The following is a 144179-nucleotide window of genomic DNA, read 5'->3' on the forward strand; positions in this document are numbered from 1 at the left end:
CTCCAACCTCCCCTTTGTGGGGAAGGTTGTTGAGAAGGTGGTGGCCTTTCAGCTCCAGCGGTCCTTGGAGGAAGCTAGCTATCTTGACCCATTCCAGTCTGGCTTCAGGCCTGGCTATAGCACAGAAACCGCTTTGGTCGCATTGACCGATGACCTCTGGAGAGCCAGGGACGGAGGCTACGCCTCCATCCTGGTTCTCCTTGACCTCTCAGCGGCTTTCGATACCATCGACTATGGTATCCTTCTGCGACGACTGCGGGAGGTGGGGGTGGGAGGCACTGTTTTGCGGTGGTTCTCCTCTTACCTCTCGGACAGGTCGCAGTCGGTGTTAGTTGGAGGGCAGAAATCGATCCCTAGGCCCCTAACATATGGGGTGCCGCAGGGCTCGGTCCTGTCCCCCCTACTTTTCAACATCTACATGAAACCGCTGGGCGAGATCATTCGGCGGCACGGGATAAAATACCACCAGTATGCGGACGATACCCAGTTGTATCTGTCCGCCCCGTGCCAACTCAATGAAGCGGTGGAAGTGATGAACCAGGGACTTGAAGCTGTTAGTGACTGGATGAGGGCTAACAAACTCGTGCTCAACCCAGATAAGACCGAGTGGCTGTTGTGTTTCCCTCCCACCAATTTGGCTAGTATTCCATCTCTCAGGCTGGGGGGTCAAGCACTACGCCCCTCAGACAGGGTCTGCAACTTGGGAGTCCTCCTGGACCCACAGCTGACTTTTGAACATCACTTGTCAGCTGTGACCAGGGGGGCATTTGCCCAGGTTCGCCTGGTCCACCAGTTGCGCCCCTACCTGAACCGGGAGGCTCTCACAACAGTCACTCGTGCCCTTGTGACCTCTAGGCTGGAATACTGCAATGTGCTCTACATGGGGCTGCCCTTGAAGAGTATTCGGTGACTTCAGCTAGTCCAGAATGCGGCCGCGCGAGCGATTGTGGGTGCACCTCGTTTCACCCACATAACACCTATCCTCCGCGAGCTGCACTGGCTACCTGTCGATCTCCGGGTGCGCTTCAAGGTGCTACTTGCCACCCATAAAGCCCTCCATGGTAGTGGATCTGGATACTTGAGAGACCGCCTACTGCCAATTACCTCCACACAACCTATTAGATCTCACCGGTTAGGCCTCCTCCGAGTCCCATCTGCCGGTCAATGTCGACTGGCAACTACCTGGAGGAGAGCCTTCTCAGTGGCAGCTCCGACCCTGTGGAACGATCTCCCCGTGGAAATTCGTACCCTCACCACCCTCCAGACCTTCCGCACAGCCCTCAGAACCTGGCTATCCCGTCAGGCCTGGGGTTAAGACTACAACCCGCCCGAATAGTATGAATGTTGTGTTTTAATTATGTATTTGTCTTATATGTTAAAAGTTTGTCTCCCCCCCACTTTTAAGTTGTACGCCGCCCTGAGTCCCCCCAGGGAAAAGGGCGGCATATAAATAAACTTTACATTCAAATTCAAATTCAAATTTAGCTAATGGTCATTTACAAATTCCCTCCCCATAAATAATCTTTGCTATTTTATATATTTTCCTGGGAAAGGGCAGTGCTCTTCAGGCAGAAGTTATTTGATAACCCTTTTAGTCATCTCTACTTTACTGCCCACAGCTTCTAACCCAGAAAAATTCACACAAGGAGGAATTTAATAATTAAAGGGCATGACACAGTCCTTTTCTTGTTTCCTCATTGTCCATTTCTTGCCTACCCTCAGGGCAGTTGCAAAAAAAGAAGAGGACAATTAGTCTTTGCTTTGTTCCCAGTTCTCAACCGTCTTCCTGGTCATCCTGTGAATATGCTTCTTCTAACCTTCTCTGTAACAATTAAAAGAAGATATTTGAATACTGGGAAGACTCTTACTGAATGCTTTTAATGATAAACAAAGGAGAGCCTTGATACTTTAGAATGAGCAGAGGGATAATTGTGGCTCTACTTAATGAGGGTGTGTTTATGGCTTGTCATCTTTTGACAAAGATGTGGATAGAGACATACTACTCATTTTGTTTCATTGTGAAATTTATCTTTTCTATGGGTGAATGAAATATCCTGTCTTCATTCATTTGCACAGGAAGTGGAAATGCACTCTCAACACCACCAACAAAGGAACAATTACATCACAGATTTATGGCAGGAAGTAGGCTTCACTCCCACCTGACTGTTGTTTCCCTTAAAGAAAATGAGTAGAATACAGTATGGCTTGCTTCTTTCATTTGCACTAGGAAAAGAAGGCTTCCCTGCTTACTGTCCTCACATGGTTTACCTTCTTTGTATCTCCATCTGAAAATCTGTACTGTTGCCTTGGTCATCTACAGGTGAAACTCGAAAAATTTGAATCTCATGCAAAAGTTCATTTATTTCAGTAATGCAATTTAAAAGATGAAACTAATATATGAGATACTCATTACATGCAAAGCAAGATAGTTCAAGCCGTGATTTGTCATAATTGTGATGATTATGGCGTACAGCTCATGAAAACCCCAAATCCACCATCTCAGAAAATTAGAATATTACATGCAATCAATAAAACAAGGATTATACATAGAACAATATCGGACCTCTGAAAAGTATAAGCATGCATATGTACTCAGTACTTGGTTTGGGCCTCTTTTGCAGCAATTACTGCTTCAATGTGGCATGGCATGGAAGCTATCAGCCTGTCTCATTGCTGAGGTGTTATGGAAGACCAGGATGCTTCAATAGCGGCCTTCAGCTCTTTGGAATTGTTCAGTCTCGTGTCTCCTATCTTTCTCTTGGCAATGCCCCATAGATTCTCTATGGGGTTCAGGTCAGACGAGTTTGCTGGCCAGGTCAGACGAGTTTGCTGGCACAGTAATCCCACAGTCATTGAACCAGGTTTTGGTGCTTTTGGCAGTGTGGGCAGCTGGAAAATGAAGTCAGCATCCCCATAAAGCTCATCCGTGGAAGGAAGCATGAAGTCCTCCAAAACCTCCTGTTAAATGGCTGTGTTGACCCAGGACTTAATGAAGCACAGTGGACCAACACCAGCAGATGACATGGCTCCCCAAATCAACACAGACTGTGGAAACTTCACACTGGACTTCAAGCATCTTGCAGTGTGTGCTTCTCCATTCTTCCTCCATACTTTGGGTCCTTGGTTTTCAAATGAAATGCAAAAGTTGCTCTCATCAGAAAAGAGGACTTTGGACCACTGACAACAGACCAGGTCTGTTTTTCTTTAGCCCAGGTAAGACACTTTTGACATTTTTTGTTGTTCAGGAGCGGCTTGACAAGAGGAATACGACATTTGAAGCCCATGTCCAGGATCCGTCTTTGTGTGGTGGTTCTTGATGCACTGACTCCAGCCTCAGTCCACTCCTTGTGCAACTCCCCAACATTTTTGAATAGCTTTTTCCTGACAATCCTCTCCAGACTGTGGTCATCCATGCTGCTTGCGCATCTTTTTCTTCCACACTTTTCCTGACCACATAACTTTCTATTAATATGCTTTGATACAGCACTTTGGGAATATCCAACTTCTTTTTGCAATTACCTTTTGAGGCTTTCCCTCCTTATGGAGGGTGTCAATGATGGTTTTCTGCACAACTGTCAGGTCAGCAGTCTTTCCCATGATTGTGATTCCTACTGAACCAGACTGAGAGACCATTTAAAGGCTCAGGAACCCTTTGCAGGTGTTATGGCTTAATTAGCTGATTAGAGTGGGACATTTTGAGCCTAGAATATTGCACCTTTTCACAATATTCTAATTTTCTGAGATTGTGGATTTGGGGGTTTCATGAGCTGTAACCATAATCATCACAACTATGACAAATTACGGCTTGAACTATCTTGTTTTGCATGTAATGAGTCTATCTCATATATTAGTTTCACCTTTTAAGTTGCATTACAGAAATAAATGAACTTTTGCAAGATATTCTAATTTTTTGAGTTTCACCTGTATGACCCAAATGCATGTCATCCTGCAGGGTTAGTGGCTGATGGATTAAGATAAGATCCCACCTTCTCCTGTGAACACTCTGCTCCCTTACACCCCATTTTTAAAGTTGTAAATTAATATATTTATGAGTTGTTGTCTGTCAATGTTTTATGGGCTTTTGATGTTTGCAAGCCTCCCACAGTCGCTTCTAGGGGAAATGGGCAGCAAACAAGTTAAATAAACAAACAAATAGTAAATTAGCAAATTAGACCTGATATCTAGGCTGTTTCTGAACAACCTGGAATACAGTAAACTGGGCTTTTTAACACATCGTGATCCCTGTTTACAGCAGAGATCATTTTCAGCCATATCCCAAGGACCCAAAGTCCATTCTTCACAATATAAGCAAAATGGAATAAAATTGTGTGTCTAATTTACACTTCTCTGAATATTATGAAAGTAATATGAAGGAAAAGAGTGTTTCAGGGTCTTAGCTAAATATTTTGTTATGTTCAACATCATGACCATTATGGCCCTCATTTTGGAATATTTCCGTTCAAATGGTTACCCAAACAGTTCAGTTATATTCCTCCCATCTATGCATATGTACTAAAGACTATAGACCTATTGGCCTCTTACCACTTTGCATTTTTCCTCCATTTATAATCATGGGTGAGATGGACACTAGTGGGCTAGTGGCCTCAAACAATTCCATTCATTCTCTCCCTTATAAGGAACGTTATTTGACAAACTCCTGCAGAATATCTCTTTGGTATGTTACGTTGTATGAGCCCATGACTTCTTCAAATGTTACAGAAATTAAAGGAGAATATTTGTAGCTCAGGATTGAAATGAGGGGTGCCTGATAGATATTCTCTGAACTTGATTGTATTCTTGCAAATGTTTCATTACCCAAACTAGGTAAACACCAGTACTAGGATTAGTACTGATAATGTTACCTAGTTTGGGTAATGAAACATCTGCAAGAAAACAACGAAACTTAGAGATCAGCAAAGTCCCCTCATTATGGAAACATTTCAGAAACAAAAACTATCTGCAATGTGGAAGGAGTCAATGTTATTCCTTTTGCCAGAAGCATTTCAACAGAGGCCAGACAGCCTTCTGTCACCAAGGAGATTGTAGCAACTCCCTGCATTGTAGACCCTGCATGGAAAGGCCAATTGGCACTAGATGACTAGAATTTCTTTCAATGTTATCTTTTGGGGTACTATTTATGCAGTGAATTGTGCTTGCTCTCCAACAATGCCTACTGTCAGAGACTTTGTGCTATCAGACTGCACTGCATCCAAGCATTATTGTGAGATTAGCATTTATTTGTTTGTTTTGCAACCTTTTAAAGCTGTTCCATTTTACCCAGATTCTGGTTGGCAAACAAAATAATAATAACCACCCAATCAAAACAATGAATACAGTACAGCTCCTAACCAGGTGGAGGGCAGGGTGAGGTGAGCGGAAACATATAATGGCAACTCTATTCAAAACCCAATGAAATAAAATCATCTTAACTCTTTTATGAAAACTGTAGTGTGGGAGGCAGGGGATATAATACTGAGGCCTACCAGATCCATCTCTTCCATAGCCAATGGGCCTTTGTAGGTAGGAGGGCTCTCAGCAGGTAATCTCACAATGATATGGTAAAACCACACTTGGAACACTTCAACCAGTTTTGGTCGCCATGATACAAAGAAAAAATACTGAGATTCTAGAAAGAGTCTCAGAGAAAAGCAACAGAGATGATTAGGGGGTTGGAGGCTAAAATATACAATGAATCTTTGCAGGAACTGGGTATATCTAGTCTTAACAACGTGAAAGAGTAGGGCTGACATGATAGCAGTGTTCCAATAGCTCAGGGTTGCCACCAAGAAGAGTGAGTCAAGCTATTCTCCAAAGCACATGAGGACAGGATAGGAAGCAATGGACTAAACAAGGAGAGATGCAACTTAGAACTAAGGAAAAATTCCCTGACAATGAGAACAATTAACCAGTGGAATGGCTTGCCTCCAGAAGTTGTGAATTTATCTTGCCTTACCTGCCTACCAGCAGGAAGTCGGAACCAAACAGCATGCAGGGTGTGCACCTGTGCACAATGCACAGTTGGAATTCAGGAGGTGTGAGCATCAGCCCCTCTGCAGCCTCCGCAACCTCCACTTACCCATCAAGTATTGCAGCATAGGTATGTAGTGAGGGCTAAAGGCAGTTGCAGGCAATTCTAAATCAGCTTTAAGACTGGAAGACTTAAGTCTCCCATTAGGTTTTTTTGCAACATGCCTCAGTAACTATCTAGCAGCCTAATACAGTAAGGTGACCAGATTTTCAGATTGGTAAAGAGGGACACCTTTGACCGGGGTGTGTGTGTGCTTGATTAAAAATTTTATACGGAGCAACAAAAATTTTCATACAACGCAAAAATAGTATTGTAATTTTTTTTATTTCAACATAACTACAATTTACAAAAATAAATTGTAACTGTTGCCAAACATCAACATTTTGATCACGTGACCATGAGGATGCTGCAATGGTCGCTAAGTGTGAAAATGGTTGCTAAGTGTGAAAAATGGTCATCAGTCACTTTTTTCAATACCATTGTAACTTTGGTCACTATACCACCTTTCTTGCCGCAGTTCTTAAGTGAATAACTGCAGCTGGTATTTTGTATTTTGGATAGAATCTTTTTTTAAATAGTCTAAGACAATTTAAAAAAAGAATCCACACAGAAGAAAACTATTTTAAAAAATCCTATGCACAACAAATAAAATATTATTTTAAAATACATTAAAAAAATAAAAGAAAAAAACCCAGCTCACTTACCAGCAGGCACAAGTGAGCACTCCAAGTCAATCCAGAATGATGTAGGTGTTAATACAAAGAACTGAGCAAATTAAAATGGTGAAATTAGTCAGGGAAATATTTTTCAAAGAAACTTTGCCACCATTTTTTCCACACGAGCCAACCTCTAACCTCCGTGCCCCTCCCCTCTGGAAAATCCAGGAAGGAACACTCGCTACCTCTCTAGGCAAGTATTTCCTGGAGCTCTATGGTACTGGGTCATCTTTTCTTATAAAAGTGAGTAAAAGGGGCGGGGGGAGGTCCGTTTTCTTGCTTTAAAGTTTTAATATCTTCAATGAAAGTACTGACACAGAGAGAGAGGTTAGGACAGAGTGTCTTTTGTCTTGCCCTGGTTAGGATTTCTTAAGCAAATCCACTGGGCTTTCAACATGAAGCCAGAAAATCAGGACTTTTTAAAAACACCCCGGGACACAGGACAAATTGTTATAAATCGTAACTGTCCCGCTGAAATCGGGACGTCTGGTCACCTTATAATACAGAGGTTTGTAAACTATGGAGAGGAAGGGGGGCTTACAGGCAACTTGGAGAGTGTTTGCGATTAGTTTCTAAACCTATTCTGGTTTGCATAGGTGAAGTGATTATGAAAACTTTCTCTTAGGGTTGCTCTTCACTTGAACTATACAGGCTGAGATTCTGTACAGTAAATGTAAATGATGTCTGTCTGTTTGTCTGTCTGTCTGTCTCTCTCTCTCTCTCTCTCTCTCTTGCAAAAGGGGAATTGCCCTCATTCTTTTATTATTTTAGGACTATACTGCAAACTCTGACCTATCCAATCTCACAAGCCATTTATATAAATAAAATGGATGAGAGAAGATTTGTGTATCCTTTTTTGAAATCCTGGATTGTGAGAAGGAAGGATGCACTACGCATGGAATGGATAAATGAATGACTAGAATAATATTCCTAACAGGAAATTGCATCTTCCTAAATACTAGAGAAAGAGAAGGACATGACCTAACATTGTCAGCTACATGAATTACTGAACAAGGAACAAACAGAAGTAAACAAAAGAATATCTGATAGTGTTTCCAGTATCAGAGCAAAATTATGTATTCAAAATAAGTTCCTAAAAACATGAACACAAATATTTACTTATGATAACAAACATTTTTAAATCTTACAGAACCATCTTTATAGGAACTTGATGTTCTTTACGGTCATTGTTCATGATAAGCATCTACAGTACACAATTTATTAGATTTTTAACCCTTTAAGATCTTATTACACTCAAGGCGGCAAATACTCCTTCCTGCTCTGATTTTCCCCAGAATAACAGCCCTGTGAGGTGGGTTGCGCTGAGAGACTGGTCCAAAGTCACCAGGCTTTCAGGCTTAAGGTGGGGCTAGAGTAAGGTGACCAGACGTCCCGCTTTTGGCGGGACACCCCCGCCTTTTGATGCATATTCCCGCGTCCCGCCCGCTTTTTAAAAAGGCACACTTTTTTTGGCGCTGGCAGCTCCCGCCCATCAGCTGCTGGGCTGGCTCATTGTTTCGTTCTATGCTACCTACAAATTTAAGCCAGCCCAGCCTGCCGCTCACTAATTTGATTGGCTGGACTCCAGCCAATCAGTGAGCTGGCCAACCAACTCACTGATTGGCTGGACTCCTTAGCTGAGGACGCATGCGCGAGTTCTCCATTTTATTTCGTCTTTCTTTCTTGTTGGGGTTGCAGCTGCTGCGCTTACTCACTGGTGGTGAGTATGTTTTGTATTGTCTAATTAATTTGGTACTGTGGGAATCGGGAGGCGCTGGGGGGAGGAGACGTTGCTGGTCGCCGCGTGCTCCCTCGCTCGCGGTGGAGGAGGAGGAGGGGAAAGCAGCCCGGCGTTGCTGGTCGCCGCGTGCTCCCTCGCTCGCGGCTGAGGAGGGGGAGGAGGGGGAAGCAGGCAGCCCGGCGTTGCTCGCGGAGGAGGAGGAGGGGTGGAAGGCAAGCAGCCCGGCGTTGCGTTGCTCACGGAGGAGGAGGAGGGGGGGAAGGCAAGCAGCCCAGCGTTGTGTTGCTCGCGGAGGAGGAGGAGGGGTGGAAGGCAAGCAGCCCCGCGTTGCGTTGCTCGCGGAGGAGGAGGAGGAGGGGGGAAGGCAAGCAGCCCAGCGTTGTGTTGCTCGCGGAGGAGGAGGAGGAGGGGGGAAGGCAAGCAGCCCAGCGTTGCATGCAGCGGAGGAGGAGGAGGGGTGGGAGGCAAGCAGCCCCGCGTTGCGTTGCTCGCGGAGGAGGAGGAGGAGGAGGGGGGAAGGCAAGCAGCCCAGCGTTGCACGCGGCGGTGGAGGAGGAGGAGGGGTGGGAGGCAAGCAGCCCCGCGTTGCGTTGCTCGCGGAGGAGGAGGAGGGGGGAAGGCAAGCAGCCCAGCGTTGCACGCGGCGGAGGAGGAGGAGGGGTGGAAGGCAAGCAGCCCCGCGTTGCGTTGCTCGCGGCGGAGGAGGAGGAGGGGGAAGGCAAGCAGCCCAGCGTTGCACGCGGCGGAGGAGGAGGAGGGGTGGGAGGCAAGCAGCCCTGCGTTGCGTTGCTCGCGGAGGAGGAGGAGGAGGGGGGAAGGCAAGCAGTCCAGCGTTGCGTTGCTTGCGGAGGAGGAGGAGGAGGGGTGGGAGGCAAGCAGCCCCGCGTTGCGTTGCTCGCGGAGGAGGAGGAGGAGGGGGAAGGCAAGCAGCCCAGCGTTGCACGCGGCGGAGGAGGAGGAGGGGTGGGAGGCAAGCAGCCCCGCGTTGCGTTGCTCGCGGAGGAGGAGGAGGGGGGAAGGCAAGCAGCCCAGCGTTGCACGCGGCGGAGGAGGAGGAGGGGTGGAAGGCAAGCAGCCCCGCGTTGCGTTGCTCGCGGAGGAGGAGGAGGAGGGGGGAAGGCAAGCAAGCAGCCCGGCATTGGTCGCGGAGGAGGAGGAGGGGGTGGAAGCAGCCCGGCGTTGGTGGTCGCCGCGCGCTCCCTCGCTCGCGGCCAGGCTTTGGTCCCGCCTTTCCCGCTCTGCGTGGGAGAATGTGTGTGTGTGTGTGTGTGAGAGAGAGAGAGATTGTGGGTGTGTGTGTGTGTGTGTGTGTGAGAGAGTGTGGGTGTGTGTGTGAGAGAGAGTGTGGGTGTGTGAGAGTGTGAGAGGTCATAAAATGGGGCAAAACCAATGTGACCACTGTCTGTGATTCCTTTGTTCCATCCAACTATATACCAATTATCCCATATCCAATAAAATTCTGATTCTTCTTTTCCCTGTATTTCTTTTGTTAATATATCCATTTCGGCACAGTCCATAATTTTTCTTATTATTTCTTCTTCATTTAGGTTTAGTTTATTTTTCCACTTCTGGGCGAAAGCGATCCTTGCTGCTGTAAGTATGCGTAATATTAGATATTGTATTTCTTTTTTGTATTTCATCGGTATAATTCCTAATAGAAAGAGTTCAGGTTTCCAATCTAACTTAACCTTTGTTATTTCTTCCAACCAATTTTTGATCCTTTTCCAGAATTTTTTTGCCTCTTCACAAGTCCACCATAAATTATAATATGTGCCATGATGTATTGAATCACATTTCCAGAAATTTAGCGAGGTATTTGTTGAAATTTTGGCCAACCTTGACGGTGCCAGATGCCATCTATAATAAAGCATTTTGTACTGGTTTTCCTTGTATGGGATTGATAGTGTCATTCTTAAATTTATTCCCCAAAATTTTTCCCATTTGTCTAGTTCAATGTTATAGCCAAAGTTCTGTGCCCATTTTATCATTGGTTCTTTTACAATTTCCTCTTCCATTTGATACTTCAAGAGGAATTTGTATATTTTCCCTATCATCTTTCTGTCCAGACTTTGAATAATTTTATCCAATTCGTGTGGTTCTGTTTCAATACCATATATTTTAGTGTCTTTATTGTATTTAGTTTTAATTTGGAGGTAGGTTAGCCAATCACCTTTCATATTCTGATCTGCCAATTCTTCAATTGTTTTTAAATTTCCCTGTCTATCAATTAGATCTCTGTATCTTAGAATTTTGTTCCAATCTGTAAAATTTGGGTGTGTCGTTCTTTCTGTTGGTGATAGCCAATTTGGGGTTTTCACATAGTGGTTTTTTTATTTTGAGCCATTGTTGCACTAAAGTTCCAATTAAATGATTTTGAAAGTATTTGTGCATTTTATGTTTGTCATTCCATAAGAAATTATGCCAGCCTGCCTGCAGGTCATGACCTTCTAAGATCAGAATTCTTTTATTCTTTAACTCAATCCAATCCTTCATCATTGTCATTGTTACTGCAGTTGCGTATATACTAGGCTCCCTGTGTGCTTCCATCCATCGCTACGAAGATCTGCTGACTCTGCCTGCCTGCTGGTAAGTGAGCCGGGTTTTTTTTTTGTTTTTTTAATGTATTTTAAAATAATATGTTATTTATTGTGCATATGGTTTTTTAAAATAGTGGTATTCTGTGTTGATTCTTTTTTTAAATTGTCTTAGACTATTTAAAAAAAGATTCTATCCAAAATAAATTGAAACAAGCCATTTTTAAAATTTCTATGCACAATACTTTGAAATGGACTCAGGAGTCATGATTGACACTGAGTGAATTTGCACTTTAATAATCAGGAAGATACAATGGCATTGAAAAAAGTGACTGATGACCATTTTTCACACTTAGCGACCATTTTCACACTTAGCGACCGTTGTGGAACCTCATGGTTTAAAAATGATTTTACTTCAATTTATTCTGTGTGGAATAGTTTGAAATGGTGACAGTATAAATTATTGCTGGTGTAATACTTAACAATGGTTTTTAAGGATTTCTTTTATTTATAGAATACCTTTTTATTATTTTGGGGGGATTTTTATTTTTAAATTGTTTATAAAATGTATTTACTACAAGAAATGTTCCTTTTTGCAAATGTGATCTTTGCAAATCTTTGTGATGCAATATGTTCAGACCAGGTTTATGTGTCTCAAAGTGGCTGCTATTCTATGGGCAGGGCAGGTTGGTGCAAGGCAGCTTTGCCAGATTTGGTGTGTTTCACCCTCATTGAATTTTATATAGTATAAAATCATATAATTTTAATTTTTTTTAGATTATTAACATGAGTAAGAAAAGAGGATGCAAATTCAACGATGATCTAAGAAATGAATTTCCTTTTCTTAAAAAAACAAAAAGCGACCACATAGTAAGATGTGAGAAATGCAATGGCGAATTTTCTATTGCGCACGGTGGGAGGCATGATATTACAAAGCATTTGGAGACGCAGAAACATAAGAGATATGTAGATGCTGTTGCATCTTCCTCCAGAATGCAAGACTATTTTCATAAACCAACATATGCAGACGAAGACAAGAAATTAGCATTGGCAGAAGGACTTATGTCTTTTCATACTATTAATCACAATCATTCCTTCCGATCTATGGACTGTACATCACAAGTGGTCAAAAAGTTATTCAACAAAAAATTTACCTGTGCTAGAACTAAATCCGAGGCAATTGTGCGTAATGTGCTTTCCCCATATGCATTTACAGAATTAAGCAAAAATCTAGAGAAAATTAATTTTGTATCCATATACTCTGATGCATCAAATCATAAGGATATCAAATTATTTCCAACCCTTATTCGATTTTTTGATTCGGAAACTGGAATAAAAATTAGAATGTTAGATTTTGTTTCTTTGCCTGGCGAAACTTCGGAAATAATTTTCAGTTCCATTATTAATATTTTGGAACAAAACAATTTAAAACACAAAATAATCGCATATTGTGGAGACAATACAAATGCAAATTTTGGAGGAAAAGTGAGAAGGGGTACCAACAATATTTTTTATAAATTAAACCAAAACCTTAATCAAAATATTATTGGTGTTGGTTGTGCAGCGCACATAATACATAATGCTATTCAAACAGCTGCTGACTTGTTGCCCATAGATGTGGAAAATATTATTGTTAAAATATATTGTTATTTTCATATATACACTGTGCGCGTTGAAAGTCTTAAAGAATTTTGTCAAGATGCGGAAGTCGAATATCACAAAATGCTTGGATATAGTAAAACACGCTGGTTAGCTCTTTTGCCAGCTGTCGAAAGAATTTTGAAACTATACGATCCTTTGAAGTCCTACTTTCTATCACAGGATAGATGTCCTAGAATTTTAAAAGAGCTTTTTGAAAAAGAATATTCAAAAATTTGGCTAGAGTTTGTACACAATCAAGCAGCTCTTTTTCAAAATAGTATAAAAATTATTGAAGGTGACAAAATTTCGGCAATTGAAGTAGCAAATGAACTTAATAATTTAAAATTTCAGTGTCAACAGCGGTTAGATGCAATTTTTATTCCCATTACTATCCGTAATACTATAAGGCAGCTAGAAGAAGAAGGTGCAATAAATCATGCAGATACCATGAATCATTTAAAAAACTTCTATAGTAACTGCGTAGATTATTTAGAAGAGTGGACGGTACATTTTAACAATATTGAACATTTTAATTGGGTTGAATTAAAAAAAGAACTTGATTGGCATGATGTGCAAAAATCATTCGAGCATATTCATCAAAATTTCCCAAATAGTGATATTTCCGAAACTAATCTTTTTACTGAGGTATCACATTTAAAACTATATATGAATAAGGAAAAAGTTGAATCTTGGGCATCAGCAAAAATGACAATAGAGAATAAATGGATAGAAATGTTTAATCATTTTCAAAGAAACCATATTTCATATAATAATGTATTAAAAATTGTGGAATACGCGCTGTCCTTACCAGGAACTAATGCTGCGATTGAACGTGTTTTTTCTACGGTAAATCAAGTGTGGACATCAGAAAAATCACAATTAAATGTTGAGACTTTGAAAGCCATTTTATGTGTAAAATATAATTTAACGAATTCGTGTGAAAAATTTCATGACCTTTTAAACAATGACAGCAATCTACTAAAAAAAATTCACTCAAGTGAGAAATATGCCAAAGAGTAAAATTATTCTGTACATAATTTTTGTCAATATATTTAATAAATATAAATGTAAATAAATGTATTATATTTGTACTGTACATAATTTTTGTCAATATATTTAATAAATATAAATGTAAATAAATGTATTATATTGTAGTTATGTTGAAATAAAAAAATATTACAATACTATTTTTGTGATGTATGAAAATTTTTGTTGCTCCGTATAAAATTTTTAATCAAGCCCCCCACCCCACCCGGCAGAAGCCCCGGGACCGAGTGGAAGTTCTCTGCGCGAGGTGAAACGGCCGGCAGCTGCCTCTCCCATGAAGCTGAAAGAATGGAAGGAGGAAGGAAGAGAAAAAAGGAGGAAGGGAGTGAGTGAGGAAAGAAAAGGATGGAAGGAGGGAAGAAGGAAGGAAGAGAGGGAAAGAACAGAAGACAGATAAGGTGAAGGTAGATAAGCAAGAGGAATGAAGGAAGAAGTGAGGAGTCTCGAGGAGGGGGAAAACATTTAGTGACCAAAGTTACAATGGCATTGAAAAAAGTGACTGATGACTATTTTTCACACTTAGCGACCGTTGCGACCATTTTTCACACTTAGCGACCGTTGCGACCATTTTTCACACCTAGCGACCGTTGCGACCATTTTTCACACTTAGCGACCGTTGCGACCATTTTTCACACTTAGCGACCGTTGCAGCATCCTCATGGTCACGTGATCAAAATTTTGTTTGGCAACAGATTCGTATTTATCCTGGTTTCAGTGTCCTGGGGTGACCTTTTGCCAAAAAAATTTTTTTAACACCCCCCCCCCCCTGTGAAGGGCGTCCCTCTTTTCCAATCTGAAAATCTGGTCACCTTAGGCTAGAGATCATGCTTTGAAGTTCTCAAGATTTTAGATAATCATTATTACAACCCATAGTGTATATGTATATGTATATATATATACACACATAGAATATACATAGAATATTTCCCTTAAAATCTTGTAAGGAAGTATTCCATGTATTATTATTGATTTATTATAGAGAATATGTAACATTTTTGCTGGCTCCAAGACCATCTCAAGATTTTACAACAAGCTAGAAGTTAAAAGAAGGGAATTCTCAGTTTGTGCTTCATTTTTAAACTGTTTTTTTTTACTACTTCTCTCATAAGTTTTTTTTAAAGTGTTAGAAAGATTAGAAAACTCTGCAAAACCTGTTGATGTAGACTCTACATTGTAGAGGCAAAAGAACAATGAACACCGTATCCCTTGCTAACGATGGAAATGTCCCACAGTAAATATTAGCAGAAGAGGAAGACTGCATGTCGAGAGAGAGCGAGAGCGCCAGAGGAAGAAGAAGAAGCTGGTGCTTATCTAAAAAAGCAAGGCCCCTCCCCTTTTCATGCAAGCTGAATGTGCTGCTTCCTTTTCCAGTGGTAAATGGTCAAGAACCATGCTGGAAGCATCTGAACAAGCGAGGCTTTCTCCTGTTTGCTTCTCCGGTCTTTGCTGCAGCTTTGCTTCATTCATCTTTGGACGTGGATAGGAAAGCACACAGTCAGTGAAAAAAAAACAACCACCAAGGGGGGAGCATTTCTGAATGCTTACAGGATGGATTTCCTTAACAGTACAACAACCTCTGCTCCGCGTGAGTACTCAAAACCCATCCTTGTGCAAAATGACAAACGTACAACTTACGCTTGATGTGTTTAAAAAAGAAGGGAGGTGGGGAATCGCTGCCTTGCTCTCTCTTTTCTCTCTCAAAAAACTTTTTAAAGTAAGTTCTGGAAACTTTACGCCTCTCTTGCCTGCATTTACGAGTGTTGTTGGGTGTGAAAAGCAAGCAGAAAAAAACCGAAACTTGTGCATACGTGCCTGGGACAAGGCTGGAATCCAACTCGTTTGCAAAGATCAACCTTTATTTTATTTTTTTCAACGGCATAGCTGAAAGTGTAATTGAAAGGGGGCTGAAAAGGAGCGATTAAGGGGTTGATTTCCCTTTTCACCAAAAGGTGGGGAAATGCAGTTGTTTAACTGCGTTCTGCTTCTTTCGCTGTGCCCTCTTTGAGGTGTTAGCACCTTGCTCAAATACAGACAGGGAACTGTCTCTCGGTAACATGAGAGCCAAGCCCCAAACTGACGGTCTATATTTAGCCACAATGCATTTTTGTTTTCCAATCGTTTCTCAGAACTGGTGTTGCAGCCACTGAATGACAGCCGATTGAGGGGGGAATGTGGGTGGGCGTGTTTCCTGTTTCCAGAATGTTATGTACTTTGGTGAAAAGTTATAGCAGGAACCGAGTTAGCCCTGGGAGATTTCATGTGGGCGGTGAACCAACACTCGATCCTCAACACGACCCTGAGAACTGAGAATTAAGGCCGAGATCATATTGCAAGCTAGAGAGGGATGGGAATTTACAGGCAACTGGTTTCATAATGCTCAACGCCGTTAGTATTTTTACCCATAATATCAGGGATGTGGCTTGTACAGAAGTACCTTACATCAAAATTAGGCCCTGCCTCCCACTTTAAAACGAACAGAAAAAAAAGATGTAGGGGAAGAGCTAATCCAGTACAGTGGAGACTATCTCTTGTTCCTGTCACGTGTTCAGGCCACAGCCGGTTATCAAAGGATGTGAAGGTCTGTGAGAGCAGACATATTAACATAAACTAATTGTTGTTGACTAAGTTTAGACTTGATCAAAAATTGTCAGATTGCAAAATGATGGCGTGGCATTGAGACCCATATCCTGCTTCAATGCAAATGTATAAACATGTTTTCTGGTTGTTAGGTGGAGTTTCAAGGGAAGGATGCAAGATATTTGCTGCCTTTCCTCCTCTGCGATAAATATTTGTAAATGCACCGCTTTTGCAGTTATGCCTTTGATTTTTGGTAACCCTGACTTTTATTTTGACTTACTAAAGTAAAATGCAAATAGTTGCTACTCTGTGATCCTATGGGCACATCCTAAATCAATTTATCTATAACCGATGGCCCTGACCTGTCCCATTTGTAGGAAAAAAAAGGAATAAAAGATACAGATAGGCAAGGGAAATGGGGGATTTAAGAGGTGTCAGACAAGGTGCTTTGGCTTTGAATCCTTCCATTGCTCATTTAAAGCCCCACCTAATGTTTCCCCAAGAAATTCTTTCCAATGGATGTAGCCCATGAGAGAAAGCAATTGGTTCCGCTGTCTGCTGAAAATAGAAATTTTACTTGTTCTCGGGAAATAAGTTTTCTTTGTTAGGTGGGACTTTAATGGTAAAGGTTCCCCTCTCACATACGTGCTAGTTGTTCCTGACTCTAGGAGGCAATGCTCATCTCCATTTCAAAGCCGAAGAGACAAAGACATCTCCATGGTCATGTGGCCGGCATGACTAAACACCAAAGGCACATGGAATACTATTACCATCCCACCAAAGATGGTTCCTATTTTTCTACTTGCATTTATATATGCTTTCGAACTGCTCGGTTGGCAGAAGCTGGGACAAGTAATGGGAGCTCACTCGTTTATGCGGCACTAGGGATTCAAACTGCTGAACTGCCGACCTTTCTTATCAACAAGCTCAGCGTCTTAGCCGCTGAGCCACCACATCCTACTTTAATGGTAGCAGAGCTAATACAAAACTAGAGAGTCACCAGTGCTTAGGAGAGACCAGTGACCCAGTGACTTCTATTGGATTTCTTCTTATTTTGCAGTGTTTCATTATAGCTGATTGGAATCCAAAATAAATTGGATTGCACATTTATTGGAATCCAAAATAAATTGGATTGCACCTTTTCAATAATTGTCAATGTAGCTATCAAAAAGTTATAGTATGTGTGCAAAATAATTCGCTAGGGGTTTGGATTGATTGAGAAAAAAGTATGCAGCACACATGCTTCCTTTTAATGTAAAAAGGCAGACAGCAATCCCCCTTAACACCTGAATTTCAGAGCCTGCAGCTCTGCCTGACAGGATATTGGCTGATACCACCCCTCAGGCATAGCTTTTCTCTACTCTTGAAGCAGCCGTGTCAGCTCCAGGTTTGAAGAGATCCAAGGCAAGCTGCCTTGCTTCCCCTTCACCAAGTTTTCCTGATTTATGCGGACTTCCTGAACTTTGAGCACAGAATAGGCCTAGCAGTGGAGGTTTATGGAGGAGTGTTATGCAGCTATGGCAAAGGAACTGCCATTTGCCTTCCCCAATTCCTAAATAACAAATTGCTCCAGAAAGAGAATTGGAACTGCAGGTAGACTCAAGGCCAGTTAGTGACAAGTTCTGCTGGATTCTGAAAACGTTATGAAGATCCAATATCTGCCCCCTTTCCCCTCTGTCTGTCTGCAGTCAAATGGCCACATTTTGGGCCTTCGTCTTTTTGCAGTGCCCCATCATCACAGGACATTTTTGCCAGAAACCGGTGCTTACTTGCAGTATTTGGCAAAAACCACCTCAAAGCAATGGATTCGCTTAATGGCCACCACATTTACTTTACAGACAATGTACTCGCTTAACAACTGCCCCCATAAGTTGTAAAATTGATTCTGATCATATGACCCACTTCATGGCCTTAATTGGGGCCTCCATTATGGTCCCTAACTCGACCATGTCAAAAGATTTCGTCTTCAAGCTTTCTGATGGTTTGACCAATTCTTGACAGGAAGTGGGGAGGATCCTTGGAGTTATGATAACTCTTTGACACCCCCACCCCCCCGCCCACCCAAAAAACTCATTTCACTAGGGCATATGGGCCTTTTCAAAATACTGTTTTCTCTTCTCCCCACCCCACCCCCTCTGATACAAGGTTCAGTATCTATAGAAAATCAAGATGCATCCCTTTCATCCTTCTACAGTGCCTTCTCCCTCTGTGTGGCAACATTCTTTTACTGTCGTGCTAAATATGGAATATTGGGAGGGTCAGGCTCCTGGCTTCCTTGCAAAAATGTGCCACTGATAGGAGAAAATATGTCAAGGATCCCTCCCATAGATTATTAGGTAAATCTGTCTATGCCAATATATAAAATAAAAAGATGTTTGTCAGCATTTGTCAGGCCATGTACTGATGCTGTTCATCTTTGGTGTAACTATTCCAGCATCCATATGATTAGGTGCATCATAAAACCGCAAGCACACAAAAGAACAGCAGGTCATCTAATCCAACATTATCTAAAATCCAGCCCAATTTCCATTTGAAAGTGACATTCACCCCAGAATACAGATAGTCCTCGACTTACAACAGTTCATTTAGTGACCATTTGAAGTTACAATGGCAGTGAAAAAAGTGACTTGAATGTTTTTCACACTTAGAACTATTGCAGCATTCCTGTGGTTGCATGATTAACATTCAGACACTTGGCAACTGGCTCATATTTATGATGGTTGCAGTGTTCTAAGGTCATGCAATCATCTTTTGCAACCTTCTGACAAGCAAAGTCAATGGGGAAGCCAGTTTCAGTTAACAGCAGTGTTACTTGGGCTGAATTATGGTTGTAAGTCAAGGATTACCTGTAGTTTTTATAATCAGAGAGGGCCATGTACGTTCATTTTGTTTAGTGTCAGAAATTTCACCATAACCGAAGGACTGCATCTAGAAAACAAACACAGAATTGATACTCTGCTATTGTGAAAAGCATATTAGAAAAACTTTTCTCTGCTGGTGTCCAATTTTTAATGTCCTTGGAGATTTTATGTCTTATATTGCATTAAGGAAAAAAAATAAAAAACGGACAAAAATGTTGACATGGAGGCAATAAAGCTATATTTTTCATATGTTGGCTATCCTCAAAAGGCAATCCTTTAGGATATTTTTGTTCCAGTGGGTTTTAATATGTGTTTAGCTATTGCTTAGTTCTTTTTTAAAGCACAAATGTACAAAATTACTGCTCATAAAATTCTTTGGAAGGATCTCTTGCCTCACAGTTTGGGCCTAGCAGTGTGAGAGCCTCCACTTCACAACAGGGTACAAACAAAAGTTCAAATCAGCAATAGGTTTTGTTGTGAATTGCTTTTGTTAAAAAATACCCCATATTGTTGCAAGTTGCCTTGGAACTTTCATTTTGAAGCCAAAGACAATATAGACATCTTTGAGAAATATATGAGAAATCATCAAGAATTCCGTTCTTGGATGGAACTACAGACCTATCCAAAAGGCCACAGAGAGATGCGCACATAGGAAACTATGTCTCTTGCTGCCCATCATCTGATAAAAATGAGGGGTATTATGAACCCTGCTTAGTGGTGACACTATGCTGGAGGCAGTCATTATGAAAAATTCATTGAATTATATCCTGCTGTCTCCCCCTTATTTCCCATTACTTAAAGGGAGAAAAAACCAATCACTTTATGTCTCATGATAAACAGGAGAAGTCTAGATTCCTTTTACTTCCTTTCATAAAAGGAAGGAAGGGAAGATACATTTTCTCCCTCCCTGTCTACTTATTTTCCTCCTTGAAAAATGAGTAATTAGCTTGATCTTGTAGAAACATTGTCAGCTTTCTTGCCTGCTGCCGTTTCTCCAAATTTCCTTCAGGCACTACAGAGAAATGGAGCCATTTCCCCAATGGAGAAAACAAGCTGTTTCATAGCATGTTTTTATAAGGAAGGTGGGGAGAAAAGAAAGAGGGAGGGAGAAAGAAGGAAGGAAAGAAAGAAAGAAAGGAGAGAGAGAGAGAGAGAGAGAGAGAGAGAGAGAGAGAGAGAGAGAGAGAGAGAGAGAGAGAGAATGAGAGAAAGCAGTCTGATGCTGTACTGTTTGGAAGCCTTCTGGCTGTGAGGACCTAATCCTGCAGCTTGTTATCTTGCCTCTGCAGTGCTACATTCTCATTCTCAGAAGAGCAGAGAAATACAAACCATTGTTGATGAAAATGGAATATGAATGTCGGTGTTTTATAACAAACAAACATTTGCAGTGTTATTAAACTGATGTTTCATTGTGCAGGCAGTGCCATATGTATGACCATATTATGAATTTTTCATTTTAACTAACTATGTTTACATTAAAAGATGAGTCTTCTCAGCTAGACTTTTGACTAGACCACTTATTGAATGTGTAGAGTTCATGTGTATAAAGGTTACCTTAAAACAGCAAATAATTTCAAATCATTTTGTCATTCAACACAGATAAAATGTTGGATAATGTGATCTAGGATCCACAACTATTCATTTTTTGAATAAATACAACATATCAACAGATAGAAGGCTCTCTCTGTAGGCTTTCTAAAAAAGATTTCTATATGCAGGTAGTCCAGGTAGCAACCACAATTGGGATTGTCAACTGGATTATTAAGCAAGACGGTTGCTAAGTGAAACCATGACTTAGGCTCTTACTTCAGCTTTCCTTTGGCTTTACAGACCTGAGATGGTTGTACATGAGAGGATTGGTCATAAAATTACTTTTTCATCATGGCCTACAACTGTGTATGGTCGTTAAACGAGTGTTCCAAGTGACACTCCCAACAGAATCAAAATTCAAAACTCTGTTCCTCAATGCATGAATATATTAGAGATGCCATATTGACATATCCGGGAAAACTCAAATCTGAAAGCCCTGGGTTTCCCTACCCAAAGTAAAGTCAAAGTTCCTTCCCCTCCATCCACATGTGCATCACATGGTCCAATCAGGTTACTGTCCCAGGTTTGGTTGCCTTCCAGTCACACCTTCCCTGGTGCAGGCACCTCCAGTGTGACTTCCAGTCACACCTCCCCAAGTCCTTTACTCCCAAGGGGAAAATGTTGTTATGATTACACACCCTACATTATCTTCACCTCCCCCCTCCCGTTCCCACAGCTTGCTCATCCACCGCTGAAGACTCCCATTAAAAATGGCTCCAGGACTGATAACTACCTGTATAGATACCTTGAGTGAAATGTCCTAGTTCTCATTTCTGCAAATCAAATAAAGATCAACTCAAATGTATTCATTATTTACCAATTGCAGTTTTAACAAGCTAATCAGCGTATTTCATGTCTGTGGTATGTACCAAGTTGCCTTTTAAGCTTTTGATTTTTCAAACATACAGAGAATTGGTGAATTGTTGGTGCACAGCACTTGTAGCTTCATTGTTTCCTGAAAAATCTGTATTTAGAAAACTACATCCCTCTATCCCCTTAGGAATCTAAGTCAAAGTGTTCCAAATCTAGCCTGCTGTTTTTGTTTAATTCTGTTTTCTGAAGATATTATAGAGCCAATCAGGACGAGTACTCTACATAATACATTTTCACTTGCATAATTGGAATGCAATTATTCCTGATTAACATAGAACAGATATGAGTGGTTGGACACCAATTGGCTATGATTTGATGAATGGGCCTTTTCCCCAGAGAAGAACAGAAACACATCATCTAATTTATATGACCATCAGCATAATTTTTAAAATCCAGGCAAATGTATAGTATTGTCTGGTGAAGGGATTACAAAGGCTTTCTTGTAGATTAGGTCTCTGTGAGGGTGATAAGAGCTACAGAAGCATCTTTGGAGAATGATTTATTTCCACCCCCAGCCCAGATCATCTCTAGCGCCAACCACCTGGCATATAAAACCAGCAAGAAACAGTATGAGGAATCCATATTAATAAGCTATCCCAAGACATTGCCATAATTATTGTCATTAAATCCTTTTCTGAAACAATGACTGCTTGTTTGCTGAATGAAGGTACATGGACAGTCAGATAAACCAGTTGACTTTGCAAAATCTCTAAAGCAGGGCAGCCTCTCATATAATTTGTTCTGCAACATATTTGGAGAGATCCACAGGGATCTCTCCAAATTAAAATGACAAATTCTGCTGAAAACTACTGTCTGTAAAACTTTTTTGGGGGAAAATATGCCATTAGTGCTGAAAAGTGGATTTCCACCATAAACATCATTTCCCATTTCTTTTTCATGGTAAGCTTATTTAAAGAGTGACTCATTCCTTGTCCTACATCCCTTGAGCCCTAAAATGTTTTTAAGTGTCCATTATTTTTTATGTATTATTTAACCTTGTTTTCAGTTGTGCTTTAATTAATTTTTATTTATTTTTTATATATTATCTTCAACTGACCACCTTGAGTGTCCCTTTTGGATAAAAAGATAGAATGTTTAGTATTTAAAGGGGGGAAATATGCTTAGTGTGTCACAGTAACTTAATCTGGGAAACCTTTTTGTTATTGCTAATGTTTATTTACTATTACTACACATGCAATTGAAAGTACATACACTTTTAATAGATGCTTATACTGAATCCTCTAGATATTATATTGAAATAGAAAGAGATGAAATTATATTACGTATTAAAGTTCCATTGGGATATCACAACATGAGTGAGTCATATTTGTTTTTGCTAGAGTACACACTTCCTCTGGAAAGAGGGCTGAGTTAATGTTGGGGGCAAGTCTTATTGAGCAGTATACAAGAAATAATAAAAATACAACACGGGGAATATCTCTTTTTTCCCCTTTTTCCTTTATTTGGGCGAACTGGGAATTTTGGGTTTTATTGAGTTTATTGTATTGGCTTAATTTGTTTAAATTTCAACATGTTCATGTGTTTCTCACTCCACAATGGGAGAAAACTTGGCAGTTTAGTCTTTCCAAAGCTACATTCAGTCAAAGGGCTTCAAGTTGCCAATCCTGGTTGAAGACAAACAGTCCATGTTGATAAAATGAATGACATTCAGTTCAATGCTCTTGTATGAAATAGCACGTGTTGCACATTTAAGACCCTGATTTCCTTTCTAATTGACTTATTCTCACCTGGCTTCAAATGTAGATAGTTTTTCTAACTTCTGTATATGGCTCTCCAGAATCACATAGAATTTTAAGAGGCCATTCTTTTTTTTTTGCTGAGAATAATTGATTGCCTGTTTCTGATATACAGTTTATGCCAGTAGATAAACAAAATCATTCTCAAACCATATTATCTCCAGTTTATGAAAGTACTTATACCATATGCTTCAGAAGGTATATTATGCTAATACACCACTGTGTATCTTTTTTTTTTTTGTAGTTTAGAAAAATGGTTGAACTACAGTTCTAAAAAATGACAATATTGACCAGGAATATTTTTTTTTTTTTTTTTTTTTATGTGATTTTATTGAGATTTGTAGGCCGCCCTTTTCCCTGAGGGGACTCAGGGCGGCTCACACAAAATCGGGGAAGGGGAGATACAGACAATAACAAAGACACATATAATAAAAACAGTAACCAACATGCATTCATCATTCGGGAGGGGCAACTATCTTCATCCCCAGGCCTGACGGGCTAGCCAGTTCTTCAAGGCTGCGCGGAAGGCCTGGACGGTGGTGAGGGTACGAATCTCCACGGGGAGTTCGTTCCAAAGGGTCGGGGCGACTACTGAGAAGGCCCTCCTCCTTGTAGTTGCCAGCCGACACTGGCTGGCCGATGGAATACGGAGGAGGCCCAATCTGTGTGATCTTATTGGTCGCAGGGAGGTAATTGGCAGAAGGCGGTCTCTCAAGTATCCAGATCCACTACCATGTAGGGCTTTATGGGTGATTAACAGCACCTTGAAGCGCACCCGGAAGTCGACAGGCAGCCAGCGCAGCTCGCGGAGGATAGGTGTAATGTGGGTGAACCGCGGTGCACCCACTATCGCTCGCGCGGCTGCGTTCTGCACTAGCTGAAGACGCCGGATGCTCTTCAAGGGCAGCCCCATGTAGAGCACATTGCAGTATTCCAGCCTAGAGGTCACGAGGGCCCGAGTGACTGTTGTGAGTGCCTCCCGATTCAGGTAGGGTCGCAACTGGCGCACCAGGCGTACCTGGGCGAATGCCCCCCTAGCCACAGCCGTCAAATGGTGGTCGAATGATAGCTGTGGATCTAGGAGGACTCCCAAGTTGCGGACCCTCTCTGAGGGGTATAAAGTTTGACCCCCCAGCCTGAGAGATGGAATATTGGTGGAATCCTTGGGAGGGAAACACAACAGCCACTCGGTCTTTTCTGGGTTGAGCACAAGCTTGTTAGCCCTCATCCAGTCCATAACCGCCTCCAGACCCCGGCTCATCACGTCTGCCGCTTCATTGAGTTGGCACGGGGCGGACAGATACAGTTGAGTATCGTCCGCATATTGATGGTATCTAATCCCGTGCCTGCGGATGATCTCTCCCAGCGGTTTCATGTAGATGTTGAATAGTAGGGGGGATAAGACCGAGCCCTGAGGCACCCCATATGTTAGGGGCCTAGGGGACGATCTCTGCCCCCCCACTAACACCGACTGCGACCTGTCCGAGAGGTAGGAAGAGAACCACCGCAACACGGTGCCTCCCACCCCCACCTCCCGCAGTCGTCGCAGAAGGATACCATGGTCGATGGTATCGAAAGCCGCTGAGAGGTCAAGGAGAACCAGGATGGAGGAATGTCCTCCATCTCTGGCTCTCCATAGATCATCAGTCAATGCGACCAAAGCGGTTTCAGTGCTGTAACCGGGTCTGAAGCCTGACTGGAAGGGGTCGAGATAGTTTGCTTCCTCCAAGGACCGCTGGAGCTGAAAGGAATAACAGGATCTTGAAATAGCTAAGCAGAAATTGACCTGCTAGTACTTTAATGGAAGGTTGCTAGGGCTTTGCTTTACACTGGAATTTTTTTTTTAAACCCAGGAGAAAGTAAAAGTCACCACCACTTCCCATACTGTAATTCTGCAAAAACTTAAACCAGTGGTTCTCAACCTTCCCAATGCCGCGACCCTTTAATACAGTTCCTCATGTTGTGGTGACCCCCAACCATAAAATTTGTGTCTCGGTTCCTAAGACCATAAAAAATATGTGTTTTCCAATGGTCTTAGGCGACCCCTGTGAAAGAGTCGTTTGACCCCCCAAAGGGGTCCCGACCCACAGGTTGAGAACCACTGCCTTAAACGGTTACATCCATGCTGTCTCCAGACTTAATGGAGATTTATTTTATTTTATTATTTCTACAAAATCTGAGGAACCAATGCTGAGAACAGCTGAAATCTAATGCTGCAGGATCCAAACTGACTCAGTCACTGGGAGGTTTTGTCTTCTGAGCTTTCAGAATCGTGCTGGAGCCCATCTTCAGGGAACTTCTCTTTGCTGGTGACCTACCGAGATTGGATCCTGCAACATTATCTTGGGACATGTATATACAATACAATACAATACAATACAATACAATACAATACAATACAATAATACAATAATACAATAATACAATACAATACAATACAATACAATACAATACCAGAGTTGGAAGGGACCTTAGAGGTTTTCTAGTCCAACCCCCTGCCTAGGCAGGAAACCCTATACCATTTCAGACAGATGGCTATCCAACATCTTCTTAAGAACTTCCAGTGTTGGGGCTTTCAAACTTCTGGAGGCAAGCTGTTCCACTGGTTAATTGTTCTGTTAGGAAATTTCTTCTCAGTTCTAAGTTGCTTCTCTCCTTGATTAGTTTCCACCCATTGCATCTTGTTCTGCCCTCAGGTGCTTTGGAGAATAGTTTGACTTCCTCTTCTTCGTGGCAACCCCTGAGATATTGAAATACTGCTATCATGTCTCCCCTAGTCCTTTTTCCATTAAACTAGACATACCCAGTTCCTGCAACCGTTCTTCATATGATTTAGCCTCCAGTCCCCTAATCATCTTTGTTACTCTTCGTTCATTCATATTTGTCCTCATTCGTGAAATCTAATGTTTCAACCATCTTCACAGCTACAAGCAGACTTTTTCCCATTGCTTGCTGGTTATTTGGTCGGGATTTTTTGATCGCAGCTCTTGAAACTGTTTTAAAGTCTGCAGCCACTCTTGTGGCTTCTCAGTCTCAAAGGTTCACATTTAACAAAGTTGGCATAAAGGCTGAGGTTCTCCTAACTTCCAAATAATGCCAACAGGTTTTTCCCTTCCATTCAACATTTTCAAAAGATTGTCCAGACACATACCTTCAACATCGAGAGTCTGGGATTCTGTAAGGTTTTGAAATAGGAATATGCAACTTTTTATAGGCTGAGGTTTACTTTTGGCCTTTGAATGATATGCTGCAGGCTGGTTTCAGGAAACCAAATCCCTCACTTTTTAGCAGCTGTTGAAATTGCCCCTTCTTCCTTCCAACTAAATTTGGGGGGAAAGAAGTGCTTCCAGGAAAGTATAGACAATGTTGAAGTATAAACTGTGTATTTTAATTCTGTAACATAATTGAAAGTGATTTTTGAACTACAAAATGGAACAATAAAAAGTATGGAATTGCACTGAATTTTAAAATTTTAATATTATAGAAAAACAAGCAAATAATATTGTTATGAACAGATGTAATACATAGGTCATAATCTGTATAGGTAAAAGTACAACTTGATCCCTGAAGAGTGATTTACCAGTATAGAAATCCTCATGAGGAAATTCATCTTGGACAGTTCAGAGATCTTCCCTTAAGACCACCGAGTAAAAGACTCATTATGAAGCTAATCTTCGAATAAAGTGAGTGTCAGGCCTGCAGCGGTTCCTTTAAGAATCTTTGGCCTGCCACACTCTTATTAAGGAGGGGGATTTAGCAAAGGGTAGAATGCGTTGTTTTCAAAATAAGAAATTCTTTCCTAGAAGCTCAAGGTCATCTTTTGTCTTCCAAACCTGAACACCTGGACGGAAGCAGTTAGGCGTGGACCCCAGCGTGGAAGAAGAAGATTGGACCATGTGATGGACTGTGGGTGTGGAGGCAAGATCATGAACTTTTAACTGGGTGGGATTCTAATGTAACTTCCAGAGTCGGAATCACATAGCTCTATGCCAACATGCCTGCTTTATTAAATTGGAACTTTAAGCATAGTTTTGGCTTCGACTCTGATTTAATTTTACATGGTATTTGGAACGCTTACATCATTCCAACTCTCCACTAAGATAAATTATCAGCATCCCAAGCTGGGAAGCTGTCAGGGGTACTGAATCCCAGTTCTGACCCAACCCTGGGTAGTACGACAATTTAGTGAAGATGGAGAAAGCTAATAATGACGGCTCAATTAATTTGGTTGAGACTCAAGAGGTGCCTCTTAAGGAATTGATAGAAGCTGCAGAGATTAGGGAATTGGGGGCCCGACCAAAGGAATTCCAGGAGGAGACATCAAGATTTATGACTTCTAAGGAATGCCTGCCAGAAGAAGAAGGGGTTGCCAGGGAACCTTCGACAGACGACTGGATGATTACCAGAAGAACTGATGAATGGAGAACTCAGCCGCCCTCACGCAGTCCTTCTCTAATTGGCCTCCCAGACCATTTCCTACGGCTAAACCTGAGTGAAATAAAACCCCTCTCCTCTGAAGAGACCCCTCAGTGGAACCTGGCACCCCTCACATTCTCCTTTCCCCGTAGGGAAATCTCTGCCAAGTGGAGCGGAGACATGGGCTCCTTCCATACAGTAGCTAATGAATCAACCCACACCTTTGTGGCTGGATTGATGCCTAGAGCAGTCACATCAGCACCCCTCCCTCCTACTGGAGTGCAACCAGACCCCGCTCCAATTAGGGGAGGTCAATCCAGCTGGCAGAAAGAGGCCTGGAACACATACACCTCCCCACAACGGCAAAGGGTAACTCCGAACCCATGATTCAAGCAAACCAAGGGTGGGCATTCATCCCGGGTCATGGATGGCCTCAATGTCAATGGACTCCTACCCTCTTCCAGCAGATGGCGCCTTCCCAGATAACTGCTCCTGGGCAAACCCAGAGAATGGGACCGCCACCAGGTCCAGCCCCCCCAGCAATGCCTCCCCAGGCTTTTGCCCAACTGATGGGTGTGGGTCAACGGAGGGGCTTACCACCCCCAGCAGCAAACCAACAAGCTGCCCCTGTTCAACCACCAGCAGCCCCTCCTCCCACACCCCCACGGTTCCATGCAACATTTGATGGGTCCCCAGATAAGCCGGCTTATTTCCTGAACCGAGTATGGGTGTACGTTGATCAAGTGGGGCCTCAATACCCATCAGATTGAGAGTTGATCCAAGAGATAGCGCAGGGGATGAATGAAAAGGAGGCTGCGCAGTGGATAGCGGAGCTCCACGATGAAGCTGCTCCTGAGCTGGATGATATAAATGAGTTCATCCAACTGATGCGTGCCAGGTTTAGCGATGTGGCCCAAAATGTGGATGCTGAAGACCAGATCCATGAATTGCGACAGGCTGGTCGTCCCATGAAGGAATTAGTTTGGGAGTTCCAGAGAATAGCTGGGAGATTACGCTATTGGCCAGAAAAACTCTTGGTCTACACATTCAAAAAAGCCTTAGATCCCAAACTTAAAGAAGCTTGTGCCGTAAGGGGGACCCCGGAACGTCTCCAAGATTGATATACCACTGCAATCATACTAGACCACGAGATTAACACCTATCGAAAGCCTGATACCGGAACCCCTGCCAAAAAGCCTTTGGGCCAACGTATGCAGAGGCAGCGAGCTGAGAGGCTTCTACCAACCTCCCGTGGGGCCTACATAAAGTGCTACAGATGCGGTCAGATGGGCCACAGAGCAACAGAATGCCTGGCTCCAGCTCCTGTTCCACAACAGCACCAACCACCTGCCAGCGCAATGAAGAAAAAACCAAAAAAGCCACCCGAAAAGAGCCGCTTACTACAGCAGCCAATGGAGGCAGAGAACCCTGCTATTGAAGAAGCCCCTGGGGCCTCAGAGGAGGATGAAAATGCCGAAGACGACCCAATGGTGAGTGAACCTATTCCTTCCTTTACCATAAAATCCCAACTCCAAGTGCCCAGAACAGGGGTAGAAGGGGAAGTTGGGGTGATCATAGACACCGGCTGCATCAGATGCTTAATCAGCATGTCAATAGTGGAGCAGCTAGGTATACGCACAAGACCCCTAGACCACCCTATTTGGTTCGAGCAAGTAGATGGAACCCTAATTGGGGGCGCCCCAGCCACAAAGATCACTGAATTAGTGAAGTTGAAGATAGGCCGACACTATGAGTTCATCAGATTCATTGTAGCCCCCAAAATGCAGGAGTCTATTATCTTGGGACTTGCATGGTTGGACAAGTGGGCACCGACTATCAAGTGGGAGGATGGTGTTAGAAAATTGATCATTGACTTTGGGCTGTTACCATCCATGGAGCCTAAAGGCCACCCAGGAACAATTAGAACCAACAGCCTAAACCATCCAGAACCTGCAGCCCCCGCAGCAGACACCAAACCTCCGGGGATCCAATGAGTGCCAAAGGTCTACTGGGACTTGGCGGGTGTGTTCAGTGAGGAAGATGGAGACTACCTTCCACCTCACCGCCCCACAGACTGTGCGATAGACGTCAAACCAGGGGTAACCTTACCAAAACCAAAAATGTACTCTATGACTCCTAAGGAGATGACTGAATTGAGGAAGTACATCGACACCAATTTAAAAAGGGGTTTTATTGAACCAGCCAAGTTGAAGGTAGCGGCCCTCGTGCTCTTCAGAGAAAAGAAAGATGGCGGAGTTCGCCTCTGTGTAGATCTGCGAGCTTTGAATGCAGTGTGCGAAAAGAACACCTATCCCCTCCCACACATGAAGGATATGTTGAACCACTTGGCTAAAGGCAAAATCTTCACCAAGCTGGACTTGAGAGAGGCATATTACCGCATACGAATCCGGAAAGGGGATGAGTGGAAAACTGCATTTAACACTCCCCTGGGAAGCTTCCAGTACAAAGTCATGCCTTTTGGACTACAAGGAGCACTCACAGTCTTCATGCAGTACATAAATGAGGTATTACATGACCACCTGTACCGTATATACTCGAGTATAAGCCGACCCGAATATAAGCCGAGGCACCTAATTTTACCCCAAAAAGCTGGAAAAGTTATTGACTCGAGTATAAGCCTAGGGTGGGAAATGCAGCAGCTACCGGTAAATTTCAAAAATAAAAATAGATACCAATAATGTTTTTGAATATTTATTTCCTCCCCTGGAGTGGGGAGGAATTGGGGATTTCATAGTATCCTTCCCCTGGAGTGGGGAGGAATTGGGGATTTTGCAGTTTCCTACCCCTGGAGTGGGGAGGGAATGTGGCTTTCATAGTATCCTTCCCCTGGAGTGGGGAGGAATTGGGGATTTTGCAGTATCCTACTACCCCTGTAGTGGGGAGGGAATGTGGCTTTCATAGTATCCTATCCCTGGAGTGGGGAGGATTTGGGGGATTTCATAGTATCCTTCCCCTGGAGTGGGGAGGATTTGGGGGATTTCATAGTATCCTACCCCTGTAGTGGGGAGGGAATGTGGATTTCATAGTATCCTACCCCTGGAGTGGGGAGGATTTGGGGGATTTCATAGTATCCTTCCCCTGGAGTGGGGAGGATTTGGGGGATTTCATAGTATCCTACCCCTGGAGTGGGGAGGATTTGGGGGATTTCATAGTATCCTACCCCTGGAGTGGGGAGGATTTGGGGGATTTCATAGTATCCTACCCCTGGAGTGGGGAGGATTTGGGGGATTTCATAGTATCCTTCCCCTGGAGTGGGGAGGATTTGGGGGATTTCATAGTATCCTTCCCCTGGAGTGGGGAGGATTTGGGGGATTTCATAGTATCCTACCCCTGGAGTGGGGAGGATTTGGGGGATTTCATAGTATCCTACCCCTGGAGTGGGGAGGATTTGGGGGATTTCATAGTATCCTACCCCTGGAGTGGGGAGGATTTGGGGGATTTCATAGTATCCTTCCCCTGGAGTGGGGAGGAAATGTGGATTTCATAGTATCCTTCCCCTGGAGTGGGGAAGATTTGGGGGATTTCATAGTATCCTTCCCCTGGAGTGGGGAGGATTTGGGGGATTTCATAGTATACTAAGTCAGAAATAACATTGCTGCGTAGCCAGGAGTGTGTCTCAGTCACTTAAACCTCATACATAAATCATTGTACGAGGCGCTCGACGGCGCCTCTTACCTGCCGCGGGTCCCACCAGGACCGGCCAGAGGCACAGCAAGCTCCGGAACCAGAGCGGGAGCCTCCGCCGCATGGCTCAGCTCCGCCAGGGACGCATCCGGCAAGGGGAAAGTGGGGTCCCCTCTCGCGCAGCGGGTGGAGGGCGCGGGGCGGCGGCAGGGCTGGGCTGCCTCCGGGTCCTGCCTCCCGGAGCCCTGGGGCGGCCGCGGGAGTCCGTGGGCGGCGGGGCTCGCTCGGCTTCCAGCAAGGAGGAGAAGGGGGGCTTCCCGGAGCCGCGCGCTCGGCAAGCTCGCCGCTCAACTCAGCGCCAGCGCGCCTTCATCTCCGAGCGCCCAGCGGAAGGGCCAAGCCGCTCGCCTCGGAGCCGCTGGAGCTGGGACGCCGCCTCCGCCGCGGAATTTGCTCCAACTCAGCCGCTCCGGCCCATTGTCAGCCGGCTGGTCCCTGCCTTCCCTCCCCTCCTCTCTCTAGCTTAAAGAGACACCGACTTGCCTCGGCTGGAGGCCGGGCACGGGGAGGAGTTGGCGCCAGCCCGGGGAGGGGGCTGCGAGCGGGCGGGCGGGGGGACGGGAGGTAAAAGGCTGGATGGGTTTGGTTGCCAAACCGAGGCGGCTCGCTCGGGGCTCTTCCCTCTCTCCCCACGGGTGGGCAGCGGCCGGAGTTCCCACAAATGCCGCTCCCCGCATTTTTCTGGACGGGGTCTCGCAGGAAGGAATCCCCTCCTCCTCCAACAGGCAACAGCACTGCCGGATCCAGTTGTAGACTCGAGTATAAGCCGAGCCGGCTTTTTTCAGCCCAAAAAGTGGGCTGAAAAACTCGGCTTATACTCGAGTATATACGGTACTCATTTATTTGGATGACATCTTGATTTTCTCTGAGACCTTAGAAGAACTTGTAAAACTGGTGCGTCAAGTTCTGAAAAAACTTCTAGATGCCAAGCTGTACGGCAAGTTGTCAAAGTGTGAATTCCACAAGACCTCGCTAGATTACCTGGGATATTGGATCTCCAACGAAGGAGTAGAAATGGATCCAGGAAAAGTAAAAGCGGTGTTGGATTGGAAACCTCCCAGTACTCGCAAACAACTGCAAAGCTTTCTTGGATTTGCGAATTTTTATAGGCAGTTCATCCCAACTTTCACTGAAATTGCTCTACCATTAACTGAGTTACTAAAAACGGGTCCTTCCCCAACAAAGCCAAAAGCTAACCAACCACTAAGGTGGACGATGGACTGTCAAAAGGCCTTTGAGAAATTAAAACGGCTCTTTGCCCAAGAGCCCATCTTGCAACATCCCGACCCAGAACGACCTTTTATAATCCAGATGGAGGCCAGTGATGTAGCAATAGCTGCACTACTACTACAAAAAAGTAAAGAAGGCCACCTCTTGCCTTGCGCTTATATCTCCAAGAAACTCACCCCTACTGAAAGAAGGTGGCCCATTTGGGAGAAAGAGGCATTTGCAATCAGATGGAGCATGCTCACCTGGAGACATCTCCTAGAAGGGGGGGGGGACATACCATTCGAGGTCTGGACTGATCATAAAAACCTCGAAGCACTTTTAGCTCATTGGAGGTTATCCCCTAAGCAAGTTTGCTGGGCACAATAGTTCCAAAGGTTCAAATTCGAAATTAAACACATCCCAGCAGGAAAGAACTTGTTAGCAGATGCTCTGTCGAGAAAACCGCAATATGACAGTAAGAAGAAAGACGTCATCCACCCCATAATATCTCCCTCTCACCAAAAAGCAGCTCTAGTCACCACTCGGATCCAAGATAAGTTGACGACTGAGCTGAAGGCAGCTCTCCAGACAGACCCGTGGTTCAACAACAATAAGGACATCCTAACGGTGAGCGAGGGCTTAGCCTGGAAAGGGTCCAAGCTATACGTTCCTGCAGAGATGAGGCTGCAAGTGCTACAGCAGAGCCATGATGCGAAACTAGGAGGCCACTTCGGATTCCTAAAAACACTCCACCTCACCAGACGTCAATTTTGGTGGCCAAAGATGAAATCAGAAGTGGAAGATTATGTCAAAAGCTGTGATACTTGTGCCACAATGAAAACCCGGCCAGGAAAACTCCCTGGACTACTACAACAAGTGGCCAGCCCCAGCAGACTGTGGGAAGAGATCACCATGGATTTCATCGTCGAGCTTCCAAACAGTGGCGGTAATAGAGTAATCTGGACAGTTATTGATTGGTTTTCCAAGCAAGCGCATTTCATCGCTTGCTCGGGGTTGCCATCCGCAAAGAAATTATCGAAAATGTTTGTGAAACACATTTATCGCCTGCACAAGGTGCCAAAAAGTGTCATTTCAGATCGCGGAGTTCAGTTCACTGCTACGTTCTGGAGAGAGTTCCTCAAATCAATTGGGTCCACGCAGGGGCTCAGCTCAGCATTTCATCCCAGCACCAATGGCGCAGCAGAGAGGGCCAATGCAATGGTGGAACAATACCTCCGGTGTTATGTGGACTATCAGCAAGACAACTGGTCAGACTTACTACCCTTCACTGAGGTGGCATACAACAATGCGGTCCACAGCAGTACCGGTTTAACTCTGTTCCAGATTACCAGGGGCATGGAGTTTGTTCCCATGCCCGAGCTACCAAAAGAACCTCCCTCCTCCATGTCTCTGAATGAATGGATAGACACACTGAAGAAGGGATGGGAAAATACGAAGAAGGCTCTAACCGATGCGGCAGAAGCCCACAAGAAGCAAGCCGATAAACATTGTTCCCTCCAACCCCCCCCCCCTTTAGGGTGGGGGACAACGTTTTTTTATCCACAAAATACATAAGATTGAGGATGCCTAGTAAGAAACTGGGTCCAAAATTCCTAGGACCTTTCCCAATAGAAAAGATAATTAACCCAGTTACAGTTAGCCTACCTAGAATTCTAGGGAAAATTTATCTAGTATTCCATTGTAGTTTGTTAAAACCTGTAAGGGGATCTAGCATAAGGCCATCTGCCCAAGCTCCCCCTCCTCCTGTAGTGGTAGAAGGGGAAACACATTATGAAGTGAAAAAAATCTTGGATTCCAGGATGTATAGAGGTCGTTTACAATATTTGGTGCATTGGAAGAGCTACCCTTTGTCTGAAGCTACATGGGTGAAAAGTTGGGATTTAAAAGCAGATGAATTGGTGAAACAATTCCATGAGAAGTTCCCTGATAAGCCAAAGGGTCCCCCTGGGGGAAGGTGTGTGTGTGTGTGTGTGTGTGTGTGTGTGTGTATGTGTATGTGTTTATATATATATTGCTGATAAATAAATAAATGTAACAAAGGCAACAGTAAAAATATTGGGTTTCTGTCTGGATGGTCACTTGTGACGAGCCGATAGACAGAGAAAGGAAACAGTAGGCTTACTCCCATATTTGGGCATACCAGGGGTTGTGACACTAAATACATACATACATACATACATACATACATACATACATACGAGAGAGAGAGAGAAGGAGAGAGAGAGAGAGTTAGTTAGCAGTTAGACTTATATACCGCTTCATAGGGCTTTCAGCCCTCTCTAAGCAGTTTGCAGAGTCAGCATATCGCCCCCACAGTCTGGGTCCTCATTTTACCCACCTCGGAAGGATGGAAGGCTGAGTCAACCTTGAGCCGGTGAGATTAGAACCGTTGAACTGCAGATAACAGCTGAAGTGGCCTGCAGTACTGCACCCCTAACCACTGTGCCACCTCGGGGGGGGGGGGAGAGGGAGGGAGAGAGAAACTTTCGTTTAATTTTCTTTTCCAGAAAATGTTTTTCTTTTGAGGAGAGGCCACCTGTCAGGCCTGCAGCGGTTCCTTTAAGAATCTTTGGCCTGCCACACTCTTATTAAGGGGGGGATTTAGCAAAGGGTAGAATGTGTTGTTTTCAAAATAAGAAATTTTTTCCTAGAAGCTTTTGTCTTCCAAACCTGAACACCTGGACGGAAGTAGTTAGGCGTGGATGCCAGCGTGGAAGAAGAAGATTGGACCATGTGATGGACTTTATTAAATTGGAACTTTAAGCATAGTTTTGGCTTTGACTCTGATTTAATTTTACATGGTATTTGGAATGCTTACAGTGAGCTTACTGAAAACATTGCATGATTGTAGGCTTCCTAGTCTCCTTTTGTGAGATTGGTGGCATATAAGTTTAATAAATAAATAAATGCTGGCATCCCAAGACCAAATCAATTGTATTTAAAAATCTAACCCTAATGACTCCATACATGTGTAGGCAAAGGTATGTTCATAAAACTACAAATGATAACATTTTTACTACGTTAACATCATGGTGGAACCAGCTCTATATATTTGCAGATGTATTAAGAGCTAGAACAAAACAGTAGAAAGCAGTAGGCAAACATAAATCAAGAACCAAATGTTTAGATACTTCCCTAAATCACTAGACAGTACACTGCATAGAAGAATCTCAAAAAACAAATATCTCCAGACATAACTATCAACAAAATAAATTAAATGACCATAAAATCCAAAACATAAAATCAGATGACTATCTTCCATCCTCATTACTAAAACTGTCCAACGTTTGGCTAAAAAGAAAAGACAGTTTTCTGAAAGCCAGGAGCAAAAGGTTTACTAGAGGTAAAGTTGTAAGACTGTGGAAAAGGAAGAGGTATTGATTTTGGTTGCTGCTTTGAGTTATTCATAAATGTAATAAAAGGCAGGGTGTCAAACTCATGCTATCACGGCAGCATCACATGATGTATCAGGACTTTTTTCTCCTTTGCTAAACTGGGCGTGGGCGTGAAAAGCGTGCGACGCATCCAGCTTGCGGGCCGGGAGTTTGACAGCCCTAATCAAAGGCATCTTCAAAAATCCTCTTGGGTAGAATTTATTGCAGTAGGCCGATTGCATGATCTCATTTTGCTTATGTTAACCTTACTCATTTCACTTGTACACTACTATAAGTCAACAATTCCCAGTGGCTGATGATAATAAAATAAAAGCCAGAGTTAAATGCATGGCTAGTGTAGTCTTAAACTTAAAATCATCAGCATGTCAAACTTGGTTTAAAATGTGTATTTTTAGTTCTCTTTTGAAAGCCAGCTAAGAGATCTGGTTCATCAACTTAGCAAGTACATTCCTATAATTAAAATTGTTTATAGTTAATGGGGCTGAGCTTTAGAACCATTTGGGAAAGATACCTCAAGGCACCTGGAAGTGTGAACCTAACACCTGTCTGCATTCTTTTCCCAGAATTGCATAGCTGGCCTATGCTGCTACCAAGTGATCCCAAGAGCAGACACGACTGCTCTAAGGAGTTGCAGGCAGTTACTACATGCATGTCTTATATGTTCTGAAGCCCTTTCCAGACCCAAATCCAAAGCACTGCACAACACTTAAAGCTAATGTAATTACTTTCTAGTTACATATCTAACATGATTTCTTTGAATTCACATTTGTGAAAATGTATCACTTAGCAACAACATATAGAAGTTTCTGGTTGTGCATTTGAACCTTTTAAGGGATACAAAGGCCCCTGGAGTTGTGCCATTTCCTTTTTAAAGATAACTTGTGGTTAAGCCATCCATTGTAACACAGGGTCATTACTGTTGTAAGCATTGTGGTCTGTCTGGAGGGGGGGGGGGAGTAGAACCCATTAAACATTCAAACTTTAGCCTGAGCTTTGTGGAGCTTTCTCTCCATATCTCCTGCCTTATTCCATCAAATCCCCATAGGGTTTTACTTTGAACATTGTATGCACTTTTAAAAACCTGCTGCCTTTTCTTCCAAGGTACTCTAGAAGTACAGTAAACAATAAGAAAATTAAGGAAGGTATTGCCATTGGAGAGGAAGGCATAAATCTTTCCTTTTCAACTTACTTATACCCTGAAGTGAGGGTTTGTTTGTTAGTTAGTTTGGGGTTTTCTCAATCTGTTCAAAAGTTACTTGCTTTGTCCAAGCATCTTTGCTGAAGATATTTATGATCTCTGACTTCTGAAGTGCTAGATATGACATTTTCCCCCTTACGTATCTTACAACCACTTAGCAAACTTTCTGTTGCTAAGTGAGTTAAATAGGTTTTGCCCCATTTTATGACTTTTCTTGCCACAGTTAAGTGAATCATTGCATTTGTTAGGTTAAGTGAATCTGGCTTCCTCATTGACTTTGCTTGTCAGAAGGTCACAAAAATTGATCATTGGACATTGCAGGACATTGCAATCATAAATATAAGCCAGTTGCCAAGTGTCAGAATTTTGATCACGTGACCATGGGGATGGTGCAACAGACTTAAGGCCATTACTCACTTTTTTCAGTGCCATTATAACTTCAAACAGTCACTAAACAAATAGTAGTAAGTTGAGAACTACCCGTATTTCCGTTGTAGGACACTAATCTAAAATAACATAAAATAATAAAATAAAATATCTTGTCCTTGCAAGATCATCAGAATTTATCACTCTTCTTTTAATTTTTTTCCAAATTGTCTTGGTGTATTCACTTCCTGAATTGTAAATGATGACAAGATACTTCAACTGGAGCTTTTCTCTGTATCCTCCAAGTAGCAACTAGACAATGAATAGCATTTCTACACTGCGACCAACATAACTACTTATTGGGGAAAACCAGCTTGCAGTAGAAACTGTCTTGACATAGGAACTCTGTGGAGTACAAATTAAAACAAAGCTATCTGTTCTGAAAAACAGCTTACTTCCTAGTCTTTTTTGAGGTCAGTAATTGTACAGGTTCCTGAGTGTCAAAAAGAGATACAAGTGACATAATTTCCTCTAATACCACATGTGTCTCCAATTTCCACATCTAGTGGCGGTTCTTTTTTCCTGTGAAGGGATGAATGTTCAGCTGAGTCCCACAATACATAAATATGGGCAGTCACTTATTCTTTACTATCCTGGATGATTGTTTTTTGTTTTTCTTCGCTAGGAAAATAACAACTAAATAGATGTAGAATCCTTTCAAAAGCCACTCACGTTCTGAAACTTCAGGTCTTTCAGCTAATGCAGAACTGTTGTAGTTCTTTGGGAATTCTTAAAGGCCTTTAGGCAGAAGTCTTTCTTCATGAGGAAGGTGACAAGAACAAAGATCTATTTTTGGAACAAATATATTCTGGATGGTAGCACATCCCTGATTTTTGGAAGGAAATTACTTCTGAGGAAACACTCTACTCCATAGCCACTTAGTGTGTTAGTCAACCAGTGGACCCTAACCAAAAAATCCTAAACAAAACAAAAAAAGTAAAAAAAAACACCTGTTATTTCTTTTGAAGCTTTACTTCAGTAAACTTTCTTTGCTTTGGTAACTTCGACTTTAAAATGTTGTGAAGATACTGAGGAGACACAATGCTGCCTGCTAATAACAGAATGGCAAATAAGAGTTGTCTAAAATTGTTTCAGAAGTAATGTAAATTATTTCTGTCATGGCAACTCGGATCCAGATTTATTATTTTCCAATTGATTGTGCTTCTGTCTCTCCGTCAAGGATTAAAGGAAAACTAATGGCAGCTTCTGGCGGTCACAAGGACCAACCGAGAATTGGAATCAAACGCTTTTCAGTCACTGATTAAAATAGTATTTAGAGGAAAAGCATGTGCTCCATTCATGGCTAAGGAAAGTCATGGCTAAGGAAGTATTTCTGATTCCTCATTTTCCTCAGTAATTTTGAACCGGTTTTTCTTAGTTTGAATGGGCAGGGTCTTTATGAGTAGGGATGGGAATAGATTCAGATTCAGATTCAGATTTAGTTTATTTGTATGCCGCCCTTCTCCGGGAGGGACTCAGGGCGGCGAACAACTCAAAAGGGGAAAAGGGGACACAAACACAATACACATAATTAAAAATACACAAGAGTCATACAGCCATACAAGTCGAGAGGGGAGGGGAAACTCATCAACCCCAGGCCTGCCGGCATAGCCAGGTTTTGACGGCTTTCCGGAAGGCCTGGAGAGAGGTGAGGGTCCGAATCTCCGCGGGGAGCTCATTCCAAAGGGCCGGAGCTGCTACAGAGAAGGCCCTCCCCTGGGTGGTAGCCAGATGGCATTGGCTGGTAGACGGAACCCGGAGGAGGCCGACCCTGTGCGATCTAACGGGTCTATGGGAGGTAATTGGCAGCAGGCGGTCTCTCAAGTACCCAGGTCCAATACCATGAAGGGCTTTATAAGTTACGACTAGCACTTTGAAGCGTATCCGGAGACCGATCGGTAGCCAGTGCAGCTCGCGGAGGATAGGTGTAACATGGGTGTACCAAGGTGCACCCACAATCGCTCGCACGGCTGCATTCTGGACAAGTTGTAGTCTCCGAATACTCTTCAAAGGCTGCCCCATGTAGAGCGCATTGCAGTAGTCCAGTCTTGAGGTCACGAGGGCGTGAGTGACTGTTGCGAGTGCCTCCCGGTTCAGGTAGGGGCACAACTGGTGCACCAGGCGAACCTGGGCAAATGCCCCCCTGGTCACAGCCGACAGGTGATGTTCTAAGGTCAGCTATGGGTCCAGGAGGACTCCCAAGTTGCGCGCCCTGTCTGAAGGGCGTAAATTTTCACCCCCCAGCCTGAGTGATGGAATACTGACCAAATTCTTGGGAGGGAAACACAACAGCCCCTCGGTCTTGTCTGGATTGAGTACAAGCTTGTTAACTCCCATCCAGACCCTGACAGCCTCCAGGCACTGGCACATCATGTCAACCGCTTCACTGAGTTGGCACGGGGCGGACAGATACAACTGAGTATCGTCCGCATACTGATGGTATTTTATCCCGTGCCGTCGAATGATCTCACCCAGTGGCTTCATGTAGATATTGAACAGAAGGGGGGATAGGACCGAGCCCTGAGGAACCCCATATTTCAGGGGTCTAGGGGTCAACCTCTCTCCCCCAACTAACACCGACTGCGACCTGTCCGAGAGGTAGGAGGAGAACCACCGAAGAACGGTGCCGCCCACTCCCACCTCTCGTAACCGTCGCAGAAGGATACCATGGTTGATGGTATCGAATGCCGCTGAGAGGTCAAGGAGCACTAGGATGGAGGAACGACCTCCATCCCTGGCTCTTCAGAGATCATCGGTCAGTGCGACCAAAGCGGTTTCCGTGCTGTAGCCAGGCCTGAATCCCGACTGAAAGGCGTCCAGATAATCGGCTTCCTCCAAGGACCGTCGGAGTTGAGAGGCTACCACTTTCTCAACAACCTTCCCAATGAAAGGGAGGTTGGAGACTGGACGGTAGTTGTTCAAACTAGCTGGGTCCAACGATGGCTTCTTCAGGAGGGGTCTCACCACCGCTATCTTCAGTGCCGGTGGGAAGAAGCCCTCCCGAAGAGAAGCACTCACCATCGCCTGGATCCAGCTCCGTGTCACCTCCTTGCTGTTCGCGACCAGCCAGGAGGGACACGGGTCCAGTACACAAGTGGCAGTACTCACCGCTCCGATGGCCTTGTCCACTTCATCAGGAGCAACAGGTTGAAAGTCAGTCCAGAGATGTCGTTCAAGACCTTCCCCCGGTACCCCGGCTGGCTCTGCGCAATTGGAGTCCAGGTCCATCCGAAGCCGAGCAACTTTGTCTGCAAGGAACTGGACATATTCCTCTCTGCTCTACCTTGTAAGGGGTTATCCGCAACCCTCGTATTTAGGAGGGAGCGGGTCACCCTAAACAAGGCGGCAGGGCGTGACTCAGCGGACGTTATCAGAGCGGCAATGTGATTGTTCTTAGCTGTCCGTATTGCCGATAGATATGCTCCGATGCAGGTTTTCAAAAGTACTTGGTCTGACTCGGATTTACTGGCCCTCCAGCGGCGCTCTAGGCATCTCTTTTGGCGCTTCATCTCCCGGAGGTCCTCGGTAAACCAAGGGGCCCTCCTGGATCCACTGCTGCGGATCGGCCGTAAAGGCGCAATCCGGTGGAGAGCCTCAGACGCTACCAAGTTCCAAGTAGCAACTAAGGTCTCCACCGGACTGCGGGCGAGAGTATCAGGCATAACGCCAAGCGCCGTCTGGAAACCCTGAGGATCCATAAGACGCCTGGGGTGGAACCACCTAATCGGTTCCTCCTCCCTACAGCGGGGGATTGGTCTCCGAAAGTCAAGCCTCAGTAGGAAGTGGTCTGACCATGACAGGGGCAAGATCTCACTACCCCTCAAACCAAGATCACAACTCCACTGCTCCGAGAGAAATATGAGGTCGAATGTGTGACCCGCTGAGTGAGTCGGACCCTGGATTACTTGGGTCAAGCCCATGGCGGTCATGGAAGCCATGAACTCCTGTGCTCCATCAGAGTGTTTGTTGAGCGAAGGCAAGTTGAAGTCCCCCAGTATCATAAGTCTGGGGAACTCAACTGCTAGCTCGGCTACTGACTCGAGGAGCAAGGGGAGGGCTGTTGTCACGCTGTTGGGAGGCAGGTACGTCAACAACAAGCCCACTTGACCCACAAGTTCCATCTTCACCAGCAAGGACTCACACCCGACAAGCTCTGGAGCAGGGATCCTACGAGGAACTAAAGACTGTCGGATAACAATGGCCACTCCCCCGCCCCATTCTATGGGGTCGCGGTTGATGAAGCACCTGAAAACCCTCTGGGCACATTTCTGTGAGGGGGACTCCTCCCTCCGGGCCCAGCCAGGTTTCAGTAATACATGCCAGGTCTGCCTCCTCGTCTATAATTAGGTCCTGGACGAGGGGAGCTTTATGAACCACAGATCTGGCATTTAGCACAGCAACCTGAGACCAGGGTCCTGACTACTCACGCCATCTGGCCTTGGAGTGGAACTCACAGGGCCGGAAGGGGGGATCCCTCTGATATAGGGAACCCTCCTTCTCCAGTAATGGCTTGCCCTGAAGTTCCCGCCATATCTGCCCCTCCCCATTATGACCCCTATGTTCCGGCCCACTCCCGCATCTTTGGTCCCTTCACCCTCTCCCCAGCTGCCGGATTCATCGGCAGGCCTTTCGACACACACAACCAAGGGCCGGAACCAGGCCCGGGTCCCCCTAGCACTTCTGCCAAAGCACTCAGTGCAGGAGGTCCCGGCTAAACTCCCGGCCCGCCAAACAAACCCATACATACAACCAATCACTCCCCCACAATACAAGTTAAAACAGAAACAGCAATATAATAATAAAAGTGGGATATTCGGTCAGTCACAGTCTGCATCTCGGAGTAGTCCTACTTCTATTGTCCCTTCGATTGTGCCTTTGGCTGATAAAATGTATAATCTGTATTTTTCTTTCTTTTGGGGTATCCCTTGCCATCACCTCTTTCCTGCAAAGCTTAACAGTTGGAGACATGTGGGAGTTAGCACTAAAGGAGCCGAGGTGGCACAGTGGTTAGAGTGCAGTACTGCAGGCCGCTTCAGCTGACTGCTAGTTGCAGTTCGGCAGTTCAAATCTTACCGGCTCAAGGTTGACTCAGCCTTCCATCCTTCCGAGGTGGGTAAAATGAGGACCCAGACTGTGGGGGCGATATGCTGACTCTGTAAACCGCTTAGAAAGGGCTGAAAGCCCTATGAAGCAGTATATGAGTCTAACTGCTATTGCTATTGCTAAAGTGACAAGAGTTCAGCCAGTTTTTCCTTCTAGCCTGAATGACGAGTCGCAAGAGTATGTGTATGGAATGAGTTAAAAGAGAATGCCCTGATGTTCTTCATAAGCTTCCTATTATGACATGTCTTTGGGTTAATTATGAACACAGTTATACTGTTTTTCTGGAAGACTAGTAAACCCATCTCTAAAAATAGCTCGGCTAATAGGTTGGTAGGACTGAAAAATGCAGGTTGAAAAAAGGAGGCTAACATGGTGCAGTAAGAGACCTCTCTCACTTCATCCTTGGTATCTCTGTTTCAGTGGCCTGTCAGCTTAGCTAGATACAGATCAGGCCATGAATCTGTGTCCAAAAATTGCCCAGCTAAGGAGTTAATGTGAAATACTAGGATGCATGTCATTGAGATAAGAGTGTCAAAAATTGTTGAAGGCGTTATCCCCACACTTCTGTATATCTACCTCACATTAGTTTTAAAAAAGTGATTGGTGGTGGTTTTCTACTAGATAGTAGGAGATACAGGTAGTCCTCGACTTACAACAGTTCATTTAGTGACCGTTTGAACTTACAAGGGAATTGAAAAAAGTGACATGTTTTTCACACTTATGACTGTTGTGGCATCTCCATGGTCATGTGATTATAACTTGGGTGCTTGGCAGCTGGTTCATATTTATGACAATTGCAGTGTTCCAGGATCATGTGATCACCTTTTGTGATCTGGGTGCTTGGCAGCTGGTTCATATTTATGACAATTGCAGTGTTCCAGGATCATGTGATCACCTTTTGTGATCTTCTGACAAGCAAAGTCAATGAGGAAGACAGATTCACTTAATAGCAGCATGTTATAAACAGCTGCACTGATTCACTTAACAACTGTGGCAAGGAAAGAAAATTACGCAACCTTACTTTTCTGCTGGCTCAGAGATCTGTGTAATGTGCATTTACATGACCCCGAGGAACAACCCTAAGTTGATTTTAATTGCAGCTTCACTGTGCTCTTCAGGTATTTTTGTTTTAAAGGATACCTAAACATCCTTAAATATTTTCAGTCAGAAGTCAGTGTTGCCAAGGTTGATTAGGAATAATCTCTCAGATAATCTAGTTGGCCTGACCAATTTACTTCTCCCAGAAAAAAACAGAAAGGGCAAAAATATGTTGCTGAGGTTGGAGAATAGTTATTTCCACTTCAAAAATAAGTATTGATGATGTTTGGCTCTCAACTAAACTGTGTTTCTGGATCTGGAGAATTCTGTTAATTGATGGCAAAAGGGTATTGTAAACCTTACTGGAATTTATTTTGTGATTTTTTCCCCCCAATTAGCCTTCTTGCACTTAATTGCCTTAGTCTGGAAAAAATAATAATCAGGGCTTCCTCTTCAGCAATGTGGATTATATCAGGACTTCCTGCATTAGTTCATCAGGAGAACTTATTGGTATTTCTCATGATGCCAAAGGGACTCCTTCCCAGATATGATCTATACATCTCCTCCTAAGGTCCTTTTTGAAGAGTCACCTATCTTTATCCTGCCTTAAAGTTCTCTGTCTTTCCAATTTAAATTTCTCTGCAGTTAGTCTTTGCTTAGTAACCATCATTAGAAGTTAAGATGGCACTGAAAAAGGATAACTAAGATAGGTCCTCAAAATTGCAGCTGTCACAACCTCTGCATGTCACATGACCACAATTTGGGTGCTTGGCACATTTATAACGGTTGCAGGTTCCATAGTCATGTGATTGCCATTTATGATCCTTCACAGAGAGCTTCTGACAAGCAAAGTGAATGGGGAAGCTGACAGGAAGTTGCATATCATGGTTACATGATGTTGCACAATGACTGCAGCTGGAACTGATGTCATAAATCAGTGTGGTCACATGATGTTTTACTTTATGGCTGCATTGCTTAGCAATGGTCACTGCTCCCACTTGAGATTGTGAAGACTACTTATACTTCTGTTCATGTGGCTGCAAGATACAGGATGCGATAATAATGGAAGAATGGAAACCTTTACTGAAAATCAATTGGAAACATGGCCAGGACAAAGTAGCACTAGAATCAGGTGTACAAGATATTAAAGCTACACAACCCTTCAAAATGTTGCTCTTTTCCACTGTGTTCCTCTTCAAAGGATGTTGCAAAGCAATGCCCTGCTTTTGAAAATAGGATGTGAAAGCTAGTTCAGGCAAAGTCAAGAGTAAACAGACTGAAACCAGACTAGAACATTATCAAAACAATGGATATATAGAAAATAGCCTTCCTTCCCACAGAAGAGAGTCACCTCAATGGCAGGAGGAAAATATGCAGGGATTTGAATCTTTATTTCACTATAAATGGGGATTACACTTGGTTCATAATAGTCACTGGACTTCTCTTTTAGTACTTTCATTTTTTTATCTCACAATAAATCTACTTATCGAAGTTTTGCATGTTTGAATGCAAAGTTTTAGTTCTGATGCTAAATAAGCCTGGCTTTGGAATTCATTGACTAATCCATTTAACAATGGGACTGTAAGAATAGCTACTGTGTGAAATCCACTCTTACTGATCAAGGATGCTGATTAAGGCAGTTCACAAAAACTGATTGTATCAGTACCATGAGGCGGAGTGTCATCTCCAGTTGGATTAGTTGCAGAGAGAAGCATCTCCACAAGATAAAATAATGGAAAAACTTAGAGATCTAGAAAAGATATTGTAAGTTGCATAGATCAGAATGCTGTTTATTCAGCTTAAAGATTGGAAAGCTAGGAACTTGGGCAGTAGACATATAAGTGCCTGTATTTTATTAAATAAAAGTTGGTCTTTAGTTTTGGAGGCCTTCTTCAAGCTGTCCTTGGCTATTTTAAAATAAGAAAGAATGGCTTCTAAGGGACAGATGAGAATCATAGCTGGTTTTTACATGTTTTTATGCCAGGGCTATCTGCAAAATGGTAGGCATGACCAGATGGGTAAAGCCCTTTAAGAGTGTAGTGCATATGGTACATATTAAAAAGAGATAGGTATTTGATTACCCAATCATATTTCCTATTGGAAGCCAAAAACCATCACTCTAGACAGCCCTGATTCAGGCTTAAATCTATTCATCTCAGTGGTGGGTTGCAGGTGATACACCCTGGTACGGTCATACTGGAGTCTGCCCAGACCACTGGATACCATTACAGTATGATGCTCAGGAGGGCCCATCTGCCCACTCGAGCTCCTTACCGATCTTTTAAGTCTTCGGCGCTTCCGTGCATGGTGCATACAGTGCCTGCCCAACACTCCGCTGAGCAGTTGGAGCATCACAGAGGCTTGCGGAGGTGCTAAGACACACGCATGCAATGGGCGGAGCCTTAGTGCAGGAGTGAAACACCCCTACACTTGCCTTTGCGCAGCAACAGCATTCTGCCTTCATTGCTATACATTTGCTGTTGCCACCAGCAAAGAGGGCTGGGAGAGAACTGTGGGGGCAGATCTTATGGGGTGGGGGCCATCCCAAGCCTGACCTTCCTTCTCCCTCGACGGTGGGGCCAAGAGAAAGAAGAGGGTGGTGTGGGGAAGAGATCCCCTTGCGACTGAACGCTGAGCACAAAAGCCCATGGGGGGGTGGCCCAACAGAAGCACACCTATTGGTGAGTCGGGCAGTGGAGAGGCCTAGCCTGGCTTCCGCAGTGAGACACAATGTTCAGCACCTCCAGACGCGAACTGCCGCCTTTAAAATGTGCCACACCTTTGAGGAAGCCTGGGAGTGATGGCTGGGGCCGGGGGGGCAGATGAAACTTTCGGGCTGCTCCCCCACTCCTCAGCAAGCTGGGCCTGGAGAAGTGTTGCGGGCTGAGCACCAGAGGGTCAAAAGGTGCACTCCCATGTCGCTCCAACACGCATTTCTAGCGTGCGTTCCTCTGTCCCAAATTGGGATTGAATGGGGGAAAGGGAACAGGGGGGAAGGTAGGGGGGCTTCTAGGAGGAGAAGTCCAGCTAGCTTTCTTTTTGGTGTGTGTGGGGGAAGTCCCAATAAAAATCCAATTTCCCCCAATAAATGGGGAAAATAAAGGCCTGGCTGCACAGAGTCCAAAAAATGGGTTGGGTCTGTTCTTCGGAGGATTAGAGAGTTAATCAGTTAAAATCTGGGCGGGAGGTTATTCAGAGTGGGATCTGCCTGGGTCTCTTCTTTCCCCCTTAGATTCCCCCCTCCCAGCTTTCTTCCCTAGCCTCATTTTAAGGGGAGGGGGAAGCAAGGTGGGGACAATAGTAGCTAAAAGGTTGCAAGGGGGTTAGGGTTAGGGTTAATTAAAGACGGGGATGGGAAAAGGATGTCATTCCTTTTCAAAGGACCCAGGGAAAGTGAAATAAAAATAGGTGTGTGTGTGTGTGTGTGTGTGTGTATGTAAATAACAGCCTGGGATAGCTTCAGCCACAAACAACAGCTGTTGTTATTTTTGCAGAGAGCTTTTAATCTACACAGCATTCTTTAATAAATACTAACAATAGGGGCTTCCGGTGGGTGGAGCCTGACAGGGGGTTGTTATTTTTAACAGCTCTGGAATCTTGGCGTCGTTAAACTGTCTAAACAGCAATCTATCAAGCTGTTTAGCAGTTTATTTACCCTCTCTTCGGGCTTAGAAGAGAGAGGTGAGAAGCTATGCATCGGAAGACCTCCAACTAGCCCTTTCAGCCTAAACGCTGGGAGGAAGGGGGAGGGCACCGGCTGCAGCATGGCAGCTCCGAGCCGGGATTCATTCTGCCTTTTGTTGCAGAACGAAGGTTTTCGCTCATCCTCAGCACAAATGATTTACTGTGGTCTTCAAGCCGAGCTGAACCAATATTGGTGAACATCTAATTGTATGTATAAATCCTTAGCTCCATCTGCAAAGAATTCCTTCTGCTAATTACTTGCTGAAAATTCTATAAAAAATGGCGCCGAGCTGTGTAGGAGGGCCGTGACTCGGATAGAATTTTTGCGAAGCCTAAAAGTGATGTATTACCAAGAAGTGATTTATTATCAAACCAAATGGCAATTACTGCATAATTGGACTGCTTGGACTTTTTAACTGACTAAAGAAGATTAAACTTGAGATGGCTTCTAAGCAAAAATCCCCCCCTCCTCCCCCTGCATCGAAAAGTTCTGGAAATTCACCAGCGCCTTCTGCTAAATTACAGTCATTACTCCCTTCTACTTCTGCAGGGGACCCCCTGACAAGGGAAATTCTGCAGAAAGAATTAATTCAAGCGTTAAAAATCATGCTGTTATGATGGAAGCAAAACTTAAGGAAGAGATAGCTGCTTCTAACAAACAGATGTCTGAAGAACTTATGACATGTAACCAAATTATTAGAGGGGACTTTCTGATGGCTCTGAATTCGCTAGCTGGTTATGCATATGGACTTGAAGAAAAGTTAGAAGATCTTAGTGACTCTAATATGAACTTGGTAATGAAGATGGAGGCGGTCCAGCAAAAGGTCAGCGATGCAGAAAATGAAATCATAATGCTACAGTATAGGTAAATGGAATTTGCTTTAAAGATAAGGGGCCTCCCTGAAAATACACAAGAGAACCTGAAACAGATTCTCTCTGAAGCCTTTGACCTGATGGCGGGAAGGTCAGGAGGGAATCTTGATTGGCAAATCGAAAAGGTTTACCGCATTAATTCCTGGCTGGCAAAACAAAAACAATTACCAAGAGATATAGTGGTGTATTTCGCCACTAGAGATGTGAGAAACACGATATTACAGGAATCCTACAAAAATAAGCTTCAAATCGGGGGTCGGGAGGTGACTGTCTTGAAGGAGATACCACCTAAAATGCTGAGATCTAGGAAACACTATGCCTTTTTAGTTGAAGAGCTTAAAAATCACCAGATACAGTTTAGATGGGACGCACCAGCCGGCATCACATTTAGCTACCTTGGAAAAAGACATCGCCTCAATACAGTATGGAAGGCACAAGATTTCTACACCAACGTACTGAAGGGTGGACAACCCTCTTCCTCTAGATCTAGACAAAGAGAACAAAAAGGATATGATGGAAAGCAAACCACTCAAGTATTAACAAGGGGGGATCAACTTGTTCTCTCAGAGGTACAAGAAGCTAAAGAACAAAGACAAGACCGCGTGGTTACTAGACGAATGGAACAGGAATTAAAAAAGCAACGTACACAAGCCACCGTTCAGGAGCATACCGGCGTTACATCAGAAGCAGTGGGGGGAGCTAGGCCAAAGATTAAATCCCAAGATGTTCAGATGGCTTTTTAAAAGTTTCAGGGGGCTAATGATTGTAACTAAGTCGCTAATTTGGAATGTTAAGTGATTGGATCAATTTAACAGAGGATAGAATACTCAATATTGAAGGGCATGATTTGGTATATGGTTGCTTATTTGCTATATAATAAAAAGGTGGATAAGAATTTTAAAAGTCATATTCTAAGGAATGCCTTACTGCGGGTTGGGGAAAAACATCAATATAAATTAAATGACATGGTAGACTTACAAAAAGGTTAAGGTATTCTGGACAAAAATATGATGGATTATGCAAAATGTTCTAAAAAAAAGGATAAAGTTTACCCCCCACCTATTTTTTGTTATGTATAATTACTGACTGTATAGCAATAGAGATCAACTTGATTTTGCACTTGATAACTGCAGCTAGATTGTTGGTGGCGCAATACTGGAAGAAGGAAGATTTGTCTACTATCCAAGAATGGACATTGAAAATCACAAACTTAGCAGAGATGGCTAAAATATTTGCATATCTCAAGGATAATTCAAACGAGAGATATAAACAAGACTGGGAAAAATGGATTGACTATATTCAAAATAAATATAGGTCTAGGAAATTTCAGATAGCTTATGATTAAGATAAGAAATGATACAAATTGTTTATAGTTACCTAGCAAGGAGGAGCTAAGCTCAATTCAAAGACGTTATTAACTTTCTACTTTCTCTTTAAGTATATTTTAAACTGTTTTTGTTAAAGATTTATACATTGTATTGGTTCTGGGAAGTCAGGGTGGGGGAAGGTTGGGGGGGTTGGGCGGAGGAGGGGAGGGAGTGGAGTTTACTAAGTTGGAGGAGGATGTTGGATGGTTGTACATGTATACTGCTATTTTTTCTTTTTTATGTATATTGAAATGGAATTATAAATACCATCAACACAAAAGGGAGTTTGCTCAGAAGCTGAAGTACCCCAAGTGAATTAGAGGAAGAGTGGGAAGTAGAGGAGAGAAGAAAGATAGGAAGAGAGGGATAGGAGAGAGATTGAAGGGGGAAGATGAGGTGTATGAGGAGGAGTGGGAAGGGGAGAGAGGAGAAGGAGAAAGGAAGGGGAAGTAGAGTAGAAAATGATGGAGGGAAGACAGGATGTAGAAAGGGGGAGGAGAAAGGGGGAAGAAAGTGTCGGATAAGGTATAAATATAGTATATGGAGCACAGAAAAGCCAATAGCTGGGTTTTTCTTTTTTTTTCTTTGGTAGTTGATGGTAAGATGAGTTGATGTAATTACTTAATAATACAACACAATATTGACTATGTAATAGTATACATGTGATTATATGCTATGAAAATGGAAAATAAAAACTTTCTATGTAAAAAAAGAAGAACAATTCCAGCAACAAAATGAATAAATACTAACAATAACGAACCATAATATACAGGATTAAAGAAAGGAAGGGTGAAATCAGAGAAGGAAGGAAGGAAAGAAGAAAAAGAAAGAAGGAAGGAATAAGGATGTGATAGCCCTCTAGAGGCTACTTCACTACACTTCCATCATTCCTGAGTTCTGCTGTTAAAGAAATCCTGTGCCACCAGGGAGAAGTCAAGTTGTGAAAGAGTGATTGAAATTCCTCACAAAACCTCATTATTCAGGTTAAATTGCCATGTTGGCACTTTGTGATAAATAAGTGGGTTTTGGGTTGCAGTTTAGGCACTCAGTCCCTAAAAGGTTCGCCATCACAAGCTTAAGGCCTCAAGTTGACACATTCTCCCTCAAAATACCTTTACTATTTTATTCCAAGAGCTTTTAGTTCAACATTCCTTCCTAACCATCTGAATTTTATTTCAGGATCTTCTAAGAAAAAGAGCTCCTAGACCAGTGATGGCGAACCTTTTTTGGCTCGCATGACATAAGCAGGGGAAACGCAGGCAGGTTTCAGAGTTTCAAAGTTTAATAACATTTTTATGCCGCCCAATCCCGTAGGACTCCGGGCGGCTTACAATACAAATAAATCAAAAGGAATAGAAGAAAGAAAATATAGATTTAAAAAACACACCATGCACTCCACTCCAAGTGGGGCTGGATCATATTTTGGGGTCAACAGCCCCAGGCCTGCTGGAACAGCCAGGTTTTAGTGGTCTTACGGAAGGCCGAGAGAGTGGGAAGGGTCCGGATCTCTGTGGGGAGATCATTCCACAGGGCCGGAGCAGCTATAGAGAAAGACCTCCCCCGAGTAGTCGCCAACTGGCATTGCCCAGTCGACGGTACCCGAAGGAGGCCCAATCTGTGAGATCTTATAGGTCGTTGGGAGATATGTGGCAGGAGGCGGTCCCGTAGGTATCCAGGTCCTAAGCCATGTAGGGCTTTAAAGGTAACGACCAGCATCTTGAAGCGCATTTGGAGACCGATGGGAAGCCAGTGCAGCTCGCGGAGGATAGGTGTAACATGGGTGTACCTAGGTACACCCGATATCGCTCGCGCGGGGTGCATTCTGGGCCAATTGTAGTCTCCGAACACTCTTCAGGGGCAGCCCCAAGTAAAGCGCATTACAGTAATCAAGCCTAGAGGTGACGAGAGCATGAGTGACCATTTGAAGTGCCTCCCGGTCCAGGTAGGGCCGCAACTGGTACACCAGGCGAACCTGGGCAAAAGCCCCCCTGGTCACAGCCGACAGATGGTATTCTAATGTCAGCTGAGGATCCAGGAGGACACCCAAGTTGCGGACCCTCTCTGAGGGGCGAAGGGTTTCGCCCCCCCAGGCTAAGAGATGGAATATCTGGTCCGTTCTTGGGGGGGGCAACATCAACAGCCACTCGGTCTTGTCGGGATTGAGTACCAGCTTGTTTACTCCCATCCAGACCCTAACAGCCTCCAGGCACCGGCACATCACTTCTACCGCTTTGCTGAGTTGGCACGGGGCGGACAGATACAACTGAGTATCGTCCGCATATTGATGATATTTGATTCCATGCCAACGAATGATCTCACCCAGCAGCTTCATGTAGATGTTAAATAGGATGGGGGACAGGACCAAGCCCTGAGGCACCCCATATTTTAGGGGCCTAGGTGTCGACCTCTGTCCTCCAACCAACACCGACTGCGACCTATCTGAGAGGTAAGAGGAGAACCACCGTAACACGATGCCTCCCACTCCCACCTCTCCCAGTCGTCGCAGAAGGATACCATGGTCAATGGTATCAAAGGCCGCTGAGAGGTCAAGAAGCACCAGGATAGAGGAATGTCCTCTATCCCTGGCCCGCCAGAGATCATCGGTCAGCGCGACCAAAGCAGTTTCAGTGGAGTAACCAGGCCTGAAGCCTGTCTGAAAGGGATCCAGATAATCAGCTTCATCGAAGGTCCGTCGGAGCTGAAAGGCTCAACAACCTTCTCAACAACCTTCCTTACAAAAGGGAGGTTGGACACTGGATGATAGTTGTTAAGAATAGCTGGATCCAGAGAAGGCTTCTTAAGGAGGGGTCTTACCACCGCGTCCTTCAGGTGCAGCGGGAAAGATCCCTCCTGTAGAGAGGTATTAATAATCCTCTGGAGCCAGCTTCGTGTCACCTCCCTGCTGGTCGAAACCAGCCAGGAGGGACACGGGTCCAGTAAACAGGTGGAGGTACTTACAGCTCCCATGGCCTTGTCCAAGGAGCGACCAAGGACTCCGTCGGACTGTGGGCAAGGGAGTCAGGTATTTCCCCAAGCTCTGTCTGAAATCTCAAGGGATCCATCAGGCGCCTGGGGCGGAACCATTTAATCGGTTCCCCCTCCCTGCAGTGGGGGAGTAGTTTCAGAAAATCAAGCCTCAGTAGGAAGTGATCTGACCATGACAAGGGCAAGGTCTTTATGCCCTTCAATTCCAGATCACATCTCCACTGCTCCGAGAGAAACGCAAGGTCAAGAGTGTGTCCCGCTGTATGAGTCAGACCCTGAATTACCTGGGTCAAGTCCATGGCTGTCATGGAAGCCATGAACTCCTGCGCCCCACCAGAGCGTTCGCTGAGAGATGGCAGGTTAAAGTCCCCCAGTACTATAAGTCTGGGGAACTCAACCGCCAAACCGGCTACTGACTCAAGGAGCAAAGGCAGGGCTGTTGCAATGCAGCTGGGAGGTAGGTACGTTAACAACAAGGCCACTTGACCCCCAAGGTCCAGCTTCACCAGCAGGGACTCACACCCAACAGTCTCTGCAGCAGGGATCCCACGAGGTGCTAATGATTTTCAGATGACAACAGCCACTCCCCCACCCCTTTCTGGTGTCGTGGTTGGTGCAGCACCTGAAACTCTTCTGGGCACATTTTTGAGAGGGGGACTCCTCCCTCATGGCCCAGCCAGGTCTCAGTAATACATGCCTGGTCTGCCCCCTCGTCCAATATTAAGTACCGGATAAGGGGAGCTTTCTGAATCACAGTCCTGGCATTTAGTAGCAGCAACCTGAGGCCAGGGCCCTGGCATCTCTTGCCACGTGGTCCTAGGGTTGAGTTTACAGGGCCGGAACGAGGGATCGCTGTAACATAGTGAGCCCTCCTTCCCTGGTAATGGCCTGCCCTGAAACTCCCCTCATACCTGCTTCTCCCAACCATGACCGGGATGCTCCGGCCTGTCCCCGCCACCGTAGACCCCCCTCCCCTCCCACGGCCCCCATTCTCCCCAGCAGGCCATTTGTATCATACACTCTGGGACAAGATGCGGAACCGGGCCCCCATCCACTTCTGCTTCTGCACTCAGTGGAGGGGGCCGCACTCTCGATCCCCTCATGCATACCGACCAGACATTCTCCACACACATACCCCACTAATAATAAAATATTAAAACATACAAGGATACAGAATAGAAAATTTAAAAAATTTAAGTTTAAAAACACGTGGGAACATTCTATCAACCATCCATACCTACAATCACTCCTTCACTCAGCAACAAGATGGGTGCCGTTCTGGGACCGCCAAGCGGTTGAGCGCAGTTTTTAAATAAATAAAGTTAGTAGTAATATAAGAGAGGAATGTCTTTGCGCTCAGAAGGTTCTCCTCTGTGGGATCCAGTAAGAAATACAAAGCTCTAAAGTTTAAAGTGGATGGGGGTTTGACGCTGGTTGGAGGGGAGGGGGACAAGCTCCCTACCCACGTCCTCTTCGTCCTATGTTTTCCCTTTCTGTGAAGATTGTAAACACAGGGTGGCATGCAGAACTCTCGGCAGAGACGGAGGTCTGAGGACTCCATGGCCGAACCGCAGCAGCCGAAATGGTGAGGGGGAAGGCCCCTTGTCCGCGTTGTTAATTTGGGATCAAATGAGAAAGTAGAGGGAAGGGGGTGAGGGGGGAGAGGTCATCCCAGAACCCAATTTATGGCGATGGAAAGGCGACAAGCGGTTGATCTCACACGTCTAGTTCTTTCCAAAATGGTGGTCTTAGGGGCGAAGGCGAGAGTGGGAACAGTCAAGATGGAAGACAGTCAGGGAGCAGTGCCGTCTGGAAAGGCACGTCTGGGAATAATCACGGATGGCAGCAGCAATCCCAACAGTCAGTCCGCAGCAATGGTGGTCAGAGTCTGAGTCAGAAAGGCTGTGATGGAAGGGGGGGTGCGCTTGGGTTAGCGCTTGACTCACCCCCCCCCCAAGGTGGCCACAGGGCTCAACGGCGTCTCGCCAAGGAGAAAGCAGGCCGTAGCAATCAGAGTTCAATCAGAGTTCAAGCTGAGAATGCCGCCAGTTGGAAAATTGCCATCCGTGGGAAAAAGAGGGGGGGCTCTTAGATGCCTTAGAATATTATGAAGCCCGGCCGGATAAACAAGTGGCCTTTATGTTTCTCGACGCACAAAAGGCTTTTGATTGGGTAAATTGGAAGTTTATGTTGTCATAATTAGAAAATATGAAGTTTGGAGAAAACTTCGTAATGCAGTTTGGGCAATTTATGTACGACAAACTGCGACATTATTGGTAAATGGAGAAGAGGCAGGCAATATTGAGATTGGTAAAGGCACAAGACAAGGATGCCCATTATCCCCCCTACTGTTTATCCTTACATTAGAACTTCCTCTTAGAATAGTGAGGAGTGATATACAAATTAAAGGGTTACGAGCTAAAGCTCAGGAATTTAAGGTCCAGGCCTTTGCCGACGACCTTGTTTTTATTCTGGAGGATCCTATGGCTTCTGGGATACAATTTTTATGAAAAATAGAGGAGTATGGTATGATAGCGGGGTTACGTAGAAATAAAGAGAAGACAAAACTGTTAATTAAGAATATGACTTTGAACCAGAAAAGGAAAGTACAACGCCTGTTAGGGATTAACATCAGTGACGTGCAGTGAGGGTTACCGTTGGTGAGGCAAGAGCGCAGCAGCGGCGAGAAGCAACGTCCCCGCCGCTGTGTCCGACAGGCGTCTTGCGTTTATGGTGGACATAAACGTGAGATGCCTGTCGGACACAGTAGCAGGGGTGTTGCTTTTTGACGCTGCCACGCTCTGCCACCTCGCCCCCTGCCTCCTCCGTCCCCGCTGACATTCCAAAAGTATGCCGCCGAGGAGCAGCAGAGCCGGGATCATTGCTGCTCAGGTGGCCCCCACCGCCAGCAGCTTGGGTGTCCCGGTTCCGTCCAAGCTGCTTGCCGTTGCGCTCCGCTGCCTTGCCCCCCCCCGCCTCCTCCGACGAACAATCCTGCTGCCCCAGCCTGCAGCCAGCCCAGCCTACTTTTTAACTCTTAACTTTTAAAAGGTGAAAAATTCCTTATGCAAAGGAGGCCCCGTGTTCTCTGGCCTCCTCCTTTAGTTAACACTGAGAGCAGACACCAAGCCACTGTGACTTGAAATCTGGTAGCAACTACCCTGGCTTTAATTATTTTTTAAAAATTCTTTAAAATTCTTTCCTTTCCCTCAGGAGACTGGTGAGGCCCCGCCTCCCTTGCCTCTAGTGACTGCACATCCCTGATTAACATGGCCCATAAAATACAACACTTGGGAATTTGGCTCACGGAGAGATGTTCCTCTATCAAGGTAGATAATTATATGAAATTACTACAACAAGTATCTAAGGATATGACTAATTGGAGTGGTAAACAACTGTCTTTGATGGGCAGGATTGCGACAGTTAAGACACATGTACTACCAAAATTTTTGTTTTTGTTTCAAACGGCACCAACTAAATTGCACAATTTTTTTTTAAAATCCTTGGAGACAATAGTGGCTCGATTTATATGGCAAGGCAAGAAAGCACGAATTAAAGCCCAAATGTTGCAAAAACGTAAAGAACTGGGAGGCTTCGGAGTACCCAACTGGGAAGCATATTATAATGCAGCAATTATGACATGGGTGAAGGATTGGATGACGTTGAGTAGAAGGCGCCTATTGGCTATAGAGGGACATGACCTCCCCCAGGGATGGCATGCCTCCCTCTGGCAAGAAAGAGATACCCCCCATAGGTACTTCATGGGACATTATATTCGGAAGATTTTGATGGGGGTCTGGGAAAAAATGAGGAAAAAATATTATCATAGGGTTCTGTGCTGGTTGGCACCGTTAGAGGCTTTAACGCATCCCAGTGTATTTAATTGGACAAGAAACATAACATATAAAGACATTATGACAGAAGATGGCAACATGAAAACAAAGATGGAATTAGAGCAGCAGGGCAGGAATCTGGAATGGTGGGAATATTTACAGATTAGAAATAGGTTTAAAAGTGATAAGGTATGGTTTGGGATCTAACCAAACCCTCAGGGGCTAGATAAGATTTTGTTTGGCGGAGATAAGAAAATGTTATCGAAGATTTATCAATTTTTGATCTGTCAAAATGCTAAAGAAGAGATGGACAAAAGCCTTCTAATAACATGGGAGAGAAACTTTGGCTATGAGATTGAAATGGGCAAATGGTGGGATCTGTGGAGTAAGACTATTAAACTTACAATATCTACATCATTTAAAGAAACCATATACAAGGTGGTTTATAGATGGCACTTCCCCCCAACGAGGTTAGCCAAAATGTTTCCTGGGTTATCTCCACTGTGTTGGAAATGTGGAAGAAGGGATGGCACATTCTACCATATTTGGTGGTCTTGTACTGAGACCACAAAATACTGGAGAAGGATTCAAAAATGGCTAAAAGAGGTTACCGGGGCAAGCATGGAATGGAAATCTGAGAATTTTTTACTAAGCATAAAACCAGAAAACATGAGTAAATCTATATGGCATTTGAGCCTACATATAATTGTGGCCACAAGAATAACTTATGCACAATTTTGGAAATCTACTACCATACCGTCAGAAGATGCCATAATTAAAAAGATCTATGAATGTGCAGAAATGGACAGAATGACAGGTTGGCTGAGGGACAAAGGAGAAACGGAACATTATCTTAGCTGGAACCTATGGTATATGTGGGCGACAAGGAGAACAGCAGGGACTTAAAACGGGGAAAGTTAAATAGCAGTTGTTAACAATGGGAACTAAAAGTGAACGTGGGTATTGTAATAGATCCCTGAACTTTGTAACAAGATGCTGCTGCTTAGAGACTAAACAATGAGGAAGGGAAAAAAAAGGTTGGGCTGTGAATGACTGTCACCGCGGCGGGGGGGGGGGGATGTTGTATGTTTAAAATTGTATTTGTATTTGTATGTTTTTTTTCTTAAAAAAAATTTATAACCAATCAAGATTATTTTTTTAAAAAGGGGGGGGCGCTCAAAGGCCGCACGCCACAGCCCGACACCGCCAGAAACAGTCTAAGCCGCCAGAACAATGCCCTTCCAGGCAAAACGCCAAACCTCAAGACAGAATGCCGCTCCATGTTGAAGGACCGCCGTTCGGGAGGAGGCGGGGCGCCGCCTAAAAAGCTGTCCAATGCCGCCGAAAGATCGCCCAAAGCTGCCTGGGAGGCATCTCTCCAAATAACAAACAAACCTCCGAGAGCGTCTTAGATTTTCCTCACCCAGGTTCCGCTTATCCACAGAGCTGGCAGTTGGTAGAGGCTTAAACTAAGCTAAAATTATCTCTCTTCTAGCCTGAGCGGCAAGCTCAGGCAGCCATTTTCCCCTGCGCAGGTGCACTACCTTTTAAAGAGAGAGAGATTCTCATGCGTGGGCGTGCTGCACCCATAATGCAATGCATGACCCCCCCTGCGCGCATGACAGGTGCTCCCCCCATTTTTTTGCATGCTTTTTTCACCCTCCCCAGGCTCCAAAGACTTTATAGGAGCCTGAGAAGGGTGAAAACAACCTCCCCCGCCCCTTGTAAGGGCGATTTTAGTTCTCCGGAGCGTTCAGGAGCCCTCAGGAGGCTTCCCTGAAGGCTCTGGAGGACTAAAAACAGCCCTATGAGCAACCCGGAAGTCCATTCCCGAACCTCTGGAAATGTCCTGAAAACCATAGAGCCCTTTTTTTGCACTCCAGAGGCTTCAGGGAAGATCCTGAAGCCTCTGGAGGGCCTCCGTGGGGCGGGGGGGGGGGCTGTTTTCATCCTCTCCAGGCTCCTATAAAGCCTCTGGAGCCTGGGGAGGGCAAAAAATGGCTTTAAAAAAGGCTGAACTTAGCTTGCCAGCGTGCGCATGCGCACTGGCCAGCTGACAGGGCAACGTCTCATGTGCCCTGAGAAATGGCTCCACATGCCACCTGTGGCACGTGTGCCATAGGTTCGCCATCCCGGTCCTAGATCTTTACTCTAACCAAGAATTGATTGGCAAGAAACTCTGCATCATGCCTGTTAAGTAAAATTCATAGTTCTACTTTAGTTATAGCAACTAATGGTTCCTAATTCAATCTACAGCACAAGCCTCTTGCCCATTTCCCTCTGCAGCTTCATCTAGGGTTCCTGGATAGTTTCCTGATGTAAACCTCTATTTAAAGTTGTCCTCTGTTGGAAGAATTGCCTAGTCCATATCCAGGTAAAGATAAGCAGATATATGAAGAAAATAGAGCATTGTTCATCAGCAGCCACATATCAAACTGAACAATTACGGAGGTCAGTCATAGTTTTATGCATTCATGTATATTGCATTTCTATTTTAAACTATATTAATAAATTAAAACTGCATTATATGCAAAAATTAGCATGTGCAACTATTTCTTTGATTCTGTAACTTTGCTTTTCCCCAACGCACTGCATTTCTTTGTGACAGCTTCTTAATTTTTTCATTACAGAATTTGAAGATTGGGGGTGGGTGGGGTGTAAGATGGATGATTGTAGCTAAACTATTATACTGGTTAGAAACAAATCAAGCCTTAAGGCTTCAGAAGCATCTGATTCTTCTGGTCACAGACTTGTGATTGACCTAAGGGCTTATAATAATCTTGAATGGATGCTTTTTTGGTGTGCTTCCTGCCTGAATAAAGGCATGATGGATGAGACTTCAGCAAAGGAACCATTTAAGAGATGACAGAGGAAGGATATATGCGAGCATGGTTTAAATGAGAAGTAGCCTGAGGGAAACATTTTTCCTTTTTTTCTTGGAGGCTTAGCCTTTCTAGAAAGAGAAGGGCAGTGTTTTCTATCTTGCGCTCTTAAAAGCATTACCCAGACAGGGATCCAACCCCTATGTTATGTTTGCAGGCTCTCTGATACCAACCCTAGGCAGTAACTGAGTGAATGAACTTACAAATTCCACATGTCTGCTTAACGGTATTGCTTTTCAGCAAAGTCTTATCTTAAATCAGTGAGGTGGCATGTGCTAAGCACATTCTGCCCTTGCACCTCTTTTTTTTAAAAAAAAACAGTGCATAGACCGGTGTTGTGACTTACATATCCTGACAGCTGCCTGGAGGTGACCAATTGGCGTATGTAGAGGCTTGCTTGTCTGAAGCGTGACATGACTATTTTTGTCAGATGGGTAATTGTCGCTATCACCAGGGCGCATCTGCTACACATGTCCTGTAATTAAAGATCAGGCTGATTATTAATTCCACCAGAGCTCTTCCACACATAAAAAATTAACTTTTTGATTGTACCCGTTAAAAGAAATAAATAAAACCAGCCATTGTTAAATTAGAACAAGGAGAGGGAAAATGGAAAGACCATAGGAGTGTCTCAATAAATATGTCTGCTTTAAGTTAATAATATTTTCCAGCATATGCATTTCAGCAAAATAATAGAATCTAATCAGAATGGTATTGACCAAATATTGGTTTGCTGTGATGACACAGCTTCTCTTATTGCTAGCATGAGGACATACGGGTCAAGCAAAAGACCATACCTTAGATAGGTTGAGGTAATTTATTTGGACTGGCACAGCGGCACAACCACTGGCTTGTATTGCAACAAGTAGAAATATACTCTGGGCAATTTTTCTGGCCTGTTTTTTTAGGGCTTCTTTTATGGATTAAGGGTGGAGACTGGAACATGAAGTTTCCCAAAAGCAAACTTTTATTCAGTTCTTTCCCTCCCTCTTTCTCCAAACCATTTTTCATGCTGTTTGAAGCCTTGAGGGTGAATGATACACCTATATTACACCTATCCTCCGCGAGCTGCACTGACTTCCTATTGGTCTCCGGACACACTTCAAGGTGCTAGTCATTACTTTTAAAGCCCTTCATGGTTTAGGCTACCTGAGAGACCGCCTCCTGCCACTTACCTCCCAACGACCCACAAGATCGCACGGGTTGGGCCTCCTCCGGGTGCCGTCAACCGGACAATGCCGGCTGGCGACTCCCCGGGGGAGGGCCTTCTCTGTTGCTGCGCCGGCCCTGTGGAATGACCTACCTGCAGAGATCCGGACCCTTACCACTCTCTCGGCCTTCCGTAAAGCCGTCAAGACCTGGCTGTTCCGGCAGCCCTGGGGCTGTTGAGTGATATCCAGCCCTGCTTAGATGGAATGGGTGATGTGAATTTTAATACTGCATTTTTATCTTTTTTATTCTATTTTTTAAATTTTAAATGTTTCTTGTCTGTTGTGAGCCGCCCAGAGTCCCTATGGGAGTGAGCGGCATACAAATCCTAATAAACTTGAAACTTGAATGGTGGTAATGAGAATGAGAGACTCCCTCAAAACCATCCCAGAAACCTGATCAGATGAGATGTAGAGAAACCTAAGATGGTGACATTAGATTTAGTTCAGAATTGCATGTAGTTAGGAGGAGGCTACAGGTCTGAAAAATCATTGAAACGTTTAATGTCCCTATCTCTTACCTTATCCCAGCTTTGCTGGCAGACAAGTTGATGTTTGATTATACACCAATGACAGCACTGGATCTGAGTTGTTTATGACATTGTTCCTTATCAGCAGGGGAAGTCATGGTGCATATATCAGGGTTCCATGCCATAAAATAGCACAGAATTGGGAGGCTGCGATTTACAATTGTGCCATCAAAACATCAAGCAAGAAAGACCACGGAGGAATCTTAATCACGAATGCCAACAAATAGAGAAAATAATAGGAAAGGGAATTTGAAAGATCATTTTAAGATTCTCAGAGGGATCTCAGAAGAATTTATAGCTAACAATATAATAAGAATAATCATGTGTTAGAAGTATTTGAAGTAAAAAGAAGAGGAAACTAGTGTACTAAAATGGGATTATAGTATCACAGAAACCTCTACAGACAAAATGTATTCCGGAGTTGGATGCATTAGAAAATAATGGACAACAATAAGTCATCTGTGAAATAGGAAATAGTGCATCCGGTGAATTGAATTGTTTAAAGATGTAGGTGAAGATGCAACTACAAATCAGCAGAAATCTGCATTAAAAAATATAAGATAAGGCACAAATTACAGAATCACTGCGCAAATTCTTTACACAAGCAAATTTTGTTTAAGAACTTTTAAAGAAGAATAGATCCCAACATAATAGAGGAAGGTTCCAGAAAAGGCAGATGAATGCATGGTTCAAATAGCTAATTTAAGATAGATAAGGGAGAGAGTATGAATATTTAAGAAGGAGGCTAACCTTTGTTTATTCACTATAGCAAGGTATGTTAGTAGCTGATGCCAGCATGTGAGAATGTGTGAATATTTTAAGGCTAATCGCTATGCTGATTATTATTCTTTGTGATAAATAAGAAACCAAGAACTGTAAAAATATTGAGAAATCGAGGGATTTTGAAGAGGAAAGGGAGTTAAAAATGGATGTATGCTATCATTTTATCTGTTTGATTTGAATGGCAGGATTTATAAGAAATGAGAGTGGAATCAAATCTGAGTTCAAAATATTAATACTTTGAGATATGTGGATGACATTTTTATTAGCCGGAACTAAAGAGGATTTAATGAGTTTATTGTGAAAGTAAAAGTAGGATACAGAATGGGTTAAAGTAAAATATTAAGACAAACATAATATCAATCTGCATATTATTGAACTTAAAACTGACAAAAAAGAAGTGAAAATAGTTAATAATTTGTGGTGTGGGGCTCAAGAATAAATAGATATGGATAGGGCACTGGTATAGTAAAGAGAGTTAATCTAGGCAAGATAGCAATGACATTATTGAGAGAAGATAATGAATATTTTAATGATAAAAACAAAAGAAAAAATAATGGTCCTCAGCTATAAAAAGCTGAAGATATAGAAAGAATGAGAAGAAAAAAGGCCCATACTTTCAAATGTGTTTAGCATGGAATATAAGAAAAATCAGTCCAGAATCAAATATAAATTCTCTGTTCCCTGGAATAGGGAATAGAAACTCGTGCATTCTGAGCATAAAACATGTGATGTGAGATGGAAAAGGGATCAGGTAGGTAAACATGATTTAAAAAAGTGGTCTTAAGAGCTAGAAGCTATTGTGAGAGATGTCAAAATAGTAGGCATTAACATACATCCTTGTTTAACTTGTTTTCCTCTTCAAAATCCCGTGGTTTAATATTCAATATTCTTACAGTCCTTACAGAAATACAATCCCTGATACTATTCAAATGCAATTTGATGTCTGTCAGTGGTTAAAAATGCTGAACCTGTCAACTGGAAAAGCTGACAACCCGGGTTCAAGTTCCAAGTGCTGCATGATGGGGTATGTTCCCATTACTTGCCCCTGCTCCTGCCTACCTAGTAGTTGGAAAGCATACAAACGCAAGTAGATAAATACCCTGTTTCCCAAAAATAAGCCCTCCCTGAAAATATTGTGACACAGCAGCAGCCATGAGGTGACCACACTTGCCACCTCCTGCACCTCAAAAATAATAAGACCTCCCTGAAAATAAAGCCAAGCGGTTATTTCAGGGGTCAAAAGAAAATAAGACACTGTCTTATTTTTTGGGAAACACGGTAGGTACCATTTTAGTGGGAAGATTGGACAGCAATCTGCAGCAACCTCGGTGTATAGTCCTGCTGGTCACATGATCATGGAAGGGTGTTTGGACGACTCTGGCTAACTCAACTAAGAAATGGAGTTGAGCACTGCCTCCTAGAGTTGGACTTGACTGGATAAGGGAAACCTTTACTTTTAACACCAATATCAATACCAAGTATGAAAAAATAATAATCTGGAAAACAAAATCAGGCAATGTCCTCTATCTGCCTATTTAACAAAAATCTAAAACTTAACAAGTTTAAGATATGATTTGAAACACCTTGAAATTTGCCCAATATTTTCCCACTATTGCCCAATTCCAGAACTTTTATGGATGAACTAAGTTCTGAATATTTACAAAAACAAAACCCTAGGATTCTATCTATACAGCCATCTTGAAGAGTCAAATAGTCATGATGATGATTTATTTTCCAAGTCAAGTATCATTTTTATTCTAATAATTAAAAACATAACTTTTAAAAGCAAGGAAATCAATATACACTATTTATCCTTTGTATAGGCATGTGTGACCTTCTGTTACCTTTTTTTCTGCAATCAAACTCCCAAAGATTATGCTACCAAAATTCAGTGCAAAATTAAAATGTCAGAGGCTTGATTATTTTTGCTTTCATGTAATGTTTGTGTCCTTAAAATAAACCACAAATCTTTACCAAATTAAATTCTACCCATCACAGCTCATCTTTAACTTAATCCAGAAATAATGGACTGTTAAATTCTAAATTAGAAAAGAAACCTGTTGTAAAAAGCAGAAGCATCTATATTAGTTTCTAAAACATAGTTCATAACTAGTGTTTTATTTCATTTCTGTTTTAAAGCAATAAGTACACACACAGAAATATACTCCAAATAAAATATAGCATGCCAAAGGCATTCAATATTATGCTCCAAATAAGAAAATCATATAACAGACTCTGAACATGATTAATGAACAACTTTCCCTAACTCTAGAAAAGCCAGAAAGAATATTTGTGTGTTAATATCTACTCTGTGGGTTTGGTAGCATAATCCAGAAGAAACCAATTTATGATCCAACAACACTAATTAAATTCAGTAGCCATTGTGGGTTGTCCAGATTTGTATCACAGATTGAAACTCAATAGATCTTGCATTGTCTCCCCTAATATAATGGGGGCATACTTTACTGGTAATGTGAAGATTAGCCTAATATGAATTTGCTTTCATTCTTGAATTGTGACTAGTGAACGATAAAAATATAAGAGAAATCTGTAATAGCATAAGGAAAACAGTAGCAGGTAGATCACAGATGCTGATTTAGACTTTAAACATTCAGGGTTTGTTGAACCCTTCTAGAATTTTTAAGAAGTAGTGCAGACTTGAAGATCCATTTCTACCATCCATTACACTTGCTAACCATGGCCTAGTTCATTTGGAACTATTCTAAGCGGGACAGTCCATCTTTTGAACAATTTGTCCCACGTCCCGGTTTTTTTTTTTTAAAGTCCCGATTTTTTTTAAGTACGAAAAAGCCTCCAGCCGCCTTGAGGCTCTCCTAGCAACTGGGAGCGTATATTCTTCGAGCCAAGTGCATTCCCGCCCACGCGTCCTTGGGAGCTGTTGCCAATGGCTGAGGGAGGAGAAAACTTTACTCCATGTGGGGACCGCGGGCTTCCCTCACGGATTTTTTCTTCTTCTGTTGCTTTGAGCAGCCCATCCCTCCACCCCTCTTTCTCTCTCTCTCTCGGAGCTAGCGGCTGCCTCCGAGGCTGTCCAAGCTCAGCCCCTCCCCCGCCCCGGACTGCTGCTTTGCCTCGGCTGCTCGTGTTGTTTGGGGAGGGGATTACAGTGCCATAGAAACACAGCGTATGTCTCACGTGGCTGATAACCTGGTCTCTATACAGAAGAGGTAATTTTAAAAACTTCGGAGCGAATCCAGAAAGAGGGGAGTGTTTTCACAAGAGGGGGAATTTATAAACGGCACAGTGAATCCAGAGGAGGAGTGTGTGTGTGTGTGTGTGTGTGTGTGTGTGTGAGAGAGAGAGAGAGAGAGAGAGAGAGAGACTATCACTAAGTGTTGTAGCTTCTGATTCTTGATTAATGTATTCTATTTTATTTTTCTTTATGTACACTGAGAGCATATTCACCAAAGACAAATTCCTTGTGTGTCCAATCACACTTGGCTAATAAACTATTCTACTCTACTCTACTCTACTCTACTCTACTCTACTCTACTCTACTCTACTCTACTCTACTCTACTCTACTCTACTCTATTCATTTCTATTTCATTTCTATTTCAATTCTAATAAGGAGTTTAGCTTCTCTCTCTTGAAAATGTAAGCTAGCATAAGGCCTTATAATGCAAGCTAGCTTTAGCTTTCAAACAGTTCATTTAGTGACCAAAGTTACAATGGCATTGAGAAAAGTGACTGATGACCATTTTTCACACTTAGCGACCATTGCAGCATCCTCATGGTCATGTGATCAAAATTTTGATATTTGGCAACAGATTCGTATTTATGATGGTTTCAGTGTCCTGGGGTCATATAATCGCCTTGTGTGACCTTTTGACAAAATATAAAATTTTTAATCAAGCCCCCTCCCCCTCCCGTCAATGGTGTCCCTCTTTACCAATCTGAAAATCTGGTCACCTTAAACTATCCCTATTGCTTTCGCTTTCACTATTTTAGTTTTCCCAGTTGATATTTGTAGTAAAATAAATGCACAATCTGTTTCAGCAAGAAGTTAGACCACAGTAATTTTCCCTGCTACAGGTTTCAGTCTTCTCGTCTATTGCCATGTGCTTGTGTATATCCAAGAAGCCACTCACAAACAATATGTGGGTGATTCGTTACAAATCTCCTTGGTATTGGAGGAATTCCTGGAGAAGAGAAACTTTGAAAATAGTAATTCAGGATAAATATCTTCTAATGCTAAGCTCTATTTCATCAATGAGGCAGGTATTCAACAGATGAGGAATATGCACATCTCCTATCTGTTAGTTGTTTTAATTTTATTTTGGGGGTTAGTTTGAGAATCAGCTATTTCCACAGTAACAAAGATCCTGTTTTATTGCACTCACGCTTCTAGATATCTTGTGAAGGAAATCTACTTCACTAACACTGAGAAACACACCATACAATTTCAGTTTAAGTAGATATAGGAGATAGAGAGGCTAGGAGAGCATAATCTATTCTTCCAGAAGCCTGGAATAAAGATACAGCCTTGCTGTTTTCTTTTAAGATAATAAGGGTGTTTTTGTTTATACCTATCTTCAAAGGACAGGGAAACTACAGAAAGATAAAATATTTCCTATTCAGTGCATTTCTCAGGGGATGTAAACCTGCAAGCCTCCTCTGGATTGTAAGGTTTTGTTTTCAAGATGCAAATTATCCCATAGGATTAAGCAAAAGTTTATACTTCCCTAAGTATTCTTATGGAACTGCATAGTAAGTCGAGAAGAATGTGGTGCCATTCCACGGAGATGCTTGAGTTAAGGAGTGAGTACTATAAGCAGTGCCAATTTTTAGAATATCATATTGTGTTTGTATCCGTTTGTGTGTGTGTGTATGGTTGTGGTGAACAATCCAGTGTCATTCTCCCCATTATGATTTTTAATATTTTCCATTTCTTTCTGCGCTACTGCTCTATGGCGCTATTGCACCTAATTTTTCTATTAATCCTCTTTGTATCATAAAGTATCATTTGTGATTTGATAATCATTTTTATCAAGGAATGATTTACTTGTGGGAGATGAAGCCTGGGACCCATCAAGTCTTTGAATAGTCTGTTCCACTGATTAGGAGTAAAGATAATAAAGCAAGTATCTACACCACTTTTTTCTAATTGGAAGATTAATACAGTTCAAACGAAAGAAAAGTGAGTATATGGCTCAGACATGCAGGTTTTACAATGTTCATTTTGAAGCATTAGGCAGAATGACTTCTAAAAAAAACTAGAAGCCACCATCGAAGAGATCTTATTGTATCCAAAGGGAAACTCTCCATTTTTTTTATTCTGCTGGAGATAAATCAATCCTACATTTTAGTTGAATAAAATGAAAGCCCATTTTGCATTTACAGCACATTTTCCATTAATGTCAAACAAATTTGTTTCTCTGATCTCCAACAGAAAGCTAAAGCCATTGCATTTGGCACAATAAGGCATCATTTGAAAATCCTGGGTGTACCAAAATCATGGTATTTCAAAAGAAGAGAAAATAAAATAAAAACAAGATATCCAAAATTCCTCTCTGCATTCTGTTGTATGGTTCAAGGATATAGGACGTATGATGTGATATCAAAGCAACTAAGTGGATTGCAGTTAAAGTAAGGTGACCAGACGTCCCGCTTTTGGCGGGACAATACCGATTTTTAACAATTTGTCCCATGTCCCACGGCATTTTTAAAAAGTCCTGATTTTTTTTAAAAAAATTAATCAAGACCCCCCCCCCCGGTCAATGGTGTCCCGCTTTACCAATGTTAAAATCTGGTCACCTTACTTTCGCACGAAAGGAAAAATCTGCCAAAAGTCACGGGGAGCCCCGGGGATTGTTCCTCGCAAAGCATCACTGTCGCATAGAATGCAAATGAAGATGCTTATCTCCCTGCCCGGCTCCGTGTGCTCGTATTCAAATTGGAGTCACGCCTAGTCCCATTCAGAGGGCGGAGGGACGAAAGGAGGAAGGGAGTGAGTGAGGAAAGAAGAGAGGATGGAAGGAGAAAGGAAGGAAGAGAGGGAAAGAGCAGAAAGACAGATAAGGTGAAGGTAGATAAGCAAGAGGAAGGAAGGAAGGAGGAAGGATGGAAGGAGGAAGAAAAAAGGGAGGGAGGGAGGGAGGAAAGAAAATAATGGAAGAAGAAAGGAAGAGAAGGGGGAAAACAGAAAAATAAAGAAAGGGAGGAAGGAGGGAAGGTGAAAGGATGGAAGGAGGAAGGAAGGGAAGAGGAAGAGAGATCAAAAGAGCAGAAAGACAAGGTAGATAGGCAAGAGGAAGGAAGGGGAAAGAATGGAAAGGGAGGAAGGCTAGAAGGAAGAAAGAGGGAAAGAAGGAAGGAAGGAAGGTTAAAGGAGGAAGGAAGGGGTACTTCCACTTGTAGGCCTGGGACTGAATGGAGGAGGAGTCTCTCCATAGGATCAGTTGCTTCTCTGATCATGGTCTATGAAAATGTTACTGCCTGCCTGATGCAAATTTAGACAGACGGTGCCTTGGGCTGCCCCTCAAATCCCCCCTTTACTCCCCCCCTGTAGAATTCAGACCCTGAGTTTTGCCTTTGAGGGGCATCTATGTGTGGTTATGGCGGATGGCAGAGTCAGCTGGAGGTTGAGAGGGGATTGGGGGCTTTTGTCTGCCTGTGGAGTTCTCCCCATGGACAGGATGGGATGTTGGCATGAAAGGGATCCGGGCACAATCTCACCTGTTCCAAGTAAAGTTGCCTTTTGCAATTGACTACCAGTAATCCTCAACTTACGACCAGGATTGATCCCCCAATTTCTGTTGCTAAGGGAAACGTTTGTTAAATGAATTTTGCCACATTTTGCTACCTTTTATTGCCACATTAAGTGAATCATGGTGGTTGTTAAGTCAGGAACATGGCTGTTAAGTGAATCTGGGCTTCTCCATTGGGGATCAAAAGGGGATCACAATTTCTGTTTTTGTTTCAAATGGCACCGACTAAATTGGACATTTTTTTAAAAATCTTTGGAGATAATAGTGGCTCGATTTATATGGCAAGGCAAGAAAGCACGAATTAAAGCCCAAATGTTGCAAAAACGTAAAGAAGTGGGAGGCTTCAGAGTACCCAACTGGGAAGCATATTATAGTGCAGCAGTTATGACATGGGTGAAGGATTGGGCGACGTTGAGTAGAAGGCGCTTATTGGCTATAGAGGGACATGACTCCCACAGGGATGGCATGCCTCCCTCTGGCAAAAACGAGATACCCCCCACAGGTATTTCATGGGACATTATATTCGGAAGATTTTGATGGAGTGTTGGAAAAGGTGAGGAAAAAGTACTATCTTAAGGTTCCGTGCTGGTTGGCATCGTTGGAGACCTTAACGTAAGGTGACCAGACATCCCGCTTTTGGCAGGACAGTCCCGATTTTTAACAATTTGTCCCGCGTCCCGTGGCATTTTTTAAAAGTCCCGATTTTTAAAAAAAATCAAGAAACCCCCCACCTCACCCCACCCCCCGGTCAATGGTGTCCTGCTTTACCACTGTTAAAATCTTGTCACCTTAGTTAAAGGGATAATGACGTTTTTGCCTGATAAGTTTTACTAAATCATCAGAATACATCTAGAAATGAAATTAAGAGGAAAAAGGTAAGGAAGGGGTTAGAAGTCAAAAGTTGTAAGTGCATTAAAAATGCAGCCCATATTTCCAGGTTTCCTTTGCTTACAAAAAATACTTTATCACTGCATGCATTAATATTATTTACTGGAAGGTACCAGTCAAAAAGAAGCATTTGGCAATATATCAGAAGTATATTTTCCTGGGTTTTTTTTAAGGATAAGTTTCCCTATATAGTCTTTGGCTCCTCTCTTTCCTCATACCTAACAGTGTCCCTTGTTGCTGCTTTTATTTTATCCAAAGCAACTTTTCCGGAGTGAAGGACAGGAGTCTCCAGCTGTTGTATATTCACACCCAATTGGCCACAAGACTGGGAGGAAGCTGAAGCCGCGCCTCTGTGCTCCACCCTTCTGACTCCTGTTTCATCTCAGTCTGGCCAGAGATGAGATGTTTAAAATTGGACTCCTGAATATTTCCACTTCTGGACCCTCCTCTGTTCTTTTCAGCCTCCTCCAGGAAGCTTCCTCCTTCCCAGTAAGTTCCTGACTGTGGCTGCTGTTTTGAATCAAGGAGGGAGGTCGAGCTTCTGGGGGCTTAGGTGGCTTGCTGGCTGTTCTGGCAGCCATTTTGGGTCACTCTGCCACGTGGATAGGGCTGCAGGCTCCATGCGTGCCGGGGAGGCTAATGGGCTCAGGATTACCAGCCCTATGGCTTCACACCAGCTTCTCTTGCCTGTTGGGTGGCTGGAATCGAGCCACAGTGTCTGAGAGCGCTGGGAAGAGCGTGAAGAGGCTTTTCAGCACCTTGGCGAGCCATGGCGGCGAGAGAGCACGAAAAGCTTTTGGAGCCAGGAGAGCTGCTGGCGGGGCCCCTGGAGCACGCCAAACTCGGTGCTCGCGTCGGGGCTGCCTGTAAAGCTCAGGAAGGCTTCCTTCTTATTTCCTGTTGCTGCAGTCGTAGGAGGCGAAGGGAGAGCATGCGGAGGCAGTGGCTGCTGAGGAGGGTCGTAAGTACTTGCGCACATATGGCCAAGATGACGGAAGGTGCGGAGAGGTCCCCATCCCCTCCTTTGTCCCCTGGAGAGGGCACATCCTCCAGGCAGAGACCTACAACCTCCTCTAGGAGGCAAAAGGCGTCTGTTGCCTCACGTCCCTCACGTGCCACTCAGAGGGGCAAGTTGAGGCATAAGGCAATCACCAATACCTTTTCAAGGGCGGAGAAGCTGCGGGCGCAGCAGGGCAGGCTTAGTTCTTTGTCTTCCTGCTCCAGATCCCCATTACGGGGTGAGCCTAGGCCTGTTTCCCCCACCCTGGGTTCTCCTGTTTCCCCTTGGGGAATATTTTGGAGAGGTTTCCACTTCTCCTCCCCTTTCCATGGAGGAGCAGGACATGGAATTGGATGATCTCTGATAAGAATAAAAAGAAAGTCCTGCCCACTTCGGCCAAAAAGGAGGAACAGAAGTCTATGCCCTTCTGCCGCAAGCCCTCGTACCAGCCTCAGGAACAGGAAGCTCAGCAGAGCAGGTATTCTTCCCCCAGGTCCCCCAGCCTGAGAGGAGTTACAACAGGGATAGGCCGCATTTTCAGCAGCAGAGTAAGCCCCCCTTTCAAGGTGGTGGTAGTCGCCCTTACCCCAGGGGAAAATAGGTCGGCTTCGGCCTCACCCATTGGAGTCGCCTGGCCCTCTTCTCTGAGGCCCGGGGGGAAATTTTCTCTGACTCTTGGGTGCTCAGCACGGTCACATCTCAGCTTCATTTAGAGTTCCTTTCCATTCCCCTGAATTTCTTCCACACGTTTTCCCCGGCAAAGCATATAGAAAAGCGCAGGCTGATATGTCAGGCTATTGAACACCTGCTTGACATTGCTGCAATGGAGCTGGTCCCTCCAGACCAGACAGGCGGGGGTTCTATTCAAACTTTTTCCTCATGCTGAAGGCTTCAGGGGGTTGGAGGATTATTCTGGACTTGAGATAGCCCCCCAGTTCAAGATGGCCTCTCTTAAGTCTATGTTGGTGGACGTACGGGAGGGTGACTACATGGCTCCTATTGATCTCACGGAGGCTTACCTCCACATTCCCATCCTCCCGAAGCATAGGCGGTTTCTCAGGTTCTCTTACCTGGGTATCCACTATCAGTACAGGGCCTTGCTGTTTGGTTTGTCTTCAGCCCCTAGGTCCTTTACCGAGGTGGTGGCGGTAGTGGCAGCCTACCTGGGGAGGGGTTCCCATTAGAATACAATGCTACCTGGATGACATCCTCATCCGGGGGCATCACCAAGTCAGACAAGGGCAGATCTTTTGCAAGTCATAGAGACCCTTCAGCGTTTGGGTTTTTCTGTTAACTTTCCCCGTCAATTAGGATCCTTCATTTGGGGGCTGTTATTGATTCTCGGTTGGGTAAGGTTTTCCTCTCCCCGGACCGCAGGGCCAGTTTGGTTAAAATGGTTAAACAGGTCTGCAGGGACCGTTATGTTTCCACAGTCCTTCTCTCCAGCTTGTTGCGGAAGCTCATCTCCTATATCCAGGTAGTGCCATGGGCGCGATTACAGGCCAGAACTCTTCAGTGGCGATTCCTGCAGTAACAGAGAGCAAATTCCAGCAGTTCAGCGGCCAAGGTCCCAGCCCCAGTCCACAGGTACTGGTCTCCCTCAAGCAGTGGTTGTTCACAGCCATGTTCAAGGGCTGCGACTTCAGGGACCAGGAGCACCTCATCCTCACCACGGATGCCAGTCTATTTGGCTGGGGGGCAACTCTGGGGTCTCAGTTGGCACAAGGCCGATGGTTATGGAGGGACCTACTCCACAACATCAATTGGCTGGAGTTCTGGGCGGTCCATTTGGCCCTTCAGCACTTCTGGAGAACTGAGGGGATTGACGCCTTTGCACAAGGTGGCCAGGCGGGCTTTTGTACACTTTTCCTCTCACTCCCGGGGTCATTCAGAAGCTAGTCAGGGAACAGGCGAAGCTCATTCCACAGAGGGCTTGGTTTCTGGACCTCATGGTCCTCTCGGTCCAGCCCCCGTGGGGGATCCAGGAGTGGGAGATAGAGTTGAATCAGGAGAAGCCGGTGTACCCGGAGCCACGCTAGCTGCAACTAGCTGTGTGGAGATTGAGCGGGAACGCCTGAGGGAGACTCATCTGTCACACCGGGTGATCAGGACCATAGAGGCTTCATGTAGGCAGTCCACTACGAGGATCTATGACTCCACCTGGGCCTCCTTTGTGACCTGGTATCATGCTGCCCAGGTGGTGCCTACTAGGGCTTTGGTTCCACAGGTCCTGGATTTCATTCAGGACGGGTTAGACAAAGGACTTTCCCATGGTACAGTGAGGAGGCAGCTGGCTGCACTGGCTACGGTCATCCCCGGTGTGGGCTTGGTTTTTCTCACCCAGCTGCCGGTGATTAAGCGGTTCCTTAGGGGAGTCTTCAATTTGTGTCCCACTGTTGTCCATAGGTTCCCCACGTGGGACCTTTCCACGGTTTTGCAGGTTCTTATGTCAGAGCCTTTTGAGCCATTGAGATTGGTTAGCCTGAAGCTGCTCATTCTTAAGATGGTGTTTTTAGTGGCAGTCACTTCAGCTAGGAGCATGTCCGAATTAGGGGCTCTTTCCTCCAGGGAGGATTTATGTGTTTTCCACAGTAACAGGGTTATGCTGCACTTAGATCCAGTTTTTGGCTGAAAGTCAATTCCATTTTCCATTGTTCCCAAGATTTTTATCCAGATCCGGTCAGGGAACGGGAAAATTAGTGGCACCGGTTCATTTCATTTCATTTTTCATTTCATTTTATTTGTCTTGTATGCCGCCCATCCCAGAGGACTCCGGGCGGCTCACAACAGACAAGGGAAAGGGGATAAATAGACAAGACAACACTTTAAAAAAAAAGGCGCAACATTCACAATTTCCGGTTGGATGTGCGACAGGCCTTACGCATATACTTAAAGCTGACGGCATCCTTGAGAAGGTTGGAGGCATTATTTTTGACTTTCCAGCCTTCGTCACTGGGTAAACGGGTCACCTCTTCCACCATTAGGCATTGAATCCATTTGACTATTGCCCTGGCATATGAGTTGCAGAAGTTGCCTGTGCCAGTTGGTATCACGGCACATTCCACCATGAGTGCGGCCACCTCACCTTCACCCATTCTTGTGGCATGATTATACTACTACTGGAGCCTCCTGTCCCAACTCCTAAACTAGCAGTTCAGGGAAGACCAACTGCCATTCTGGTTTCGGGCAAAATCAATCTGTAGTGACCAATGGGGTTACTTAATGACTGTGGCATTTGCTTTATGACTGCTACAGAAAAGTAAAATCAGATTGATCCCCCCACATTATGACCATCAGAACTTACAACTTTAATTGTTGTTTAATTGCCAGGCTCAATTATGGTCGTAAGTTGAAGACTGGAAATAAATAAAATGATAAAAAGTAGTACAAAAGCAATAGAATCAAAAAATCAAGAATATATCACAATTGGAGCCTCCTTTCCCAACTCCTAAAATAGCAGTTCAGGTAAGACCAACTGCCATTCTCCCATTTATCTACTACCGCCTTGCTGATTTGATTTAGAACTTGCAACATCTGAAAGAAGGGGTTCATAATGAGAATTGCATTTGAATTTAGCGGTTTACACAGTGTCTTCCAAATCTTGGATTTGAACGCTTCACTTGGTACCCATGGAAGTGGGTACCCAAATGAAGCTTGGACCCGTTTATGATGCTTTATAGCATCCAAAGGTCAATCAAACAAGGAAGAGTATTGAAAGTCACTGGGTTTCATCGGGGTTGGCATGTATAAGTATGAGATGTAAACAAGAAACTACTGTTTTGATGTTGTTTTCCTGACCTCAGTATTTTTCCCTATTGTCATCTAAACAAAAGAGCATCTGTGCTCTTGAACTACATACCAAAATGCATCGTCTCGCCTGGATCAGTAAGTAATGGTATTGCATGAATAACAGTGCCACTGCAGAAAGCAAATACTGTTTTTTTTTTCCTTTGATTTTTAGAATGCATTAAGAAAACTCTTAATCCCTAGGTTAATTAACCTCCTCTTTTATTTTTAGACAAACACGTTGTATTGCAGGCAGCAGGAATAAACCTGTGACAGTTTCAAAATATTTTAATGCCAAAGGTGGGTTGCTTAGATTGTAGGGAGTGCATTAACATAATTAATTTAATTCATCCAACTTCTCACAGTTTAACTGTGTTGCTTTTGTGGAGAAGCAGTCCACAAATATCCAGGATCTATAATTTTACTTGGTACAAATGCAATTAAATATTTGCATTTGAATGCAATTTGAGATCTAATCTAAATGATGAATGCCAGGCCTTTAATGTTTTGATTATAGGGCAGCTAGGATGTTTCACAGCTTTTTCCTCATACCCTTTAATTTCATCTTTTTTAAAAAAATACCTTTAAAATCACCTAAATTATTGGTGTGCTTCAGTTGCCCCCTCTAAACTTCTAATTATCACAATAATTGTAATAATTATAATTATTACTATTATTTGGCATATATACCAACACTATTGTTCTGTCTACTATCCCAACTGACAGATAAGGTTTTTTTTATTATGATTTTACCTCAGCCATGATTCAAGTCAAGGAAGTTGGATTCAGATCTGAATCCAACTTCCCCAATTGCATTTTTTGAAACAAGCAAAAACACATTGCAAATCATGACTGCGACATGACACAACCAGTCACAAATGTAAACTGGTTGCCAAGCATCTGCATTATGATCCTATGATTAGAGATAATGTAACAGTTGTAAGTTCAAATATAGATTGTAAATATGTTCCTTCCTCCCTCCCCTAGGCGATTGGTAATTCAAACCATTGTTAAGGAAATGTTTGTAATCAAGGACTATTGTTAAGTATTAGTTTTGGAATTCCTAGGGCAATGGGTTCTTCTAGGAGAATTGTGAAGTTGCTGGTTTAGCTCCAATTATTAATGTGGGGATCAAATTACCTCCACTAGACCGATAAGATCCCATAGACTAGGCCTCCTCCGAATTCCATCTGCCGGCCAATGTCGTCTGGCAACTACCCGGAGGAGAGCCTTCTCGGTGGCTGCTCCGACCCTCTGGAACGAACTCCCCGTGGAGATTCGTACCCTCACCACCCTCCAGACCTTCCGCATAGCCCTTAAAACCTGGCTGTTCCAACAGGCCTGGGGCTAAAAGACTTGCAACCCCACTCGAATGGTATGACTGTTGTGCTTTTTTAACGGTGTATGTTTTTCATGTTTGTAACTTGTCTGTTTCCCCCCCCCCCCCTTGAACTGTGAGCCGCCCTGAGTCCCCTCAGGGAAAAGGGCGGCATACAAATAAAGTAAATTGAAATTAAATTGAAATTGAAATTCAGTAAAAGTGTTCAAACAAGTACCAGTAATTGATGAAGGGTTAACCTACCGAGCTTAACAGGTAGTTTCAACAATTATCTGCAATATTGGGTGGAAATATTACATAAATGTGTAATAGAGGGTTTACAGGCTTTCTCATCTAAATAAACTTCCCCTTAGGTCATTTCACACAAGATGTCAAATCCAATCTGAGTTTGCCATTTAGTGTGCAAACCTGTAGTCAATTGTGTCTTCTAGCATCACAAACCAAATACCTCATGGTCATTATGTTTGTGAAGTATGTTTTTACCTCTTCATTCAAAACAATGGTGGGTTGCAGGCAGTACACCCCAGTACGGGCCTACCAGTGCCTGCTGGGAGCACTGGGTACCGTTCAGGTATTTGAGCTCTTTGGCGCTTCCGTGCACGAAGCATACAGCGCCTGCATGATGCTCTGCCGAGCAACTGGAGCGTCGCGGACGCATCGTGGAGATAAGGACTCATGTGCGTGCTGTGCATGTGTGCACACATGCTGCGCATGTGAATGTGCAAGAGGCCGGGCCCATTGCACCATACTGGTTGCAACGGGATCCGGAACCCACCATTGATTCAAAACATCTTTGCTATGCTCCTGGAATGTAATTAGTGTTTTCTAATGAAGGTCAGGTATTGAAAGAACAAGCATACAAAAAGTGACCGCAAATTGAAACAGTGTAAGAAATGTATTTTATCACTTAAGCTTACATTTTCCAAATAAGACACAGGAATGTTTTATTTTGCTTCCCACAATCCTGTTTTTGTTGTGTAGATTGAGCAGCTGTTATTGTAAAGGAAGCTGTATTGCCAGAATTCAAAATCTAAGCGATCAGTGGGTTGGATCAAAAACTGGCCATTTGTTACACCAAACAAGTCAGTAGTTGGAAAACATACTTCCTGTCCTGGCACTACATGCAAAGCATAATTGATAGGCCAAATTCCATGCATGTTTTTACATGGGCCCATGTTATTTAAACACTGACCTCTACTTGGGGGGAAAGAGAGAAGGAAGTTTCTGCTATAATTCTCAGAAAAATCACCTCCCTTGACTCCTTTTCATCTCTCATAAAGCAGCCAATTTATCTGTCCAATAGGAGAGCCCATCATTTCCTAATTTAAGTTCATCTATTCTGTTTTCTAATAAATAGCTCATAAGAAGTTTCCAACTTTTAGCAGAAAACTGCCTCTTTGTCATTTCCACTTGTTGGATTTAGTCCTTTAGGCTACTGCTGCTTCCATGTTAATCAGGGAGAACAGAATAGTAGGAGAAAAAGAGTCCCTCTTTGAGGGAGATGAGCAGTTCAAAAATGTGAGAAATAAATAAAAATTTAAAAAGTGTCACCAACAACTGCAGAAGAAATAGCTGGTTCATTTATTTAATGTGTGTGTGTATTTATTTTTATAAATAACTCAAGGCAGAGAACCTACTTAAATACTCCTTTTTTCCCCCACCATAACAATAACCCCGTGAGATGGGTTAGGTTGAGAGGGAATGACTGTCCCAAAGTTACCCAGCTGGCTTTCAGGCATAAGGTAGGACTCGAACTCACAGTTTCCTGATTTCTAGGCCAGCACCTTAAGCTGTCATGTCCCCGTCAGAGCCTAAATCTGTGGGGAGAGGATAAGCCGGAGCTGGAGCCGGCTTGGTTGGCTTCGAAGGACTAGGCGGAGGAGCAGGACAAGGCAGTCCAGGGCCCCTCAGGATTGGGATGGCTTGTTAGCAGGGAGGAATGGGGGCAGGAGAGGGTAAGCAGTGGAAATGAGGAGTGACAGAGCTCAGGCAACAAGCAGGGACTGCCCCCTCCTGAACCCCGAGCACAGAGAGTGGAGAGAAGGTGGGAAGAGGACCGGCCGACCCGATGACTCGGGAGGAGAGTGCCTCGTCCCTCTTCACAAGGCACACCTGGGGACTGAGATTTAAGGAGATGCTGTGGGGAGGGGCATTTGTTGGGAACAAACACTGAATTTGTAGAGTTTGGTTTACCAGTGCAGACATTTGGAGTTTGTAGGACTGCTTGCTTCTTCCTTGTTTCATGAGCTTGTTCCTGACTTCATGGAGTCATTGTTTGTTCCTCGTTTCATGGACTCATCTCCCTGTTCTTTTGAATTGCTGGACTAGGCACAGTCAGAGGCTGTCATGTATGTGTGCTTTGCTCTGCGACTTGCGAAGAATGTGGGAGTGTTTGGGTGGAAATTAAAGGAGCATTAAAGGAGAGTTTGAACTCTCAACTGGCTATGTGACCTTTGTGCCTTGCCCCGGGTCATCCCATAACCATTAGGCCAAAACTGACTTTCTATTCAGAGAGAATTCCAAGAAGATCTAAGGATAAATTGTTTTAGTCCTCAAGGCTACGACAAACAGCCAGCAACAGCCAGGCCGCACCTGGTTGGCTAAGGCGCGGCATGGCTGAGCGTGGGCTGTCAGACACGCGCCTATTGGCCTCCCTGCTTGACAACTCCGTATAAATAGCTGTCAAGCAGGGCGGAGTCCCGATCTACTGCTAGGCTGTCTACTGTTCGGATCTGTTTAATAAAGCGCTGTTAACTTACCTCAGGAGCCTCCTGCCTCGTTCTTCCTCGGTCCACTTCACTGGTGACGAGGACGGGATCCACAGGCCCTGAGTAACAGCCTAAGACAGAGAATTCATATTATCTCTTTCCGCGCTGCCGAGAGACCTTCGCCGCTAGAACCATGGCCGCTATAGTCCCACTCGTTCCTTTCGGAACCACCGGTGAGTCGTGGGCCGGGTTCCTGGAGCGCTTTGAGTGCTTCCTGATAGCGAACAATAGGCAGGGATACTCGCAGGAACACAAGTGCAGTTTTTTTCTTAGTGCCTGCAGTTCCGAAATGTTCGGGACAGCCCGCTCATTTGCGGCTCTGAGGCCAGTCTACGAGCTGAGCTGGGACAGGCTGAAGAACCACTATGCTCCTACCCCTTCTAAAATCACACGCCGCTACACTTTGCAGCAGTGCATGCAGAAAGAGAACTGCTGCCATTCAGTGTGAATTTCCAGACCTGGATGACAACCTTGTTGAGCAATTTGTTTGCGGAGTGCAGGACATCCACCTCAAGCAGCGGCTGCTAGCAAAAGCGGACATCACCCTGCCACAAGCCGTTGATGAGGCTCGGGCAGCGGAGCTGTCTGAGCAGTCTACCGTTGAGATGGCCAGGTTCCTGCCTCCACCTCATCTGCCTGCACCATGGGTCTGCCTGATCGACGAGCTGGTACCGCTGCCTGATCCTGACGAGAAGGACCAGGTCGACCGCCTGAAGGCCATTCCGAGACGGCAGCCACAAGCACCGTCCTGCGCCATTGCGGCAGCGGCCGCCTGCCTTGGTTGCGGAGGCAACTATGCCCGGGCGTCCTGCCCCTTTAAAGTGTCCATGTGCCTCCGCTGCAATAAGAAAGGGCACCTGGCACAAGTCTGCCGGGCCACTCTGCTGCTTCCTCCACAGTCTGAGTCGTCCCAGCCATCCTACGTTCAACCCGCCCCACTGCAGAAGCAGCCACCCCGCCATCAGCAGTGCCGCCGCGATGACTGCTTTACCGTTGACAAAGATTTTCTGCCACCCCTGCAGAGTTGGTCAGCCAGGCGACAGCCAGCTCTAAAAAGATAACTGTGCCCATCCTCATTGAGGGGTTGCCTTGTCTAATGGAGGTGGACTCTGGGTCCTCCCGTTCCCTCTTCTCCTGGGCTACCTTCTCCCTCATCTGCCCCGGCGTTCCGAAGTCCCAGTTGTCATCACTGGACACTGTGTTACGAGACTACCAGGGGACTCAGATTCCAACCCTGGGTTGCTATGGGGTGTGGGTGGAGTATGGGGGAAAGAGTTGCTGCCTTCCTATCTTGGTGGTCCAGAAGCCGCTGCTGGCTCTTTTGGGCCTGGATTGGTTCACCACATTGGGCATCTCCATCTCCCGGGTGCACCTCACGGCGGACACGCCCCCTGGCATCGAAGACATCCTGGTGGAGTACAATGATGTTTTTGATGGTAAGCTGGGGAAGTACGTGGGGACCCCAATCTCCCTTAACCTAGACCCCCAGGTTGCCCCTATTAGGCTGAAGGCCCGCAGGGTGCCTTTTGCCTTGAGGCCCAAGGTTGATACGGAATTTGACAAGCTGCTGGCGTAGGGAGTCCTGGAGCCCATCGACCACTCGCGATGGGAGACCCCAATAGTGGTCCCTGTCAAGGCCGATGGGTCCATTATAATCTGCACAGACTACAAGTCCACCATCAACCTTGGCCTCCAGGCAAACCCCTATCCAGTCCCTGTGGTGCAGCACCTGCTCCATTCCTTGGGGCGGGGCTGCACCTTTGCCAAACTGGACATGGCGCAGGCCTACCAGCAGCTCCTGGTGGATGACGATGCGGCGGCTGCTCAGATCATCGTCGCCCACCGTGGGGCCTTCCGTTGTCGCAGCCTACAATTTAGCGTTTCCATTGACCCGGGGATCTTCCAGAGCTTCATGGAGCAGCTGCTCCATGGGCTCCCTGGTGTCATCCCATACTTCGATGACATCCTGATCACTGCCACCAGCCGCTCAGGGCTCATTGAAGTAGTACGGAAGGTCCTCGACCGTTTCAGGGGTGCGGGTCTCAAATTAAAGTGCAGCAAATGCTCCTTTGCTGTGCCTAAGGTGGAATTCCTGGGCTTCATGATTGACGCCCAGGGAATCCACCCACCCCCTCTAAAGTAGCTGCCATTCGGAACGCCCCTGCGCCCACCTCCAAGGCGGAGCTGCAAGCGTTCCTTGGCCTTTTAAATTTCTGCATGCCTTTCTTGCCTCACAAGGCATCACTAGCCAAGCCGCTGCATCAGTTGCTCGACCGATCCACGGCCTGGTGCTGGGGCAGCCACGAAGCGCATGCATTCACAGCTGTCAAAGCCATGCTGATGTCAGAGGCAGTCTTAGTACAATACAGTGACAGGATGCCGCTGACGTTAGCATGTGACGCCTCCCCCGTTAGTCTGGGGGCCATTTTGAGCCACGTCCTTCCTAATGGCTCAGAGGCCCCCCTGGTTTTTTATTCCCGAACACTCTCCTCGGCTGAGAGGAACTACAGCCAGATTGACATGGAGGCTCTGGCTGCAGTGTCCGGGATTAAAAAATTCCATGACTATTTGTATGGTCGGCACTTTACTCTCTACACTGACCACAAGCCTCTCCTTGGGCTTCTGGCCGGTGATAGGCCGACCCCACCGATCCTGTCTCCCAGGATCACCCGAGTTTCTTGCAGTGTATTCCTATATGCTGAGATACCATCCTGGCAAGGAGCTGGGGCACACCAATGCCCTTAGCCGCTGCCCCCTCCCCTACGCTGACCCACACCCAGTCCCGTGTCTCTCGGTCCTGTCCATTGCAGATTTGGACCTTCCTCTGTCAGCCACTGACATGGCCACCCACTCTGAAGCCGACCCTATCCTTTCACAGATCATGGCATGGGTCCTGAGGGGCTGGCTTACAGGTGGAGTCTCTCAGGAGTTCCGCCCCTTTAAGACATGTCAGTTAGAGCTGTCCCTACACTGCGGGTGCCTGTTGTGGGGCGACAGAGTTGTCATTTCACCCTCCCTCCACCTCCAAATCCTCTCCCGTCTCCATGGGGACCACCCCGGGGTCGCACGCATGAAGATGCTCGCCCGGAGTTACATCTGGTGGCCCCGCCTGGATGACGAGATTGAGGGCTGGGTGGGGAGGTGTGTGCCCTGCCAGGTGTCCCGCCCTGCTCTCCCCTCCACCTCCCCCCGGGAGTGGGAGTTGCCTAGGGGGCCTTGGTCCCAGCTACACCTTGATTTTGATTTTGCTGGTCCCTTCCATGGCCAGGTGTTCCTGGTGGTTGTGGATGCCTACTCTTGCTGGGTGGAGTTGGTCCTCATGTCCTCCAGCACTGACGAGAGTATGGTGCGGTCTTTGCGGTGACTCTTCGTCACCCACGGCTTGCCGGACGTCATAGTGTCCGATAATGGCCCACAGTTCTCATCCATGACGTTCCAGGCAGTCAGTGATGTGCGGTGAGTTTTATGGCTGGTGAGGCAGCTTTTTAGACTTGTGGACTTCAACTCCCAGAATTCCACAGCCAGGCATGCTCAGTTCCGATTTAAAGCAACAGCATTTTTCCCCCTTGCAAAATAAGTTTTCCCATTCTTTTTCTTCTCCCTCCCCCTCCTTCCTCCCTCTCTCCCTCCCTCCCCCCTCTCTCAAACAGACACACACACACAGAGAACTTGGATCCCTCTCTCACTCACTCACTCTCAAACAAACACAAACACAGAAGTTGGATTGGATATATTTTTCAAAGGCTTGAAAGCAGCTCCTCTGCCATACCTGCCCCTTCCCCTGCTGCCTTCCGATCGGAGCCTTTGATTGCAGGTGAATCGCGTTGCCTTTTCAGTGAAGCTGGGCTTATATACTTTTATCCAGCTGTGAGTGTGTGTGTTTGAAAAGGCAACATGGGTTCTGCATGCAATCAAACTTTTTGAATTCCTCCCCCCTCCCCACACACGCACCTTTTCCAGCTGTTTCAGAGAGGATTTCAACTCTGCCCTCATGAAAGGCCAGAGCTCTGAGTCAGACTGAGCTAGTTGCTCGCAGAGAACTCTAAAAAGCCTCTAAAAATGCCCTCTACAGGAGGCGAGAGAACACGTGCCTCATTTGCAAAAGGAATTCTTCGCTTTTTAACCCTTGGTTAACTCTTAAAAGGCGAAAAATTCCTTATGCAAAAGAGGCCCCTAGTTCTCTGGCCTCCTCCTATAGTTAACACTAAGCACTGTTCCAAGTCACTGTGACAGAATCTGGTAGCAACTACCTTGGCTTTAATTATTTTTAAAAAAATCTTTAAAATTCTTTCCTTTTCCTCATGCCTCCCCTGCCTCTAGTGACTGCATGTCCCTGCAGGCAGTCCTGGCCACGCAGGGGATCCGCCATGCACCAGTCGCTCCTTACCATCCGGCCAGCAATGGCTGGACGGAGAGAGTGGTCCGATCGGCCAAGGAGGCTTTGGGCCGCATGGACCATGGCGACTGACCGGCAAGGGTGGCTGCTTACCTTATGGTCCAGCATTCCACTCCTTGCCCCATCACGCGGAAGAACCCCGCGGAGCTACTGATGGGGTAGCCCCTGCGGACTACCCTGGATAGATTGCACCCTCTCTATTCAGGGGAACAGCCTGGCAACCTTGGGGCCCCTTCCTGTTCCTTTCGAGTGGGAGACTTGATCTGGGCCAGAAACTACACCGGGGAGTTGGGGACGCTCGGTGGGTGCGTGCCACCATCACCGAAATAACTGATCCCTGTTCCTACAGGGTCCACCTACCCAATGGCACCGAGTGGCGACACCATGTGGACTAACTAAGGCACCACCACCCTCCAGAGGCCTCGACTCCATCCGACCCACAGAAGCCAGCCACCGTCGCCTTGCAGCCAGCCCCAGGCCCGTTGCAGTTTGCAGCCTCCGTTCCGCATGAGGCCTTCCCTGAGTCAGGCCTCTCCTACCCAGTTGCCGTGTCCCAGCAACCTGTTACGCCATCTCAAGCCGACCCCGCATTTCCTAGTTCCTCCAGTTTAGGCCTTCCGCTACCAGGCCTTCCCAGCCCCCTTGCCGCTTGCCAGCCAGTTTGTATTTCCCCGCCTGTTCAGGCCACGCCCCCGCCACCCGGCCTATATTTTGCTGGGATTCCGCCATCTGGACTAGGCCTTTGTGACGTCACCCGGAGCTCCACTCCCTCTGGGGAGGAGCTGCTACGGGGATGTCTTACTTTTCCAGCGCCGCCTCCCAAACTGAGGCATTCAGAGTTTGTCCACTGCCGTCCCGCCTATCTTCATGAGTACGCATGCGCCACGTCGATGCATGCGCCCTCGCTGGGGGGAAGAGGTGTTTTAGTCCTCAAGGCTACGACTGACAGCCAGCAACAGCCAGGCCACGCCTGATTGGCTAAGGCGCAGCATAGCTGAGTGCGTGCTGTCAGACGCGCGCCTATTGGCCTCCCTGCTTGATCAGGAGTCCCGATCTACCCCTAGCCTGTCTACTGTTCGGATCTGTTTAAAGCACTGTTAACTTACCACAGGAGCCTCCTGCCTCGTTCTTCCTCGGTCCACTTCATAAATACTTCAGTTTTTCTCCAGTATCAATATCAATATCTCCAGAAAGTTAGCTTTCTAGTAAATGGATGTTTTGTGACTGGCTACACTCACCATGACATCCATTTTAGAATAGTGACCCCCAATGGCAGTCTTTTGTGAGTGCGTCAATGAGAGGCCTCTGGTCCTAGCAGATTGCTTGCCCCTGTTACACAGGATTCAAGAAGCTTTCATCAAAATGTAGCTATCTGTAGTTCTGGTTGCAACTGTGGCAATGATCCCATTTTTCAAAAGCAGCTTTCTTCAAGTAAAGGAATTTTAATTGCGGCTATCACAGAAAAAAGAAAAGGGAGGTCTAAGGGAATGAAAGACTCTCAATTTACTGATGCATTAAGTATCTTATTACTGTGTGAGATAGGAAAGAGAAAGGGGATTGTCTGAAATTTTCTCCACTCCTCTGCTGTAAAGGCTTTTTGCTTTTTATTAGTTTGGATTTCCCCTTCCCTGTGATAACTATAATTAAGGTTGAGATTTCATGCTTTATTTTTTTTTAGGCACTAATAACTCTCAAACCAATTTCTTGTCACAGATTCTTAAAAGGCCTATAGTTGGATTTTTCATATGCTTTGAAAATTGTGAAATTATCTACTCTGGCATTATTATAATCCAGTAATGAGTATAATTGGGGTTCTGAGAGCCAAATGCTCCTCTGGTGTAAAATGAAGACAAAGAAGAAGCAGAGCCTCTGGAGCTGCTTATTTCAAATGACCCAGATAGGCATCTTCTTCATTGCTTTTCCACAATCAATTGAGGGAGGATTGTTCAATTGAAGATGGCGTATCTGCAATTAGATGGTTTCATTTCAAATTGAGTGGATTTCGCAAGTGTGAATGCTCTGCTAATAAACAAAACTTGAATAGGGAATTGGAAAGCTGTGGTGAAGGAAAGGTCTTAAGAGGTTTCCTTAGCCCAATTCAGAAGTTCACCCTCACTCCAAGTGCCTAGCAGTATGCACAGGGTAATACAGAATGAACTCCCATTCAACCCTATTTTCTCTGCCATCTCCTTCTTGCCAGTCCCCTTCAGGAATTGTGTATTATGGGAGTTGCCTCTATTCTCTGTACTCAAATTCCTGTCATAATGTCATTATGTGAGAAATAAAGCTAGCAGTTTGATTGCTGTTAGAAATGCCTTTAAGAATTTGGTGTGTGGGGCATTCCTTCTTTCTCAGATAAGTGCCTTCTTCCATTTAGTGTATAGAATCTATAGATACTATAAATTACAGATCAGCAATCCAGAGACCAAGGGCCATATACCATTACCCCACCATGTGTTTCAGCCCTCCAAAATTACGATTAGGAGGGGGGGGGCTCAAAATGCCATTATCAGGAAAATCTAATTTTAAATCTAAATCTAAATATCAAAATGCTGTCTCTCTTAGATTGTCTTCCTTTTCAGACATAATTGCATCCATATTTTTTTTCCTGCAAAGTTTTGTAATATTTCACAGGAGTCTTCTTGAGTTGTTCAGTAAATGTTTTCCTGGGTTGCAGAGTCACTGCTTAAATATAGTAGTATTTTTCCCCTCCATATGATATAATATTATACAACTTAAATGTTTTAATAAGGTTTTTTTAGAAAAAAGAATCCTGCTCTTTGCCATTTCAATCCTTCGCATTCTTAGGTTCACAAAAATACTTGAAAGGAAGCGGTAAAAGAAATCCTTGCTCTGTTCTGTGTAGAGTAGCTGTGATTATTTATTATCTGAAATCTCCTGTCTAATTAAATTTTGTATATTTTATTTCTAGGTGCAAATATTGGAAGCTCTCCAACAAGCACAGATATTGCAGTCATTGGAGGTAAGAATACAATAGTACTCGAACAAAGACTATATTTCATCGAACAGTTTTTTGGAAGTGAAACAAGATTTTCCATCCTTAACCAAAACAAAAAGTATTCTCCACCGAATGAGGGGTTTTTTTCCCTAAGAAAAATTAATGGTGTGTTGCTATGTATTCTATTAGTAGAATGGGGGATGAGTTCACTGGCACCCCCCTGTCTATAATCTTATCACCGAACCCTACTACCATCCCCATATTATAGGAAAAAGGGTAAAATAGACACCTGGTTCCAGGAAACTATCTCCTTGTATGATATTGGGAGCTTCCAAAGAAAGCAAGTATGGAAGTGAAAGATATATTCTCTATTTTATGTTACTGTCAGGTTACTGTCATCCTCCCCTTCCCCCTTTTTGCACCTTTGGGAGGGGAGATTTGGTGGGGGGAGGGGAATCCTCAGCTTCTCCCTCTTCCTTGTAACGGAGTCTAGCCAAATCAACTTCAACATCTGCAGCAGGCTCGTACCAAGGTTCTAAGCGGCGGGGGGAGTCTCCTGTTTACACATTGCTGGTAAACGTCTTTGTTCAAGCCATCCGCGAACCGATCTAACAAGGCCTCTTCAGACCATCCTCTCATATAAGCTGACAATTCTTGAAATTCCTGTACATATTCAGGCAGTCTTTTTCCCCTGTCTGAGGGTCGTAAATTTAATTCTAGCCCGGCGCTCGGTGAAAGGATCATCAAAGCATCTTCTCATGGCTGCCATAAAACCATCAAAATTCCTCAGGAGAGGGGAGTCACTATTATGTAATCCGACCATTCAGTCAGCTGCTTTCTTCTCTAGGGCCATTAACACTATTCTCACTTTAGCTTCATCAGAATCCAGATCAGGCCCATATATTTGCATATAATTCCAAACCTGAATTATAAACAACCCCAATCCACTGGGTTCTCCATCATATTTTACGCTTAAGGGTGGGACCTTAGCCATCCGATGTCGCCTGCCCCCCCCTCTCGGAATGTCTCTAGCTGCAGGGGGAGAGGTCGGTGCTGGGTCTTCTTGTGCACATTTCCCTTTGGGCCCCCCATTCTCCCTTAAGCTAAGCAATGGGTACCTTCTCTCTAGTTCCTCCGCCAGTCCTCTTTCCACACCACTCTCTCGAGCCCGGCGTTCACCCCACGCCTCTTCGAGGAGTTTCATGGCTTGGGACATCTTGTAGTCTTCATCCTTAGAGCCACGTCAGTCAGCAGCTGGTTTCCTGGGCCTCCTCTTCGTGACTCCAGTTAGTGGTTCATCAGATTCCTCTTTCTGTCCCACTCCCCAAGTCCACCTGGGTCGAACAGTAGGTTCCTCCACTCTCAGGTCGGCCAGCATTTCCATTAATGATGGAGCTGCCGTTGCTCCCATTTCTTCCTCCTGGTCACTGCCTTGTAAAGACATTTTTTTTTCTCTGTGAGGACACCCCCCTCGGAAGGTGTTCGCTCCGGGTTGGGTGCGAGGTGAGACTCAGCTTAATGTCAGGTGCTCCTTTGTTTAATAATCAAGAAAGAAACCACTCAACTCCATGCTTAGAATTAAGTGTACTTTTACTAATTACAAACGATGAGTAGCAAAGCAAAGCTGAGTCTGAGTAAATTGGCGCGAAAGCAATAGATATCATGTATGATTCAATCCCCTCCCCTTGGCACCCCATTTCATAGTCCAATAATAATTCACCCAACCGGGAAGAAGGCAGGGCTTAGCAGTGAGAAGACGGATTTTCAGGCTATTCCTGAAATTCCCCTATTCCGAAGCACTTGGACGGTTCTTTTTTGGACCCAAGCTGTCCCGGAGAGACAGTGAAAGGTAGGAGGAGATCCAGTGACACCAGAGATGTTCGCAAAGTCTCTGGGGGGCTTGGAATTTAACCTCCTTTGCCAGTGACTTCCGGATTAGCCACAAGGCTAACTGAAACTGCAGATAGCTCCAAAGAATGGCAAAGTGTTTCCAGCTGGTAAGGTGATTTTATTACTCAGAGAAAGACAGTCCGCATAAAAATTCAAGCTAATTTAAATCAAAGAACAGAAGAATCTAGCGGCGATTTCGATCTCTTTATTGGTTTATGGATGGTGGTTACCCTATTTTTTAAATGTTTTAAATGCTATTTACATGGACAAAGGATAGATTACTCCAACATCTCCTCTGATCCTCTGCAAGTGGGCTGTAAACCAATTCACTATAATTTGGCTCCTTACAACTTGACATTTTTATTGCTTGGCTGGATTGGTCTAAGATCAGATAAGATTGTACAGTTCCCAGCTTGTTTTTACTTGCAAATACCTCAGAGTTTCTAAAGAAAAAATACTAACTGCGTACAAATATGGCGTCTATTCAAGCCTCTATTCAAATGATTTCTTCGGCACTACAAAAATGATCTGCCACACATGATAGAATTGAGAGGAAACTGGATTATCTGCTGTTACTAGCAACAAAATATGAAGGAAAAAATGAGAATGTTGAACCTTTGAATGTTCTTCAAATACAAACGAGGGATGTCAGAGATAAAGATTTTCAACTTGCTGATACTCGGGGCAACTGGTTTACCTCTGAGGGAGAAAAAGATGGAATGTCTGAAGGGGGAGGCAGCCACACAGAAGATTTACTTCGAAAGACAGGGCGCAGGAGGAGTGAAAAGCATTAAAGAATTTATACTTTATGAAATACCATCTGCAAAACTTTTGATACCACCACTGAGAATTAAAGACAAGCTGATAAAGGAAATAAACGGAGGACGGCAGCATTATATGAGAGGCACCATAAGCAAAAAGGTGCAAAGATTTTTTTGTATGGACTTGCTCATAAAGATGTTTGGAGAATTCGACCTACGAATGGCAACAGGATTAAGGAAGTTTTGTTACTGGAGAGACACAGGCTGATAGATGGAAGAATACAATTTAAAACTAGCTAAACCTAGTTAAATTCATTTGTAATAGATATAGTTGAATAATAATTGATAATGATAGTAATGTATATAATGTTGAGTTGTTATGATAAATAATAATTGGATATGAGAAGGGAAGGTTAGAAATATTTTTGGACTATATATAAAGGTTATTAATCACAATAATTATTACTATAAAAAATAAAACAAAACTATATACAGTTAAATCTTAACTAATATGGGGAAAATGCTATGATATACGATATAACTACATAAAGAAAGGAGAATGATAATAAACTATATACATGGAGGATAGAATTTTTGGTATTAAATATTATGGATGTTTAGCTAAAACAGGATTTGATGTTAATGGAGGATTTTATAAACAAGTAAATGAAATGCTAGCATGTGGTTATGGATTAAATCTTTGGCATAGTTAAGGATGAAGGATGTTTAAACAACTGTAGTCAACTAAAAGTGGAGGTATGATTATGTTAATATGGTAAACATTTGAGTTAAGATATTTGAATTAATATGAATTAATGGAAGAGATGCACAAAAACTTGTACCCAGCTGATATACTTTTTTATAACATATACTTGTTGTGTTTTTTTTCTCTCTGCCTTGTTTTTTGCTCTTCTTTGTTTTGATTTTTTCCCCCCACTGTTGTGGGCATGTGTTGTTTATGTAACAAAAAAAAATATTATAAAAAATAATAATTCACCCAACCGTCAGGTGGGAGATGTCTTCAAAAAACATCATCAGGGTGGAATGCTGGACAGTTGGCCTTGGCGGGAAACTCCCTTTTTCCACATGCGCAGATAGATTGTCAGGACAGCTCCTAATAACAATCCTCCAGTACATAATGATTCCCCTCCCAAATACCATGCCCCCCTCCCCATTTCAATGGCAGCCGAAAAGCAGCAGTGAAGCAGAGGCTGACAGTTACATCTATATGAACATTTAAGGTTTCCCAATGTACAGGCCCTAGTTAAATTCATGAAGACATGAAAAAGAGAGAGGAGCAATAATTCAGGTCTCAGACTACTTACAGAACAAATTGAGAAATGCAACTGTAATACAGAAGCTCATCTAAGACCCCATGATACATTTTATATTCCAAAAATATTGCCAAACCACCCCCTTGAAAAATGGAATGTTTCCGATGCCATATCTATCTGTCTGTTTGTCTATGCGTTGGTCTGACGGTCTGCCTGTCTATCATATATCAGTAGAGATATTAGGAAACAAAAATCCCTTCAAATTATTATGCAACAAATTATGTTGCAAGTAAAGGAATGAACAAGAGAGAAAACATTGTTGGAAACATAATCAGAATGCTACATACAGCATTCTTCTTCTCTTCTCTTCTCAAGCTCTCAGAAAGATACAGGTATTATGTCATGCTTTGTGTACAGGGCTTTGCATGACTTCCACAGAATATTTATTTTTACACAGTGCATATCCTGTATGCTATTTTCTGTTACATTCACAACCAGGAGGCACCGTATAGAATAACATAAGGCTACCAGTGTTTGAAGAGTCCCTGTAAGGATGAAGGTGATCACATGATGGGTATCTTATGACCAAATGGAATGTAGATGTAAGAGATCCTCAATGCACGCCATTTATTATAGGAACAATATGGGTCTTAATATATATGCTTCTGCCCTCACCAGGAGAATGAACAGCTACAAAGAGATTTGGAAATGATTTCGATTATTACATCCCTGAATCACAGGTTATATGAAAAAGACATTTAATCAAGACAAGGGAGCTGGAGAAAACCAGCCTGAAGTGTAAAATAAATTAAGATTGCTGATTTTTAAAAAAATGCTTGTAGATGGAGCAGCTGAAAAACAAAGAAGAACAAGACAATGTAGACAAACAATTGGTTGGAGAAAAAGGTTTTTTTTTAAAAAAAAAGATGGTTTAGAGAAGATGGAGGTAGCAATGTAAAATATCAATCATTTTGCTGAAAAGCATTCAGTCTAGATATATTAAAACCGCAGTGATTCAGGAACAGGATGTGCTAATATCCTCCAGTGTTTTTTTCCCTTCCCCTGAAATATACTAATCCAGCCACTATAGAATTGATTTAACTTTTTTCTGGAAGTGCTTCTTTGATAAAAGTAAGTGGTTTGTCTTGTTCTGGTTGTTTTCTGGCTCTCAGATAGACTTATTCTGAAGATATCAGAATATCAGAGAAATTAAAGAAGAAAAAGCAAATAAAAATGGAGATCCGAAAATGATTCCTATTTTTTTAATCCTAAAATAGTGGAAATCCAAACATTTAAAACAAAGATAGAAGAAATCTGTTTATACTAGTACCTTATATAATAATCTCGAAAAAGAGAGATAACTGTTAATGGAAGATTATTTTGTTATTTAGTTAGAAAGTGACTAAAGAGTTGATTACCCACATCCCTATAAAGGATATAAAAGCTATAAAACCAAGGAAACGAAGGGAGGAGTTAAGAAGAAAGATAAGAAATAGGAAAAAGAAAAGGAAATTACAGTATACGTCAAACAAAAGAAAAACACATCTCTGATGACCCCTTCCAACAGGATAAATGTTCATCCTGCTATTAGACAGAAGGATTTTTTCTGATGTGCCTCTAATAGTAACAGTGAAATTGTTAAAAATATTTTTATTTTTGCTGTTGGAAGAAATGTTCAGTTCCAAGTAGGGAGAAAGACACTGGAAACATGGTGACTGTTTGGAAAGATGGTTTTAATGGTGGATAGGATCACTTGCCTTGAAAATGTTGAATGAAGAAGAAAAAAGGGGAGAGATGCTGAGAGTGCCTGAGTTTTATACCCTCTCTGGGCTTTTGAATTTGAGCTTGTATTCTGATTGGTTGTCAGACTCCCATGGGGCCATGCAGGGGGTAATTCTGTACGCTGTTCTGAGTCCCAGGTTTGGTTGAGCCTTGTTCGGTGATGTAATCTTCCCAGGTGCCATGTGGTGAGATGGGTAGAGGGCTAATCCTACCTTTGTTGGAACTTGTGTGAGGGCATTTGTCTATAAATAGACCTAGCTATCTCTTTATCTCTTAAGTGCGGACATCTGCTGTGGGCTATTGAGGATGGTGGGGGCTATTAAGAATGAGTCTGTTTCTTGCCAAAAACATGTTTCTCCATTTCTCATCCAAAGAAATATAATATTCTGCCTTTTTAATATTTCATTTTTCTAGGAGAGGGGTGAGTACTAACTTCCTACACTGCCAAGGAAGAGAAACAAGAGAGAGGCAACAGTGTCATAATAATATGTAAACTTCTAGCTTATTTATGTTGAGGTGCTAGCAGCAGTATCTTAAAGGATATTTATCTGTACCACAAATAAACTAGGAATAATTTTTCTCTCCAAATCAAACCTGGCATAAATAATTACATATTACTTATGTAATTACATATGATTCTGTGGAGGTTATTTTGGAGCAGGCATGCACTAGATTATGTTTAAGAGATTTGGAATTGGAGATCAATAATTTGATCGTTTGGTTAGCCCATCTAATGATCAGAAAAGTAGCACGTAATCATTTCTTCCAGTCTTCCCCAATCCTTAAAACTCCCTACCAATTCTTTGACAAGATCTCCTGCTACTGCTGAGTTGCTAAAAAGGGATGCATCAGTCAATTTCTGGTCTATTTTGTTTCTGGTTTTACAGGACCCCAGATGTTATTATCCTAAAGCTTTACAATGTTAAGCCTCCTCTTCTTCCTTCTCCCCACAAGTCACAGGAGACACAGATGAACAACTGTCTGTTAAACAAAAATGGTTCCCTAGTGAAAACTGCCAAAGCAGAAATATGTTACAGCAATTGAGTTCTAATCCCATTAGCATCTTGTCATGATACAACATTATTTTAATATAGTCAAGATTTCAACAGAGGTTCTATGTTAATTATTGTGAGCTTGTTTTGAGATCTCAGGAAAAAGAGATTGTCTTAGAACCCAACATTTGGGCTGTGCATCCCTTTTGAAAGCATGTTCTCCCCCAGTGGTGCTTTGAGCAAAGCACACTTCAAAGCAATGTGTCCCCTGATTCTAAAAAGTGAAGTGAAGCTGCCATGGTGCTTAGATTCACATTGCTTCTGTGGCATTGAATGTGCCAGAAGAGATTTTGAAACAACACAGTGTTAAGCAATAAAGCACATTGCATAATTGCTGTACCGTGTGAAGAAGAAACATGACCACTTTGCACATGCCTATTATTTCTAGCCTAATACTATGCTTGCTTTAAAAATTGAACTGTCCACATGTGGGAACCACATCACAAACAGTGAACCAAATTAAAAGTGCTAGATCAATACCTCCCAGCGTCCGATAAGATCACACAGGATGGGCCTTCTCCGGGTGCCGTCGACTAGACAATGTTGTCTGGCGGCTCCTCGGGGGAGGGCCTTCTCTGTAGCTGCCCCGGCCCTATGGAACGATCTACCCCCAGAGATCCGGACCCTCCCCACTCTCTCGGCCTTCCGAAAGTCTACTAAGACCTGGCTATTCCGGCAGGCCTGGGGCTGTTGACCTCTTGAATGAGGTCCAGCCCCACTAAGGTTGAGTGCATGATGTGTCTTTTTAACTTGCTTTCTGTCTCTATTTTAAATTTTTTAGTATTCTTTTTAGAGTTGTTTTTATGTAAGCCGCTCAGAGTCCTTCAGGATTGGGCGGCATATAAATTCATTAAACTTTGAACTTTGTATGCAGGCTAGTTGGGTAGGCAGAAGTAAAATAACTTGGTTGCTAAGCAACTATCTTTGCCTTTTGTGCCACGGTGTGGTGGCACAGTAGTTAAAATGCAGTACTGCAGGCTACTTCTGCTGCCTGCCGGCTGCCTGCAATTTGGCAGTTCGAATGTTTCCAGGCTCAAGGTTGATTCAGTCTTCCCTCCTTCCGAGGTGGGTAAAATGAGGAGCCAGATTGTTGAGGGGCAATAGGCTGACTTTGTAAACTGCTTAGAGAGGGCCATAAAGCATTGTGAAGTGGTATATAAATCTAAGTGCTATTGCTATTGTAACATCACTTATTTCACTAAGTGTTTCTTAAATTCTCAACCAATCTCTGATTTCCCACCAGGGTTTTTTTAAGATCCTCTGATTCACTCCATAAGCTATTTAGTCAGAATTATGGAATGAGCCATTGGCAGGAATGGTGAAGAAATAAAATTGTGTCAAATGCCCACTACATCAGCAGCAAAATTCACGAGGCCCTCCTGCTCATCTTCTACAAGCTGAACTGGGTTTGCTCTCAATTAAAACTTGCATTGATCAACTTTAACAATTTATGAATTTATTTCTTGAAATGAGTTTAAATTCTGGCTAGATAGTACTTGGATTTGTTCAGGCAACGAAGTAGTTGGAGGTTGCATCGGATTATATAATCCTTACACAAATCTAGAGCCAGTTCTCATTTCAATTTTTTTTAAGGCTCAATATTATACTGTAGTCTTCCTCAAGTTGAATGTCTATGGAGATTCTCAGTCATCCAGGTTATGGTTGTCCCAAAGGTGGTTGTTTTTTTTTCTTCCAAGCAGCAACTTGACTTTCTGGTTTTTCTTTGAAGATGTTTTACTTCTTGGATGAGAACAAAAAAACGTCTTCAAAGAAAAACTTGAAAGTCCAGTTGCCTCTTGAAAAAAGCACCTTTGGGAACTTCCTGAAGCTGGTCTTCTCTTGATGTCTTGGATAAAACAGTTAGAAAGTATCACCATGTTGGCCCAAATAAAGATCAATAAGTTAACTAGAATGAAAACCAGGGCATCTTTGTGCTCCCTTGTTTTGGTTTTTCTTTTTTTCTTTCGCAAGTACTCTTTCTGTCAACCCATCCTAATCATTACAATGTCAGGGCCCTTTGTTGATGTGGGGTTGTTATCTTTCTTTAAAAGTCCTAACAGAAGGCTTCCATGTGGAATAAATCAAAACCAGAACGTGTGTGTGTGTGTGTTGGTGGGGGGTTACTTAGGTTACTTGAAATCATTAATGGGAAAAAATTGAAATGTTTCTCCCTTTCTATAGGTGTCATTGCAGCTGTGGTCTTAGTCTTGATTTGCCTCTTGGTGTTGATGCTGAGATACATGTACCGGCACAAGGGCACCTATCATACCAATGAAGCAAAGGGAACTGAATTTGCCGAAAGCGCAGATGCTGCTCTGAAAAATGACCCTACCCTTCAAGACGCCATGGATGAGAACCGAAAAGAATATTTCATCTGAAAGCAAAAGCGGGCACCCTTGAGACACCCTTTGCTCTCCTTCGCAAGGGGCAATGCATTTGGGGGGGTGGGGGAATCCAGCAGGATATGGAGATTACACAAAAGAGAACAAGGCAACTAATTGAAATATTGCTGTTTAACAACAGCAAAGACTGGATGCCAGATCTATAGCTGTTTATTTGATTAACCATACACCACTCGGTTCAATATCAGATGAATGGAAAGAAAAGTTTCAGGATGAACGATTTAACTGATAGCAGATAAAAGAATCAAATGTCAAATCCTGACATTTGGCAAATGTCTGTCTGTCTGTCTGTCTGTCTGTCTGTCTGTCTGTCTGTCTTTGGTTATTCGGGTTTTGTCCCGTGTAAAATTAGAAGTGTCTTAGCGACACTTCTAATTTTACATGGGACAAAACCCAAATAACCAAAGACCTACATACTAACACCCGCGAAAACCTCAGAATATATATATTCTGAGGTTTTATAATATATATATATATATATACATACATACATACACACATTCATACATACATACATACATACATACCTGGGTTGATGGAAAGCTCCTTCATAGATACACTGATTCATCCATATTGATATAATACCTTGAAGTGAGTTTATAGCAGCAAAAAAAAAAAGGGGAAGCTGGCCCAAGAATGTTGGGGGTCATTCATGTATCTAGATTTTTCTTAACATGCATAAGCTTATCAATGTGAATATGCATATTATCTTGATCTTTCTTTCTTTCTTAGAATACCCTGAAGTTTTTTCTGCTTTCTTGTGTTTTTTAAAACAATGACCTAGCAATCAGATTCTCACAGGAAAAAAAATGCAGGAAAAGATAGAAAAAAGTTTTTAATATGAAAGAATGTCTTTTCTGGATAATTCTTGCAGTGGACATATATAAGAGATGGGTTTATTGACTTCTCGGCTTTTAATGCCATATCAATTATCTTGAACTTGTACTTTTGTTTTAAGTAGTAGAGCTCCCTACCTCCATTGGGTACTACTTGCTCAATTTTGAGAGTGATCTCAGATTTATAGTAGCAGTTTAAATTGATTGAGGCAGTTCTACCTCAACAGAGGGTGAGAATTGTAGAAGCAGATGCAAAACCAATCATTTAAGTTCACATAGGGGAGTCTTTTCTTCTATTTTGGCTGAAAATGGAATGAGATGCAGGGAAAAAGTGCTTGGTTAGTCTTAGCACCAGCGGACCCAAAATATCACTCTCTTTCTCTCCCCCTTCCCCCAGCAAACTGGTTTTAAATTATGCCCCATTTCTGTGACTAATATAACGTACTAGTCATGTTAGCTGTTTGACAATTTCCCCATGATTACATTTTGGCTGGAGCTGCAGTCATAATACTAGAGGGGATTAGCAACGTAACTTTTGTAGGAACAATAGTACAATGGCAGTAATATTAGTACAGTGTTTTACTTCACTGCTCAAATTATAAGTCAGAGAGCTTTTATCCTTGACTTTACTGATTGCCTTTTTATTGTTTATACAGTACAGTACAGGAGAATCATAAATTAGCAAAACAATGAAAGAACTTTGGAGTTGGAGTCTGAAGAGGATTGTGCATTTCATTAAATGTCTTTTTATATTTTGCCTGTATTAACCCATCAAGGATAGTACAGTCCAGATTGACCGCTGTAGATATTACTTTGGCAGGCCAATTCCCCCCTCCCCCAAACTCCAACAAAAAGCTCTAAATTTTACATTATGGACTATCCTAATCTCATTTTAAAAATCCTGTACTAAATTATCTTCAGAAATATTTGTCGCATGTGGACAAATATGCTGTGTGACCAGGAAGCAAGCACATTAGATGCTTCTCTTCAAATTGATTTGATTTCAGTCATGTGAGTGAGTTCAGTGAGTAGCAGATTTGGGATAGCAATGAAATGTGGATGGAGTTTAGGTGTACATACATATCAGTGTTGGGTTTCAAAAATATTTAGAACCTCTTCTGTGGGTGTGGCCTATTGTGTGGGAGTGGCTTGCCAGCCATGTGACTGGGTGGGCGTGGCCAACTTGTAAAATGTGGTAAAACTCACTTAACAACACTCTTGCTTAGCAACCAAAATGTTGGCTCAGGAACTCTGGCATTGAAGCACGCAAGCCTTAAAGCTGTTAAATTACAAGACGCTTGCACCCCTAACCCTTTAGAAAAAAACCACCAGGGGTGTTCAAACTTGACAGCTTTAAGATTTGTGGACTTCAACTCCCAGAATTCCTCCTCTCGCTCTTCATCTTGCTGATGTGCCGGGGGAGGGGGTGTTGGAACCGGTTCAAAACAGCACTGTAGATTTGTGGAACCTCTTCTATAAAAGAGGTTAGAACTGACAGGAACCCACCCCTGATACATAACCTTTGTGAGCTACGGTATTGCTTTGGCTATAGTGGCAAAATCATCCAATAAGCTCAATTCCTGGTAATGTCAAGGTCATATCCATGTAACTTTCCTGGAAAACAACCACTGTTCCCCCTTCTTCTGAGGTCTGTTTTCATCTTCCTGACCTAACCCCATGTTGGGATTTCATAATGATCTCCCATCTTCTTTCTAGGCTATGTATATATAACCATAGGAAATTCAGTTTCTGAATGTGTATGATTTTTCACTGTCCAGCATTATTATTTTTTAATCACAGTCTCATCATTTATAACACATTGCTGTTTTGTTGACAACTCTAACCTATGATCTTCATCTTTCTGGTGATTGGAATCATATTTAATTCCTGGGAGTGGCAGGAGTAATTAAGTACTATAGTGGATATAAGCCGAGATGGAAAATAGGCGAAATGATGTTATTCACTTCAGGAAGCTGTCATTTTCTAGATTTATTGTTCTACTTCCCTTCTGATTTTGGTTTCTTTCTTTGTTTTTCTTAGCAACTACTCCTAAAGAAACATTAAGCTTATTCTAGAGCTTGTACAATGTTTTATTGTGTTTTCTGCCTTAATATAATGAGAAGCTATATTAGCAATTTTAATAATTGTGCCATCAATTTATAGCAGGGCAATTTAAGGAATTTCAGGTCTGCCAAAAGGTGCCTTATGTAGCCTACCTCTGCTTTAACCAAAGAAAAAGTTCAAATGGCTTCACTCTCTCTCCTGTCTCTCTTTTTTGGGGATATTAAAATATAGGTAAATAATTTAATTTCCATTTATTTCTTTCAGAAATGTTTTCAAAAACTTTTTGTTTCAGTGTTTGTTTCCATTCATGGTAAACAGTAGCTTGGGAGAGAAATCTTTCTCACTCCTTATTTTCAGGACTATACCAGGGTGGGTTCCTGTACCAGTTGATACTGGTTCACTATGTGTGTACTTTGCTCGCACATGCACAGTTGACTGCAAATGCAACGGCAGAAGAGACCAATGAACCAGTTCAGGGGCATGGCTAGCCTGGGTCACTCTCGATTCTGCGATTCAGGCCAAATCGCCACTACCGGTTTGGCCAAACCACGAGCAACCCATCTTTGGACCACAAAAGACTAACCTGGTAAGAACATATGGTGGTATATCTTTGTGATATACCACAAAAGACTAACCTCTAAGAACATATAAAACACACAAGAAATATCAAGACACAGAATTGAATTATGCCCATATAATAATCACATTTGCTTATTAGCCAACAGGAAAATCACAGGAACATTTTCTTTTTTGGCATTTGATAGAACTCCATGCGATTGGTTCAAGAACTTCACTTTCACATTACTTCACCACTTGTTTTATTTTTAAAATAGTTACATGCACTGTTTTAAGCCTCATCCTCAATAGGTTGAGCCAATTCTGGTTGGATCCTGCAGGTATCCACATACCATGACATGAAGGACTTTATAGGTCGAAATCATAGTAATAGCAATAGCACTTAGGCTTATATACTGCTTTACAGCGTTATCTAAGCGGTTTACAGAGTCAGCATATTGCCACCAACAATCTGGGTCTTCCATTTTACTGACCTCGGAAGAATGGAAGGCTGCGTCAAACTTGAACCTGGTGAGATTTGAACTGCCAAATTGCAGGCAATCAGCAGAAGTAGCCTGCAGTACTGGACTCTAACCACTGCACCACTGCAACTCTTACTTTAAAAGCCCTTGCAAAGCCCTTGTAGAAACTAGCCTAAGTGCAACATACTCTTAGCATTAAATAGTGTAGCACAGAAGATACAACATTTTGGACTAATCTTTAAAGATAACCTCATACAGGTAGTGCACTCTGCGCAGAAGCGCAGAAGAGCTCAAATACAGGTAAGGAGCTCAGGTGGGCCCTCCGGAGCACCGTACTGTAACGGTACCCAGTGCTCCAGGCAGGCACCGGTACGGCCATACCGGCGTGTACCACCTGCAACCCACCACTGTAATAAAGGCATGGGACAAAGTGTTGCACCAGATAAGGTCACAAATGCATGTGTTCTCATATTGCTATCGAACTGGTAGCAAAGGTAAGTGGATTTCACCCCAAGTTGAACCCTGCCTGAATGTTTCCCAAGACAATCCACAAGCTCTGGAGTGCTCTTTTGCAACCACCACCATACCTTTTCTACAAGACAGCCCTTTCTGATGCTGATTCTAGGTCATAGTCATATATTTTAACTTGGAGAACAGTGTAAACATGTTATAAACCACTTACACCATTGTGAAAAGGTAAGTAATGAGACTCCCATTTCAAACTGCTTATTTTGAAGTGCATCTACAAGATTTTTTTTAAAAAAAATCTTGCAATGATTCACAGCTGCGTACTTATCAAAGATGCACATTAAAAATGCTTTTGAAAAAGCCAACATATTTGAGTTCCTTATAAATCCCTTTCCACAAGCTGAGGCCAAAGAAATAGTAGGGGGGGAAAGCCTATAAAATACACAATAGTTTTAAAAACATTTTTATCATTGGACTGGAAAAACTAGCTCTTCATTACAATGCAGCTGAAATATCTGAAAAAGCAAAATATAATAGGAGGAAATGGTATTAGGTTCACAGCCTTAAGTTTCTAATTAAAAAATTGAATAATGGTGGGATATAAATAGAATAGGAGAAGATAGACTATAGAGGGTGAAATGGTACCTGGAGAATAACTGAGGAGTGTATCAAATGGGTATGAAGTCCCATTTCCAAATAAAGTATTGATAAAATGCATACCTATTCTTTGAAATGTTGCAAGTTTAAATAACTCATTCTTCACCTTGAAATGGGGGCAGGACTGGACATCCTTCAGTTGGAGGGCTGGTTAATATGGATTGTCCTTTTTCAGTCCTTCAAATATCTTCTATAAAGCAAGAGACATGGCCAGCCTAAAACAAGTTAGCCATGGTTTCTCTACCCATTAATCTGGTTCCATCTGAAAGCCAAAGGTTCTATTTTTCTTCATAGAATTCGTGCCCTGCTTAGTTAAAAAGTATGTCATTTGAAATATAGGATTGAGCTTTACAGTGAATCCTTGGCTTGAAGTCATTTGGGCCATGTGGGTCATATATTTTTGCTGTTCCGTTTATCTTCATTTCCTCTTCCCGTCATAGTAAACTGACATGTTTGAGGGCTGTGAGCCTCAACAGAAGATAACTAATTGGTTTTTAAGAAGGTAAGAAGTCCCCTGGTGGTTAAGCTCTTCCATTATTCTGCAGCTTCTTGATGAAGGAGAAAGTTATGCAACCCAGTGCCAAGGGCATTTCTGGTCCAGATGCTTCCAACCTGAGGGAATACTATTAACAGTGTTTAGGTACAAGTTTAGGACTAATGTGTATAGAGAAAGCAATCTGGTTGGATTTTTGTTGCAATGGATTGTTTTCCCAATGTTCACTTTCAAGATTCCTAATGCAGTGAAAATGAATATCAGAAGAAGAAAAAAATTAGACCTATTGGGATTTTATTTCAATACAGCCAAGCATTTTTAGACCTTCAAATAATCAAGAGATTCAGAGAGCATTGTTAACTGAATCATGGAAGTCTGTGATTATTTCCTATGATTCTTTTTATGTTGCTTTCTTTTAATCCAAAGTAACAAAATAGGTTGTGGAACTGAAGTTTGCTCTATGATAATTAGGGAGTAAAATAAAAGCTAATATTGGGAATAGCAGGCAATGATCAAATTCATGTAGAAATTTCAGGTAATAGCAGACAATGATCAAATTCATGTTCTATACCAGAAATCCCTGAAAATAGAAAACAAAGAAAAAACAGGGCAGTGTTACTCTGATGTACTTTTTTTTTACTTGCAGGGAAATATTTGAATAAGGAAATTATTTAAATATGGTTTCTGCCACCCAGAGGATGAAGTGATCTTACTTGTCACCTTGTGATCCTGTCACTCAGACTAAAACATTGCAATCTCTGAGGACAGAAGCTTGACATTTCCCCACCTTTTAGTTAAAATGTTTTTTTTTACTTCAAAAGACAGAAAACAAAAAGATTTTAAAGTCAGTAGTAACTCTTTCTAAAGTTGTTTTTAAGTTCCCTTGTAAATATTTTCCTTCCATATAACCAATGATTGTAATTGACTACTGTAGAAATGGCTAACATGGTCATTTGAAAATACAACAGGGTACTGAATATTTATATCAAGCAGCTGTGAAAAAATCTATTTGCAGAAAACTAGAATTAAGGACTAAATGTGGCTTAAAATGAACAGCCTGCTATCCACCTACCCAACAATCATTCTTCCCACTGCTGAGATGAAGTGCTAACCTGTTGTAGAAAGCATTGCCAGCATGAGATTTATTTTATTCTATTTGTGCTTGGGCAAATCAATAAAGAATTGTGACATTTTACAGCAATCCAGTAAAAAACGAGCAACCAGTTAAAACATCTACAGTAAGCATTGCTAAAATCAAAATTGTAGAAAATGATAACAACAGCAAATAACACGTCTGAATTACAAAACCCAAGTGAATCCCAACTGTTAAAGGGAAATTTGAAAATGGCAGCAATTCACGGTCTGCAGAAAAGGCCTATCTTAAAACAGCTGCTGGAACGTAGCTTAGTGTGAGTTTTAAGTCCGAGGAGAGGCTAAGTATTTAAATTTATTGGCCACCCAACTCCAATGGACTCTATTCTATCCATCTGGAAAATTGAGAAACAGCACCCCTTGCCTTGTAAAGGTTGAGGCAGATGTTTAGCCCAGAAAGGGCTGGTTTAGAGGAGAATTTATGCAGAGGCTACAGTAGGAATGGAAGAAAAAGTAGATATAAACAATAAAGAGACAAGATGTGATCAATTTGATGCTTGCGTCATAAATAGCGATGCAGCTCGGTTGGCAAGAAAGCTGGGGAAAACTCTTGGAAATAATTTAATTAGATGCCACTATAATAAATGCATTAAGTGAGAAATTCCTTGGACAGTTTCCAAGATTCCGTTCTAATCCCAGACTAGCATGAAAGATACTTTCCTGAAATCAGGGTCTTGGTTCCTAGATCTGGCCTAACAACATAGAGTTTGACATCAGGTCGGTGAATTGCCAATCTAACTTGTTCTTATGGATTTTGCCTCCAAATGCTGTCAGTTACTTGACTTCTGACCAAACAAAGGAGTGATAAAGCATTAAGAAGCCTACATTCAATTGCATTAAACTAAGCTGCAAGGGAAATAACTATTGTAGCCCTGGAACAGCCATGGATGACTTAAAGTTGGCCCACCTATGGATTGGGGATGAAATGAAAACACTGTCATGAGACCAAGGCAGAAAATATTACTAGGGTATGTTAGTGCCATGATCAGAAAAGTCCTATATACATTTGGTGACTTGTCTGAAGAAACCCAAGATACAAAATGTATCTCATTGTGAGACAAGAAAAGTTAGGAAGTAGATCCTCAGAGTGGAATGGGACAACTTGCTGCAGCCAACTCGCCACAGACAATTCACCATGGAACAACTCACCATGGATAACTTGCTGCAGGACAATTCAACAATCCAATTTAATTATTTAAAATAATTAAAACATTCTTTTAATTTTGGTCATTCACATTTTATTTTGTCCCTCTTTTGGCATCTTTTCTTTAATTATTCTATTCCTCTATTTCTTCGATATTAACACTTGTTCCATGGTGACTTGTCCTGCAGAAAATTGGTAGCGGTGAGTTGTATAGATTATTCCTATTAGGTGAGCCGTAATAGTAAGCAACTATATTTAATGGTTAAGGTTTGATTGAATCAGCACTGAGGCAAAGAACAACATTGAACCTGTTGGCCAAAGGACAGGGCAATTACTTCTCTGTGTGAAGCTTTTGAAAAGTCCTGCAGCAAAGCCCTGATTAGAAGTTGAAAAACACTATTTCTTCTTTTCTTCCTGTTAAAATTGTTGTCGGCCATCAGAAAACAATGCAAAAAGAGGGATTATGCTTTGTAAATGGCTCTACCCATTTCTTTCATTATTTCACCTGCTTTCATGGAATGATTTATTATCCTCAGCAGGAATTAAAGCCATGTTTCTTGATTTCTAAAATCTCTAAGGAGATTTTTAAATAGTTAATTGTATTGGAGGTGTTGGGTGAGAAATAGTATAAATAAACTGCAGCACCTAATTGGCAGAGTGCAATGCAGAGATATTAAAGCATTAAATAACCCCTCCCTGCTTCAATTGGAAGGAACTGCTTGGCATGAAATCAGAGTTATCTGAAGCATTATTTGTTCCCTGACTTTGAAATTCTGGCAGGCGTCCTGCCCTGTTTCCCCAAGACTGCTTCTAAAATCACTCTCTTTTTGTTTCTCCACAGGAGACAACCATGAATCATTATTCAAAGCTGCTTCATGGTATTTATCACATTATGTACATCTGTAATTTCATCAGGGCATTATGAATGCCATAAGGCTGCCAAAAGCAGAGAGAGGGACACACCTTAAATGCCATCCTGTCACTCACATTAGAGCAAAACGACAGCCAACGCTTTAATTCTATCATCTTTGATTGCCAAATCTGGATTTGATTTACATCATTGTAGGCACTTTCACTCTGTTTACTAACAGTTCATTTCCAAGCATCAACCAGGCCATTCCAACACCCTGCCATCTAAGATTAGTGTATTCAGCTCTATGTTGATATGCAGAAACAACAGGCTGAGTTATATTCTCAATCCACAGGCTGGGTTGCAAATGTTAAATATTGTGCCTCTGTGGAAGGAGTTGTCAAGAAAGAATGTTTTGTTGGAGAGAGAAAAATAAGTGTACCCTTGATATTAGTCATTTCTGATCTACTCAACGTAGACCTTACTATATGGTGTGGTCTGCTATGTCTAGCAGAAGATCTCATTTCCAAGACAAATGGCATTAAATGCTAACAAGGGTGCGTTTGCGTTGGGCTGGGTAACTTATGCCATGTCAAATGTTGCTGAACATCTCCCAGGAGAGCTAGGAGGCATAGCAATAGTGAGGAATTGTGGGAGCTGTAATGGAGAAACATAATGTAAACACCTGTCAATTTAACAAATAAATGTTTAGACAAAAGCAAATTGGACATAAGGAGGGAAAGAGTTCTCTACAGCCCTGAAGAGCCAGATATGTATGTTTGCAAGAGGAGCATATGGAAGCTGGTACCTGGTTGGCAGAGAGTGGCCAGTGGATGGAATACTGGGCAATGGGCAGGATAGCATTTGGCCGAATGGCTGGGATCAGAACAAAACAAGCAGTAGTGATAGTGAGAGGAAGAGCAGGATTTGTGTGTAAAATCTAGTTGAAATGCTGTTTTTTGTGGATTTGCTCACAGATAAGAGATGGATATAGGATGAAGAGACATCTCTTTAATCTTATAGGAGTTGAAGAGTTATTAGATTTGTTTATATTTATGGGAATGAAGGTTTGAAGTCTCTTCTTTATATTTTTTTCTTTATTATATTCTCTTTTTTCCCTTTCTTTTTCTTCCTTCCCTTTCTTTTTTTCCCCATCCATTTTTCTGACCTTAAAGTTTATATTATATTAGTTTCTACTATTGTAATTAAAATTCTTAATACAAACAATATTTTTTAAAAAATAAAAACGAAATAATTGTAAGCACTGTTTCAGTCCTGGATCTAGTTTGGTAAAATTTCCTGTTTTTTTTTTAAAATAAACCATAGAAATTTGATCCAAAATGGACAGATAAATGGAATGGATGTAGAATATCTATTTAATCCTACTTCAGCCTACTTCAGTGGTGAAATTCAAATTTTTAACTACCGGTTCTGTGGGCGTGGCTTGGTGGGTGTGGCAGGGGAAGGCTACTGCAAAATCTCCATTCTCACTCCATTCTGGGGCCAGACAGAGGTGGCATTTGCCAATTCTCCAGACTACTCAAAATTTCCACTACCGGTTCTCTGAACTACTCAAAATTTCCACTACCAGTTTTCTAGAACTTGACAGAACCTGCTGGATTTCACCACTGGCCTACTTCCTAAAGAATATTCTGAAAGATCACAAGAAAGACACATGAACATTAATGCCCTCCTAATCATACTCTTGAATCAGTAGTCTTTAGAAGCGAAAACTCTGGTCCTTAATGGCCTCTAATAGCTTTATGATCCAGGTCAGTATACAATTCTGTTTAGTGTTAAGGCTGCTTTTGTTAAAGCTATCTCTCTTGGAGGCGCTCATCACCTCATGTGGCAATGACTTAATACCATAATAAAAATAGGTTTAAATCAATAGCAAGAAACCTTATTGCATATAACAGTATGTCAATTAAAACATCAGAGGCAGTGCAGGGAATAGCAGCAGTTAGAATTTTTCAGTAGCTGCTCATGCTGAGATATTTTCTACTCTGATTATTATGTTCTCAGTGGTAAGTGCTGTAGCATAGATCCCAAAATGCTAGGATTAGCCACGAGGAGGTCTGAGAATGAAGTAAGCAATGAAGCCATTCCTTACCATATTGAAAAGGTTGCTTTTGTTTGTAGGTTTGATTTGTTAAACTTCCCTTCCGCCAAATGAATTTGTCAGTTCTGGGGGAAAAAATCAAAAAAGCATAATTTTCCAATCTCTCCCAAATTCAACTTTCATTCATGCTGCTACACCATGATAACTGTCCTCATCAGTGCATGCATTAAAGGGTACCATCTGTTTCTAAAGTGCTGATAAACAATTATTCTGAAACCCTCAATAAATGGCATATGTTTCACACACACACACAAACACACAGAGAGACATGACAGAATGCAACAGAAGACTGGATTTAAAGGTTTCTCATTTGTTGCTAAATTTTATGAAAGGAACAATTGATAATGAAGATAAAAAGCAGTAACTGGGGGCTAGAGGTTCAATATCACATACTCTCACACACACATATCCCTAAATTACCAGGTGGAAAAAAAAACTCTATTCTTTTTCCAGCATGGATAGCCAAAAAAAAAAAAGCTTTGAGGAAGGGAGGGAGGGCATTTCCCCCCTATTGGTTTGATGAAAGGAAATATATTTTATAGTTTAGTATTTTTGTACCTGTTGATGTGTAGCCATTATTTATGAATATTTTTTCCTTCATTCATCTATCCAATGGTCTCTGAATTTCTGGGTTTGCCAAATCATCATGAAAGATATGGTAAAGAAGCTCCTCCCATGGATTTATTATTTTGGTTGGGAAGTGTAACCAATCACAGAGATGTCAGAATGACTGAAGGATATGTGATAGAAAATGACATTACCAGCAGTAGCACTCTGCACCTCCCCAAACTAATATTTATTGCTCTCTATAGAATGTCTACATTGGCACAGATCCATCATCCAAAATTCTACATCCCACATGTGTTGGCAAGTTTAAAGGCACAGGGCAAGATCTATAATGCTCTATCAGATCCGTGGTGGCCCAGTGATTAGAATACAGTACTGCAGGCAAACTCTGCCCACAACCAGGAGTTTGATCCTGACTGGCTCAAGGTTGGCTCTACTTTCCATCCTTCCAAAGTCTGTAAAATAAAGACCCAGATTGTTGGGGGAAATATGCTGACATTGTACATAGCACTATGTGGCTGCATATATTGTAAATCTAAGTGCTACTGCTATTCCCCAATATTTTGTTGTGGCTGAGACGTGCCAGAGCAGGGACACCAAAATTGAAGTTCACCCCTCAGCTACACTCTTCACTGTATGAATTTGAGTCAGCCACTGTTTTTCACCTCAATGTACCTGCTGCTGTGAGAGAAAAAAAGGAAAAGAGAGTTTTCTGTATAATACTCTATGCTCCAAAAGGAAAGGTATGTAGCCTACTGCTCATTCATTAATTTGCCTGATGATAAACAATCTACACAGCAATCAAACTTGCAAGACATCAATAGCATCCTCTGTACATAGCACATAATCAGAGCACAGAATGGGACAACTTACCATGGCCAATTCACCACAGGAGAACTTGCCACAGGCAATTCACTGTTGGACAACTAACTGCAGAACAATTTAACAAATACAAAAGTTAAATTAATTTAAATGGAACCATGGCCAATAATAATAAAATAAAGTTAATCTGGAATACAAGTCTTAACAATAATTTCACCAAAAATGTCATCAATAACAAAAGTAAATGAATGAAATAATACAAGGCTGAATTGTCCTGCAGCGAGTTGACTATGGTGAGTCAGCTGTGGTAAGTTGGCTGCAACAAGTTGGCCATGGCAATTTGTCCTAGACCCGTGATGTCGAACCTATAGCACGCATGCCAGGGGTGGCACGCAGGGCCCTCTTTGTGGACACATGCACCATTGCCAGCTACTCTTCTGGGTTCCGTAATGTGCATGCACGCCAGCCAGCTGGCTTTTGTGCATGCATGCGCCAGAACCCGGAAGAGAGCAGCTGGCCAGTGGGTATGTGCACAACGGAACCTGGAAGAACAGTTGGCCACAGTGCAGATGCACACCAGCCAGCTGCTCTCTTCCAGATTCTGGTGCTCCAGCATGCACATGTGCATGCGCACACACATGCTCCATTTGTGTCAGTGCCGAAAAGGTTAACCATCATTGACCCATCAGAGCAATTTATACACAATGTCTATCGAAATGCTTCTCCTGAGATGGCTGCCATTCTCTTTGCCTGGAAATACTTTAGCAAGTTACAATAGATAAAGGTAACTGAATAAGCCTCCCCACAGTTCAAGTCCAAGCAACAAATAAGCTGGTCTTGTTCTATTTGGATCTTTTCCCATGTAAGATTGAGATTGTCTTGGCAATGTTTCAGCGTTCTCAATCTTATACAGGAAAATACAACAGGACCAGCATACCTATACCCATGAAAATCTACAAAAACATACATACATACATACAAACATACATACATACATACATACATACATACATACATACATCCCTAAGACAATAATTAGACATGCTGAGTGCACACGATGAAGATATTATCTCCTTTAATAGGATCTTCCACATCTGAATAGATGGAGCTTGTATTTCTATGCATGCACCACCACTTGCTGCCTCATAGGACACATTTTTAAGATGGAAGTAAAAAAAATCAGCAAAGCTGTTTTGTATGTTGGCAGCCAACACAATGCATGAACAAACCCTCTAGAGGTAATTGGTTAAATCTACACAGCTTGAAGATAACTATTCATGTTTCCCAAGTCATAAAAATAATACTTGTGTTCTCAGTAGATCTAATTAGTGACAACAAAAGGATGCAGAATCCATGAGAATAAGTTATATGTAGAATGGGGCATGTATGTATGTATGTATGTATGTATGTATGTATGTATGTATGTCACCCTGGTAACCTTTTTCTAAACACAGCAAACACTCATGGAAACATAAAGGCAGATCCCTTTTCTTTCATTGAGCAATGGTGAAACATGAATTTTAATACACAAAGAAAAATCTTCCTTCTAAGGACCCCATACCATTTCTCAAGTTTCCATAATACCACAGCTGAGGGTAGGAAGATGGCTGCTGATGAAAAAGAGACATTTTGCCTTATGAATATATTGCCATTAAGAATACAGAAGTGTCTACATTGCATCTGCCTCACCCACACCCACATAAAGAAACAAAAGTTATTTGCTAAAGAAGAACCAGGCAACTGTATATGTTCCACGGTGGGAAAGTTGCTCTGCTTAGTTATCAATAGTTATGAAGAAAGGTACTGTGATTGCAGATTCTCTGTTATCATTAATCACACACACACACACACACGGAGGGAGGGAGAGAGAGAGAGAGGGTGTGTTCTTATACTGTTTAATGTTCATTATTACATGAATAATGCCCTTGGAAAGATGGCTTTCTCTGAGATATGACAAGCAGGTTACTGTCTTTCTGGAAAGTGTTTCCTAAAATCTTGTCTCAGAAAAGAACTGTTTTTTTTAACTCTGCGAAAAGACTTGCTAATAAATAAACAAACACTCAAACAGACTAGAGCAATTGAGGCTCAGGTTTCCATTGGCTTCCTGAGGTAATAAATGCCCCACTATCTGGCATTAATCTGACAATTACTCCACCTGCAGGATTGTCTTTGAGACATCTGTGAATTACACAGAATTACTGCAACGCTCCCTCCCACCTTTAACATAAGGTTTAAAGCCTATACTTTGTTCTGAACTAAGAATAACATTCCTATTTCTCTTTTATTATCTGGAAATTGACCTTCTAGAATCACCCAGCTTTTCCCCCTTGCATTATTCCTTCCCCTTTTTGTCACAAAAAACTAGGACTACAAATGGAAAATTATTTTTTTATTTATTTCATATTCATAATTTTCCATGACTAGGACAGCCGTTTTTTACCCTTGAATCATCTTTCCTTACACAGTACCCAGGAATAATATAAGGCAGCTACTGAAATCTTTTGTATTTATTTGCTCATTCATTTATAAGCCTTTATACCATGTTCTTCAGCCTGAAATTTGGCAGAGCACCAAAAGAATAATGCAAATAAGATTCTGCCTTCAGGTCTACAGTCTAAAAATAAAGGACACAGAAGGCAAGAGGAAAATTGAAAAAGAAAAGGCTAGCTCTAAGTGGCATTCTAGGAAAACCCCAGAACAAAGTTGTTCTTCTGCTGTATCCATATGTATGTGTATCTATATAATCAAAACCTTGAATAGCAGTTGCTTGATATCCACCTTCCAGTGAGGGTTCTACACCAGGCATCAAATCCTCTTACCTTCGCTACCAGTTTTGAACTGGGAGTGCATGCACATGACACTTCAATACATGCGCAGAGCATCTGTGTTTATGTCTTGGTGGAGCTCCCACCGCCGCTGCTACCGGTTCAACCAAACTGGGGCAAACTGACAGAATATCATCTCTGTTGCACCAACAAAACCAAATCCAATACCGGTAGTTCTGGAGCTGCTTTCACATTAGTGCAGAATATATTGGATTTGGTTTTGTTCAGGTTAAACTGGTGCTTTGAAGGTGGAGGAATCCACATGATTTATCTCTTTGTAACAGACAGGTCACTTCTTGGTCCATGTAGACTAAGTGTGCCGAACTCAATTTCATTGAGGGCCTCATCAGGGTTGCAGTTGACATCACTTGTGTCAGGCATCTATGGTGGCCTGAGTGCTCTGCCAGTGAAACTGGGCTCCGAGTTCAACCTCTTTCCACCCTCTGCCAATAAAAATGGAACTTGGAGAGGGCATACATGGCCCCATGAGCTCTGTTTTCACTGGCAGAGGGAGGAAGGAGGCTATTTCAGCTAAAAAACAAAGCCTGGGAGAGCTGCACATGCCCCACCACCCCGAGCTCCATTTTTGCTGGCTGATCCTTTGCTGTTTCTAGGGCAACCCTGCGGGCCAGATCTAAGATTAGATTTAGATACTTTATTTGTATGCCGCCCTTTTCCCTGAGGGGACTCAGGGCGGCTCACAATTCAGGGGGAGGGAGGACAAACAAGTTACAACACGAAAACAATACATCATTAAAAGAGCACAACAGTCATACTATTCGAGTGGGGTTGAAATCCACCCCATGGGCCAGATCCAGCCCCTGGGTCTTGGGTTTGACACCCCTGATGTAGACTAAAAGCTGGTGTAAACCATTTGAAACATTTACAATGGTCCAAACCAGACACCTGAGGAATCTGACAGAGTTCTGAATGTCCTTGGGTAATGTTTGATGTGTGTCATATAGAGATAGCCCAGGAAGTTGACACTATGCCTTATGTCTTCTTCTACAGCCATATCAACTCCTTAGTTTACTATAAACTGAAGGTGATAAAATGGAGGGGATATCAGTGGGAATGTAAGTATAGAGGGAGGTAGCTGAAGGCTCATCTGAACTGTCACTCTTCAGAAGTAGTCAAAAATCTTTACTTTTTAATCTCCATTATGTTTGTGCAGAAGAGGTTAGCATTCTTTTTCCAAGCCAAGGGTGTCAAAATTGTGACCCGCAGGCCAGATGTATCACACTCTGGCCACACCCACCCCTGGTTTAGCAGGGCAGGGGAGTTGCGATACATCATGTGATGACAATATGTCATTGTGAGTTTGACATCCCTGTTCCAAGCAGTGTAGTATTGACTTCATCAAGCCATTGGGGGGGGGGGGACCAAAATAGTTAATGGCAAGTTGTAAGCAAATTGTATCATTCTTTGTAGACAAAGTTGATCAGATCCAAATCAGGTTGAACACAGGAGTTGCGACTTACCACGGGATTGTAATCTCAGGAGTTGCCTGTCCTGTTATCTTGAATTATTTTTAGCATGTAGATCTTAAGGTGATGAGAGCTACCACTTCTGTGCCACTCCCCTTTACAGCTGATTAAATTAGCAAGATTATCAACATCATTGGTTCCACAGTTGAGGGAAGTAACACCATCTTTAGAAAGATTCACAAAATGGAAGTGCCTTTGGATTTTCATCTATTAGGGATTTCCAATTAACATTTGTACTGCAGTCCTTGTACTTTGCCCTGACCTATTTGGATTTGAAAATGGTTGTGTATCTTGATTACTATTGCAGTACACTTGGCACAAGCAACCATGGAAAAAGAGAAAATGTAACTGATGCAACAACAGGAAGGTTGTTAAGTAAATCAAATCAATCTGGTTTTTTTTTTAATCATTTGAGATTTTGGTAGTGTTTAAAGTATTTTCCTTGGGACATCTGTAGACCCTACTCACTATGCCTATTATGCAAGATAGACAATCCAGTTCTGTCATACCAAAGAAAAACGGGCAAATAGACAGAACTCTTGCAAGTTTCACCTGCTGCTCATTTCATCTAAGGCGACTGTAAATAACCCTGAGAGAATGGCCAGGATCCACAAAGAAACTAGCAAGAAGGATCAACTCTCTGCTGTTTCCCTCATCCCACTGCAGCCACCACAAAATATCAGTCATAAGTAAAACTATCGTGAGTAGTACCTGATTGCAAAAATGCTGACAAATTGCTATCTATTTTGCTTTATAATTTACAGAACAGAATAACGTATTTTATTGAAGAAAAACTGAAGTAATGGCTTTTTTCTTCAAAAGCCAGACATATACAAATAACATGCACTAAAAACAGGGGAAAACAGGGGAAAGGGACATGCTAACAGTTAATTTCCTTTTTCTGTGAAGCTAGCAAAGGATGGTACTGTAGCTAGCTAGCTACATGCTACCAGGACACTCAGAGAACATATGTTCTGCCTGGGGGAAAGGCAGAAGGAAATGAGGTGAAATTAGCAATCTCTTAGACAAAGAAAAGAAAGATGAACAAAGTACAGAGAATCAATCCTTAAGTATTCCAATATACTGTACTTCCTCTTGTGGTTAAGTGGGTCATAAGCAGAGTGGGTATTCAGCAGGTTCTGACCAATTCTGGAGAACTGGTAGTGGAAATTTTGAGTAGTCCGCAGAACCGGTAAATACCACCTCTGACTGGCCACACCCCCATCTATTCTCTGCCTCTCGAGTCCCAGCTGATTGGGAGTGAATGGGGATTTTGCAATAATTTTCCACTGGAGTGGGGAGGGAATGGAGATTTTACAGTATCTTTTCCCTGTCACACCCACCAAGCCACACCCACAGAACCAGTAGTAAAAAAAAATGAATCTCACTGGTCGTAAGCTCTGGAGGAGTTGGAGCTATTGGATTTTGACCTCCAATGGAGGGTAAGAAGGATGATTGAGGATGAGGGAAACTGAGATGGTAGGAATCAGAGAGAAGAGCTTAGAAATATCAGTAGGTTAACACGCAAACATCTGTAAAGATGTACTATGCAGGACACAGACCTTAGCCCTAACTTCAGTAATCTGGAGACATTTATAGTGAGCCAAGTTAGAGTTTAAAAAAATATGTGTGGCTTTGTTAGTATAGTTATGCCATTGTTTGGAAGACAAAACAGATGTTGCTGCTTCTCAGTTAGTGTATTGTACTTTGTGAATTCCTTGGGCTTTTTATTACACTTATACGTCAGCTGTAGATCAGGCATAGAATCATAGATGGAGACTCTGTATGGCTCTCCAGGCACTGTGGTACTATAACTCTCAGCTACCTCAGCTGGAGTAAAGAATGGTAAGAGCTGTTCATCATTGTCTTCCTCACATTATGGACTAGATAAACATAATAGAGTAATTGGCTGGGTTTTGGTGCTACCATAGAGTGGTTATGGATGGAATCAATTTTGTGCAAAACTTCCACCAATTTTGGATTACAGAATAAAATTTACATAATAAGAGAATTGGAAGGGACCTTGTAGGTCATCTAGTGACAGTAAGCGAAGACTCACTCACACCCCACCAGGAGTTTTCAACCTACCATGGGGGGTGTACTCACAAGAAGGAATGAAGAAAATGTCATTGCGAGCAAGCGATGAAGAGGAGACTGAAAGGGAAACTGCAGAACCATCTTTACCTGAAAGGCTAGCTGGCCTAAGAGTAGAGGAGCCTGCGGTTCGCCCCCGATGGACTTTGGGAGTGGGGCAAAAAGAGGATTCTGAGGAATTGGATGCAGGAGTTACCAGAAGGAGACTAAAAAAAACCCCAGCAGACTGGGAAGAAGCTATGACCGAGTGGAAGACCCGAGGGAGAGCGATGGAAAGGGAGCAAACTGAAGAATTTGAACAAAGGTACTCCATGCATAAATTTAGGGAGGGTGAAGAGGCCGAGGGGGGATGGGAGCAAGCAAACCCAGAAACAGCCTCCACTCCCCAGCCAGGGCTGCTGCCAGAGTAGCCCCCCCCCCCCAGAAGACGCAGAATGGCAAAAGTCCCTCCCTTACCAGTAAAATATAACGGTGATGCCAAGAGGTTGGGCCTTTTCGTCATTCAGATTTGGAACTACATGGAAATATATGGCCCAGATTTAGAATCCGATGAGATGAAGGTGAGAATGGTTTTACTTTCTTTGGAAGAAAAGGCGGCCGATTGGATGGTGAGCTTACACCAATGTAATTCCCCTCTCCTGAGGAATTTTGATGACTTTATGGCTGCACTAAAGAGGAGGTTTGATGATCCGCTGATTGAGAAACGCGGGAAGGTGAATTTTATGGCCCTAAAGCAGGGAAATAGACCAGTGGCTGAATATGTTCAGGAGTTTCAACAGCTTTCATCGTATATGAGGGGGTGGTCAGAGGAGGCCCTCTTGGATCAGTTTGCATTGGGATTAAATGAGGACATTTACCAACAATGCGAGTTGTTGCTTGGTATGAAAATGCAGCAGACGTTGAGCTAGATTTGATTAGACTTCAACGTGCAAAAGAGGAAAAAGCGGAGAGGTCACCCCCCCAGCTCAAAAAGCCCCATTCCGCATCAGGGGTGAAGGGAAGGGAAGCTCCGCCAGCAAGACCAAGCCTTTCACGTGCTTCCGTTGTGGGAAGGGAGGCCACCGCACCATGGATTGCTGCATTAAACTTCCCCCGACCGCCCCACCCCCTGCTAAGAGGGAAGGGAAGGCAAGCAAGGCCCCGGGGAAGAAGAAGGAGGCTGCATATGCTGCTGAAAATACCCCCCAGCGTTTCCAGCCGGAGGTGGAGGAAGAAGCGGACGTGACCACCAGCTCCTCTGATGAATCTGATGACGACGCCTCGCCTCGTTGGGTGAGTTCAAATAAAGGCCCCATGTTAATCCCAATTGAGTTAAGGGTGCCACCTGCTGGTGCAACGGAGCAGCTTTCCGCTCTCCTCGACTCGGGCTGCTCTAGATGTATGATTAGTCCAGCAATGGTTGAGAAATTGGGCTTGAAATTGAGGACTTTGAAAACCCCTATTGTTTTTTGCCAGATCGATGGATCCATTGCAGGGGGGGGGGGGCATTTTTACACTGAACCTATAGAAATGAAAATGGGCACCCATTTAGAATTAATCTCTTTTATTGTGGCACCTGGGATGGACAGACCCCTTATTTTGGGACTCCCCTGGCTTCGTAAATGGAACCCTCGCATTAACTGGAGGGAGGGGTGGCTGCGTATTCAAACCAGCACAGCCCCAGACGGGGAGGCCGAAGCCTCAGAGCCTGCTGGCTCCGGCCCCACTTTGGCCACCAGGAGCCAAGAGAGAATTGAGGGGGAAGAGAAGATTCCGAAGGAATATTGGGAGCTGAAAGGAGTTTTTAGTGAAAAATCTTCCGATAAGCTTCCGCCCCACAGACCCACTGATTGCTCCATCGAGATTTTGCCTGGGGTACCGCTTCCAAAACCCCAAATATATTCTATGTCACCCAGAGAGATGGAGGAAATGAGGAAGTTTATTGACAAGAACTTGCAAAGGGAGAAGAAAGATGGCTCTCTTCGGCTCTGCGTGAACTTTAAGAACCTTAATTCAATCTCTTCCCACAATCTCTACCCTTTGCCTCTGATGAAGGACATGCTGGTCCAACTGGGGAAACGCCACATTTTTACTAAACTGGACTTACGGGAGGCATACTATAGGGTCCGGATTAAGGAGGGGGATGAGTGGAAGACTGCTTTCAACTGCCCCCTAGGTTGCTTCCAATTCCATGTAATGCCCTTTGGCCTGCAGGGGGCACCTGAAGTTTTCATGCAGTTAATTAATGAGGTTTTGCATGACCACCTCTACAAGGGCGTTATCGTATATTTGGATGATATCCTTATTTACACGCAAACACATGATGAACACGTCAAGTTGGTCCATACTGTCCTAAAGAAACTCCAAGCCGCGGAGCTTTATGCCAAGTTGTCCAAATGTGAATTTCACTAGGAGAAGATAGACTACCTTGGCTATCGTATCTTACATGCAGGTGTGGAGATGGACCCTGCTAAAGTCAAGGCGGTCACTGAGTGGGAGGCGCCCCGTACACGCAGGCAATTGCAGAAATTTTTGGGTTTTGCCAATTTCTATCGCCAGTTCATCCCTTCTTTTGCCAAAATTGCACTTCCCATCACTAATTTGTTGAAGTCCAAGGGTGGGCCGAAACCCAAGCCTAGCAAGCTGTTGAATTGGACCATGGAGTGTCAGGCTGCTTTTGAAAAGTTGAAAGGACTTTTTGCCGAGGAGCCAGTTCTGAAGCATCCGGAGATGGACAAGCCCTTCGTCGTTCAAGCTGACGCCAGCGACATGGCGGTGGGGGCCATATTGCTTCAGACCAACGACCAAGGTAATTTACAACCTTGTGCCTACACCTCTCATAAACTCACAGACACTGAGAGACGTTGGGTGATCTGGGAGAAAGAAGCATTTGCTGTACGTTGGGCTTTGGCCACATGGCGCCACTTCCTAGAGGGCACTAAACACCCGTTTGAGGTGTGGACTGACCATAAGAATTTGGAAGCTTTGAGGACTCCCAGGCGGCTCTCCCCTAAGCAGATGCACTGGGCTCAGCATTTCAATCATTTTAATTTCACACTTAAGTGCATCCCAGGGGGGAAGAACTTCATGGCTGATGCTTTGTCCAGACTCCCTCAATACAACTGCTCTAAGCTCAGCGTTGTCCAGCCCGTTGTTCCCACGTCAAGCCTCGCTGCTCCTGTTGTTATTAGGCAACAGACACGCTCTAAGGTGGACGTGTCCCAAGATTTTCTTTCCGACCTCAAGAAGGCCCTTCCTCAGGATGATTGGTTCCAGCAGCATCAAGGTGAATGCACCATGAGGGATGATTTGCCATGGATTGGAGCGAAGCTTTACGTCCCTGCCTCTCTTCGTCTCGTTGTTCTCCAATGGGCTCATGATTCCAAGTTGGCGGGGCACTTTGGTTTTGTGAAGACACTGCATCCGGTGAAACGGCAGTTTTGGTGGCCCTCTTTGAAGAAGGACATTGAACATTATGTCGCCAGCTGTCCCGTTTGTGCAGCCGCTAAGCGCCCGCCGGGGAAACCGCAGGGTTTGCTCCAGACTGTAGCTCGCCCTGTCGCCCCTTGGAAGGAGATTTCTATGGACTTCATTGTCGAACTTCCTGAGAGCCAGGGGCACACTGTCATATGGGTGGTTACTGACTTGTTCTCCAAGCAAGTTCATTTTATACCTTGCCCAAAGATTCCTTCTGCAAAAGCCCTCGCTAAACTATTCATTTCTCACGTTTACTGATTGCACGAGGTGCCTGATTGCATCATTTCTGATAGGGGCATGCAATTCACCTCAGTCTTCTGGAAAGAATTTCTTAAGCGCATTGGCTCCACCCAAGGCTTAAGCTCCGCCCACCACCCTCAGACTAATGGGGCTTGCGAGAGGACTAATTCTGTTCTGGAACAATATTTACGTTGTTTCATCAATTACCAGCAAGATGATTGGGTGGACTTGTTGCTGCACAGGGAAGTGGCTTATAATAATTCTGTACATAGCAGCACTGGGTTCACCCCTTTCCGAGTTGTGTTTGGCCAAGACTTTGTTCCTATTCCTGAAGTTCCTCTTGAGCAGCTGCAGGTTTCATCCATCTCCGAGTGGAGTGAGCGGTTGCGGCATATTTGGCCTTTGGCACTTCGTACTTTGGATGCTGTGCATCGCGCGCATAAGAAACAGGCTGATAAGAAACGTGCTCAACCTTATCAGTACAAGGTGAGTGATCAAGTTTATCTATCCACAAAGTTCCTTCAAACTACGCAGAAATCAAAAAAGTTGGGCCCTAAGTATGTGGGCCCGTTTCCCATAATCAAAGTCATCAATCCTGTTTCGGTTCGCTTGCAGCTGCCCAAGCACCTCAACCTTGTGTATCCTGTTTTCCACGTTAATCTCATTAAACCTGTTCGTTTTTCATCTTTACGTCCGCCAGTGGATCCGCCACCTGCCCCCCTATTGATTGATGGTGAACAGCTTTATGAAGTTCGAGAAATTTTGGACTCTAGAAAACGACAGAATCGGATTCAATACCTGGTGGCTTTCCCCCATCTCATGCTGAGTGGGTGGACAAGTCCCATCTCCGGGCCCCCCAACTGCTCCGCCAGTTCTATTCTGCTTATCCTGACAAGCCCTAGTTGTCTCTCCATCCTGACTTTCTCTCTCTCCCTCCCCTATTTTTCTTTTTCTGTTTTTTGTTGTTCGTTTGTTTGTTTGTGTTTTGTCGTTTTCCAGATCTGACCGCCTTTTTCCGGAGGAGGGCCGGATGTCAGCCTCTGCTTTGCTGCTGCTTTGGCTGCCATTGAAATGGGGAGGGGGGCATGGTATTTGGGAGGGGACTACTAATTGTGCTGGAGGAAGATTCTGGAGTTTCTGCTGCCTGTCTTACTGCGCATGTGGAGGAGGTTTCCCGCCAAGGCCAACGGCACTGACATTCCAGCTTGGTGATGCCTTTCGAAGTTATCTCGCACCTGACAATTGGGAGAATTATGATTGGACTGTGACTGGGATGCCAAGGGGTGGGGAATGGGTTATTCTATATATCATTTGCTTTCGCGCCTAAATAATCAGTCTTCGCTTTGCTACGCTTCTGTTCATTTATAATTAGTAAAAGTACACTTGATTTCTATCAATGGAGTCTTGTGGTTTTCTTTCCTGATTATCCAATGAAGGAGTGCTGACACATAGATGGAGACTCTGTATGGCTCTCCAGGCACTGTGGTACTATAACTCTCAGCTACCTCAGCTGGAGTAAAGAATGGTAAGAGCTGTTCATCATTGTCTTCCTCACATTATGGACTAGATAAGCATAATAGAGCAATTGGCTGGGTTTTGGTGCTACCATAGAGTGGTTATGGATGGAATCAATTTTGTGCAAAACTTCCACCTATTTTGGATTACAGAATAAAATTTACATAATAAGAGAATTGGAAGGGACCTTGTAGGTCATCTAGTCCAACCTCCTGCTCAAGCAGGAGACCATACACCAGAGGTGTCAACCTGGAGGCCCGTGGGCTAGATGTGCCACCTGCAGGCCACAGCCCAACTCAGCTCTGTAAAGGGAAAAAGTTTGTGATACATCATGTGACCGCAACGTGATGTGGCGAGTTTGACACCTATGCCCTATACCATTTCTGACAAGTCTGTCCAATTTCTTCTTGAAAGCCTCCAGTGATGAAGCACCCACAACTTCTGGAGGCAAGCTGTTCCATTAGTTGATTGTTCTCACTATCAGAAAATTTCTCTTTATTTATAGGTTGAATCGCTCCTTGATCAGTTTATATCTATTGTTTCTTATTTGGCCTTTGAGGGCTTTGGAAAATAGTGTCAGCCTCTGCTTTGCTGTTGCTTCGGCTGCCATGAAACGGGGAGGGAGGGCATGGTATTTGGGAGGGGTTACTCATTGTGCTGGAGGAAGGTTCTGGAGTTCAGCTACCTGTCGGACTACGCATGCGTGGGAGATTCCCGCCAGGACTAACGGCACCGACATTCCATCTTTGTGATGCCTTTTGAAGTTATCTCACACCTGACACTTGAGAGAATTATGATTGGACTGTAACTGTGATGCCAAGGGGTGGGGAATGGGTTATTCTATATATCAATGGCTTTCGCGCCTAAATCATCAGACTTCGCTACGCTATGCCTTTAATCATTTATAATTAGTAAAAGTACACTTGATTTCTACAAATGGAGTCTCGTGGTTTTCTTTCCTAATTATCTAATGGAGAGGTTCTGACAGTTAGCGAAGTCTCACTCGGACCCCACCAGGAGATTTCAACCTTCCATGGGGGGTGTACTTACAAGAAGAAACGAGGGAGATGTCTTTGCAATCAAGTGATGAAGAAATTGAAAGGGAAACCGCTGACCCATCATTACCTGGGAGAATGGCTGGGCTAGGAATAGTGGACCCTGTGATTCCCTCTCGATGGTCCTTGACTGTGGGGCAAAAAGAGGACAGCGAAAGTTGGGATGCTGGAGTTACCAGGAGAAAACAAAAGGCGAAGCCACTTGAGATGGAACAAATCTTGCCCGAACGGAAACCCCGAGAAAGAGACCAAACGGAGGACTTTGAACAAAGGTACTCTATGCAAAAATTTAGGGAGGGTGAAGAGGCCGAGGGAGGATGGGAGCAAGCTAACCCAGAAACAGCTTCTCCCCCCCACAGCCAGGGCGGTTGCCAGAGCAGGGGGGGCCCCCAGAAGACACAGAATGGCAAAAGTCCCTCCCTTAACTGTAAAGTATGACGGGAATCCCAAAAGACTGGGTCTCTTCATTATGCAGGTTTATAACTATATGGAAATTTATGGACCCGATTTAGAATCGGATGACATGAAAGTTCGAATGGTGTTGCTTGCTTTGGAGGAAGAGGCGGCCGAATGGATGATGGGTCTGCACCAAAGCAATTCCCCCCTCCTGAGGAATTTTGATGCATTTATGACTGCATTTAAGAGACGATTTGATGACCCCCTAATTGAGAAATGGGGAAAGTTGAAATTTATGACCCTCACACAAGGAGATAGACCAGTGACTCAGTATATTCAGGAGTTTCAACAACTCTCTTCTTATATGAGAGGTTGGTCTCAGGATGCACTTTTGGATAAATTTGCGTTAGGCTTAAATGAGGACATTTATCAACTATGTGTTAATTGACGTTACAAGCGTGTTACAGCTTGGTATGAAAATGCAGCAGACATTGAGCTTGACTTAATTAGACTTCAACGTGCGAGGGAGGAGAGAGAGAGAGAAAAAGTAGGAAAATCACCCCCCCCAACTCAGAAGCCCCCTTTCCGGGTCAGGAGTGAAGGAAAGGGAAGCTCCACAGGCAAAGTCAAGCCGTTCTCATGTTTCTGTTGCGGAAGGGGGGCCCACCGCGCTCCAGAGTGCCGCGCTAAATTTCCCACGACCACCCCACTCCCTGCCAAGAGGGAAGGGAAAACAAGCAAGGCCCCTGACAAGAAGAAGAAAGAAGCAGATTTTGCTGCTGATGCCACCCCCCCGCGCTTCAGGCAGAACGTGGAGGAAGAAGCTGACGCCACCGCCAGCTCCTCTGATGACTCCGATGATGACGCCTCGCTGGGTGAGTTCAAACAAAGGCCCCATGCTAATCCCAATAGAATGAAGGGTACCGCCCGATGGGGTGACACAACAGCTTCCCGCCCTCCTTGACTCAGGTTGTTCCTGATGTATGATCAACCCTGCAATGGTGGAAAAACTGGGCCTCAAGTTAAGGACTTTGAAAACCCCTATTGTGTTTTGCCAAATAGATGGGTCCATAGCAGGGGGTGGCCCAGCCCATTTCTATACTGAACCTCTAGAGATGAAAATGGGCACCGACATAGAATTAATCTCTTTTATTGTGGCTCCTGGAATGGACAGACCCCTCATTTTAGGCCTCCCCTGGCTTCGAAAATGGAACACTCGCATAAATTGGAGGGAGGGATGGCTGCGCATTCGCACAAGCACACCTCCAGATGGGGAGGGCGTTTCCCCGGAGCCTGCTGGTTGCAGCCCCGCTTTGGCCGCCAGGGATCAGGAGAGAATTGAGGGCGAGGAAAAGATTCCGAAAGTGTATTGGGACCTGAGGGGAGTTTTCAGTGAAAAATCTTCAGATAAACTTCCGCCCCACAGACCTACTGATTGCTCCATCGATATTTTGCCCGGTGTCAAGCTTCCAAAGCCCCAAATATATTCCATGTCCCCTAGAGAGATGGAGGAAATGAGAAAATTCATTGATAAAAACTTGGAAAGAGGTTTCATCGAGCCAGCACAACCCAAGGTAGCTGCACCCGTATTATTCAGAGAAAAGAAGGATAGCTCCCTGAGATTATGTGTTAATTTCAAAAACCTAAACTGTATCTCTGCCCAAAACCTCTACCCGTTGCCGCTAATGAAGGACATGTTAGCCCAATTGGGGAAGGGCCGCATTTTCACTAAACTGGACCTCAGAGAAGCGTACTATAGAGTCCGCATAAAGGAGGGGGATGAGTGGAAGACTGCTTTCAACTGCCCCCTCGGTTGCTTCCAGTTCCGGGTGATGCCCTTTGGCCTGCAGGGGGCGCCTGCAGTTTTCATGCAATTAATTAATGAGATCTTACATGACCATCTTTACAAAGGCGTTATCGTATATTTGGACGATATCCTTATTTACACTCAGACTTATGATGAACACGTCACGTTGGTCCGCACTGTCTTAAAAAAGCTCAGGGCCGCTGAACTGTATGCCAAATTGTCCAAGTGTGAATTTCACCAGGAGAAGATTGACTACCTGGGGTATCGTATCTCCCACGCTGGCATTGAGATGGACCCTGGCAAGGTGAAGGCAGTCACTGAGTGGGAGGCACCCCGTACACGCAGGCAATTGCAAAAGTTTTTGGGTTTTGCCAATTTTTATCGTCAGTTCATCCCTTCTTTTGCCAAAATTGCACTTCCTATCACTAACTTGTTGAAGTCCAAAGGTGGGCCTAAACCTAAGCCTAGCAAGCCACTGGATTGGACCATGGAGTGTCAAGCTGCTTTCGAGAAGTTGAAGTGCCTCTTTGCAGCGGAACCAGTTCTGAAGCATCCGGACATGGACAAGCCTTTCGTCGTCCAAGCTGATGCCAGCGACGTGGCTGTTGGGGCCGTTTTGCTTCAAGCCAACGACCAAGGTAATTTGCAACCTTGCGCTTACACCTCCCACAAGCTCACAGACACTGAGAGACGTTGGGCAATTTGGGAGAAAGAGGCATTTGCAGTACGCTGGGCCTTGGCCACGTGGCGCCACTTTCTAGAGGACGCTAAACACCCCTTCGAGGTGTGGACCGACCATAAAAATTTAGAGGCTTTGAGGACTCCACGCCGCCTCTCTCCTAAGCAGATGCGCTGGGCTCAACATTTCAACTGCTTCAATTTTACACTCAAGTACATCCCGGGAGGGAAGAATTTCATGGCTGATGCTTTGTCCAGACTCCCTCAATACAACTGCTCTAAACTGAGTATTGTTCAACCTGTCGTTCCCGCATCTAGCCTTGCCGCTCCGGTGGTCACTCGACAGCAGGCGCGCTCGAAAGTGGAGGTGCCTCAGGATTTCCTTTCTGACCTCAAACGGGCCCTTCCCCAGGATGACTGGTTCCAGCAGCATCAGGGTGAGTGCACAATGAGGGACGATTTACCGTGGATCGGAGCTAAACTTTACGTCCCTGCCTCTCTTAGTCTCGTTGTTCTCCAACGGGCTCACGATTCCAAGTTGGCGGGTCACTTTGGATTTGTAAAGACGTTACATTTAGTGAAGAGGCAGTTTTGGTGGCCCTCTTTGAAAAAGGACATTGAACTTTATGTTGCCAGTTGTCCGGTCTGTGCAGCCGCTAAACGGTCACCAGGGAATCAGCAAGGCCTACTCCAATCGGTAGCCCGCCCTGTTGCCCCTTGGAAGGAAATTTCTATGGACTTTATTGTCGAACTTCCCGAGAGCCAGGGGCACACCGTCATTTGGGTGGTTACTGACTTATTTTCAAAACAAGTTCATTTTATTCCGTGCCACAAGATTCCTTCTGCGAAGGCGCTTGCTAAACTTTTCATTTCTCACATTTACCGTTTGCATGGGGTGCCTGATCGCATCATTTCCGATAGAGGTGTCCAGTTCACTTCTGTATTCTGGAAAGAATTTCTTAAATGCATTGGCTCCGCCCAGGGCCTAAGCTCTGCCCACCACCCTCAGACTAATGGAGCTTGTGAGAGGACTAATTCTGTTCTGGAGCAATATTTATGTTGTTTCATCAATTATCAACAAGATGATTGGGTGGACTTGTTGCCGCACGCTGAAGTGGCCTACAATAATTCTGTCCATAGCAGCACTGGGTTCACTCCTTTTCGTGTCGTTTATGGTCAGGATTTTGTTCCTATTCCTGAAATTCCCCTTGAACAGCCACAAGTTGCTTCCGTCTCTGAATGGAGCGAACGTTTGAGCCGTGTTTGGCCTTTAGCTCTTACTACTTTGGATGCGGCGCATCGTGCTCATAAGAAACAGGCTGATAAGAAGCGTGCGCATCCTTACCAGTACAGAGAGGGTGACCTGGTTTATTTGTCCACAAAGTTCCTGCATACTACACAAAAGTCTAAGAAATTGGGACTTAAGTACGTGGGCCCGTTTCCCATCATCAAGATCATCAATTCTGTTTCAGTTCATTTGCAGCTGCCCAAGCATCTCAACCGTGTTTATCCAGTTTTCCACGTTAACCTCATTAAGCCTGTTCGTGTCTCCTCTTTACGTCCGCCTGTGGATCCTCCACCTGCTCCCCTATTGATTGATGGTGAACGACATTTTGAGGTTATTGAGATATTGGACTCCCGATGAAGGAGAAATCGGATACAGTACCTAGTGGCTTGGAAGCATTTTCCTCCCTCTCATACCGAATGGGTGGACAAGTCCCATGTCCGTGCTCCCCGACTGCTTCGACAGTTTTATTCTGCTTATCCTGACAAACCTTGACTTTTTCTTCCCCTCCCCTCTTTTTCTCTTCTGTTTTTTGTTGTTTGTCTGTTTGTTTGTGTTTTCTTGTTTTCCAGGCCTGAATGCCTTTTTCCGGGGGATGGCCGGATGTCAGCCTCTGCTTTGCTGTTGCTTCGGCTGCCATGAAACGGGGAGGGAGGGCATGGTATTTGGGAGGGGTTACTCATTGTGCTGGAGGAAGGTTCTGGAGTTCAGCTGCCTGTCGGACTACGCATGCGTGGGAGATTCCCGCCAGGACTAACGGCACCGACATTCCATCTTCGTGATGCCTTTTGAAGTTATCTCACACCTGACACTTGAGAGAATTATGATTGGACTGTAACTGTGATGCCAAGGGGTGGGGAATGGGCTATTCTATATATCAATCGCTTTCGCGCCTAAATAATCAGATTTCGCTACGCTATGCCTTTAATCATTTATAATTAGTAAAAGTACACTTGATTTCTACAAATGGAGTCTCGTGGTTTTCTTTCCTAATTATCTAATGGAGAGGTTCTGACAAATAGGTTGTCTCCCTCCTCCCTGTGACAGCCTCTCAAATATTGGAACACTGCTATCATGTCATCCCTAGTCCTTCTCTTCACTAGACAAGCCATGCCCAGATCTTTTTACCATTTTCATATGTTTTAGCCTCCAGGCCCCTAATCATCTTGATTGCTCTTCTCTGCACTCTCAACATATTTTTTATAGTTTGGCAACCAAAACTAGATGCAGTAGTCTAGGTGTGGCCTTACCAAGGCTTTATACTAGTATCTCATGTAATCTTGATGCCATTCCTCTGTTAATGCCATTTAGGATTGCATTGGCTTTTTTGGCTGCTACCGCACACTACTGGTTCATATTGAGTTGATTGTCCACTATGATTCCAAGATCCCTCTCAGTTACTGCTATTAAGCCAGGTTTCACCTAATCTGTATATTTATTTTTGGTTTTTCTTGCATAAGTTTTCACTTTTCTCTGCACTGAATTTCATTTGTTAGAGAGGCCCCAGTGTTCAAGTCTGTCAAGATCCATCTGGATTTTGAGCCAATCATCTAGGGCAGGCCTGTCAAACTGGTGGCCCACAGGCTGTATACAGCCTGTGGAAGCAACATCCATCCCAGTTCCGCAAAGTCAAAAAAACATCCAGATATATCCCAATACGGCCCATGATGCAATCAGGTTTGACACCTCTGATCTAGGGTGTTGGCTATTCCTGCCAGCTTAGTATCATTTCCAAATTTGGTAAGTTCTCCTTCTATTCCCTCATCTAAGTCATATATGAAGATATTGAAGAGTACTGGGCCTAAGATGGAAGTAATCTACTCCTACTTCTCTCCACGTAGATGTAGTACCATTAAGGACTACTCATTGAGTATGGTTTATCAGCCAGTTACAAATCCATCTGGTGGTGATGCTATCTATTCCACTTTTTTCACTTTTTTTTTTTACCAAGAAGTAGGTTGTGGTCTATTTTGTTGAAAGCCTTATGGAATCCAACCCTATGGGCTACTTAATAGGCACATTGTCATGCCCTAACTCCCTCTCCCCATTGAATCATTTGTGTGATTGTCTTGATATTCATCCTGCTCCCCAGCTATATCCAATTCTCTCTTTACAATCACATATATAGTTATACAAATGCACTTCTGGGGATTGCAACCTCTCTTTCTCAGTGGAAAACAGCAATCCTTTCAAGCTGTTTTTATTGTTGGGAAGAACAGATATAAGCCAAGAACATTGCTTATTGCACCATTTTAAGTAATGAAGCTTAAAAGATTTATATATAAATGTATCTTTTAGATAGATGCTAATTGTTTCCCTCATGTTTACTATGCATTTACTTGCCAAGCATTATGCTTGTAATTATATTTTGGATGCTTCATTTTGAATGAATTAAGCCATATAATGGCACCATAATAATTAACTTGAGTAGAATCAGTAGTTACCTTCTGAAAGCACTGGGAACATCCTCTGGTTGACCCATTGAATCTGACTGAGGACTCTCTAATCAGGTGTGTGCTAAGGAACGCTTCAAACCATGTGGCCTTGTGGCTACTAATTTAAGTAAAGTCAGAACACTTGAGCAAGTACAAGTAAAAAGCAGAAGTAAAGTTTTTAAAAGTAATATATATTAGTATCTCAATGCTGATTTAAGGCAATGATTTGCAAGTCCATCTGTATTTTGACCCTCTGCACCCTTTAAACTAATTTAAATCAGGTGTCACCAACCTTTCAGACCTCAGGGACCACTAAATTCTTAATTTTAAATCCCGTGGACTACTAATATGGATTTTTTTTAAAAAAAGATAAATAGTATTTAGTGCAATATAAAAATGCAAATAATTTTTCTGCAGACCACCAAAATTTTCTAGCAGACCACCAGTGGTCCACGGACTAGCAGTAGGTGACTACTGATTTAAATAATTCCTTCTGAAGACCCCGAGGTCTGTGGATTAACTGAGGGATCTCTAATGTTCAGAAATCCCTCTTCAGTTTGTACAAAATGGCAAAGGCATGGATTTTGACAGCAAATAAAAAATACGGACAGAAAATTGTGATGCAAACTCTCAAAGTTTAGAAATGGGAAATCAAATTCTTCTGACCTTTTCTCCTGTATCTTAGAGGCTTCAAGATGAAAGCTTCATCCTTTATTTTGGTTTTATTTTTAGAATCTATTTTATTAGCATTCTCTGCCTTTGTTCACCCTCAACATTTCACAGTCTGCATTTATGCAGTGAAAGCCTATGCATTTACATATGTTGTCGGATTCATTTTCCATTGTTTGATTTGTTGAGGTTCTGGTGCTACTGATGTTTTTTACATGAAAACTCATATTGAGTAAGTTGATAGGCAGCAGAAATAGGCTGCCTCCCTCCCTAGAGGACCTAAAGTTCAGATACAACAGAATATGAGATGTCTTTCTTTTCTTTCTCAGGCACTGTGCTTGCTGCCTCATCAATCATGGCAGCAACCAAATCCAGAGAAATCAGTGCCAGTTTTGAAGACAAGTTAATATTTTGCAAGGATGCTATTCCAGACTTGGCTCTAATATAGCAAAATGCATCAGTTGAGTATCATTGCTTTATTGTTGGCATTGTTATTGTTATATTTATTGCATTTTTCTTTTTAAAAATCTGAGTTAATTGCATGCATGCTTTTCAATGTGGCATCTGGCTATAATTCAAACCATTTAATTTTGAGGATAAAACCTAATGTTTCTAATGCTACAATCTAATTTATTTATTTAAAGGGGAAAAAAACTTTTGAAAATCAGTTTCAAAACTTTTGTCATTCTAACTCTTTTTCACATAGAAGTCATCCCCCACCCCGCAAGGTTGTCTTTGTGATGTTTCTATTCCTAGCTTAAGGATAAAAGTGGGTGCAACTTCCTTTTTGGTTTTGGTTTTTTCCCCTCTACAACACTCCATTGCTCTGCAGCTTCCTGTCTGCCTGTTTCCTGAGTTGAAAAAGCTCTGTGAGCAGAATTGTCTCATACATCTTCCCTTGGGATTGATCAGATCAGATGTGTAGAGAAACTAGAGAAATTCAAGAGCACAACAAAAACTGACTGCACAACAAAAACAGGACACAATCTTCACCCCTTCACCTGATCTCATGCCTGATCCATTATTAATGGCCATAATAAATATTTTATGCTTTATTGTAGCACACGATTCTTTGTTACTCATGGAAATTTCACTTAAAGTTTCTCATATTTTGAAACACCATTATTTTTTTCCTTATCAGATTTAACAAAACACAGTGTCTTTACAACATTCCAAAAGTTCTCAGCTTGGGGGTTTCTTTAGAGCTTTCTCAAATTTTTTGATGCTTTGCCAATCTTCAGAGACCACCAAGCCCATACCACAGAATCTGAAGTCCTGTGGTCTGGCACTGAGGTAGAAAATGAAACAAGACAACCTTAGTCATATATATTTGTATAGCAGTGCATACCTTCAAGTACACGTAGATTTCAGTAAGGCATTTCACAAAGTAGACCACAACCTGCTTCTCTTGGTAAGCTAGGGTTAGGTTTATGGTTTGGGTTATGGTTTGAATTTCAATGTGGAGAAAAGCAAACTTTTACATTTAGGTAGGAAAAATCAAAGATATCAGTACAGATTAGGTGAGACCTGGTTCAAAAATAGTAACTGTGAAAGGGACCTTGGAGTCCTAGTGGATGATCACTTGAATATGAGCCAGCAGTGTGTGACAGCAGCCAAAAAAGCTAATACAATCCTGGATTGTATAAACAGAGGCATAGAATCAAGATCACATGAAGTACTAGTACCACTTTATAAAACCCTAGTAACACCACACCTGGAATACTGCAACCAATTTTGGTCACCATACTACAAAAAAGATGTTGAGACTTTGGAAAAAGTTCAGAGAAGAGCAATTCAGATGATTAAAGGCCTGGTGACTAAGAGATATGAAGAACTGCTGCAAGAGTTTGTTTGGCTAGTTTAAAGAAAAAAAGATGAGGGGTGACATGATAGCAGTATTCTAGTATTTGAGAAGCTGCCACAAAAAAGAGGGGGTCAGATTATTCTCCAAAGCACCAGAGGGCAGGACAAGAAACAATGGTTGGAAACTAATCAAAAAGAGAAGCAACCTGGAATTAAGGAGAAATGTCCTAACAGTGAGGACAATTAATCAGTAGAACAGCTTGCCTGCAAAATTGTGGGTGCTCCATCACTGGACGTTTTTAAGAAGAGATTGGACAGTCACTTATCTAAAATAGCAATAGCAGTAGACTTATATACCGCTTCATAGGCCTTTCAGGCCTCTCTAAGCGGTTTACAGAGAGTCAGCATATTGCCCCCAACAATCTGGGTCCTCATTTTACCCACCTCGGAAGGATGGAAGGCTGAGTCAACCCTGAGCCGGTGAGATTTGAACCGCTGACCTGCTGATCTAGCAGTAGCCTGCAGTGCTGCATTTAACCACTGCGCCACCTTGGCTCTAAAATGGTATAGGTCCTCTTGCTTGAGCAGGGGCTGAACTAGAAGACCTCCAAGGTCCCTTCCAGCTCATTCTATTCTATTCTTTTTTTAAAAGACAAGTTTTATTGCATCCTTCCCCCCAATCATACATACTTTATGGACGGAGTGTGGTCCAGGTCACATCTTATGTATCATATTTATAATCATAGTTTCAATATATTCTAATCTCACCACTTTTATCCATATTCATCTCTTTTGTATAATTGTATAATGTATATCTTTTTTCCATTAATTCATTTAAGCTTACATATCATTACTAAACACGCTTTCCTTTTTGTCTTCAACTAATTACTATTAATTCATCTTTACAAATTAACCATTTTTAACCATAGCTTTGCTATACCAACTTCCACAATATTATTCTCTTTACATAATTCTTTATCATTTCTTATTCAATTTTTGCACATAGTGAACATCACTGTAAGCCTTGTATTTCACCGTTTTTACAGTTTTCCCAGTAATTTACCCTATTTTTTCTTTCCAGAAAATAATTCGAAAATAATTCGAATCACGAATTCCCCTTCCCCGATCATAAACATTTTAAATTCCCAATATTGTTTAAATTACATTCAAAATTAATAGTATTTATTTAATTATCTACTTTCACATTCCTATTCTATTCTATTCTATTCTATTCTATTCTATTCTATTCTATTCTATTCTATTCTATTCTATTCTATTCTATTCTATTCTATTCTATTCTATTCTATTCTATTCTGATACAGGCTTTGTGCAGTATGTCAAGAGATGCACTCCAAAGATAGATGGGACCAGGACCAATTTTTCAAGAAGTGAGAGGTGTTAAAGGGAGAAATAAATTCAACAAATAATTAAATAAACAACTGGACAAATTTGCCTGGGCCTCCTATAGTCTATGAACTAAGAAAGATATTAACATAGTGTTATGGCCAATGCTGGCTTTAGTTAAGGCCAAGTAGCATCAATTTGGGGTAGCAAAGCTTAAGAAGGTTCCAGTGTTCTCTCACATTCCTACTCAGAAATACCATTTTTTAAATCAGTGGAAGATGGTGCCATCAGTCAATCTGTCCTAGAGGCAGCATACATTTGAGCCATAATTAAGAATGAAAATCTCTCTCTCTCTCTCTCTCGCACGCACGCACGCACACGCACGCACACACACACACACACACACACACACACACACTCCTGTGTACATATTGATATATTGATGTAATTAAATGCTACTTTTCAAAAGAAACTTTCCTAAGACAAGTTATAGGCAATAGCTTTAAAAAATCGTATGCTTCAGTAAGGGCCTTTCCATACAGGTCTTTGATGCTGATCCCATATTTGGATCTCACACCACTTTTGCTATCAGGCAGCTAAGCTGATTTAACTTCAAGTTGTTGCAGGTTCACAGAAATGGCAAAATCTGAGTTTCAGTGTGTTGCTCTGCAGCTTTATAGAGCTTGGTCACATAGCAGTGTCTGATTTGTAGGAACTCTCATCTCAGAACTCCTGAACACTATTTCTCTACCACTTTCTCTACCAGCACCATGTTACACTGCAGAAGGCCAAGAGATAGTGCCATGGTGCCCACTCCTACCTTAAGAGCCCCCATGGCTGTTTCTTCACAGATCTGCTAACCAATGTAGCACGGCCCCTATGTGAGATTCTGAACATGGCTGGGTTTGATAGTTAGATCACTTGTGAGCAGGGGTGCATTCCTCCCGGTTCGCCCCACTTTGCGCGTACCGGCTGGTCGGTGAACCCGGAAGTAATTAACTTCCGGGAACGCCGGTACGGGTCCTGGCCCCTGTCACTGCAAAGCACTCTTTTGCCGGTGCGTTGCAGCTCGCTCACTCATTCCCCCGCCCATCCGCAGTTCGCTCGCTTGCTCCACTGCCCGTCCGCACTAAGCCCAGCCTGCCGCTCACTGATTGGCTGGAGTCCAGCCAATCAGTGAGCGGGCTGGAGGCGAAGCGAAGCTTTTTTCATGCTTGACCTCCATTTGAAAATTCCCTTCGGCCTTCTCCTTCAGGAGCTTGCTGCTTCCCCCTCAGGTAAGCAACTAAGCCTCGGTGGCAGGACATGGGAGGCTTCGGGTGGGGGGCGGCAGCCCAGCTTTCGCGAGGGAAGGCCTTCCCTCACAAAAGCCGTGGGCTGGTGCATGCCACGCAGCCAAAGCCGGGTGGGAGCAGTAGCAGTGCTGGTAGCAGCGGTAGCGGCAGTAGCAGCAGTAGCGGCAGTAGTGGCAGTAGTGGCTGAATGCAGGGGGCAGTGGCCTAGCTTTCATGAGGCCTTCATGAACACCTGGAGGCCTTCCCTCGCGAAAGCTGCGGGCTGGCACATGCCACGCAGCCGAAGCCGGGTGGGGGTGGTAGCAGCAGTAGCAGCGGTAGCAACGGTAGCGATGGTAGTGGCTGAAGGCAGGGGGCAGTGGCCTAGCTTTTGCAAGGGAAAGCCTCCAGGCCTTCTCTTGCGAAAGCCGCAGGCTCGCATATGCTACGCGGCCGAAGGCGGGTGGGGGGGAGCGGCAGCCTAGCTTTCGCGAGGGAAGGCCTCAAGGCCTTCCCTCGTGAAAGCTGCGGGCTTGCATGCACTACACGGCCGAAGGCGGGTGGGGGGCAGCCTACCTTTCGCAAGGGAAGCCCCCCGCCCCCCTCTCCAGCCTCGCCTGGCTGGCTAAGCCTGCCAGGCGACCTGCTTAGTGACCCTAGCCTTGTCTGAGAGTCCAGTGTCTTACCTGTTCCTGCTGCCTGCTTGCTCCCTGTTGCTTCCATCCATCACGATGAGGATCATCCATCCCATCGGAGTGCTGCTGATTCTGCCTGCTGGTAAGTGACCCGGTTTTTTTCTTTTATTTTTTTAATGTATTTTAAAATAATATTTTATTTAATGCACATAATTTTTTAAAATAGTTTTACTTAGTATTGAGTGTAGAATATTTTAAAATGGTTTACTTCAATTTATTTTGTGTGGATTCTTTTGTTAAATTGTCTTAGACTATTTAAAAAAAGATTCTATCCAAAATAAATTAAAATAAACCATTTTAAAATATTCTACACTCAATACTTTGAAATGCATTGTGCCTATAATTTTTTATAATAGTTTTATTGTAATTTATTGTGTATGGAATATTATTAATGGTTTGATTTTAAGTTATTGTGTGTGGAACAGTTTGAAATGGTTACAGTGTAAATTATTGCTGCTGGATTGAACTAATGGTTACAGTATACTATGGCTGGTACAATAACTTAAAATTGTTACAGTGTAAATTATTGCTGGTGTAATACTTAACAATGGTTTTTAAGGATTTCTTTTATTTATAGAATATCTTTTTAAATTATTTTGGGGGGAATTTTATTTTTTAATTGTTTATAAAATATATTTACTACAAGAAATGTTATTCCTTTTTGCAAATGTTTTCTTTGTGATGCAATATGTTGCTTTTAAGTGTTCAGACCAGGTTTATGTGTCTCAAAGTGGCTGCTGTTCTATGGGCAGGCCAGGTTTCTTGCAAGGCAGCTTTGCCAGATTTAGTGTGTTTCGCCCTCATTGTTTAGGTAATTCTGAGGTGGTTGATGGTTCTGTGAGTGCCTGTCCTTTATAATTTTCCACATTGCCTTGATGGTTTTTATTCCAGTGACTTTGTCTTTCCTGTCCTTAGGCTTAGGAAAAAAAACTGGTTTCATTGGCAGTCTTTTGGGGGGGGGGGATTCTTATTTTTTGGTGTTTTCCTGGCACTGTCATAGTTTGTGTGTGTGTGTGGGTGGGTGTGTAATGTCCTGCAGTTATCTATGCATTAATAATGATCTAGCAATATTAATAATATCTAGTAATTAGTAATATCTAGTAATAACATCATCTTGGCCACTCCCACCAGGTCACATGGGAGGCAAGCCACTCCCATCCAGTCACAAAGGAGGCCACACCCACAGAGTAGGTTCGAACAATTTTTGAAACCCACTCCTGCTTGTGAGTCATTTTAAATTGTTCAATAGTTAGGGGTGGGTTCAAAGCAGAGATGAGGTGGAAGTGCTCTAAGAGTAACAGCATAAGCCAATCTGAATACAGATTAGCATATCTAAATAAATTACTATCCAAGAAATATGATAAATCAATGCTAGATTAGAGAAGCTAAAATAGCAAAGATTTTATTAATTAAAAGATGAAGTCACACAAAACAATAAGATCAATTATGATATCTTCCTGTAATTAAAGACTCTTGCTTAACATTTAACATTTTTAAAAAAATACATTGTACTTTTTAATTATTTATACCCCACCTTAACTATTTTTATAAATAGCTCAAGGTGGTGAACATACCTAATACTTCTTCCTCTTCCTATTTTCCCCATAAAAAAATCGCCCTGTCAGGTGGGTTGATCTGGAGGAGATTGACTGGCCCTTTCATGCCTAAAGCAGAACAGAACTGGCTTGAAAAAGCTGTATGTGTTTGAGAACTCTGAGAACTTTTAAATATAACAATCAAACAATTCATGAAGTAATTCAGCTTAGGTTCTGCAAAATAATCTTGCTAAATGGTGCACATTGAAATTAACCAGAAGTTGAATTCTGTGATATTAGTAGAGGGGCAGAAAAAAAACTAGTTTAATATAAAGGAATTAATAGCTGTGAAAATCACAAGCAAACATTGAAGGAGGGATGCAGTCATTATAAGCAGCATGCTACGCGAGACAGTTATCTTGGTGAGAAGAGCAGTCTAGAGAGAGCAATAGACATAGAGATAAGTTTCATGTATTAATCACAACAATACATCAATAAATACAGTGCAAATAGTTGCATTATTCAAAGCATTGTTTGGTATGGAAAGCTAAATCTTTCATCTTGAAACACAAAGATGTTCATGGAAGAAAAATTGCATTAATCTATGCTGGTAGAAAAGTCTCTCAGATGGAATCACTTGATACAGAACTCATTTCGCCAAAGCTATCCTCCATGTTCCCCTCTTACAGTATTCAGAAAACCTCTTGATGGTTACAGAGGCTTTTCAGAGAGGCCAACAGATGCTGGGGATGAAGAGAAAGAAACATTCCTTCCCACAAATGTCCCTGGTTCCAGAATTCTCAAGAATCTATTAAGAGAGGAATAATTTGGACATAAAATTTGTAAAGGTTTCCACTAGCATACAAGTGTTCACTGAAAAGGTGGCAACCAGGGAAGCAATCATGATACTGAAAAATATGTGTTATCGGTAATACACTTAGAGGACTTCTTTTTTCTTTTTGTCCTTCCCCATAAAGGAAACCAGGTTTAGATTTCCTAGGAATTTTGGAACTTCAGAAACATTATGCAATCATGTATAAAATAAGAGTTAAACACAGCACTTTTCCTTTGCACACAAAAAGCTTGGTCAAGGACAGTTCAGTATCTTTTCATATATTATTCATGGCTTACCAAAGATTTGGAGAAAGAGATGAATTGTTTTTTTTTATTGTAACCAGCTTTTTTGAACAGATGGATCCTGGCCAGGCACAGTGAGAAGTACCTTGGAGCTTATCTTTATCCCGAAACACAATGCTATTGCTATTTAAATCAATTTCAAAGATAAAAGAGGTAACTTCTATTCATAGAAGATCAGTCTGAAATCAACTTTCTTACTACTCTGTTGGAAACACTCCATGAGACAGGCATGGAGCCTAAATGAAAGAACAGCAATGCTCAGAAAGAGGCAGAAAGGGCAATATTGGAAAACCACAATGGAATCTCTTGTGTTCAACAATGTGGGAAAGAGTGAACATCACTTTCATCTGGAATATTACAATTCACCATAGCAATGGTGGGTTGCAGGCGGTGAGCCCAGTACGGGGTAACGGAGCCTGCCCGGAGCACCAGGTACCATTCTGGTATGGTGTTGTGGAGGGCCCACCTGCCTGCCCATGCTCTTTATCTGTCTTTAAAGCCTTTGGCGCTTCCGTGCACATGCATGGCGCATACAGCACCTGTGTGATGCTCCACTGAGCAGCTGGAGCATCGCAGAGGCTTTTGGAGACATCGCTGGAAAGTAAGGCACCTGCGTACACTGCACACATTCATGTGGAGGATGCTTGGCCCTGTTGCAACTGGTATGGTTGCAACAGAATCCAGAACCCACCACTGCACCATAGACTGAATTTCTGAGTTTCTAAACCAAATACTGCCAGTTTGGACATCTCTCTGATGTATGTACTTGAACTTTCAGATTTCCTCAGCCATCCTAGCCATTATTGACAATTCTGGGAGCTGAAATTGACACATCCATCCAGAGGTTGCCCAGTTGGAGAAGGACATACAAAGTTCGCCCAATTGTTCTACTGGTCCCAGCATCATATCAGGTCAACAGTAGAACAGAAAAAGGGAGTTAAATTATCTCTGGGTACTCATCAGCAAACCTAATTATTATCAGTACCATTCTTGGTCTTTGTAGTTCTTTTGTCCATAAAGAATGAAAATATTTAATATATTTTTCAATGCCTTTTGCACATTTACAAGAGCCTTGGAGACCCTTTGAAAGAGGGTGGTCTCTTTACCACTTTTTTACTAAGAACATTAATCACCTGTAGACATATCCAACCAGACGTGCTAGAAGGTGAGAGGTGACACTACAGGCATTAAAAAGGGAAGTTATTTGGTTCCGGGGAAGAAGAGCTCCTTTATATTGGGGAAGAGAATGAAGAGGAAAAAACAAAAGAAGACCAGAAGTAATGAAGCTTGAGGAAGTTAAGCATTTAAAGGCTCAAAAGACATTCTGAAGATGAAGAGGATAAAACATTGCAACAAGGCAAGGAGATTGCTTTTGGAAAGTGTGAATGTGAGTATGAGTGTATGAGACAGAAGCCAAGAAGCTGTGATATGCAATTCAGCAGACTACTAGTGTTTAAAAAGATCCAGGAAAGCTAACCTGCAAAATGGAAGGAACCTGGAAGGAGAAGAAAGGAGGCAGTCATTTTGTTATGCAGAGTTGAGAATTTGACAGCTGCTGTAAGCCAGAGAAGGGAGCTGAAAACAGATAAGCAGAATCCACATGAGCAGCAAAGAGAACATCACAGACTGCTCCAGGACTAGACAAATGAAAAGAATTCCTACAAAGGCTTTCAAGAGAAATGGTGAGGCTATTATATTTTTAAAGAGTTGAGCAAACACGACTCTTCTTCAGAGAAACATTTGAAGATATTTGAAGATTCTCTTGCCCAAATGGTGACACATTAGGGTTTTATTGTTGTTTATGTTATTGAGATATGCTTTAATTTCATGTTATTATTTGTAAGCCACTCAGAATCTTCCAAAATGAAGTCCCCTGCAAGCTGAAGCAATAAACAAAACACACATAAATGGAAGGAAGTTATGACATTGCTTAAGAGAGAGAAGCAAGTAATCAAATGTTAAGCGCCTTCCAAATGAAGTTGGCAGGAGTTGATGGCTATGGACCCCAGATGCTTGTTGGAAAGACAATGAAGAGAGAAGGAAAAAAGTAACTCTGGGGAAGGAGAAGAGAAAGAGTTCATTATGTTATTATCTCTGAGTCTATGTTAAGCAATAAAAGAATAGGGAAATGATAATAATTATATTAAAGATTATATTATAGATGATAAAACTAATATGAAGCATATAAAATAAGAAAACACAAAAGAAAATGTGCAAAGTTATAAAGAACGAAAAGAAGTAATTTCCTCCTTTGTCTCAACAAGTATAAATAGCTTTAGCAACTTATCACCATCTCTTAAAATACAACACACAGTCTCTTCATTCCATATTTCACTTCATTCTCTATGTTCTGTCCTTACTACATGTTAGTCTGTATGCAGTTCGACATGCAGCTAAACCCACCTACCATCCAGTGAAACAGACTGTGTTTCATAGATCTGAATGCTGAATATGGTGAAACTGGGAAAAATAGGGAAATATACAATGAGAACCAAATATAAGATAGACAGTATTAAGTAACCGTTGAACATAACAATGAAAGAGCATCGCTGGTGAGATTTAAAATGCTTGTAAAATACAAGCATTTTAAATCTCACCAGCGATACTCTTTCTGTAAGATGTGGGCAGGGGTGGGACATTATCAGTTTAATAACCAGTTCACTGAGTGTGTGCTGAGTGCATGCTGAGCACACACATGCACATGATGTGTCTGATGCGCACTGCACATGTGTGCATAGTTTGCCAAAATCTCACCTTCAGCATTACTGCTGGCAAGGAAAACAGCTGAGGTGTGGCAATCCACTCTGCTATGTCGATCAACTGGGCTTCAGAAAAGGAAATATAGGTGAGTATAGCACAGAGGCGGGCAGGCAGGCCCACTTCAATGTCAGAGTGAATCGGTTCACTCCCAGCTGATAGTCGGAGCTAGCGGTTCACCCAAACTGATCCAAACCAGTAGAATCTCACCCCGAATGTGGGTTTGTCCTTGGATGACATGTGCCATAGATTAAGATGGATTCTTCTTGTACTTCTGCTTTCTCCAAATGCTAAAGGTTTAGAGGTTTATAGGTTTATTTGCATTTGTAGGCCGCCCTTTTCCCTGAGGGGACTCAGGGCGGCTCACAGAAAACCAGGGAAGGGGGAAATACAACATTGAGACAGCAACACATAATAAAATAATGAACAACATGCATACAACATTCGGGCGGGGTAGGAATCCTTATCCCCAGGCCTGACGGGCGAGCCAGTTCTTCAAGGCTGTGCGGAAGGCTTGGACGGTGGAGAGGGTACGAATCTCTACGGGGAGCTCGTTCCAAAGGGTCGGGGCCACTGCTGAGAAGGCCCTCCTCCTTGTGGTTGCCAGCCGACACTGGCTGGCCGATGGAATGCGGAGGAGGCCTAATCTATGGGATCTTATAGGTCGTAGGGAGGTAATTGGCAGAAGGCGGTCTCTCAAGTATCCAGATCCACTGCCATGTAGGGCTTTATGGGTGATCAATAGCACCTTGAAGCGCATCCGGAGATCGACAGGTAGCCAGCGCAGCTCGCGGAGGATAGGTGTAATGCGGGTGAATCGGGGTGCACCCGCAATCACTCGCGCGGCTGCGTTCTGTACTAGCTGAAGTCGCCGGATGCTCCTCAAGGGCAGCCCCATGTAGAGCACGTTGCAGTATTCCAGCCTAGAGGTCACAAGGGCCCGAGTGACTGTTGTGAGGGCCTCCCGATTCAGGTAGGGTCGCAACTGGCGCACCAGGCGTACCTGGGCGAATGCCCCCCTGGTCACAGCCGCTATATGATGGTCAAATGACAGCTGTGGGTCCAGGAGGACTCCCAAGTTGCGGACCCTCTCTGAGGGGTGTAAAATTTGACCCCCCAGCCTGAGTGTTGGATTATTGGCCAAATCTTTGGGAGGAAAACACAACAGCCACTCGGTCTTTTCTGGGTTGAGCACAAGCTTGTTAATCCTCATCCAGTCCATGACGGCTTCAAGCCCCCGGTCCATCACGTCAACCGCTTCATTGATTTGGCACGGGGCGGACAGATACAATTGAGTATCGTCCGCATATTGATGGTATCTTATCCCGTGCCTGCGGATGATCTCTCCCAGCGGTTTCATGTAGATGTTAAATAGTAGGGGGGATAAGACCGAACCCTGCGGCACCCCATATTTTAGGGGCCTTGGGGACGATCTCTGCCCTCCCACTAACACCGACTGCGACCTGTCCGAGAGGTAGGAGGAGAACCACCGTAACACGGTGCCTCCCACTCCCACCTCCCGCAGTCGTCGCAGAAGGATACCATGGTCGATGGTATCGAAAGCCGCTGAGAGGTCAAGGAGGACCAGGATGGAGGGATGTCCTTCATCTCTGGCTCTCCAAAGATCATCCATCAATGCGACCAAAGCGGTTTCTGTGCTGTAACCGGGTCTGAAGCCTGACTGGAAGGGGTCTAGATAGTCTGCTTCCTCCAAGGACCGTTGGAGCTGGAAGGCCACCACCTTCTCAACAACCTTCCCCAGAAAGGGGAGGTTGGAGACCGGGCGATAGTTGTTAAGGACAGCTGGATCCAAGGATGGTTTCTTCAGGAGGGGTCTCACCACCGCCGCTTTCAGTGCGGCGGGGAAGTTCCCCTCCCGAAGGGAGGCGGTTACAACCGCCTGGATCCAGCCTCGTGTCACCTCACTGCAGTTAGAAACCAGCCATGAGGGACACGGATCCAGAACACAGGTGGAGGAACTTACAGCTCTCATGGCCTTGTCCACATCCCCGGGGGTAACCTCCTGAAACTCAACCCAGAGCTGTTCTACTTGGTCCCCCTGTGCCTCGGCTGGAACTGCAGGTGTGGAGTCCAAGTCCGTCCGAAACCGAGCAATTTTGTCCGCTAAGAATTGGGCATATTCTTCAGCTCTGCCCTGCAAGGGTTCCCCCGTCTCCCTTTTGTTCAGTAGGGAGCGGGTTATCCTAAACAGGGCGGCTGGACGGGACTCAGCGGATGCGACCAGGGAGGCTATGTGTGATCTTTTAGCTGCCCTAAGTGCCCTAGTATATTCCCTGGTGCAGGCGGTAACCATTGCTCGGTTCGATGCGGACTTATCGGACCTCCAACGGTGCTCTAGGCATCTCCTCCGGCGCTTCATCTCCCGGAGCTCCTCGGTAAACCAAGGGGGTCTCCGGGATCCGCCGCCTCGGAGGAGCCGCAGTGGCGCAATCCGGTCAAGGGCCTCTGACGCTGCCAAGTGCCACGCAGCAGCCAGAGTCTCTGCCGGACTGTGGGCGAAAGTGTCAGGAATAACCCCAAGCTCTGTCTGGAACCTTGCTGGCTCCATAAGACGCCTGGGGCGGAACCACCTGGTCGGTTCCTCCTCCCTACAGTGGGGGTTTGGCCTCCGGAAGTCGAGCCTCAGTAGGCAATGGTCTGACCACGACAGGGGTATGATGTCACTCCCCCTCAGACCAAGATCACACATCCACTGCTCCGAGAGAAATACGAGGTCAAGCATGTGTCCCGCTGAATGGGTTGGGCCTCGGATTACTTGAGTCAAGCCCATGGCTGTCATGGAAGCCATGAACTCCTGCGCCCCATCAGAGTTTTCACCGAGCGACGGCAAATTAAAGTCCCCCAGGACCATCAACCTAGGGAACTCAATTGCCAGCTCGGCTACCGACTCGAGGAGCGAGGGGAGGGCTGCTGCAACGCTGTTGGGAGGCAGGTACGTTAGCAGCAGACCCACTTGACCCTTGAGGTCCAACTTTAACAGCAAAGACTCACACCCGACAATCTCCGGAGCAGGGACCCTACGAGGAACTAACGACTCCCGGATAACAACGGCCACACCCCCACCCCTTCCCTGGGCTCTCGGCTGATGCAGCACCTGAAATCCTTCTGGGCACAGTTCTACAAGGGGGACTCCTCCCTCTGGGCCCAGCCAGGTTTCAGTAATACATGCCAGGTCTGCCCTCTCGTCTAAAATTAAGTCCCGGACGAGAGGTGCTTTATGTACAACAGACCTGGCATTTAGCGACAACAGCCTGAGACCAGGGTCCTGACCACTTGCGCCATCTGGTCTTGGAGTGGGACTCCTAGGGCCGGAAGGAGGGATCTCTGTAATGTAGCGAACCCTCCTTCCCCGGTAATGGCCTGCCCTAAAGTCCCCGCCGTATCTGCCCCTCCCTGTTACGACCGCAATACCCCGACCCTCTCCCGTGTCTCTGGTCCCCTCAACCACCCCCGTAGCCCCCGCAATTCCCGACAGGTCCTCCGAATCACGCATACTCATACACTCCCCCAGACAGTCCCCACGTAAAAGTTAAAAACACAAATTTACAACAATATAATCATAAAAGTGGGACATTCATTCATATCAAGCATACCTCATGCATAGCCCATACAAAGGAAGAAGAAAAAGGTGAAAGAAAAGAAAGAAATTATAAATTGCGCAGAAAGTTGATTAATGTAAAGTGCGAATAGTTCTGGGAGAGTCCAAAAAAGTCCAAGGTGGTTAAGGAAAGGAGAAAGCCTCCTATATACTGTAGGTACCCCCACTCGTCCAGTAATGATGTTATCTGAAATAGCAGGTCCAAGGCGGCATCAGGCACCAATGGCCGTGGCAGATGAAAGTGCAAATAAAGGAATAGATGAAAATATCCAGTAGCCGCATTCCGAGGGGAGTCTAAGCTCAACCAGCAAAAGGGCCTGCAATGGCAACGGTCCAGTGGAGGAAAGAATGCCCCAACAGGGGAGGCCAAGCCGAGGGGAGAGGAATGGGGTTGCAATCGTAGCAGATAAAAACCGCCTCCCATTCTCTCCCAGTACTGTCTCAGGCTAACCGCCTTCTCCTTGGGGTGATAGATAGTCCAGTACAAATCCACAGTAACCAGAAGCACAGACGAGACAGAGAAGTAGTCAAAGGGGGTGAGGGGGGGGATTCTCTCAGCCCACTAGAAGAGGGGGGGGTCAGGGCTCTCTTCAAATCAGCCGGGTCGCAGCGGACTCCAACAGAACTCCAAGCAATAATTACCCAGCGTCTCCAGCCGAAATGGGCCGCAACGGCTTCCAAGCGGCACCCGGGCAGTATCTTTAAACGCCTTTCCAGATCAGCTGGGCCGCGGTGTTTTTTTTTTTTCGGGCTCCCTCGAACGGCGTCGGCGTTCTTCGTAAAAAGGCAGCCTCGGAGAGCAAAACTCTCTCCCGTCCGCTGCCAGCACCAGCCCTCCGAGAATCGTTCGTGCCTTGGTCTTCTCTCCAACTTCCAAGCGGCACCCGGGCGGTATCTCTGATCGTCTTTTTAAATCAGCTGGGCCGCGGCGTCTTCCGAACACCTCCGAGCGGCGTCGGCGTTATTCGCGAGAGGCAGCCTGGAGAAGCAAAATTTCTCCGGTCCGCTGCCAGCACCAGACCCTCCGAGAAATCACCCGTGCCCTGGTCTCTCTCTAGCTCGATCTCCTAAAGCAATGTCTTCTTTTTTGGCTATTTTTCCCATATAAACGCCGGAGCGAACGGCTCGGCAGCCATGTTCCTTCGCACATGCGCATCGTCTAAAGGAAATAGAGTCTGGCTTTCCAGCATGCACTTGGTTTGAGAGTGCAGGCTGATGGGTAAAATGGGTTAGGTCAGCTTCAGATAATATACTTGGTATTTTGTCTCTTCAGCCACTAGATAGGGCTAGAGCACAACAACAGTATATAAAGATTGTATGTTGGAGCATATTTGTCCCTCTGGCCACTAAATGGGGCCAGAGAGCCACAACAGTATATAAAAGTTATATGCTGGGGCATGACACTCTATAAAAAAATCTTTAAAATCTTGACATCCATCCTAATTAGAAAAAGTTCATTAAGGGCTACCAGGATTAACAGATAGTTAAGATCTGTTAATAGAAAATAGATAAGTTATCTGTTATAAACCTGATCGAATAAACCCACTTGAATCATTTCTTTTACATTTATATTTCATTTTCTATCATAAAACAAATCATACAAATATCTGTCAACTCTAGTTAGTAAAAATCCAATAAAAGTTACCAGAGACAACAATATAAATATTTTAAACATAATCAGATAAATCTAATATATAGCATATAAACTCATTCTCATTTAATTCCTATTTATAAACAATATCTTAAGGCATCATCATCAGAAAAAAAAATTACTGGTCACAAAAAAAGTCCATTAAAATGTCAAAAAATAGAAACCTATCTATTTTAACTTTGATCAAATAAATCAAATTTATATTCCTTCATCTTGCTATCAATAATCTTGGTTTTTGGTCCCTTCAAACAATGTCTAAACACTTGTTTTCTTTTTATTTTCTCTTTGTCTCTTGCCATAAAATTTCTGACAACATTAACCAATCCCTTTGTAAATCTAATACAGACAGATTATCCAAGACACTTTTCTGATTTATTATTCATGTGTCCTTTTTAGGTTAATTAGGTTAATAATTTAAAAAGTTAAAACTCATATTTAAAATTTTCATAAAGAATTGAAAGAAATTTACACAATGAATATCATGAAACGTGCTCTTCTCAACGTTCCCAATATTTAAAATGCAATAAAACTTAATTCCAAAGTGATTAAGAAATGAAGATTGGCCAAACCTTTTGTCTTTAAAGCCTACATTACGACTATAAACTTTGATGTAATCTTTTGACTCCCAGCCACTTAACTGACAAGTAGATTGCAAAAAGTTGGTGTCTGCCATCAATTCATCAGCAGTCATTGTACTGAATATGTGTGGGCTACCTCTCAATCTCTCTTTTCTCTGGAGAGATTGAGCCAGCTCAGATTCCATATCCAGATTTCAGTTATAATGCTGTCCCAATTTCTTCAGAGACATCTTCAGTTTACCATGTCCTTACCAGAAATCAGAAGCCCTTTAATCACAGTGAGCAATAAACCTAAGTATATTATATAAATTCCATCAAGGAATTTGCAGCCTAGCCTTTTGATTTGTGCTCCTCTATAATATTCTACATGTTCCCAGGAAAGTCTTACTTTCATTTCCGATTGATTTTTTTCAGCATCTTGCTGTTTGCAGGATGTTTTGATTATCTCCTTAATATATTCACACACAAAACAGCCTCTTGTAAAGCTACCATCTGTGCTTTAAATACACGCCAAAGTTTTCTACCCAGGAGATCTGATGGTCTTGAAGAAAGAGGGAATCAAATGCATGCTATCTTTCAAAGCAG

At 43.5% G+C, this 144179-nt stretch overlaps 1 protein-coding gene across 2 annotated transcripts; it reads left to right on the forward strand.

Annotated features, from left to right (window-relative positions):
* The first annotated feature begins 15056 nt into the window (after positions 1 to 15056).
* Positions 15057 to 98191, forward strand: GYPC (glycophorin C (Gerbich blood group)). 2 transcript variants are annotated; one of them, XM_087712217.1, is made up of 4 exons: positions 15057 to 15292; positions 55999 to 56114; positions 85860 to 85910; positions 94827 to 98191. In XM_087712217.1, exons 2-4 carry the CDS (start codon positions 56099 to 56101, stop codon positions 95021 to 95023), a joined length of 264 nt encoding a protein of 87 aa, XP_087568343.1. In that variant the 5' UTR covers positions 15057 to 15292; positions 55999 to 56098; the 3' UTR covers positions 95024 to 98191. The 2 variants fall into 2 exon arrangements, with proteins under 2 accessions (XP_087568343.1, XP_087568340.1); XM_087712214.1 differs by lacking the exon at positions 55999 to 56114 and having other exon boundaries at positions 15058 to 15292.
* The last annotated feature ends 45988 nt before the right edge of the window (positions 98192 to 144179 follow it).

The sequence above is a fragment of the Thamnophis sirtalis genome, unplaced genomic scaffold (genome assembly GCF_051295495.1).
Source record: "Thamnophis sirtalis isolate CommonGarterSnake01/CBP01778 unplaced genomic scaffold, rThaSir2_p1.2 scaffold_1, whole genome shotgun sequence".
Taxonomy (NCBI): Eukaryota; Metazoa; Chordata; class Lepidosauria; order Squamata; family Natricidae; genus Thamnophis; species Thamnophis sirtalis.

What these genes read in the sequence shown, in the direction of transcription:
- GYPC (XM_087712214.1), top strand. Translation starts at nt 15,256, where the DNA reads ATGGATTTCCTTAACAGTACAACAACCTCTGCTCCGC. An exon ending in TACAACAACCTCTGCTCCGC is followed by an intron (nt 15,293 to 85,859) that starts GTGAGTACTCAA and finishes TTTTATTTCTAG; the next exon opens with GTGCAAATATTGGAAGCTCT. An exon ending in AGATATTGCAGTCATTGGAG is followed by an intron (nt 85,911 to 94,826) that starts GTAAGAATACAA and finishes CCCTTTCTATAG; the next exon opens with GTGTCATTGCAGCTGTGGTC.